At 39.2% G+C, this 144,179-nt stretch overlaps 2 protein-coding genes and 1 long non-coding RNA gene across 6 annotated transcripts; 2 read left to right on the forward strand and 1 right to left on the reverse strand.

Annotated features, from left to right (window-relative positions):
* The first annotated feature begins 19,010 nt into the window (after positions 1-19,010).
* On the forward strand, positions 19,011-80,230 carry LOC116568620. Its single transcript, XR_004276706.1, has 3 exons — positions 19,011-19,969; positions 25,149-25,287; positions 78,407-80,230. It is a non-coding gene; the product is annotated as an uncharacterized LOC116568620 (long non-coding RNA).
* TMEM229A (transmembrane protein 229A) lies at positions 61,354-65,857 on the forward strand. Its single transcript, XM_032304128.1, has one exon. The coding sequence runs from the start codon at positions 62,285-62,287 to the stop codon at positions 63,866-63,868; it is 1,584 nt and encodes a 527-aa protein (XP_032160019.1). The 5' UTR covers positions 61,354-62,284; the 3' UTR covers positions 63,869-65,857.
* Positions 80,231-124,000: 43,770 nt separating the features above from the next.
* On the reverse strand, positions 124,001-141,269 carry SPAM1 (sperm adhesion molecule 1). 4 transcript variants are annotated; one of them, XM_032304125.1, is made up of 5 exons: positions 141,224-141,269; positions 141,010-141,141; positions 131,344-132,493; positions 130,585-130,674; positions 124,001-124,607 (listed from the first exon to the last, which is right to left on the reverse strand). In XM_032304125.1, exons 3-5 carry the CDS (start codon positions 132,373-132,375, stop codon positions 124,146-124,148), a joined length of 1,584 nt encoding a protein of 527 aa, XP_032160016.1. In that variant the 5' UTR covers positions 132,376-132,493; positions 141,010-141,141; positions 141,224-141,269; the 3' UTR covers positions 124,001-124,145. The 4 variants fall into 4 exon arrangements, with proteins under 4 accessions (XP_032160016.1, XP_032160017.1, XP_032160015.1 ...); XM_032304126.1 differs by having other exon boundaries at positions 141,016-141,242; XM_032304124.1 differs by having other exon boundaries at positions 141,010-141,242.
* Positions 141,270-144,179: the final 2,910 nt, after the last annotated feature.

Consider the following 144,179-nt stretch of genomic DNA (forward strand, 5'->3'; position numbering starts at 1 on the left):
GCTCACAAAAATGCACATACACACACCATCACTGGCCATCATCATTTCAGCTACAATCGTCACAGGGTTTAGTGCTTCAAAAGGGAGTCTTGTTAATTCTTTTCTGAAATGAACATACTCTCTTTGATAAAGAAAGCCAGTGTCTCTGTAGAGTTCCAAAAATGATTTCTAGTCTACTTGCCTCAGAATACATAGACAAGTAATGGAATTGGGGTGGTTGTAAGTGAAAAAATAGAAGTCTAAGAGGGAAATTATGCAGTAAATAAAAGACATTTAAAATGATGTCATTTAGAGTTGACTGTTGGTTAAGCAGGCAGTTGGTTAAGCATCCAGGTCTTGATCTCAGGGTCATGAGTTCAAGCCCTGTGTTGGGCTCCATGCCAGCCATGGAGTTTCCTTACAAATAAATAAAATAAGATAAAATTAAATTAAAATAAAATGATATCATTTAAAGAATATACAAGAAACTGTTAACAGAAGCCTCTCTGATGAGTGAAAATTGGGAGTATAAGAGTGGAATGGGGGAGATAATTTTTAATTTTAATTTTAAGGTTTTCCATCCTAAGAGTTTTTATCTCTAAGCATGAATCACTTTATAATGAAGTCAAAGCCCCCCAAATGTTCCAAGGAATATGTTTAGATACTTAAAAAAAAAAAAAGTTATATTTTATAGAAGTCTTTTGATTGTCAGTGGCATCCAAGGGGAGTTCCTTTGACCTTTTTTTTTTAAAGCTAGACAAGTAGACTTTGCAAATAAAATTGTCATTCTGTTAGTAAAAAAAAGATGCAGAGGAGAGAAGACTTTTTTTTTTTTTTAAGATTTTATTTATTTATTTGACAGAGATCACAAGTAGGCAGAGAAGCAGGCAGAGAGAGAGGAAGCAGGCTCTCTGCTGAGCAGAGAGCCCAATGTGGGGCTCGATGTGGGGCTCGATGCAGGGCTCGATCCTAGGACCCTGGGATCATGACCTCAGCTGAACACAGAGGCTTTAACCCACTGAGCCACCCAGGCACCCTGAGGAGAGAAGACTTTGAGTTGGTATCTAGCAGTTTTCCACAGCATCCTTAGACTCGTGCAATACTATGAGGATAACAAGGTGAGAAGATGGGCTTTCAGTATTGCCAGAAAGCTTCTGAGCTCAATATGGAGCTGTCTCGCTCCAGAACTTTTGTATGCAATAGTACTACCACTGTTTAAGTCACTTTCTTAGGGGATTCACTTATTTGCAACTGTAAGCTAAAGGACTACTGTAAGAAACTCACAGTCCTGTAAGAAATAGGGGAGGTTTCTTGACTAAGACAGCACAGAGGTGGACCCCTGGGCCCCTTGGGGTTGGGAAGCAGTTGTCAATGAACAATGTACAAGTGGGTATGTCCTGAACAGGAATCAGATTTTCTGATCTTCTGAACACCAGAGAATATATTCTTCATATACAGCAATGACTAGCATAAACTCTGTCTCTAAAAGAAATCATTTTTATATGTCAGAATTACCTTAAGCTGCGAGAAATTAAAATCAAATATCTGTAAAGTAGTAATACAAAACTATAATTAAAACTACAGAAGTCTGCCAATTCATTCTCTATTTCATGCATACAAAACTGCTATCTTGCTGAAGAACGTATATACATAAATGCATATGTATATCACAAGAAAACCTTATTTTGACTTGTGGAAAATTGTGTGTAAGGTCAACAGTCACATAATAATAGTAAGCATCTATTGCGTGCTTATTATTTGCCAGATATTACTCTAAGCTCTTCACATATATCAATTCAATTCTTATAACAACTTTATCAGGGAGATGCCATTTCTCCATCTTTACAAATGAGAATACAGAGAGGTTAAGTGACTTCCTCAAGCCCCACAGCTGGGACAGAGCAGAGACGGGATTAGAAGTCAGATAGTCTAAGTCCTACTGCTGGGATCTACTCTACCACTTCTCTGTTAGTTGGGTACCATCTGTATATATTTCCTTCTCCTCAGGGTTACATCATACAGTCTATATGATTTCTGTATACTCTAGAATCCTAACCAATATATATCTAATGTTTTAACCATGAACACTATTTTATTTTTCTTATTATCATATGATTATAAAAGAGTTATGTTCTTTCTATATGTATAGCTGGATATAGGTAGATAGATACAGAAAGAATTCTTCATATGCAAAATGATGTTTCTTTTCATTGGAAAACTCACTATAAATTGTGTTTTTCAAAAATGGATTTGCATTTATTTGGATTCACCCAAGCAATTGCATATCTAATCCACCTGAGGCCAAATGTTTGTGCAGTGATGAGAAAAGAGCACAGGATTTGACCTTAAAAGGACCAACAGGAGGGTGCCTGGGTGGCTCAGTGGGTTAAAGACTCTGCTTTTGCCTCAGGTCATGGTCTCAGGGTCCTGAAATTGAGCCCCGTATCGGGCTCTCTGCTCAGCAGGGAGCCTGCTTCCTCCTCTCTCTCTCTGCCTGCCTCTCTGCCTACTTGTGATCTCTGTCTGTCAAATAAATAAAATCTTAAAAAAAAAGAGGACCAACAAAAGATTACTTCAAAGAAAATCAGATATGTATCAACACAGTTCAAAAGTTTGATTCATTCTGTAAAACTGACATTTTCCCTTACCTTTTTAGAAAGAAAGCTAAATGCAACCAGGAGAACAAGGAAAGAGAAACAATATGCATCATTGAAAAAATAGCAAAATACTGAATCCTGCCCAAATTTAACAAGATGAAAAAGGTAAAAGAGGTGTCAAAAGCAGGGAGATGCAGTACGGTATGAGGAAGAATTAAAACAGGATCTCGTCTTAACAGAAAAAGAGTCAGGGTATACATATCCAGAATGCATCTTGATGTGTATAGTCTCAAGTACAAAACTAAAATTAACAAAACGACAAGCATGCTAGAGATGAATGCTTCAGTTATTCCACTTTGGTTCTAATAAGCAGATTAGAGTTAATATGGAATCATTCAGCTAAGCCATATTTGTTAGAAGAAACTATCTATAAGGAGAGGAGAAAAATTTTGAATGGTAAGTAGACCATCAGCTCTTGATGTCCTTTGGTTAGAAAAAGTAAGGACTAGGTGTATTCATAAGTGAATGCACTTATGGAAATGCAAGAACATAGGGAAAATGCCTACAATATTGAAACAATGGAAATGAATGCTACCATCATATGTAGCATTGGTTTGAAACCAGATAGTGGAAAGTGAGGAAAATGTTATGAGTCTTGAAAAGTGGCAAAGGAACTATTACAGGACACTTAAAAAAAAAAAAAAAAAGATGACCTTTGTTATTTAGTGGCAAAACTGTTGCCTAGTATAACATGCAAGATAAAAAATGTACCTAATGAATGTGTAGTCTTGGGAAAGATGTTTTTCAGGCAGGATGTTCAAAACTTCAGCTTTTCCTTTTTGCTTATACAAAATGACACTACAAAGTAAAGACAAATTCAGAAAAGTATGGCCAGCTTATAAGCAGACTTTAGAAGGCATATAAAGAGCTCAGAACTTGCTAGGCTGAAAAATAAAAGTGCCTCTCATCAATGCCTCTCCAGAGAATAGAATATTTTCAAATTATGATGGGGGGGGCAGAGGAGATTAAATCAAGACTGTGGCCATTTGATTAAGCTTGGTAGTGAAAAACAAAGATTAAACAGTCATGCCCTTTGTTAAAAACTATGAAAAAATTCAAGTGGTACTTAGTAGACCCTTCCAGATGAATAAAAAGACTCCTAGAGGGACGCCTGGATGGCTCATTTGGTCAAGTGTCTGCCTTTGGCCCAGGTCATGATCCCAGGGTCCTGAAATTGACCCAGCTCCTTGCTCCAGGGAGAACCTGCTTCTCCCTCTGCCCCTCCCCCATGTGTACTCTCACTCTCTCTGACACATAAATAAGTAAAATCTTAAAAAAAAAAGAAAAGAAAAAAAAGACACCTAGAAAGCTTAAAGATATGGTTCCATAGAAATAGGATCCAAAAATACCCATAATTAAGCCTAAAGCAAGAAATACCTTTAAAAGAGCTGTAGGGGCAACATTTGACAAAGGATCCGTGGAGTGAAATCAAATGCAAAGGTCATCAACAAACTTTTAAATAGATCTCTATTAGCGAAAGTGCCACCAGCCTGGGCTAAAGGGACGGACACTCTTGGAGATTAAAAAAAAAAAAAAAAAGTCCTCAACTTTCTACAGGCAGTATGCAGGACAATAAAGCTGCGCAGTGCTCCCCCTAAAAGCACACTCTCTAAGTCCAGGAAGGATAATGAGAAACAAATAATATTCCAGAGCTTAGAGGCAAGAGCCAAAGAAAACAGTTGATGGGAAGTCATTGTTAGACAGCAATGTAAGTTGATCAAGTAATACTTCCTACCTCCATATAAGTGGAGATGGTAGCATTTTCAGAATTGCCTTTAACTAGTGATTGCTATACGCCTCTCTTCTCCCATTATCTGAGAGCACTTATGGTTATCCTGTTCATGGTTCAATGTTGCCTATAAATGAGGATGATAATTTGACTTTTGTTTGTTTATTGGTCTCTGGATCAATAGGAGCAACATCTTGATCTGATCTTAAGCCTCTGGCTATGCATAGTGAGATTCTGGAGATCCTGGATGGGAATAAATGTATTCTGCATGGAAAGGGTTGTGAATAACTGTAACCAAGGACTGAAGTGTGGATTATATGTTACTGACCCCTCCCTCTACCCATGCCCTTTGCCATGGAATTTTGAAGTTGTTCTCACTGGAGGCAGCGTGGATTTTCTTCCTTTTATCCTAGGACTAAGCCGGGTTACTTACTGCGGCCAGAGAGAAATTAACAGATCTGACACAGATGATTGTTGTTTTAAATCACTAAGTTTCAAAACAAAAGAAAGAAAAGAAAAAAAGTCACTGAGTTTTGGGGTGATTTGCAGTTGTTTAGTGACAATGGCTTTCCAATACACAGACTAAAGAAGAAAAAGAATATGATCATTCCAGTGAATGAAGATAAAGCATTTGATTTAATTCAATATCAATTCGTGATAAAATTTAAAAATCTCAGAAACTAAAAATAGAAGAGATTTTCCTTATAAAAATAAGGATCAACATCAAAAAAGAGGAACTACAGCAAATATGTTGAATGGCACAATGTTGAAAACTTTCTAAGATCAGAAATGAGATAGACTTATCTTCCCTCCCCATTTCTATTCAAATGGCACCAGAGAGAAAAGTATAATGATTAAAGAGGGAAAAAATTAAACTGTTATTCATACATACATACATATAACATAAGTAGAAAATTCCCAAAGATGATGCAGATAAATTAATAGAATTAAAAATCAATATATAAAACTCAATTGCATTTCTCTATAACATCTACAAACATAACATGTTATTTGTACAATAAAAAAAATAAAAAATAATGGCATCTGGGTGGCTCAGTTGGTTAAGCCTTGGACATAGCTGAGGTCATGATCTTGGGGTCCTGGGATGGAGCTGTGCATGGGGCTCCGGGCTCAACAAGGAATCTGCTTGTCCCTCTCCCTCTGCCCTTCTACCTACTCGTACTCTCTCCTTCTCTTAAATAAAGGAATAAAATCTTTAAAAAATATATAAATGAATAATAAAAGACTCAAGATTTATTCATTCAGCAAATACTGTGTAGAGTATCATTAACAACAATGCTCATGAAAGGAAAAGCCCTTATACAAGAACTAGGGTACTATTTGGGGTGTGGGTTTGTTTTTTACCCACTAGAATTCATTCAAGGATCGCTTGAACCTGAGAGTAAGATTTTTACTTAGTCTGGGTACCTCTTTCAGGTCTAACAGGTCTGGTGGGTGTGAAAAGTCTGACAGAAAATCCTGCAAGATATTCACTCCATTTCCTGCCCACGGTCGCTGACTGGTTTCGAACCGGGCGTTATTACCCTCCGCTTTCGAGGGTCAACACCAGGCTCGGATTCAAGATGGCGACGTCAGAGGCGCCTGAGCTCCGTCCCTCCATGGAGCATTCCGAATCTGGAGCTACAGGGGGGGCAGCTGGCCGAGCGACCCCACAGCATCCCACCACGAGAGAAAGCTCCCCGAGAAGCAGGTAGGAGAGGCTGGACACCGCCTGGCCATCACCCGCACCCCGGGGCGCCACCACCCACACTCGGGAGGGCTCGAACCCTGGAGCTTCTCCCTGAGAACCGAAGGATGTGAACCCACACCAAGTACCCCCAAACTTTTAAGTCCTGCACCTGAGAGAGGAGCCCCCAGAGCACCCAGCTCTGAAAACCAGTGGAGTTCCTGGGTCCACCAGAGCCCCGGGGCTGTAAGGACCGAGAGGCGGCCTGTGTGCGGGGACTCGCTTCTCGCGGTACCGCGGGGCGCCCGGCGTGTGTGTGGGCGGGGCTCGCGGGCTTGGCCTGGAGCGCAGGCGTGGGGTTCGGGGGCCGTGTGAGGTCCTGCTAGCGTCTTCGCTGAGGACCGAGACTAGCCGGTGCCATCTTTTTCTTTTCTTTTCTTTTTTCTTTTCTTTTTTTTCTTTTCTTTTCTCTTCTTTTCTCTTCTCTTCTCTTCTCTTCTCTTCTCTTCTCTCTTCTTTTCTCTTCTCTTTTCTTTTCTCTTTTCTTTTTCTCCCTTCCTTTCTACTTTCCTTTCTTTCTCCCTTTCTTCCTTTTCTTCTTTTCTTTCTTTCTTTGTTTCCTCTTTTTCTTTTTTCCCCGTGTTCGTTGCTGGTGGGCCTGTTCTCCACTCGCTGTCTGCGTCGCTGCCGCTCGCTGGTATCCCCACAGGGAACACGCTGGTCTGGAGCCCGGATTCCAGCAGCCCCAGCCCAGGCGGCCCCTGCAGATCACCTGGCACTGGTGGCCATTGGGGCGTAGGCTTGCAGCCCCCCTGACCCTATATATTTTGGTATATATTCACACACTTTAAAAGCTGCTCCCTGAGGGTCTGGCTTCCAGTCAGCCTGAATGGCTGAGATCATCCCCTTTGGGTCTCGAACTGGTGTTAGCACACCCTCGACCACTGGGGGCCATTAAAGAGAAAATCAGTTGCTGGGACAATCTCCGAGGTTTGAAGGGACAACCAAAAGGTAGGCCAGGGTGGAAAGGAAAGGCCGCTCCTTCAGGGCTGGGAGAGGTGACCGTCTTCACAGAATGCATGGAAACCCACACAGAGTCAAGTAAAATAATGACACAGAATAGGTTCCAAACAAAAGAATAAAACAAAACCTCGGAGAAGTCAGCGCCGTTTTCAGCCTTGTCATAAAAGGCCTTGTCAAATAGAAACAGATTTCTTCTATAAAATGGTTGTATCGTGGTTTAAAAAAAAAAAAAAAAAAAAGCCTCTTTTTCTATGTCTACAGGTGTTGCTTGGTCAATGTTAAGTCCCAATAAACTTAAACAGGGGTTTAGGTGTCCTTAATCATCTTCATTCAAAGATAGAATATTGTCCCTTTGTGCTCTGTCATCGGAATTTGGTGGTCTTTGAAAGTGTTCTGGCATGAGCCAGCCCCAGACATTAGTGGTTCCGTGCTTTTCGTTTCTTATCCTGTCTTCAAGTTGACCAGACCCACTTCTGAGTGCAAACAGTGTGCACTTGTGGTCATAACATCCAGGATTTGTTGAAAGTGATTTAGTTTTAGAACCTAGGTGAGGTTCAGTGGGGGTGGAGTCCGGAGCCAACGACCAAGAAAGAATTCTTGAGACGTCTTTGGTGCAAAATAGTGGTTTATTAAAGAACAGGGACAGGACCTGTGGGCAGAAAGAGCTGCTGCCCTGGGCTTGTGAGGGGTGGCAAGTTATATATCATGGGGTTGGGGGAGGTAAGGAAAAATGGAGGTTTCAAAAGAACGTTAATATGCTAAAGAGGACCTGGAGGATACCAGATACCAGAGGTCTTGCCATCCTCAAGGTTTTCCCCTCTAGCAAGGCTAAGATAGTTGGGAGATTCCTGGAAGAATGGCACACATGTCCCATCCAGGAGTGGGGGGGGCGGGGGAGGTTGCAGGGTGTCAGCTTCTGCTTTGTCCTCAGCTTGCCTCTGTTCCCTCATCAAAAGGTACATCAGATCAGCCAGTGAATGGAGTTTTACAGTTAGGCACGTTGGAAGGCAAAAGCAGTACTTGTCTGCGGTTTGGCTTTAGTTTTATTTTGTATTTTTTATTTCTGTTTCAAAAGAGACCACTCTTAAAAGGCGTCAGAGATGAAACTGTGTCTGTTCTGTCGGTTAGCACTGTGTTCAAACTTCTAGCATACACAGATGTAAATAATGCAGCTCTCATTAATTACACAAAACTGGGAATATGGGGAACAAATAGCTTTCTGAGCAGCATGTTGGAAACAAATGTCTGATTTTAGCACTATCTGTACAGCTAAGGACCTCCCCTTTTTACCCCCTCTTCTCAGAAGGAAACCCATCGCTTACAAAAGCCAAGAAAAAAAAAAATTGTAGGGCAGTTAGAGGGGGCAGCAGAGATTGTATGTTTCCAATTATCTTTCTCATTATGAAGGACTGTCCCTTTCATACTATTTTGCATCAGCTTTTAGTGTGCTGAGTTGAAAAGCAGTTTCACCTTGCGCTGGGAAAATAAGAATCTGAATCCCCAGTTGAAGAAAACGAAATGTGTACCAGCCATCATTATTTAAGCACACCTCGAGTTTCGGAGCTGACTAAAAATGTGAATAGCAGGAAAACACAAAAGAGTCCATTCTTTGTAACCGTCTGAAACCAGGAAGTGATGAATCCCACTGGAGCGGGTTTGTTTCTACTTGGTTCCAAACCCAGTTTTCAGATGAAAGCCTTTGGAGAGGTAAAGCCTTGCTTTGTTAAGCAAATGGTCGGCTTACCTCCAATGCTTTTACCAGCAGGCCTTGTTCTTTCTATTCTGTCCTGAACCAGTTTCAAGAGCAAAAGGATGTTTGTTGTTTCAGGATTGGATGTTATGAAGGACCTTTGGAAACCAAATAGTTTCGAGTACATGCTCTTGCATACCAATGTTTCTAGAACTCAGCTGGCTTTTGCAGATAATTTAAAGTTGCATATGTCCTAAAATAGTTGAGTATAGTTTCTCTCTTGCTATAGCACATTTTAAAGAAAGAAAGTAACTAACTTAACATTTTAAAAAACCTAAAAATTATGAAAAAAATAGAATAAAATTGAAACTAGGACTCTAGATATAAAAAGAAAAAATAAGTCTCCTTTTTTTTCCTCTATTTGGAAATGAAGACAGCACAAAAAGAGAAAGATCAAGTTGGATGAGAAGGAGGGAGAATGAAAATATGAGATAGACTCAAAAAATCTGGATAATGGGGTTTGTACCTTGCTGAGGAGGAAAAAATTTTTTATTTTCCCTTCAGAGTTCTTCTAGCTGGCCCTAAGAATCAAATTGACATGAGACAGATTAACAAGACAAAATCAAAGTTTAATGGCATGCTTCTGTACACATGGCAGAGGTCCTGGAAAACTGAGTAACTCCTCAAAATGGTCAAAGACATCACCTTAAGTGCTATCTCCAGCTAAAGGCTAAATGTTGGGAGTGGGGAGTCCGTTGTGGGAGGTTACCAGAAAAAGCGCAGTGAACAAGGGCAAGGTTGTTACCAGATTGAAGTGCATGCCTTCTCCATTGAGAAGTTCCTGGAGATTTAAGAGTCATCCCCACCTCCCGGGTACTGAGGGAGACACTCTTAGCAAATGGAGACTTTTCTTATACATTTAAATGTCTCTTACAAAAGGGTAACTTCTACTTAGTTTCCAGAGCTTCTCTTGTGTCTGCAGTTTCTTAAAAATAACCAGTATAAGGGGTACCTGGCTGGCTCAGTCAGGAGAATATGTGACTCTTGATCTTAGGGTTTTGAGTTGGAATCTCATTTTGGGTGTAGAGATTACTTTAAAAAAGTGAGTAAATAAACTTAAAAAAAAAAAATCAACCACTTAAGGAAAACAGTATACAAAAAGGCATATCTTGGGGAGGCAAAATTTGCTCCCATGTAACCTATATGAAAGAAATAGACATTGAAACACAATAAAAAATGTGGAACATTTCCATGTTATTCCTCTTATCTTCCCTCCTCCATATCACAATATATATTGGCATGTTATTGTTTCTTGTAAATCATAGTAATTTAATCAGGGCAAGGCCACTGGGAAATGAGGCCCAAGAGTTTTCCAAAGCCTATCATCATAAACCAGAATGTACAAACTAGCCAAGTTTCTGTCCAAAATGACTTAAAAAATAATTTTATATACATTTTTTCCCCCACATTCTCAGCTCTAATATCTTCAGCTGTTTAACTCACCATTGCATTGACAAGGACTCTGTCTTTGACCAAAATCTAGCCAGGCTCCTGAGTCCTACCTTCACCCCTACTTCTCACCTTGGGCTGCTGAACTCAGTTGGGTTTTGTTTGTTTGTTTGTTTACTTTAATTAACATTTAAGGTATTACTTGTTTCAGGGGGACAGGTCTGTGATTCATCAGTCTTACACAATTCACGGCACTCACCATAGCACATACCCTCCCCAGTGTCCATCACCCAGCCACCCTATCGTTCCCACCCCCTCCACTCCAGCAACTCTCCGTTTCCTGAGATGAAGAGTCTCTTATGGTTTGTCTCCCTCTCTGGTTTCTTCTCCTTTCATTTTTCTCTCCCTTCCCCTATGATCCTCTGTCTTGTTTCTCAAATTTCTCATATCAGTGAGATCATATGATAATTGTCTTTCTCTGATTGACTAATTTCCCTCAGCATAACACTCTCTAGTTCCATCCATGTGGTTGCAAATGGCAAAATTTCATTTTTTGATGGCTGTATAATATTCTATATTATATACCACATCTTCTTTATCCATTCATCAGTTGATGGACATCTAGGTTCTTTCCATGGTTTGGCTATTGTGGACATTGCTGCTATAAACATTGGGGTGCACGTGCCTCTTCATATCACTACCATTTTTATTTTGGGGGTAAATACCCAGTAGTGCAATTGCTGGGTTATAGGGCAGCTGATCTCAGTTTTAACAAAGAATCCTGCTAAACAAGTTTATCAAGAATCCCCACCCTTGATATCCATTCTAACTCCTTCTCCTTCACCCTTGATGTCTAATCAACTTTCTCTTTCACTCTTGATATCTAACCAAGTTCCACTTAGTAATTTTCTATCCACTGCCTCACTTTACCCATTGCTATACAGCCTGACTTGTCCCAATTGTATTCAAAGTTGAGTTCATTCTCTCTCCTGCATTGCAATAGTCTGAACCCCCTACTGCAATAGTCTTGAATAAAATCTTTCTTGCCATTTTAAACAACTGTACAGTGCAGTTTTTTTTTTTTTTTTTCATAACAGCATCTGACTCAGGATATCAATGTGGTTAATACTGGGGTTCTGCAATAGTCTTATTGGGTTCAGGTCTAACTATAGCATTTGCATTGGACATGATATTTATCTTGTGAAATTCTTATTTTCTTACCCATAAAGTAAGAATAATGGTTTTTGATGGGGCCAAGGAAGAGGATCTTTGGAAAGCTGTCTCTGTGTTTGGTGCAGAATTGGCTTTTGTTTCTTTAGAAAGGAACTAAATAAAAAATCAATAACCTTCTCCTTTAATATGCTGATACTACTGGACAAGCCAGACCATCTTCAGATGGTATTAGGCATTATTAGACTTTCCTGATATCCAGTGCTTTTCCCTGGATATCGGGAAAAGAAGGATAAACCACAAATAGCCAGAGGACCAAACACATGAGCTGCTTGGTGCTGTTGCTCTAGCATGTGATGTTGAATTGAAAGCCACCACAGCTCCAACCACTCCAGCAGTAACCAGTCTTCAATCTTTCTTTGCAGAAACTTGAGTTCTTAACATTATGATATCTTTTTTTTTTTAAATTCCATCAATTTGACAGAGAGATCACAAGTAGCCAGAGAGGCAGACAAAGAGAGAGGGGGAAGCAGGCTCCCTGCCGAGCAGAGAGCCCGATGTGGGGCTCGATCCCAGGACCCTGAGATCATGACCTGAGCCGAAGGCAGCGGCTTAACCCACTGAGCCAACCAGGTGCCCCTTAACATTATGATATCTTATCTTTAGTTTTTAAGTATATCTTCATTATTCATTGCAGTCATACTATGCATTCATACCCTAATAACAAATTCAAATCGTGTTGTTTTCAATGGAGTGGACTAAGGGAGGGAGAGATGCTGGATGACTTCCAGGACAAGTAAGATGGCTGGAAAAATGAAGGGGTGAGATACAACCTGAAAATATGTAAGTGGGAGGGATGGATGAGGACTAGACAGAAAGAGGGAATGTTGAGCATCACTTTAGGTTTGACCCATAAGCTCAGTGCCTGGCATGATTTTCCACTTCTACCTCAAAGCCTTTTCCACCTGACTCTGCAGAATTGGTTAAAAACAGTTAAAACATCAATTCCTACTAAAGACCGAAGGGGGCATGAAGTTCTTAATTGACTGGTACATCGTACTCTCTTCTCACTCTATGGGTGTGCCAGTGGTTTAAAACGTCTTCTCTCCTGAGTACTTTCATGGTTCCCTGGAGCTCCTCTCACCTGTTGACCAAGATGGCCTTAATGATCCTCTCAGCCGGACTTAACTTTGGACACTTTCTTTTGACCTACAGGCCCTTGACTTCTGTTTACTTAACAAATTTGCAAATTTGCCTTTGAGATGTAAATCTTCTCCCAGAAATGTAAACATCTATAAGGCTAGTGCCCTTATCTCCAAGTCTATGTGACAAAGTTAGGAGCTCAGTGATAAGCACTGGCGGACAAACCCTGGGGCCTAATCCCATTGACAAGCCCCCTCCTTAGGGTCCTCCAGCACTCTCCCAGCCCCTCATGCCAGAGCTTCTGAACTCACCTCTCTTTTGTTTCAATGTAGTTGACCCACATTGCAGTAGTTTGAATGGAGTCTTCCTTAACATTTTTAACAAGCATCCAGAGCAATTTTTTTTTTTTTAAATATTGTGAGTATTTCAATTGGAATTTCTTAGGCCTGCCTGAATGAATCTCTGTTATCATGTCTTGTGGTTCCTCTTTCAGCCGGAAGGAATCCCAGGAATACAGATTTGCTGATCTAAAGACAACTTAAATGGGATAGGGATTCTCCCGTGCAATGCATTAGTTTTGAAAGGAGGTCTGGAGACGCTTGCACTGATAGTGTATCATTGCAGCAATGGCACTCTACCGCAGAAGGTCCAGCTGAGGAAATTTCACATTTAGAATTCTGGGCCTCCTATCTTCTGCCATGCAACTCTTTAGCTTTTATAGAGCCTGTAGCTTTGTGAGGGCAGATAGGGCAGGCAGTCCTGAGGCTATTCCTTTAAACTGGTTACGCAGTCAGGCTGTCCTAGTGAAGAGGCTCATAATGCAACGAAGATTCATTTTTCTCCAAATTAATATTCATGCTCTAGAAAGTACTAACCCGGCGGTTCTATAATCATGCCACTGGTCAGAATATTCCCTTCATCATGGCACAGGCAGACCGTCTTGGACTACAAGGAGCCAGTTTAAGACTGTATGTATGCAGCCTGAAAACAATCTAAAATAGCCAATAAAATGAATTCAGGCCAGAGTCCTTTGCACAGAACCTAAGAGCAAAGACAGAATACAAGTGGAAATGCCTACTCCAAAGAGCAGGAGAAAGTGAGGTCATTAGTTAAAGACAGTGTTTAAGTTCTAAACATACTAGGTCTAAAACCTAGTATTAAATACTTAAAGCAGTAATAGTTGAAGCACAAACGAGGAGAGAAAGAAAAGTAACAGGGAATATTCACCTTTAGGACTATGGATAAATAAAGGATAAATAGGATAAATAAAAGGATAACTAGGATAAATAAAACCACTACATGTTAAGTTTCCAATATTCACCTGTAATTATAACTGTATCTGTAATTAAAGGAGCAGAAGAAAGATGGAGCCAACGACTAGGTGTTATTATAGCACAGTGTCTGCAAATAAATTTGTGTTGCAAAAAAGAAGTCAGAACAGAGCTTATAAATTCTAATTATAGGCCAAGTCATTCAGAACAACTTTATGCCTCATAATCTAAAAAAATTCCCAAATAACTGCCTGTTAAAACGGTATCCAAATATCATACCAGATGTAAAGGGAAATCCTTAGTTTGGTAGGCTTTTCAAAGATGTTCTCTTAGCAAATATACCTCTAGGTTTTTGTTTTGTTTTCTTTTAAGTAGTTACAGTGACCAAGTAATTGCATCAATTTGGCTTTCTGCTGTTAAAATCAACAACTTTAACACATGTCTAGGGTTGAAAACAGTATTTGTCAGACCTAAATTGGCTCATTTTAGCTGCAATTTTTTTTGAATTGGGACCATTTGAACAACTATGTTCAATTGAAAATAGCCTTTGAAACAGCCTAAGTAGTGTTTAGACTGTCACTTATATGTTTTATAAAATATTATTTTCTGTCCAAAAGAAAACCCCTGCTTTTGAAACACTTATTTATACCACATAACTCATTAATTTTTACCTGGATACTCTTAGAAGATAAAAACTCTTTTTCCAAAATTTACCAAGTTCCTCTTTTTTTTTCTCAACACATATATATATTCTTTGTTCTCAACTTGATAGTAAACTGAATACATGGTTTCGAAAATTCACTTAAAATTTTTTTATTTGCAGATATAAGTGCTTGAAACTGAGTGTTGTATCTTCTATATTATAACATTTAGAATTAAGAGAATACTTTAGAATTGAACCCTTAATGAATGTTAGCACAATTTAATAAATTCTAAAAAGGAGTATTTTAAAGAGATTTTTTTCATATCATGAAGATACCTTTTAATTTGTTTTATTAATTTTCTATCACCCAATTTTAATTTGAAATAATCTCATAAGAAAGGGTTACAAAAATACTACAACATAGGACCTGTGCTCTTCACCCAATGTCTCAAGTATTAGCATCCTACATAACCATTGTGCAGTTATAAAATCAGGAATATGTTTTTCTCCAACCATTCACTTTGAGTCTGTATTTGCCTTTATATTTAGAGCAAATTTTTTGTAGACAAATACAGTTGTGTCCTATTTTTGATCCATTTATAATCCCTTAGAACTGGTGCATTTAAACCGCTAACATTCAAAGTGACTATTGATATACTTGGATTATTGGCCATATTTGTTGGTTTTCTTTTTGTTGCTCTTGTTCTTTGTTCCCATTTTTGTCATCCATTTCCTTTTCTGCCTTTTGTGCTTTTGAGCATTTTATATCATTCATGTTTTCACCTTTCTTATATATCATTTATACTTCTTTTTTTTTTTTTTACTCTTTTTAGCGGCTATCCTAGAGTTTGCAATATACATTTACAGTTAGTCAAAGTCCATTTTCAAATAACACCATACCACTTCCCAGGTTGTATGAATACTTACAGTATGAATAATTGTATTATAATACAATATATAATATAATATATAATAGTTTACTATAGTATGAATAATAATAAAATAATCCTAATTCTTCCCTCTCATCAGTTGTGTATCATTGCTGTCATTCTTTTCACTTCTGTATAAGCACTTTCAAAGGATAATTTTACAGAGTTCAGAATCTAGGTTGGTGGGAGTTTTTCTCTCAATATTTTAATAATCAACTACACTCGCTTCTTGTTTGTGTGGTTTCTGAGGAAAAGTCTGATATAATCTTTATCTTGGTTCCTCTGTAGGTAAGGTTCTTTTTCTCCTTGTAGCTTCTTTCAGGATTTTTTCCTTACCTTTGATTTTCTGTAGTTTGAATATAATATTCCTAACTGTAGCTTTTATTCTTATTATTACTATACTATTATTATTACATTTATTGTTTGGTGATCTCTGAGATTCCTGGATCTGTGGTTTGATGTCTAACATTAATGGAGAAATTCATTATCGTTTCAAATATTTCATCTGTTTCTTTCCCTCCTCCTCCTCCTCCTGTTATTCTCATTACATGAACATTTGTAGTTGTAGTTGTCCCACAGACCTTGAATATTCTGTTTTATCTCTTTACAGTCTTTGTTTTCTTTGGCTTTCAGTTTTGAAGATTCCTATAAAGATATCCTTAAGCTCAGAGATTCTTTCCTCAGCCATGTCCAGTCTATTTATAAGCCCATCAGAGGCATTCTTCATTTCTCTTTCAGGGTTTTTTTGTTTTGTTTTGTTTTCTTTTCTTTTGTTTTTTAATCTCTAGCAGTTATTTTTGGTTCTTTCTCAAGATTTCCATCTCTTATAGTGCCCTCTGTTTTTGCATGCTGTCTACTTTATCCATTAGAGCCCTTAGCATTTTAATCATGGTTGTTTTAAATTCCCATTCTTGTTTTAGATTTCCATAGTCCTTTTAATTCCAACACCCCTGCCTTGACTGGTTCTGAGGCTTGCTCTTTCTCTCCAAGTTGTACTTTTTGCATTTTGATATACCTTGTAATTTTTTAAAAAGATTTTATTTATTTGAGAAAGAGAGTAAGAGAGAGAGATAGAAGAGGACACACACATGAGCAGGAAGAGGGGCAGAGGGAGAGAGAGAATTGACTCCCTGATGAGGAGGGAGCCAGACACGGGGCTCGATCCCAGGATCCTGAGATCACGACTTGTGCGGAAGGTGATGCTTAACCAACTAAGCCACCCAAGTGCCCCTGTAATTTTTTCTTGATAGCTGGACACAGTGTACTGAATTAAAGAACTACTATAAATAGTCCTTTAGTATTGTGATGGAAAAGTGTGCAGGAAGGGAAGGCATTCTATAGTGCTATGCTTAGGTCTCAATCTTTTAGTGAGACTATAACCTCTGGACTGTGAACTTCACAAGTATTTTTCAGGATTGTTTTTTGTTTTTGTTTTTGTTTTTTTCCTTCCCCTTTAGGGAAAGGCTGACTAGAGTAGGCTGGAGTGAGTATTTTCCTTTTCCCAGATTGGTTAGTCTCTCATAACACCCCAGCAAGATAGCCTCTGGTTAACTAGTTTCTCCTGAGGGCAGGCCTTGTTAAGAAACTAAATCTTAAGAGTCTCTGTTCCAGTAAGCTGTAACTCCTTGTATTCACCTGACTGTCTGTCCAGTTTTGGGGGTTGCCTTGTATCCTCACTTCTCTTAAGAATTCAAGAGTTGATTTTTCAGCCTGTTCAGCTTTTTACTTGTTAGGACAGAGTGGTAGTGTCTAAGCTCCTTACATGCAAAAACTTCAACTGTCCTTTAATTTATTAGAGGTGTTTACATGCAAATAATTATATTTTTTTGTAGTCAAACTTATCAATTTATTTATTGCCTCTAGATCTTGCGATTTTATTTATTTGTCAGAGAGAGAGAGAGTGTGTGTGTAAGCAGGCAGAGGCAGAGAGAGAAGCAGGCTCCCTGCTGAGCAAGGAGCCCGATGCAGGACTTGACTTCAGGACCCTGGGATCATGACCTGAGCCAAAGGCAGCAGCTTAACAGACAGAGCCACTCAGGCCTCCCTGCTTCTAGATTTTGAATAGAGCTTAAAAACCTTTCCTAATGCTGAGGTAGGGAATAATCCACCTATGTTCTCTTCTATTAATTCTATGGTTATCTATCTATTCTCTATCTATTTTTATCCCTTTGTATATGTTTACATTAGTATACTATCCTATAAATAGTATAGGAGTTTATTCTTGTCTATAGCATAAGGTCTAAAATCTAATTTTGTTTTTTCTCCATATTGTTACCCAGTTGTCTCAGCACCATTTACTATAAAGTCCATCTTTCCTGTGGTAATTTGAAATGCCACTTTTACCTTACACTAATTTCATATGTGCTGTGTCTATTTTTGGAATTTTTTTTCCAGTTCTTTTCCTTTAGTCTGTTTGTCTGTTCAAGAGCCAGTACTGGGTTGATTTAATTATGGTGACTTTGTGGTGTGTTTTAATGTCTCATAGGGCTAGTCCGTCTTGTAATTTTACCTCTTCCTTGTTTTCTTGGCTTTCCTTGAATTTATTTAATATAAACTTTAGAATCCATTTGTTCTGTTCCATTTGGTATTTGCTGGTATTTTTATTGAATTAAATTAAAATTATAATTTAGGGAATACTGACAACTTTATGATGGTGAGTCATCCTACCAAGAACAGGGAATTTTTTTTTTCATTTGCCAAAGTTTACCTCTGTGTTTTTTAAGAGAAATTCATACAATATACATACATACAAAACCTTCAACTGTCCTTTAATTTGTTAGAGGAATTTAATTTTTAATTTTTTATTTAATTTTTAATTTTTTAATTTGTTAGAGGAATTTAATTTTTTAAGAGAAATTCATACAATATACATACAATACCATGTAAGTGTATATTCATTTAATAAGTCAAGGACAGTAATCTTTCCAATCCAGATTCCTCTTGGTTATATCCTGAGACCCAGGGCCCAGTAGAAATCCATGCATGGACTTCAAGATGATAATGAAATCCTTAAAATTATATATAAAACTCGTGTGTGTGTGTGTGTGTGTGTGTGTGTGTGTGTGTGTGTGGTTTAAACGAAATTTCATTTTATCCTGTTTTCTCTGAGAGGTCTTTGTAGTTTTCCTCTGCATCCACACTCAAGTATAAACTTCCTAGTGTGTGAGATTTCCCCAACAATAGCAATCTTACATGTTTATAAAGAAAGAAACAAATACACATGACTTTTTTGTTGTTAGTGCTTCTAAGTCCAATGACCCAAGAAACAAATAGTTTCTCTCCACCCAAAACTGAGCCAAGCACTATGATAGAAAAAGATACGAGGATGATCCTTTTACTAAAAAAAAAATGCAGCTTATCTGGGACAAAGCACTAAAATCAACTAGAGAACCACAGCAGTCACTTACAACCTAATTCAACACAAAGTTCAGTAAGGAAGAGATCTTAGAAAGAACACTGCAGAGGGACGCCTGGGTGGCTCAGTTGGTTAAGCAGCTGCCTTCAGCTCAGGTCATGATCCCAGGGTCCTGGGATTGAGTCCCACATCGGGCTCCTTGCTCGGCGGGGAGCCTGCTTCTCCCTCTGCCTCTGCCTGCCATTCTCTCTGCCTGTGTTCGCTCTCTCCCCTCTCTCTCTCTGATAAATAAATAAAATCTTAAAAAAGAAAGAAAGAAAGAAAGAAAGAACACTGCAGAGATGCCTTAAACTTAGCCCTTTCTGTTTCCCTCTGGGAAGAGGAGAGAAGATGTTCAGATAACATGATGTAAGTTACAAAAACATGACTGTGTTACTGCTTTTTCCCAACATTTTCCACATTAGGGATTTTCATTTCCCAACAGTGACAACAGAGTCAAAGGTATGGAACGGAGGGTGAAGGAAAACGTGTCTTCTTCTTTTTTTTTTTTTTAAAGGAGTAATTGTCTTCATTAAATCTCCCAGATGCATTGACAAGTTGAGTTAGTAGGATCCCCACCAGGGACACTGTATTCTTCTGTATTCTTCCCAGATTTATAATCTAGATCTTTTTTATTTTTTTCCCTTGTATCCTTTTCCACTCCAGGCTTATGCCCATACCTTTAACTAGTGTTAAGAATGTTGTTTATCTCCAGTAAAGGTTTTTAGCTTTATTATCCTCTTGGTTATCTAGATTAGTGGTTTTTAACCTTGTCTATACCCTAGAATTGTAGAGCACTTTTAAACAACTACTGACATCTGGGTATACCTCTAGAGGTTGTTTTAGTTTAGGTGGGGCCCAGCCATTGCTATAATTCAAAATTCTCCCCAGTGAACCAGATATGAAGCCAGAGTTAGTAGTACTGACCCAGAGTTATAATCCACCTACACACTGGTTTGTAGTTCTGTGCAAGAACCAGTAGGTTAATTTTTCATAAGGTATGAAAACCTGTCAGCCTGTATCTTTTAATGGTTAAACTTCGATTACGTTTCCCCCTTACTCTATAGTTCTATTTGGCAGCCATAGAATTTTAGAACTGTAGTATCCATAGAGATGATCCCGCTTAATTTTGTTACCTAAACCCCAGAGAGGAAAAAACCCTTTCCCACAATCAGACATCTTATAAGTGAAGTACCAGGACTACAGTAAGTAATGCCATTAAACTATGGTTTTACCACTTTATTTTTTCAGTTAATCCTAGATATATGTTCAGTTGTTATTAGCTCTCTCTTCCCAAACCTCTGTCTTCCCTTTTGCTTTCTAGCTTGTATCCTTCCCACCCTGTGATAATAAGATTATGACCTTCTGTTTGTCGGGAGAGCTTTTAGATGTTTACTCCTTTCACTTTCTATCACAAATTCTTCCTCACTGAAAATTTCATTTTTTCTGGCAATTTCACCCCAAACTCTACCTACATCCATAAAATAAGCACACAAAGTCATTAGGTAAAGACTTGGTAGCTCAGAGGACCATCTTAAAAATGACAAAATGTGAAACATCATACTGCTTTGACTTAATTATCTATATAAGAAAATGTGAAATGTTTCTCAACATAAAAATCTGAAAGCAAAAATACACTGAGAGCGCCATCTCCTGGAGAGAACATTCAACTTGTGCATGTGCCCGCCCTCTCTGCCACATGGGGAGTGTATTGCTGTCATTCTTCATTGTATTAGTTCATTGACTTATTACTGTTCCATAGTAGATTGAAGGTCGCGTACAAAATAGAGAAACAGAGAAAAGTAAAAATTTAATTTAAAATATCCATTGGAAAAGAAAGCATAAGACCAGGAGGAAAAACAAAATGCTGATAATGAGGGTTTCCACACAGCAGCAAAGGAGGTATAAATTTAGTGAAGGGTTTGGAAGAGATAAATGATGAGTTTAATTTATCTTATAAGTTTGAATTGCCTGTAGGAATGCATGAGGAGCTTTCAGGTGTGTGCTGTGTGTTTAAAGCTCATGAGGTAGACCTGAGAGAGAAATACAGCTTTGAAGGTGATCGGTGTGTGATCACTGAAGCATAGGGCTGCATGGGATTGTCCAGAGTGTGGAGAGAAAGAATAAAATAGGATCCAGCACAGAGCCCTGAGGAATATTGATATTTAAAAGATGGTCAGTAAAAGCAGGTGGTATAATATGTATGGCCTTTGGAGCCAAACTATATGGTTGGTTTTTGTTTTTTGGTTAAGATTCATTTATTTATTTATTTGACAAATAAATAAAAAGAGGTCACAAGTAGGCAGAGAGGCAGACAGAGAGAGAGGGGGAAGCAGACTTCCCGCTGAGCAGAAAGCGCGATGCGGGGCTCGATCCCAGGACCCTGGTATCATGACCTGAGACAAAGGCAGAGGCTTTAACCCACTGAGCCACCCAGACACCCCAAACTATATGGTTTTAATCCCTGTTCCTCTACTGCCTAGGAATAACATTTAAGCACATTGAAAAAAATAATTTAAAATTGGTTAACATAACTTCATTATGTTAAATTGACTTAGAGGAGTTTTTCTTGTTTGCTTGTTAAATCTTTCTCTAACCAGGAATTCCTGAACACTTTGGAACTGCTGTTCCTGATACCTAAAACTCTAATCTCTGACCTGGGAGGGGTCTGGACCAGAAGACTGGTCTTCTGGACACAAAATAATTGTGTCTCATATTATTTCTGTTTCTAAAGATGGATGTCAGCGGGGCTGACCGGCTTTCTGTCCTTCTCCACCTGCCTTCCAGGCTGTATAATCCTAGGTGAGGCAAGGAACAGAGGCCTCTGTACCTCTGCCTGTCTACCCTTGCCAACAGTCCTTCTTAGTCACCTTCTCAGCTATAATACGACTTCCTGCTCTTGAGAAGGAACATGGGAAGAATGGCCATGATTTTCCTGGCTGCATCTTACTTTCTTGGAATTATTTAGAATGCTTTTCTTTTTGCTCTTTTTAAATATCTCGTATGCTTGTGAATGTTGCTTGTTTCAGCACAAATCTCATTTCAATTATTTTCCATTGTGAACCAGATGAACTATTTCACTGCAACAGTCACACTGTCTCATTGAATTTCAGGTCACTTGCAATTTCTTTTTTCTTAATTCCACAGAGAAGAGGACTGAATTCCTAAAAACTGCACTACTCTCACTCACCCTGCCCTGGTAGAGCTCCATTTCAGTTGAAATTACTTCTTTTTCTTTTCAGGAGTGTCTTCAAAGGAAGTATCTTCTATAGAGCCTGGAAACTTGGATAAATGATTCTGTAACTCTTTATGACCAATTCCTTCAGCATTTTCCCTCTCAGAGCTCTGTAATGACTTCTCTCCAGGTTTAAACGACAAGTTATAAATTTCCTTAATCTACTGGAATGTTCTATGCCTTTGACTACTTTAATCTATTAGAAAAATATGGCCTCTCTTTCCATCTGTGCCAGTAGCATAACCAGCTGCTGGTATTTCTTCCAGCCTAGGAACTGTAGCATTTTCCTCTAGCACTTTCCATATGTTCACTTCATACAGGTCTTTTATCTACTTCAGATCTCTTTTTAATTCAAACCCATACTTAAATGATGCATTTCATCTCTAAGGTAATATTTCATATGTATACTCTGAATTTCCTTGTTCAGTTCAGGGGTAGTTTTTAATGTGGAATCATATCATATGAGCAGCCCAGGGGATTGCCTATGAATTCTTAATATGAGTAATATTTACTTAATAAAACCAAACAGAAGGAACAAGCAATTTAATAACAATAAAATTTTTTTTAAGAGTTGCTTTTGAAATTTTGATTGTATAACCACATTATTCCATTAGCACTTAAGGTGAAAACAAGAGTTACAAGGTTAAAAGAAAGTATAAAGTAGGGATGCCTGGGTGGCTCAGTCGGTTAAGCGTTTGCCTTGGGCTCAGGTCATGATCACAGGGTCTTGGGATTGAGTGCTGCTTTGGGCTCCCTGCTCAGCAGAGAGAGTACTTCTTCTCCTTCTGTTGCTCCCCCTGCCTGCTTGCGCTCTCTCTCTCTCAAATAAAATACATAAAACCTTTAAAAAAAAAAAAACAACAACTATAATATAGGGGTGCCTGGGTGGCTCAGTGGGTTAAAGCCTCTGCCTTCAGCTCAGGTCATGATCCCAGAGTCCTGGGATTGAGCCCCAAATTGGGCTCTCTGCTTAGCAGGAAGCCTGTTTTCTCCTCTCTCTCTCTGCCTGCCTCTCTGCCTACTTGTGATCTCTGTCTGTCAAATAAATAAATAAAATCTTAAAAAAAACACTATAATATAATAGATAGTAAGAATGACTTTTTAAAAATAATATGGAGGTGAGAATTTATCTTTATTAATAGTGATCTGATATGCATTTTCTAATTATTAGACTAGAGGTATTTTAAAGATGTATGGTATCTTTCTGAAAATATTTATAAATCGTGATGAATACCCTCAGATCATGTCTCACCAATGAAAAGGTAGATACAAGTCAGTTCACACAGAGCTATTAGTCAACTTGGAAATATAAAATCAGAACTTGAAAGTAAAGTTCATAAATCTTCAGAAAATAACAGCAGATATTTCCTCAGCTCTACCTAGAGATTTGGGCAATGTTCTTATTATATAGAGAATATGGTATAAGGATTAGCTAATCTTAGAATCACAGAATGTTAAGAGTAGAAAGGATGGCCTAAGTAGTCTGACTCCATTATTTTATAACTGAGGATAGAGGCCTTATCCAAAATAACAGCTTACCCAGAATCAGAGCTGGTTAATGCAAAGCCCGGATCAAACCATAATTCCTGCCTTTGGGGTAAGTTTCCTTTTCACTCTATTATACCACCATATGCCAATTTCCAGCATCTTGGCTCCTCTGATGCCAGGACTGGGCCCTTTGTATAACTGCCTGAGCAGAACCAATCTTGTTTGTCTCTCCTTGTATATCAGTTGTCCTTTCCCGGCTCTCATAAAACCTTTCCCTGCTGTCATCCTGCCCATTCCTTCTCCACTAAACTCATCAATCCTTTATCTGATCCTCTGAAGGAGTCCAAATTGGCAACTTACTAGTCTGTTCCATTAACCAGGTAAATGTGCTCAGAAAGAGACTTAAGGAAATTCCCCCCGCCCCCCGCCATGGATGTGTTTCAGTGTAGCCTTCATAGAGTAATGAACTACATGGTAAGCAGCTGGCATGAGGATTTACTGAAAAAACGAAAGTATTTACAGACTCCTTTTATTTTTCCATTTAGTCTAAAGTAACTGATTTAACTTTGATAGAATGTATGCTCTTATAATTTGGATCATGTTATCTACTTCAGTAAGTAGAAAAATATTTTTGAGAAAGTAGCATTGATTTTAACCAAAAAAATATTGGTAGCTAGGCCTATTTGGAAAGATTCATTGAGCTCTCTAATCTTTCATCTAGAAATTAGATCACTAGCCATGTGATCCGTTTATAGGGCTGATGATACAAATTATTATAGATACAAATTACTTATTACTACCAACCTGCTGACAATTTCAGAACCAGCAATTCCAAGCCATATATATATTCACACAAATATATATATGGAAGGCAGCCTTATGGCCTCTGAGTGACAGATAATTGTTATGTGGAAGGCTAGACAGTGTCTTCCTGAGCCCCTGGGAATACACACACTCCACATATGCACAGATTATGCCTTGCCAAGGGTTTCATATTCTGTAAACATGAGTGGAAATGAAACTGGGCCCTCACTAAAATATATATAGACACGCCCACAAAAGAGAAGCAAAGTCATACAATAATAGAGAAACAAAGGAAAGACAGAATATCAACAGATATTGTCAAGTTTTAGTTGGCACATGCACAAAAAGTCATTGTCCCAGCCAGGCGACCATATGCCTATAATGTGGCAGAACCTTCTCTGGGCATGAATCCAGGGCTCCAGTCTACCACTCTCTAATTTGGATTAATAATTTATTGTATTATTTGAAAAGGTTGTATAATATACCTAGTCACCGAACCATAAAGGATAACTCATCCCTAGTTACACATACAGGTTTTGATGTTAACCATGCAAAACAGGCCCCTACTTTCATCTGTCCATGGTAATAGTATTCCCTTAGCGAATGTCAAAGGAAGCATCTACCAACGGTGATTTGGCAAGAGGCGCTGCAAGGGAGAAAGGGAGGGAAGAGAGGAAACAAGGGAGGTAGAAATCAGTATGTGTTAGATTCCTGCCATGTGCCAAGCACGCTGGGAACATACAATCCTCACAACAGTTCTGTGAAGCACATGACAGTACTCCTGTTGGAGAGATGAGGAGATGAAGATTTAGGAAAGATTAAGTAAATTGCCCATATACATTCATCTCTTTGGATAGACTCCAGATTCTTCATGGAAATGACCATCTGAATGGGCAAAGAAACCTATCTGAAAAAGAGGAAAAAACTGCAAAAAGAGCTCCGAGACAGCATACGAGCAGACATCTGACCTGTGGTACAAAACCAATTACACAAGTGGTGAGGACATTTTCAATAATAGTAATCAAATAGTGTGGTAACAACCAGTCAGAATGCTTCATGGAGATAAGGCTTGACCTGAGTCCAAAGCTTCTCAACTTTTTAGATAATGAGTCGCTCTATATTTAAATGCTGACCTAATTCCTGAAGCTAAGAAACACCAGATGAGTGAAAATTAAAAGTACTTGGGTTGAAACAGGAGGCGATCCAGGCTGGCCAGAGTCAAAGTTTTAAAATAGCATCTTTGTGAGGAGAGAGGAAGGAAGCAGACAAGACAGCTCCTTCTTCCAGCAGAAAGCTATCTAGCTGGCTGATAGATCACATCTGCAACAAGAGGCATCTTTTACTTCTTTACTGTGTGAGTAATTACAGTTCATACATGCAGATATATCAGCATGGTCAACTTTAGAAATTCACGAGGCCTAAGAAAGGGATTTTACTCCTGTCAAAACTTTCTTGGTTCTTTAATATCTCTTCTTCCTTGTAAAAATAAATTAACTCTAAAATTCCAGAATTACACACTTAAAAAAAACAACAACAAAAAAACTGGCTACCATAAGTTCGTGAGTGAATGAGACTCGTTGACCTGCAAATCCCAGGTCATTTAACCCCTAACCTCCTGTTGAAACCCTTTCACTTTCTCTATCCTGAATTTTCACTTACTTCTCCTGGTAGAGAGACAGGCAGATGAACAGTGAAGTCTTTGGGCAGCATGGCATTTCATTTCTTTCCCTTCACTATGGAAGCACTGCTGAGAGTGAGGGGGAAGGAGAAGGCCTTGACTCACGTCTTCAGTTTTTGTATGCTTGATTCGAGGGGGCTAGAGGGAATGATGTAGAAGATTGCGCCTAAATGTAACACTCTGTGGTTCTATAGACCAAGGCAGGTAAGGACTGAAAAATATCCTTGTGATTTAGCAAGTAGCAAGTTAATTCAGTAGAGAGCAATTTCTGTGAAGGAATTTGGGATAAGGAGTAAGAGGTGAGTCAGGGAGGGTCAAGCTGAGATGAGATACACTAAGGAATGAATGGGGCATGAGCACCTGGTTGGCTTGGCCCTCAGAAGAAGGGAAGGAAGTTGGTTAGAAGGGAATATCCAAGTGGTGAGATAAAAGAAGTTGCTTGCTTGCTTGCTTGCATTTAGTAATGGGAGAAATATAAATACATTTAAATGTTGATGGGAAAGACCTTCTAGAGAGAAACAAGCAGAAAGTATGTAAAAAAATGAGGTCCCTGAAAAGGTACATGTGGAGGGGTTTCAAAGTATAAGAGCAAGAATTCACCTTGGAAAGAAGGAAGTGATCAAACAATTCACAAAGATGGTTAACTCCAGGGACTCTTGGGTGGCTCAGGCATTAAGCACCTGCCTTCGGCTCGGGTCATGGTCATGGTCATGGTCTCAGGTCCCAAGTGAGCCACCCAGGTGCCCCAAATACAAGCACACTTTTTTTTTTTTTTTTAAAGATTTTATTTATTTACTTGAGAGAGAGACAGTGAGAGAGAGCATGAACTAGGAGAAGGTCAGAGAGAGATGCAGACTCCCCATGGAGCTGGGAGCCTGATGCGGGACTCGATCCCGGGACTCCAGGATCATGACCTGAGCCGAAGGCAGTCGTCCAACCAACTGAGCCACCCAGGCGTCCCACAAGCACACTTTTAAGCTTCCCTTTATAGTCTAACATTGGCCAAATCGGTATAGCATTCCAATCTCAATTTTCTCATCTCTGAAGTGAGAGGGTGGACTTAGAGAACTGTATAAAGATCTTTTCAGATTTAAGAATCCTCTGACTCTAAATTAGAGGACATTTTCTAAACAGTGAACAATCTGGTTTTAACCAGGAAAATAAACAGAGGAAATATTTATCTTGGGTTTTTACTTTGAAATTTGTGCTTAAATTAAAACAAACAAAATACAGAGTTGAGATTTCTTTCTGATAGAGCTTATATTTTACACAAAGTTCTTTTCTACTATTGCTTAGTTTTGTGAAGTCAGATACCATAACTGTCATTTTAGTCTTTAATACAGTTTATCATACATCAAGCTGAATGTTTTTTCTGTGAAAATAATGGAGTTTAATTCAAAATAAAATTATTATTTTTTTGGCCTGTTTCATTCCTACAGTATACTTAAAATCAATCCAAACATCCAGAGAAACAGAAGTATATGTACTAATAAACTTGGCAGAACCATTAGTCTCTTTCAAAAGTTCTGATTTCTAAAAACACTCAAGAAAAAGATCAGAATTTGGTAAACTACAGTTTACATGATTTTTATTCACATGAGAACCAATTTATTTTTCATCTACATGGGAAATGAAATGTGCCCCATGATTGCCTTAGGTAAAACCCTGTATTGTGAAAAACTGAAATCTACTCAAACCAGCCTGAGTCAGAAAATTGGGCTATTGTTAAAAGGATACAAAGGAGTCTCATTGAAATGATAAAACAAGAATCGCAACAAGAAAAAAAGTAAGGCAGAAGTGGGCCCTCCCCTGTTATCTATAGCACGTGGCACAAGAGTACATTGAAGACTTATCTACCATATGAGCAAATATTTGAAGTGATAAGTCACAATACTAATATATTTGTTAAGTAAGATATATTCGATCCTTCTACGTGATAAACCTGATAATTTTTTTTAATGTAAACCTATGGTCTATTATGACTAAAAGTCAGCAAGATATCTTATATAAATGAATTTAATTATTGTACATATCTGGGTATATTGCTGGTCGGCAGATGTTTGGATGACTAATAAAGATATACATAAGCAATAAATAACATTTGTTTTACAAAATTAATTCTTGCTTTTTTTCCTGCAAAATTGCTGATTAATATTGTTACTGTCAAAATGTTCAGTTAATTGGTGTTTTATCAATGGTAATGCTAAGTTAGACAAACCACTCCTGAGTCACTATAGCTCTTAAATATAGTTGTATGTTTAACTTGGACAAACATTGTCCTTATGAGACAGTGGTAATAGGAAGTGTCAATAACGCAGAAGTGAACCAAGAATTCTATATCCCATAACTTAAAATTTAATGGGAAATTATTAATCCACAAAAAATATGGAAATTATTAATCCACAAAAAATATAATAAAATATACTAATTTTATAATATCAATCCATAAAATTTATATTTCTGTTTTCATCAACTCTTTTTACAATATCTAGAACCTCTCAGTTATATTAAAAAAAATCTGTATTATGTGTGTTACAACCCATATTTATATACATTTATAAATGATATGAATTGTTTCATATTATAAAATGATCCTTTCCCACCATGCACAACTGTTCTAAATACTATACTAATTTGTGAATTCCTCTGGAGTCACAAATTGGAACATTTGAAGAAAAACAAAAACCTATACATCCTACTCTATTATAAATGACAATTTCTTGTGCAACAAGCTATTTCACTCATGCTGGCTGAGAGAAACAGACAAGTAAACCAGGCTTTCTCTGACTCAAGAGCTTCTACCTGCCCCAGGCTGCCTTGCATTTTGAAACAATGCCTGTCTCTGAGATCAAAGAGGCACAGAAACTGGTACCATTGCTTTTGTTTTCAAAGACACAGGGCGGATGTATAGAGAAGCATTTCCATTAGGACTGAATTGTTAGTCAGAAGAATGAATGTTCAGAATTTGGCATCTTGCTGTGCGGATGGGGAGTATTGGCTACTGAATGATAGAAGTGCCCTTGAATTCTTTAGTGAACTCATTTTTCTTGTGTGAGCTTGTGAAACATGGGCCCCACGTGCTTTAAAGGGTCCATGTGAATCCTACATAGAAAGTTTGGAAAATCTGGAAGCACACACCGCTGTTTCTCAATGAGCCACAAGGTCTTAGTGCTGCTTCTCTGCATTTTTTCCATATTTTCTTGCAACTTTCTCCAAATTGGCTTTCTGTGCTTTATATGGTTCCACCTGAATTTTAGGTGTTTGTTGATTTGGCATATGAAGGCTCTCATTGCCTCTACTGGATCTTCCAGTTAAGCTCCGTTCATCATGTGGTAGTCCACTGGCCCATCATGCATCAGCTGTCCACCTCTGGTTCAGTTGGGGCTAAGAAAATCATAATATATAGTGTAGTGTCCAATTTATATATTAATCTTTAAATTTGTTTATATTAATCTTTTTAAAAGTCAGAGTTTATGACCTATTGGCAATTGGAATCTTCTTTGCACCCAGGAAAAATATTATTCAAAAGTTAAATGTTTCTTCTTGTGTTTTATCCTTCATGAGGTCAACAGATCAATATCAAGAAGATAATAAGAATATAAACTTACTAAAAGGTAATTTAACTATTGAAAATACCAGATGTCAAGATAGTGTTTCTGCTGGTTTGATTTTTATGTTTGCAGTGGGGCGTATTAAATAAATGAAGGGGTGAATGAATGACGAATCCCTTTTACCTTCTATCAGATGTTGCACAAAGTCAGCCCTATGACTTCTAGCACTAATTAGCTGTTTCCAGGTAAATCTTGTACTGTCATCTTTCTCCCAGGAAAGGTCAAGCCCTTTTTCCTGGTTACCATTTATTATTTCTGCCTAGACTACACTTCCCAGTATTCATAGAACCCTTTCGTTCTCGAGCTCCTGGTCTGTGGTCAACTGTGAACTCCTCAGAGGCCTTCCCTGACTGGTTCGTGGTTACTTAGGGTACTTTCTCTCTCATCTCTTAGTTGTTGCCTTTATGATTATCCAGATCTGTTATCTTATTTCTCTAGCTGTTTATTTTGTCTTCTCTGCTGTGACAAAAGCCCTACATCCCATTATCTAACTATTACCTTAATATCCAGATATCATTTTAGCATATAATAGGTGTTAATTAGTATTTGTTCAATGCATGAGTTTTGAAATGAGAAGCCTAAACTGGCCCTAGCAGATCACAGTACTAAAATCACAGTTGCACAACATTAGGGCAATAAAAATCATAAGTTTGTAATTTCTACTTACAATGTAATTATGGGACAAGACTGTTGAACGAGTTGTTCATTGCATAAGAAGTTAAGATCTAATGTTGCTTAATCAAGAAATAGGAACTTCATGAAAACTTCATTAAGTAGACCAACATCATATAATTTCTATTGTGTAATATGTAAATCTCAAGTATCCATTAATCTGTTTACAATCTGATCATAGTAAATAGTAACTCAGGAATAGGATCGTGCAGGGTCAGTGTAAGGCTACAAAATGAGTATTGAAAACATCTTTCAACCCGTTGTTTTGTCCTTTAAAAGTAGATTATTTCCAGCTCCTGGGTGGCTCAGTTGGTTGGGTAACTGCCTTCAGCTCAGGTCATGATCCTGGAGTCCTGGGATTGAGTCCTGCATTAGACTCCCCATGGGGAGTCTGCTTCTCCCTCTGACCTTCTTCCCTCTCATGCTCTCTCTCATTCTCAAATAAATAAATAAAATCTTAAAAAAAAAAATAGATAATTTCATTGACTAGGCTAAATTGACCAACTATTTCCAAACTATAAGAAAATTGCCTAATTGCAACAACTATCAGGTCAAAAGGAGTGAAGTGTTTTACAGCTTTCATTTCATGTTGCTCTGTGGAAAGAGGTGATCCAATTTGTCTTAGCACCAGAGAGAATTGTGAATAATTATCAGTTGGTCAATTGAAATGGAAATAAATTTTCTGGTTGAGATCTTTTTCACGTCATGACAGTGATTTCCTTAATAACCATCTTTAAAATTACAAGCAAGTGCTTTCAATATTTCCTGACTATAAAGTTTTAGAAATCTGTTTAAATGCCATCTATTAGACTGTGAACCCCTAAATTGGCAGACTGTCATTTTTGTCTTTGAATCTCCCAATCTTGTCTAACTCCTTTTAGATAGTTAGTGTTTGTTGAATTAAATTGAAAGTAACTGTGAAAATAAACATATATAACATATATAAAATTATATTTTTTTCTGGACTACTATGAAATTAAGAACTTCATTCTAAGCCTAAATGATCAGTTAAGTTTGCCAAGTCAGTAAAACAAAAGCCTCAAATTAATGGTTCAGTATTATGTAAACAAAGTAACTAACGAGTTGAATCCTCTTTTTTACTTTTCTTTCTTTTTTTCTTAAAGATTTTATTTATTTATTTGACAGAGAGATCACAAGTAGGCAGAGAGGCAGGCAGAGAGAGAGAGAGGAAGGGAAGCAGGCTCCCTGCTGAGCAGAGAGCCTGATGAGGGGCTTGATCCCAGGACACTGGGATCATGACCTGAGCTGAAGGCAGAGGCTTTAACCCACTGAGCCACCCAAGCGCCCCTACTCTTTTTCACTTTTCAACCAGTTCTTCAGACATGGCCTCCAGTATAGATTCAGTTCTTTCATTTGATTACCTTATTAAAATTTAAACACCATAAAAGCACTAAAGGCAAATGTTTTTGTCTTAATAATTAGCAAATGGAATATTTAATAAAAGAATTATTATGCTTCATAGAAACCCCATGAATCAAACTAGGAGTTTTCAAAAAGTTTAAAAACCTACCAGGAGAGACGCCTGGGTGGCTCAGTTGGCTGGACGACTGCCTTCTGCTCAGGTCATGATCCTAGAGTCTCGAGATCAAGTCCCGCATCGGGCTCCCAGCTCCATGGGGAGTCTGCTTCTCTCTCTGACCTTCTCCTCGCTCATACTCTCTCTCACTGTCTCTCTCTCAAATAAATAAATAAAATCTTAAAAAAAACAAAAAAAAAAAACCTACCAGGAGATGGGGGAGAGCAGAGGGCACTTTGGCATCTATCAAAATTATTAACATTACATTCCCTTTGACCTAGGAGTTCTTCATCTTTGAATGTGGAAAAACTTGAATGTGTATGAAATGACATATGTATAAGGCAATTAGTTAGCATAACTTGTAACAACATGATATTAGAAGCAACCTAAATATCCATCAGTAAGCACCTACCTCAGGTTGTGATCGCAGGGGTCATGGGATCAAGTCCTGCATCGGGCTCCCCACTCAGCACAGAGTCTGCTTGTTCCTCTCCCTCTGTTCCTCCTCCCACTTGCATGCTCGCTCTCTCCCCTCTCTTTCTCAAATAAATAAATAAAATATTAAAATAAGTAACTAGCTAAATATATCACAGTGTCGTCTTCTAAAGATTTTATTTGCCAGGGTCCAGCCTCAGCAGGTCCAGGTGTCCCCAAAGGAGGGGTGGTGTCAGCGAGATGAATGGGAGAGTCACACGGCGAGTTCTGGTCAGTGGTCAGGCATCTCCATTTTATTCTGATTTTAGAGCTTCTTATATAGGCAGTTTAATTGGGGTAGGGGATTGCATTTGTGCAAAGGATATTAAAGGACTCAAGCACTCATCAGATAATTGCCCTTTGTTCAGCACATGTTATTCTAGTTAAGCTATAATGGGTACAGACTGGCACCAGGGTTGGGGGACAGGGTCTTGCTTCTTGAGTAATCATGTCCCTCAGAAAGCCTTGGGAGGTAACTTATTCTGGGGTCTGCAGGAAAACAGGATATAAGTTCATGGAAAACGAGGAGCTATAGGGATGAACTAGATAGGAAAGAACTGTAGGAAAACAAGATAGAGGTTAATGGAAAATGAGAAGCTATCTGAAGAAATTAAGTATATAGGAGAGAAGGAGGAACAAGAAAGCGTTACCTTTGCAGGAGGCAGGTGTATTTTAATGGCTTGACTTGAGAAAGCCTTGGACAAACATCAGCCTAGGTAGGAGACCCTCTGTTGTGGTACACATCTAAAGTTCTCCATATTCCTAGGAACAGAGTAATTTACCTCCTTGGAGCTGCTCCAGCCCACAAGCCTGAGAGATGTTTGCGGCAGATTAGCAAGGGGCTCTTTGTTTGAGAGAGATACGGGGATCAGAGGAAAAGGCAAGAGACTAACAGACCATGTTCATCTGCGGGGGCGATCCCGCCCTGGGCAGGATTAGGCCTGCATTAGTTCATACCTTAACCTCGTGGGGCAATGCCCTCGACCAAGTCTCATGCCTCCCAACATACATTCATTTATTTATTTATTTGTTTGTTTGTTTGTTTGTTTGTCAAAGAGAGAGAACACAAGCAAGGAGAATGGGTGGCAGAGAGAGAAGCAGGCTCCCCACCGAGCAAGCAAGGAGCCCAAGGTGGGACTCAGTCCCAGGACACTGGGATCATGACTTGAGCCGAAGGCAAATGCTTAACCTGCTGAGCCACCCAGGTGTCCCTAAATATATCACAATATATATGTGTGGTAGAATGCCTTACAGCTATCAAAGAAAAATAACTAATACGCAGAAAAATTAAGGTCCAAATTATGTGCTTCCACGTATGTAAAAGAAGAGAAAAAGAATATCTGGGTGTGAGTGAGTGTTTATTTGTATAGGCAGAAGATATCTCTGGAAAGACACAGAAGGAACTTGATCTTGCTTTTCTGCCCAGAGGAAACGGAGTTGAAAGGATCGATATGGGAGGGGATTTTTCTCTCCATTCCATTCTCCAGTTTTGGATTTTGGTCTATGTGACGGTATCACCTACACAAAATAAAGAAACGCATTTAGAAATACAGAAAAATAAAACCAAGAAATATTTTCCTCACATAGTCGTAGTCTAGATTACACTGATTTCTCCATAATCCTCCCCTCATTGATTTGCCGACTTGCCATCACCATTGCCACCTTCTTAAAAATAAACTTCTAGGAACAAAAAAGAAGAGAAAGAGAGCATATAAAGCAGGGACAAGATGAAGGAGGTGGAGGAAGAGGAGGAGGAGGAAAAAGAACCAGAAGGAGAAGGAAGGTGGGAGGAAAGGGAGAAGAAACAGAAAGATGGCTTTATATAAGGACAGAGAAATTCCTTCAGATTCTTAAGCTAAGGTTTTGAAAAAAGTACAGTATCTCTGGTGTTTATTATTCATTCCACTTGTCAATGTCCCAAGAGCTTTCATGGGAGACCCCTATATAGTTTACCCTTTAAGAGTTTCACAGTGTATTCATGATGTAGAGTTCTGACTTAAGTGACATATACCAAAGTCTGAGAAGCAATCACTCGGGAAAAAAAAACCTCAGAAACATGTTCTACCCTGGCTTACCCGAACCGGTTTCTACAAACCCACACACAAAACCACGCTCAAGTTAAGTAAAGGATGCCGATCAGGCAAGTAATAAAGTCAACAGTTATGTTTGTGTTTTGTGGGTCGGTTGATTGGTTGGTCGGTTTCTATTTCAGAAATAACTTGGTATAGTGTGAAGAAAGACTGGGCACTGAGTCTGGTTGTGCTACTAAAATCTATTGGGCACTCCTAAGCACTAGATAGATATTCTGTGAGGCCCTGGAGATACACCAGCAAAGAAAACAGAGTTTTTGCCTTTGAAGAGCTCCTCCTCTTGTAGGAGGGAGAGATTTGCATATAACCAAGTGAAGCATAAGGTGATAATCGTCATCCTGGCACCGTGTGGTGCCATAAAGAGCTGAGAAGGGAGAGCAAAGTTCTACTAGGTTGGGGGAGATGAGCTGCTCGTAGAAAGGAAGTGATACTGGAGTTCTGCTTTGAGGAATAAGCAGATTTCTTTTTCCAGACAGGGCAGGAGTGAAGAGCATCTCAGGCAGAATTAGGAAACAGTAAGTCACTTAGGGGTTGCAGCATGGATGAGACAAGGCATATGAAATTCCCAGCAGTACTAACTGCTGTGTGCTCCTCTCTTTTCCCCACCCAAGCAATCAATGGTCAGGAAATAAAAGAGAAGTTACCGGTAGCAGTAATGCCCTCTGCCTTACCAAAAGACACACACACAAATAAATCTGCAGAGCAGTAATTTATTTTTTGAAAGACATGGGCTCTGACTTTGGTACTTGAAAACACTTCCAACCAATCTCTAAGATCACTCTACCTCCACTGTATTAAGATTCAGATGGAAGAAGGTGATCTTTTGTGCCATTTCAACCTTTTTCCCACCCCCACTTCTCACCCCCTACTCCTCTCTTTTTAGTCTGTCCTGAAGATGGAAGAAAAGTGGTGGTAAGAACCCTCGAAGCCAGACAAAAACAGAGGTCCCAGAACTAACCCTGTGACCCAAGACCTAAAAGAAGTGCTGAGAGCTTCAGTAGGTCAGTAAATTACCATGACCTCCACACCAGAGACTGAATTCTGTTTCTTCTGTTACACACGGGTCCCCAGGGCTTGGCATGTCTGGGAGAAGGAAAGCTAGTCCTTTTTATGTGCAGATGGCGCTCATTAGCCACAAGCACCTGGCCACGCGGATCCCCTGATAAAATCTCAATGGCAGTAGAACCAAGGAGCCATCCTCTTCTGAGGCACTTAGCTTCAGGAGAGGGAAACGGATTTCTGGCCCCAGATTCCCCTCGCCTGATCCAACTTGCATTGGTTACATCTCCAGAAGAAATGGAGGGAAAGAATGTAAACAACTCTGAACAGCATATTTTCACTGTTCAAAATGATTCAGAGGTTATACCAACAATTCAGTGACTCATTCATAATTTGAGTGGGAAAAGAAATTTGTCAACGGGAATGTGTGTGGTGTGAAGTAGAGTCCTGGCAGTGTTAGCCCCCAGGCTGGAGTTACTAGCATGTTGTCTTCTTCTATTTTGGTCCCAAAGATGAATGTTTTTAACACAACTCAATTTTAATAATACATTGGTGAGAGGGGCAGGTGGGAGGGAGAGTTTAGTAATATGTTACTTCTCATGAAGCAATTTCCTTTTCTTCTTTGTTGCTGGAGAATGTATTGTTTTCTTAATAACTGAAACCTAGATGAATCATCAGGCTCCTTAGTACCTTGTAACAGCTAACCCACCACTTCCTCTGCAAAACTTCCGCAGTTCTCCAGCTCATCCTCATCAGCTTCCCAAGGAAATGTACTTGGACGTGACATTGAATCAGCATTTCTAGGGTCCTATAATAGAGAATGACATATCACTTCACATAAGCGGTAGCTGAAAACAGTCCTGTAACCTGGGGCCAAGAGAGCCAGAATTATTATGGGGTTTTTTCCCCATACTCTCACTCATCAGACTCACAGTCTCAAGTATTCAAGTCAGAAAAGATTTGTTCTGGGGGGAAATTATGCAAAATAGAATTTTATATACTCATAATATGCAATATTTTATATTATCTTTCACATAAGCAACATCATAAAACCATTTCATTTATGTAGCTTTATAGAAGAATGAAGTGGTCAGTGGCAGTGAATTTTACCGAAAAATAAAGCCTACCACTTTAAATATCATCAACTGGTTTAAATATATATAATAGTTTTTTAATGGATTCTTTCTAAAAGAAATTATACCTTGCCCTTATTAAGCAATAGTTCTTGGATATCATTTAAATTTTTTTAAAAATGCAGGTTCCAAACTTTTCTCATTCATATATATATATATATATATTTGACAGAGAGAGAGAGATCACAAATAGGCAGAGAGGCAGGCAGAGAGCGTGGAGGAAGCAGGCTTCCTGCCAAGCAGAGAGCCCGATGCGGAACTCGATCCCAGGACCCTGAGATCATGACCTGAGCCGAAGGCAGAGACTTAACCCACTGAGCCACCCAGGTGCCCTCATTTACATTTTTCATGCTGATTTGGAGTCTTCATTAAGAATAGATCTTATTAAGAATGTATGTAGATTGGGGCGCCTCGCTGGCTCAGTGGGTTAAGCCTCTGCCTTTGGCTCAGGTCATGATCTCAGGGTCCTGGGATCGAGTCCCACATCCGGCTCTCTGTTTAGCAGGAAGCCTGCTTCCTCCACGCTCTCTGCCTGCCTCTTTGCCTACTTGTGATCTCTCTCTCTGTCAAATAAAGAAATAAAATATTAAAAAAAAAAAGAATGTATGTAGATTAAATCTGTTTTCTTTTTTATTAGCTCTTCTTGCCTTCTTTCAAGTTTTTTTGTTCCTAGTTTCCTATTCATAGAGAAAATAAAGGTTTTAATACTCTGGTACACACACACACACACACACACAATGAAAAATGTTGTAGAATCTGTAACTGTTCAGGACATGGATTTAGTGCAGAGGTTTTACGAAAATTATCTAGAGAACTTAGAAGCCTTTTCCACATAATTCCAATTCAGGGCTCTGTTCCAAAAGGTTTAGGTTACTGGCAAGTAATTTTATACTAAATATAAAAGCGCCTTTGAAAATTTTTTACACACTACAAAATTAAATTAAATTATATGTAAATGGCATTTCTTCTTAACCTGGTAAGACTCCTTTCCCTACATACCAATCAAAGATACTCTAAATGAAAATACCACATGAAGCACTGAAGGTTCAGTTGTAATATTTCTGGCTCTGTAGTGGACTGAAAATATGTTATACTGTGAACACTTGGAAATATTTGGTCTCCTATTCAAGATTTAAATTTAGGAGTTATCAACAAAACCTATATTATTCTACGTTTAGGTTCATAGACAAAAGATAAGTTCTAAATTATCATTCCCAATTCTGTAGCAGCCTAATTTTGAATAATATTTGAATAATCCGATTCTTAATATACTTGAATATCTGAATATTTAGGTAAATATGAGCATCAACTTCAGTAATTTTTTGTAGTTTTTCTGATATGAATCCATACCAAATCCCAAGCATTGCTTGCTTATGCTTAAGCATATCTTTAAATTATATCCCTATTTTCTGCACAAAAATACAGTAACTTGGGTACTTGGGTGGTGTAGTTGGTTGTGTCCAACTCTTGTTTTCAGCTCAGGTCATCATCTCAAGGTCATGAGCTCCTCCCCTGCTTATGACTCCATACTGAGTATGGAGTGCTTGAGACTCTCTCTCCCTCTGCCTCTACATTTCTCCCCCCAGTACTCCCTCTCAAATACATAAACAAATCTTTTTTTAAAAAATACAGTAATAATACTTAGTAAGCAAACATGTGAATGCTCATCAGAAACAAACACTTAGAAATCTTAACTAATCATCTCCATTTTAATTTTATCTCTCTTTGAAGCAGTGGTGGTTCTGAAAAACTCAAAACTCATTTCACAGACTCAGTGCCAAATCTAATACTCTGTCCTGAGAATTCGGAACATCATCACATTTTGTTGCATATGTTTACAGATGGTTAGGTTTGATCTGGAAAGATGCTCTCTGGGGTGGTCTAAACCTCATCACAGTGGAATGACCATGTATTCCATTTGTCCAGGACCATCCCTGTTTATGCAAGTTATCACAATCTAAGTTTTTCAAGATTTTATTTATTTATTTGAGAGAGAACATGAGCGGGGAGAGGAGTAGAGGAGTAGAGCAGGGATCCTGTGCAGGGGCTTGATCTCAGGACTCCAGGATCATGACCTGAGTCACCGAGGTGCCCTTCACAATCTAAATTTAATAGGGCCCCCATGTCCCTCAGAATGTCTGGTTTAAGCAATAAATTATATAATTGCTCTATCTATTAGTTTAATTCAGGGACAAACAAGAAATAGAATGGTTTTGCTTCTTCAGCCAAAACTTGATCAACTTGGATTCTCAGGAGGAGAATGTGGAGGGGTCAGGAAAGCGAGGAGAAGGCCAGAAAGACAGGGAAGATTCTTTGGTTTCCCACTGAGTGAAAAGAAGGCAAACATCAGTTTGGAAAGACTGCACTATCATTCATCCAGTCTTAGCCCTATTTCTTATCTGGCAGTTCAGTAATATTTGGCATACTGTCCAAGAATCGAAATGACATATTGAGTACGAAGATGCTTAGAATGAAGTGAATTGGGGACACACATTTGTGAGCTTCTCTGGGTTAAAACCTTGAAGTGATATTGTACACTCATCATTTCGGATGGTGCCATTTCCCTCATAATATGCCACCTCGTAATCCAAGGGTATATGAAAATTTTTTAAAAGATCATTACTTAATTTGGTGCTGGGGTTACTTATAGCTTTAATAACCCCCATACTACCTTTTGCTGGCAATTTTCGGTAATAGGGACCATGCAAGGACCAAGCATTAGACAGACACTGATTTCCAGTCATACAGCATGGCAGGTAGCCAGACTCTCATTTGGGAAAAGTACCAGGAATAACATCCAGAGACTTGGAATTTAACCATGCCGTGTGTTAGTTATGTGAACTTGAACAAAATTAAGACCAGATCACAGTGAATTGAGGTTTTGTACAATTTTATTTGCGAAACAGGGAGTTAGACCTCTTAAGTGTAGACCCAGCTCAAACAACCTGGAAATATCTTGAACTTTGTTTTAGTGGTATAAGCAAAATATATCAGTTCTCTGACTCTGAGTAAGATTAGCAGTTTGATCGTCTTCACATTCAGCACATCAACCCCAAAATTCCCTGCTAGAGTTTGCTAAGGGGCCTCTCTCACAGAAACCATTACAAAAGATGCAGCCATTATCTGCCAGGAGTTGGATTTTGCTTGTTTGTTTGTTCGTTTGTTTTTCCATTCAACCATTCTTCCCTTTCTTCTTCATTGAAATTCCAAAGTGAGTCCAACTTCTTTGTTTCTAATTGTCTGTCCTATCTTGTTTCTCTAAGGTATCATTTATTAACTGTGATATTTTCTCTCTGTCTCCTTCCTGACCTTTGATCTGTCTCCATCTCAAATTTAAATTTTAGTTTTCTGAGGCAGAAACTGTATCTACAACTCAGTATTTCATCACATCACAAACATTGTGCTTGCTCTGAAAATACAGCTTCCTCTCACTGACATTTTATTTTTAATAGAAGATTGATTCCTTTATTTATTTCCAGGTCCACTCCAATATCATACCTCTATATAGTTTCTTTGTAAGTTATATTAGCTGAACGAATTAATTCTTTTTTAAAATGTGTTTTTTTTTAAAGTAACATAAAATTTACTATCTTAGCCATTTTAAAGTGTTCAATTTGGCAGTATTCAGCACATTCACATTATTGTACAACAGATCTCCAGAACGTTTTCATCTTGCAAAACTGAAATTCTATAACCCATTAAATAGCAATTCCCCATCTCTTCCTCCCTCAAGGACCTCATAGGCCACATTCTACTTTCTGTTTCTATGAATTTGACTACCTTATTTATTTGGTTTTTTAAAAACATTTTTATTTATTTGACAGAGAGATAGAGAGCACAAGTAGGCAGAACGGCAGCAAAGGCAGAGGGAGAAGCAGGCTCTCTGCTGAGCAGGGAGCCCCACGCGGGGCTCACTCCTAGGATCCTGGGATCATGACATGAGCTGAAGGCAGCTTCTTGACCAACTGAGGTACTCAGGAGCCCCAATGAATTTGACTACTTTAAATAGCTCATATAAGTGGCATTTTTAACAAAATCTGAACTATATTTTTAGTACATAAACAATCAGAAGTCATGGCAATATGATTTTATGTTAGTGTATTAACACATCTTTTGTTTCGAAGAGCTTCCGCACATATTAAGTCCCTCTTTATTCAGTACTTTCCTGTCACCCTCCTTCTCAGACTTCCCACTCTTCCACCCCTTTTCATCATGGCCTTCAAAACTCAATCCCACTAGAAACAAGCACTCTATACTCTTAGCCTTAACTAAAATTTCACTTTCCCTGGAGAGTCCCTTTCCCTCTCTCTAAACCTATAATGGCAACTCTTTGTTCTCTTGTAATCATATAGTCCAAGGCCATGGTGGCAGGGTGTAGGAAGGAGTATATTAATTACTAACCTTTTGGTGAGTAATTATAGAGACCTAAACTCATATCTAGCTTCAGCTTAAAAAAGAAAATAAGTTACTTCTGGACTTATATAACTGAAGAGAGGTATTCTCAAAGATGCAAACAAATATCAGAAATACTATTAGCCTTCAGCCATCATTTCCCCTTGTCTCTGCTTGAATTAATTTTCTCAGGCTTCTGTGGCAATTTTCTTCTAGGTAGTTGGCAAGATGGCTACTGATAATCACAAGATCACATCATCTTTACCCTTTTCTTAAGGGAGTACATCTATAATGCAGGAGTATTCTAGTTAAAATAGCTTGGGTAATAAAACTATTCTTTGATCCACTTACTGTCTATGGAGAATACTATATTACTGATTCATCCTGGGACATGATAAACCCACTAATTTGAGAGACTGGACACCAAAATTGATAGCTCGTCCAAAATCACAAGACATTCTATATCCAAAGAAAAACAAAATGGGCTATCTGGTAGAGAAGAAATAGCATTCCCTGGCACCTCATCTTAGTTTTTGTTTGTTTGTTTGTTGTTTTTGTTTTTTTTTAGAGTCTTATTTATTTATTTATTTATTTATTTATTTTTAAAGATTTTATTTGTTTATTTGCCAGAGACAGAGGGAGAGAGAGCAAGCGAGCACAGGCAGACAAAGAGGCAGGCAGAGGGAGAAGCAGCTCCCTGCCGAGCAAGGAGCCTGATGTGGGACTCGATCCCAGGACCCTGGGATCATGACCTGAGCCGAAGGCAGCTGCTTTACCAACTGTTTTAAAATTTCTTTTCAGTGTGCCCAAATTCATTTTTTATGCAACACACCCAGTGCTCCATGCAATATGTGCCCTGCATAATACCCACCACCAGGCTCACCCAACCTCCCAGCCCCCGTGCCTTCAAAACCCTCAGATTGTTTCTCAGAGTCCACAGTTTCTCATGATTCATCTCCCCCTCCAATTTCCCCCAACTCCGTTCTCCTCTCCATCTCCCCATGTCCTCTCATCTTATTTTTAAATCATTTCTCCTCCACCTTCCTCTAATAAAAGCTAACAGACCTTTCTTCCTTTGAGACATGTTATCCAGCCCCTACTCTCAGCCATCTCCTGCCCTTGGTCAATATTTAACTTTGATGGTTGGGACACTAGTCTTTCCAAAATATCCATCATCATAGTGTATGACTTCAGTGTCCATTTGGATGACTTCTCCAGTAGTCTGAAGTCCTAGATTCATAGTTACTTAATCTCCTAAAATCTAGTCATCTTAACCTATTTTCTGAATCTTATCAACCATACAAATCTGTTTTAAAAACCTTGAGATTCTAATATTAACTTCTCTGGCCAAAGACTCCAGCTTCCTACTAACATGTCCACATGGGTATCTGACAGAAACATTGAATTTGATATGTCTAATTGGTAAATGATGGCAGCCTGAGTTAAGATTGTGCCCTAGGGACCACTACAGTGCATGCACCTTGTCTCTGACCTGCTTGTCCACCTGACAAAGAGCAGCTGCCCATCAACAGCGATTCCAGCTCTCACCAGATCTCCTCCTTTTTGATTTTCAGAGTTCTAGTCTAGGTGCATGTGCAGCAGCACGCGAAAGGCACCAACGGCATCCTCATATCGCCACAGTTAGATGTGGTGAGCATCAAACAGGGTTCCCTTCACCCACATGAGTTCCCTTTTGTCTTCTCAGGTTCCACTCTGTCCCCTCGGATCTCCAGTTTGCACCTTCCTTCCCTACGTGTCCTGCTGACCTACACTGACTGTAGGCCCAACACCACACGCAGAGGAGACTTCCAGATATTACTTCTCCAGTTTCCCTTCATGTCAATGAGTGATTATTCTCTGATCTTCCAGCCATCACTTTTTAAGATCTTTATGGCTCCAGTTCTTAAACTTCGGACGATCTGATCCCTACAACAAATCTATTCCATGTCATTCATAGGAGTTCTCCTTCCCTGATCAAACTATAACTAAGACACCAGATGGGAGGTTATTGTACAAAATTCTGAGAAGTATCTATAGAGAAATAAAAGGCCTAAAAAAGCAAAAGAATCCAAGTCAAAGGAGATTTTATATTCTTGGATGTGTTTGAAAAGTTCTGATTTAATTGAAGTGAGGGGAATAGCAGGACTGAAAAACAAGGTGTCACCCATGAATTTTATGTCTCCAAATCACTTAGGATGCTATTTCTGTGTATCCTCATCCCTTTCTGTTCTCTCAACATAATATCTAAGAATCATTAAGAATTTTTTATTAACTGGTCCTATGTTTTTCCCCACCAATTTCAAACATTGTATATTAGATTGTACAAAAGGGTAGATTCAACCCATTTTCAAACACATCTTTCAAACACTGGGAAAGAGGACTGGGCAAGGAAAATTGTGTACAAAGAAATTAAAATCAGAAGCATTGGTTCCTTTTTGTTTTATTAGCAGCACCAAATAGCATAGCAATGTTTTCAAGTTTCTGTGGGAAGATTTTTTCCAACTTAGCATTCTCTGCCCAGTCAAACCATTAATCAGGTGGGAGAGAATGAAAAATAAGTTTTCTGGGGCGCCTGGGTGGCTCAGTGGATTAAGCCGCTGCCTTCGGCTCAGGTTATGATCTCAGTGTCCTGGGATCGAGCCCCGCATCGGGCTCTTTGCTCAGCGGGAGCCTGCTTCTCTCTCTCTCTCTCTGCCTGACTCTCCGCCGACTTGTGATGTCTCTGTCAAATAAATAAATAAAATCTTTAAAAAAATAAAAAAATTAAAAAAATTAAAAAATTTAAAAAAAAAAAAGAAAAATAAGTTTTCTGTCTGAAAGCACTGACAGATTTATCTGCATACCCCCTTCCTGAGGAAGTTCCATGAGGAGTGGTGACAGGTATGAGAGTTGTTTGAGATAAACCCTCATGACTCACAACAGGGCGACACTAGGAAATGTCGAGGTTGGTAAGTCAGGAAATCGCATTATATATGATTTATTTGGAGACATAGAGCTAACCACTAAAATAACTAAAAACTGAAGTTGTAGAAGTAGCAACTTCTAGAGAGGGATATTAGTAGTTGGTAGGGTAAAACCTTCAGTACAACTTTACTGTCTTAACCGTGTACGTATATATAAATATTTTCCAACAAAGCAAACACGTACCCATAACTTATTTAAGCAAAATTTTCTTAAGGAATCAAAATATTAAAAATTCATATTATTACAAATACCAAAACCTGCCCAAGAGCAACTGCTTACATTGTAGGTGCATTTACTTCAACGTGGACAGACACACTGGGTCATAAACTGGCCCCCATACACAGAAAGAAAGGAGAGACCAAGGAAGAGGCAGACCATTCCAGATTGGTAGATGGCAGGTTTAATAACCAAGGGAACTTATTGATGAAGTTTGTCTTGGGTGGCCTCAAGCAGCAGATCTCTGAACCTAACCTCCAGGATCTTAAACAGTCACATGTCCAGTCCAGATGGTCTCAACAACACAGTACACAGTACTCCCCGAAGGCTACATCCTTGGAAACAGCTCCCCTATGGAAACAGTGGGCAGAACATGGAAGGGCACAGGAGGCAGTGAGGAGCCTCCAATTGCCTAGGTCCAGATCAAGAGTCGACGGGTGGTCATGTTCTCTCAGTGACCTCCTTCAACATGTAGTAAACATGACAGTCAAAGTAGTCACCAAGTCGTTTCTTTTTCTTGAGTACATCTCAGCTGGAGGAAGTGAAAACTGCATAATTTAGGAAGAGGAAAGAAAGTGTTGGGATCCTGCTCATCTACTATTCTATGGGTTCAAAAATATATATATGTTCAAATACGGCCCTTTGTTTCTTGTGGCCTGATCGCTAGGAATGCCTCTTGGATATCTATCTTTAGCTTCTTATTCTACTTCTGATTTCAATCTATGTCCTTCCTTTTCTCTTCTCTTCATTTTCATTTCTTTGGGTATATGAATTACATATATATCTATTTACCGCCCCCCATAGGTGCTCTTTTGTATTATCTGCAAATCTCTTTATACTAGCTGTATCTGAAAACTTCTCTACATTCAGGAATTCATTAAGCAGATGTCTAATACCGTAAAAGTTAGACACAAACCCTGTCCTTACAAAGCGTATGGTCTAAAGGAAACAGATAATAAAAATAATGTTGTTGGTAAATGCTCTAAAAAGTGAGTTAGAGGGTCTTCTAGAAATGCTTGGTAGGGCCTCCATAAACCAGCCTAGGTGGATCAGGGCATTACATTTGAAGCCTTCTTGGCTTAAAGACATCATCTTCAAAGCTATACCCATCTGTCCCCCCAAGTTCCAAAATATAGAGGTAACATCTGACCTGTCTTTAATTTCCATATAGAATCATTGCCATGTTCTGCCACTTGATAATGTGGAAATACTATGGATACAGTTCTTCTTTGTGAACAAAAATCTAGAATACTCAGGTTCAGTCTCTGTAGATTGCTTACATGAGCTTTAAAGTAAGCCTAGTCAGCAGACAGTCGTGTTTTTTAATAAGCCAAATGCTCTATTTATATTTTCTAAACTACAGTTAACTCATTTAAGATTGTTTAGCATTTCGGGCAGTTTACCACCATAATATCAAGTATGTCTTGGTATCAATTTTGGATCCATTATAATGTGTCTATTTTTAGTGAAGCTATGATGGAACACTTTTTGATGATGATCTTTCCTGGAAACCTGAATAATTTCATCTGATTGCCCATGTCTTTTGTCAAGCTTCAATAACTAGCAACAACATTTTCAGAAATAAAAAAGAAAGTGATTAAGTAAAAGAAAAAAAATGATTGTCTTTTCCTGACATGATTACAGTTTTACTTCTCTATCCCTATATCAAGTGCTGTAGACAGTAACTTCAGGTGTCATAGCAAGGTCAGAAGCTTTTGCTAAACACTCCACTTAGTAATCATGTATTTTCATTTAATTATCCCTTAAAGTAATTTTATGGTTGTCAGTATATATGTACTAACCTTCACCTTCTCTACACTGAAATTCTCTTTCCTTCTTTATGGGGGAAAACATGGACTTAGAGCTAAATATATCTAGCTGCCAGCCTGGCTCTTTCATTTATAGGCTACGTAACCTTGGGCATGTTCTTTAACCTCTCTGAGCTTTCTCCATCTATAACACAGAGGCCGTAATACTTTATACTGCCTGTCTCCCCTCTGCACTACTGGCATCTTGTACCAGATAGCTCTTTGTTGTAAGGAGCTGTCCTTTACTTTACGTTTTTCACACCCTTGGTCTCTCTATTCGTTAGATGCCGGTGTAACCCCTCCCCTTGGAACAATCACAGTTCTTTCCAGACATTGCCAAATGCCCCCTCAGCAACAGTTACTTGATTGTTGAGTGGGTTAAATGAAGTTATATATGGGTCATTTAGCACATTTTGGCACATAATATGTACACAATAAGTATTTTTTGATTATTGGTAGACCTGGATTCCCAGTAATAATAATGACAACAACCACATTGTATTGTACAAAAACAAAGAATGAGAAATCCAAGAAGGAAGGACTTTTGTTATTATCAGGGAGAAGATTGGCTGTAATTCAGGAAGGAAATAATTTAGTGTTAGTTCAATTAGAATTGTAAGCTTTTAGTTGTACCTATTCTGGAGGAAGGAAAGGAGGAAACCCGAATAAGTTAAAGCATTTGTGAATTTGACACATACCAACTTCAGCACCAGCTGATATTTTTTCTTTTAATCCCCTGAAAGCATATCCATTGGAATTTCAAACTAAATTTAACCCTTAGTTTCCAGGTGTCTGATAATATAGAAAGAGCTCAGCTTCGAGAAACAGAAAGATCTAGGTTCAAATTCCAGCTCACCGTTTAGTTGGGAAATTTCAAACCATTCTGAGCCTATTTCCTGATCTGCAATATAAGGAACAGAAATATTACCATTTGATAGTGTTTCACAAATATTCTGTATTTTATCTGGCAATCTAAAATAGAACTCAAGCATTAAACACTTGAAATCCTATCATTTCTTGGTATCTGCTATGAACCAGGCATTGGTCTAAGAGCTTGGCACATATTAACTCACTTAATCTTTAAAACAAAAATAAAAACTCCAAGAGCAGTAGAGCACTAAGCTAACTCCCCTTTAGGAAAGGCACTGGGGTGCTAAGGAACTTACAAAGGTCACATGGCCAGGAGGTGATGGAGCTAGAATTACACCATTGCAACTCCAGAGTCTAAACTAAAAACTAAAGTTTCCTAATTCTTATCTTCCCCTAGTTAGGTACATATAGTTGGAGTCTGCATTAGGTCCCTTACATTGAAGGAAATGCCTTTTCACATAGAATGTTGGGTTAAGAAAATAAGACTGACATGATAATTCAGATTCCGAATTCTGGATTCAAAGTCTTGCGTAAGTTTGGATCACAGCAAAGGAAAAGAGTCCGAACGTTTAACAGACCAGAAAGGAGAGTGATTAGAAACTTATAATGAACAAATAGCTAGGGCTCAACTGCCTATAAAGCAAGTTTATTTTTATTACAAGAGACTCATTCATTTATGGATCATGTGCAAATCTTTAGCAAAGTATGGGGGAGAAGTTGGAGCAGAAGCAGATATCTCTGAAATGGTCTCAGTTTCCTGAGAGTCTATAGGCTTCAGAGAGGAGATTGTCAATGAAATGAATATAAATGAAAGAACATACATGGGTTCTCCCCACCCCAGGGCAACTGTTTCACTTGTTGAGACACATATAGAGATGCCCTATTCAGAAAAGTGTTTCTGATTTTGCATTGATTGCAGTATTTAAAGCTAGATGCCTATGTAGATTTTTATCACAATATTTGTTAAAAATTAAATCCTGTATTAAACATTTGTTCAAAATTTGCCTAAAATTTTTGAAAATTTTTTATCAAGATTTAATTAATTTATTTGACAGAGTGTGTGCATGTATGTTTGTGTGTGTGTACAAGAGGGGGGGCAGGAGAGGGAGATGCAGTTCTTGATCCTAGGACCCTGGGATCATGACCCCAGCCAAAGTCAGAAGCGTAACTGACTGAACCCCCCAGGTGCCTCTGTTTGCTTGTTTTTTTAACACAGAGTATAAAGCATACAAGGTGTGTTGGGTTGAATATCAAGTTGGAGTCAGACTAGGAAGGGCCCTGAAGAGCTGTGAAGTTAAAGTAGTGAATAATGAGGGTAGAAAAAAAGAGGCTGTATCCGAGGGACATCTCCCAAGGAGAACGGATAGTTCTTCAAAACTGCTTAAATGTAGTGAGTGTAGCAAAAGGGGGAGCAGAGGAAGACTTCAAGGTGGGTAGGTGGTGATGCCATTAGCCAAGACTAGGAAGGGCAGAGATCATATTCCCTGAGGGGAAACAGTGGAAGAGAGGGAGTAACGAGTGATCAGATGACTTCATTTTCAGAAATGTTGAGGTGGCACTCAACCCCCAGCTGTAAATAGCTGATAGTATACTGGATATATGAATCTGAGTTTGCAGTGGTGACGATCGTAAGAGTTTTTGTTGCTAGGTTCTACGCCAAGCATTTTGTACTCTGTAGCAGAAGTTGCTATTTCTAAATATATGTCCTCCCTCAATAACTATACTCCCCTTTATCTATACTAAGAGAACCCATGGTTTGTGGCTAGGTACATTGCTACTTGGAAAGAGACTATACATCCCAACCTTCCTTGGCCAGCTGTCATTATGCGACTAAATTCTGACCAATGCCCTGGAAATACAAGTGTTCTCAAAAAAGCCCTTTCCTTATCCTTCTTGATGCGAGAATGCAGACAACTACATGGCTAGGAGAGACAGATACTTAGCAAAGGAAGTCACCCATAGTACAGCAACCACATGAGCCAGTACCTGCATACCAGGAGCCTAGTGAGAACCAGCCCCAAGCACCTAGTGAGAATTATTCATGAGACAAAAACAATTTGTGTCTTGTTTGGACTACTAATATTTGGGTGTTTTGCCTTTTAAAACAAAACCAAATCATAACCAGGGCATGTACATTATCTCATATAATCCTCATATCAACACTATCATTATAACTAATTCAGAAGTGAGGAATGAGGTTAGGAGAAATGAGGAGAGAGGTTTGCCCAAGGTCATCCAAACAGGAAGAAGCAGAGCTGGGATTCAGTCCAGATAATCCAACGGCAGAGGCCATAATCATTATCAGTAAGCGTTAGGAAACAGTCTAGCTCCCTGACCATTCCAAAGGTACCCCGCACAGATAAAAATCAGCTGTTTCTTTTTTGTAACTTCTTATTAAACTATAATATCTGTAGAGAAAAGAGCACATCCTTATTTTTTAAATGAGGAGCATATTCAGCCAAAGCATTACCTCGTTTCTAACCTAGATCTTCCTCCTCATTCATGTGCTCATTTTCCTTCATCCCCAGATAAAGGCCACATAAGCATCATTCTTTCCGTGTTTATTTTATGACCTAGAAACACATTATTAAAGTACGCCAGAGACTTCTCTTTTGCAGGCTAAAAAGCCGTGGGTCCTTATGCCTTTCTTTATAGACTTAATTTCCTAACTACTTGAATTATTCCCACTGTAAATCTTTAAACGTTCTTTAATTCCTCTCAATCTTTTACCTAAGTCCCACTCAGGGTAGCAAACCAAGCAGCACATAGGGTTTGAGAAGGAGTCTTTCCGGCACTTCCTTTGTGCCAGGCCTGCATTCACGCATTAGCCCACCCATCATATTGAGCAGATTTAAATACTTGGTGAGTTAAGAAGTACTTTCTGTTTTTCAGAGACAAAGAGAGCTTTGTGTTATTGCTGAAAAGCCACATAAATAACTTGAAAACAAAGAGTTTGTCAATTACAGTCTGTTCTTTATGTTTTCAGGATTTGTATTTGGCTAACCACAGTCCGCTAAAATTCATCCGTGGACAGGAGGGCATGGGAAAAAGTGGTACAATAGTTTCTTTCCAGGACAGATCCAGTGGATCAACGGACAGGGAGAGGTACACCATGGTAGAGAGGTAGATTTATAAAGAGCAGGACAACTGCCATGGGTCAGATGTGAAGAGGAATAGCTCAGGAAATACAACTTGGTATCACACACCCCCAGAAAAATCCAAGTGCCCAGATAGCTTAGATTCTGCAGAAAGATCTATGCCACTGTGAAATTCTAAAAATTAGAAGTTGTTTTCAGGTATTTGGGTAAAAAAAAAATTCAGAAAAGGGAAGTGGCTTTTGCTAAGAAGGAGTACTCAGAGGGAAGATTAGGATTTCAGAAAGTACCCTAAAGATGCTTCAGAAATAGGGAAAATTAGAGCACCTGGGTGTCTCAGTCATTAAGTGTCTGCCTTTGGCTCAGGTCATGATCCAAGGATCCTAGGATCCAGCTTCCCTGACGGGCTCCCTGCCCAGCAGGGAGTCTGCTTCTCTGTCTCTCACTCCCCCTGCTTGTGTTCCCTCTCTCACTGTCTCTTTCTCACTGTCAAATAAATAAGTAAAATATTTAAAAAAAAGGGGGGGGAGAAATACGAAAGATCAGAGGGAAGTTGAAATTCATTGACACTGTAAGGTAATTACAGAGATGAGATAGGAAAGAAACAAAGGGTAATTATAGAGATGAGATAGGAAAGAAACAATGGGAGTATCATTATATGCCCATTGATAAATAATCTGAAAGATTTGCAAGTTCTGAAATCACTATCATTAAAAATGATTTTTTATTTATTTAATATAATGGTAGGAACATGAAATTTAGATCCAGAGGTCTTATACATCACACAAAAAATGAATTTCCCTAATACATGAAAACTGTTGTTGAGAAATAAAAAAAGACCTATCACCTCAATGGAAAGGGATATGAAAAGATAGTTTATAGAAGGAGAAAGACAAATAATTCATCTATGTTTGATATAATGCCCCACTGTACACAAAATATGACAATTAAAAATTAAAACTACCAATGAAATACTGAAGCATGAAAATATGTAACAAATTATTGGCAAGATTATGTGGGAATAGGCCCTTTCATAATCCTCGTGGGAATGCAAATTGATCCAATTTCTTAGGAGAACAATTTGGCAATATCTGTTAATTACAAAGGTACACGTCCTTTCACCTAATAGCCTTACTGCTATATCTTTAAGTCATTTATACTCCTACATTGTGAAATGACTTGTGTTTAAGGCTTTTTTATTGTAGCATTTTTTTAAATTTGAGTATAGCTGTCACAGAGTGTCACATTGGTTTCAGGTATACAACATAGTGATTAAAAAAAGTTTATACATTATGCTATGCTTGCCACAGATGCAATTACCATCTGTCACGATACAGTGCTATTACAGTATCATTGACTATATTCCTTATGCTGTGCCTTTTATTCCCATGACTTACTCATTCCCTAACTGGAAGCCTGTATCTCCCATTCCCCTTGCCCCACTTTGCCCAGCCTCCCACCCCCTCCTCTCTGGCAACCATCAGTTTATTCTCTATATAGGCCTGATTTCTCCTTTTTACTTGTTTATTCCGTTGTTGTTGCTTTCTTTCAGATTCCACATATGAGTGAAAACATATTTGTCTTTCTCAGTCTGACTTACTTTACTCAGTGTAATACCCTCTAGGCCCATTCATTTTATCTGCAGAGGGGTACAATCTCATCGTCTTTACGGCTGAATAATATTCCTCTGTGTGTGGATGTGTGTGTAAGTCTCGCATCTTTCTTATTGATCTGTCTATCCCTGGACAATCAGGTTGCTTCCATATCTTGACTATTGTAAATAATGCTATAGACATAGGGTTGCATATGTCTTTTCAAATTAGTGTTTTCCTTTTCATTTCTAGGGTAAATACCCAATACCCAATAGTGGAATTATTGGATTGTATAGTATTTCTATTTTAGTTTTTTGAGGAACCTCCATACTGCTTGCCACTGTGGCTGTACCAGTTTATATTCCCACCAACAATATACACGTGTTCTTTTTTATCCACATCCTTAGTGACAGTTGTTATTTCTTGTCTTTTTTATTTTAACCATTGTCTATTTTTATCTTAGCCATTCTGAGAGGTATAAGGTGATATCTCATTATGGTTTTGACTTAGTCTCCTTGATGATCAGTGATATTGAGCATCTTTTCAGGTGCCTATTGGTCATCTGTATGTTTGTATATATTGAAACATTTTTACCATGACAAAAGATTTTAAAACATTTAAATGCTCATCGGTAAGGGCCTGGTTAGACCCACAGTGATTCACTTGATCAATGCAATAATACTTCATTGTTTCAAATAAAAACTGAAGATTAGTTCTTTATGTATAGATCTGGAATGACTTCTATGCAGAGTTACTAGGTGAAGAAAATAAGGTACAGAATAAAGTATACAGTTTATTAGCATTAGCATAAAAAATGGTAGAGAAAGATTCTGTTCACTAGTATATACATAGAATATCTCTGCTTAGATAGCCAACTAACTAATACCAACCTAATAATATTGCCCCAAAAGGAAATGGGGACATATTTCAGAGGGAAATTTTCTCTGCATAACCTTTTGTACCTTATAAATACTGAAGATATGAAAGTATTGGATTTTTTAAATCAAAGTATAGTACATATAAAATGCTGTTTGTTTTTTAAATTAAATAAAAGCTAAATTAAAAAACACGTCTAGGCTTGGGTCTAGCCTCAGCCTCTCCAAGAGTTATTTTAACCCTTGATATACAACTTACCTATTTCGGAATTTCCCTAGCAGTAAATGGTACTTCTTGCCTATCACACACTGTTTCAAGAAACCAATGAGAAAAGAAGTCTGAAAGCACTTTGTAGACTATAAAATACTCTGCAAATACAAAAAAAAAAAATTCTGTCTATTCATAACTGTACTGAATGAGCCTAGATCCCTGCTATAAAATAAATACCTGATAGTCTAATAGTTTTGTTGAAACTCAATTTAAGAATGTTATGCAAATTCTAACACATTTATTTCTGAATTGTTGATTCTGGCTCCAAACAATGATTTTTTTAGCCTTAAACACAAAAAAGAACTCACCTCATGTCATGTAATATTAAAAAATAGTTGTGTGGAACTCAGAAAATAATATACTTAATGTACTAGCAAAGCTTGTGATCTCAAAAATTCTACTATGAGGATTTGCTTACCAGAGAGAGAACTTTTATAGAATAAACACTTACCCCAATCATGAGAGCATATGTGTATAAATGCAAATGACAATAAATCTAATTTACCCAAAAAGAGATAAATGCCCCATATACACTCTAGAATGGAAATGCCACATACAATTCATTTTTCTTAATTGATGATGTCTTCTTTTATCATTCCTTTGAATGTGATTCAAAGGCAAACTCTGGACTCAAACTGCTGCCATAATGATGTCTGCTGTGTACATGAGCTTAAGGAATGGTTGGATGGCCAGACACGATCATGCTTACTCTCTACATTTCTACATGTTTCTCCTTCCTTCTTCCTTTTGCCTTCCCCCACCATGATTTTCTACAAAAAGATTCCTAGATAAGAGAATTCCATGATAGAAGGATTTTTGCAGCCTGGTAGTGAGAAGGAAAGAGGTTCTCCTCCCTAGAAATCCTTAGCAGAAGGAGAGGATGAAGAGAAGGAAGAAGACCTTGTTTGGAACTCAGTTAGATATTCTACGCTCTGGCTATTAAAATGTGGAAGGGTAGGAGAAATGTACATGACCTACTTCATATCAATATTATTAGATTTTATCTACATATAATCTAATCAGAGAAGATTGAGAATGTCCAAACAGTAACTCACTTAAATCAACATCAGAATCCACAGAAGTTGAATGACCTCTTCTCTGTGTAGATTTCTGTCCTAGGAGCTATAAGATGCTGACAGTGTTTGTGACTCAAATAAGTTTTCAATATAACAAAAAACAGATATGAGACATTCTGAAAAATTCAGAGTAACAATAAAAGCAGTACATGATGGAGACATCTGGGTCGGTTAAGCATCTAACTCTTGATTTCAGTTCAGGTCATGATCTCAGGGTCGTGGAATCGAGACTTTTGTTGGGCTTCACACTGGGCACAGAGCCTGTTTGGGATTTGGGATTCTCTCTTTTCCTCTGCCCCTTCCTACACATGTTCCCTCTCCCTCTCTCTCTCAAAAAAAAAAATAAAAAATTTAAAAAAATAATAAAAGGCAGGACATAATAAAATTCATAATATATCAATTCATGATATATCATGATACCTCAGGCAGGTGAAGTCTGGCCCAGTTTTATGGAGGTATCGATATGAACAGACCTTGGCAAATGGATAGGATTTACTGAGGTAGGAGGGGATCCGATGAAGATTATTAAAGATGAGTACAGGGGCGCCTGGGTGGCTCAGTGGGTTGGGCCACTGCCTTTGGCTCAGGTCATGATCCCAGGGTCCTGGGATCGAGCCCCGCGTCGGGCTCTCTGCTCAGCCGGGAGCCTGCTTCCTTCTCTCTCTCTCTGCCTGCCTCTCTGTCTGCTTGTGATCTCTCTCTGTCAAATAAATAAATAAAATCTTTAAAAAAAAAAAAGATGAGTACAAGAGATAAGGCTGCAAAAGCTGATCATTACTTGGTCTTGATGAGCAAGAAAAAGAGCTTGCATTCTGGGCTATAAGTCAGGGAAACCTTTTGAAAGTATTTGATTAGGGTGATGAAATCTTCAAAGTCATGGTTGAGGGAGGTTACGCTGATAGCAGTATCCAAGATAGACCGGAGGAAGATAAAGAAACTTGGGCTGGGTACATCAGCCTGTTATTGGAATAGTTCTGTCTGAGGTGACAGTGGTCTGAACAAGGGTGGTAACATTGGAAATGGAAAGCAGACAATAAACTATAAAAATGTTTTAGAAGAGATTTTGGAGAGTAAAATTACTATACAGTAATTGCTAAATTATTATTTAGCAAAGTAGCAAATAAATAATTGCTAATTATGGGGCTGAGAGATATTCAGGAGTAAAAGTTAGTATATTGGAAGGATAGAAAGATCCTATTTCTTTTTTTTTTTTAAGATTTTATTTATTTATTTGTTTATTTGACACAGAGACAGCGAAAGAGGGAACACAACAAGCAGGGGGAGTGGGAGAGGGAGAAGCAGGTTTCCCGCTGAGCAGGGGGCCTGATGAGGGGCTTGAACTCAGGGCTCCAGGATCATGACCTGAGCCAAAGGCAGACATTTAATGACTGAGCCACCTAGGTGGCCTGGAAGATCCTATTCCTAATTAGAGTCTGGTCCCCTTTCCTGAGTGTGCAAACACACTCAGGCTTTTCTTCTGTCATCCTTTGTATTATTTAGCTTTGTGGTCTCTATTTATCCATCTCCCTCACTAGATGGTGAGATGCTTGAGCATAAATAATCATGTTTTGGTTGTGGCATAACTGGCACAAAAAGGTGTATATACAACCTGTACATAAAGGAGAGAGAATAGAAGAGAGGGCAGGAAGTACCTGTTAGAGGGAGAGATGAGCAATGGAATTTTATATGTGGAGAGATAGAAGTAACAGTATATTGTTCAAAATAATACATACATATAGATTTTTTCAAAGCTTACCTCTATTACCATCCAATCAGTACCACACATCACATGGCACATCCTGAACGTATATTCTCAAGACTCTACCATAAGGCCAGCCTCCCACCAGCCATGACTTCCTAGTCCCATTCTACAAAAGTTTTCAAAGGTGCCCGCAAGACTACTGGTGAGCTTTTTAGTAAAAGCCAAAGCCTTAAGATGTGCATAACTTTGATTCTCCATTTGAACTGTAAGGTATGTAGTCTACGTAAATAAACATGGCTACATGAAAAAAATAATTAAGGGAATGCTGTCACATAGACATTTATAACAGCAAAACTTTTTGAAAAAACCAAACTAGCCAAAAATTGGGGATTAGCTAAACAAGTTATGGGCTGTCTCTACAAAGGAATCTTTTATCATCATAACCAATGATGTAGCAGATTACCCAATGGAAAGATGATCCCTAATTACCAATGTGACAATAGCAAATTACTAATTATAAAGAAATGCATAATATAATCTTCTTTGGTGATGCTGTAATATTGTTAAAAGACTACATACCAAAATATTAACAATATTTTATAATAATATTATCTGTGGGTAATGGTATCATGGGGAATATGCACTTCTTTTACTTTCTACTTTTATATAGTTCCAATTTATTCAATAAATAAGTATATCTTTTATAGTAAGCTATACTTGAAACTTCAAGAGTAGACTTTGCTATATTCATTTTTTTATGTACAAGGTATAACACAAAATATCGCACATACATGTTCCATAACTATTTGTTGAATGAAGAAAAATATATGTAAATATACATTTAGTTCTTATAAATAAAATTTATATAGGATATAAATATAAGAAATACATATTCCCTAAAGCAAGAGTTGTAGCAGTTCACCACAGAGGAAAGCAATATGTCACCAGCATGACTCACAGAAGAACATGGTCACACAGGTCAGGCCAAATAACTACAGTGAGAGGAAGAAAACCACCCAGTAGCCATCACCTGGCAGGAAACAGAACCAGCACCTTAGCTAAGGAAGGCGAAGAGTACCCAGAATTTTAGGAATCGCATCCTCCCCACAGAGCCAAAGAAGGCCAGGCTGTTGGCCCGCGGGCCTGACTCAGGAATCCTTCACCTGTCTTCTGGAATTCAAGTGAGAATCACTCCTCTGTTCCGAGTGCTGATCAGTGACCTTGTTTCACACAGCCAGTGCGGCACTGAGAACCCTCCGGTGGGCGGGAGACATTTTGGAAGATGGGGAGTGTAGTCTGGAGGAAGGAGGTTTTGGAGTTTAGGTAAGAAACAACCCTGAGGTGCCTGGGTGCCTCATTCAGTTAAGCAGCTGCCTTCAGCTCAGGCCCTGATCCCTGGGTTGTGGGAGCGAGCCCAGCATGGGGCTCTCTGCTCCTCAGGGAACCTGCTTCCCCATCTTTCTGCTCTTGCTCCCCGTTGCTTGTGCTCACTCGCTCTCTGTGTGTGTGTGTGTGTGTGTGTGTGTGTGTGTGTGTAATAAATAAATTAGTAAATACCTGCCTTAGAATGAAAGAAAGAAAAGAAGAAAGAAAGAAACAACCTTGCCACTAACAGTGTGTGAGTTTTGGCAAGTTGAATTTTCTGGTTTTACGTGATGAATTAGAAAAATACCTCTAGCTCTGTTGTCACAAGACGGAGGGCAAAATCAGATAATGACTGAAAAAAAAATTAAGAAGTGCCATCACTGTTAAACTATAAGATACGTTACCTTTACTACTGGTTGGTTAAGTGATTTCATAACACTCTGACAGAAGAGGAAAGACCTTTCATGTGGTATTAGAGTAGTTGATCTGAAGCTGCCAACAAGTCGCACTTGCCCTACCAACCTTCCACCTACTTGCCTGCTTCTTGACTATGGAGATGGAAACAAGTGAGCAAGTGCTCTGTCCTTTATGTAGCAAGGAAGTGAGTAGTTGGGTTGTTGTTTGTGAGGATGGACCTGGCAGTCTAGCATACTGGCAGCTAATCAGATCTAGAACTTACCATCTTGCTCGTAATGATTATGAACAAACACCATAGCCTAAACTGTGATCTCAGTGAGGGGAAGTTCCATGTAGTGCTCAGCTTTACAGTGTCCGTTCATAGCTAAACATTTAGAATGCAGTAGGTGCTCAATAAATAAGTGTGACAGAGTCTGAGCATGAGTAAAACTTAATTTCTATTCCATAACCTGTTCTTTGACGTATGTGCTCATTTAACTTTCATCTGCCTCTCATCACACCTCACTGCAAAATAAGCCTTTGAAAAACTGGATAGATTTTTCCCCCAAATCCCAGATTAGCAAACAATTGTGTTTGGCAACTTGTTTTTTTTGTTTTGTTTTTTCTATACTGAAGTACAGTATGCACTTAGGTGTTTGGACACCAGGTACAAATAGACTTTGTTAACTAGATGAACACATGCAAGTCTTTCAGTTAAATTTCTGTACTGAACCATACCTAGGTTTTTAGGTTATGGTAATCACAAATAGGGGCATTAACTGGAACAACAGGACGTGACTTTGCTGAACTTCAGTATCTAGAGACACATCCTAACAGGCCACAGGAATACATTTGCATTCCAAACTTAACTTCCCTGTAATCTGACCTCTGTCTTCTATTTCACAACAGACAGCAACCCCTTCTGTATAGCTCCATTTGTACAAATAAATAGCCACTTACTAATTTGTAAAGAAACCCAGAAGGTTGGGGAGGGGGGGATAAACAAGCTACAGAACAAGTACAACAAAAATAGGAGATGATTGTGTAGATTGATGATTAAAATAAAATGTATGATAGCCAAAGGTGTGGAGGAGCTGGGGGAGGGACTAGGGATTCTTAATGCCCACTATAAACTTAATGCCCACTATAAACAATGGATCTTTTTTTATTAAATCTGCAACTTCAGCTCATTCAAGATGGCTTTAATATGAGAACGTAAGAAATAACAGTGTCTTGCAAATGAGCTTTGGTCTCAAGTGGAATTGACTTCATAGCTGGCTTTTGACTTATTAGCTAACACCTTGAACAAATAACTTTTCTGAGCTTCAGTTTCAGTATCTGTTAAAAATTAAGAGAACAGTTAGTTATATGAATTACTGATAAGCTCTGTGAAGTGCATAGCTGACAGGGAGACGCACATTAAGTAGTATCCATTACCGGTCATGACCTCTCTTACCAATAAAAGGGTTTACCAATGTACTCAAGTATTATTATTCAAAATAAGCTACTTCCTTTGAAAACATACTGGTATTAACTGGGGAGAGGGCAATCCTGGGCGTTCCAAGGTGAGGAGGCACTGGCAGGCAGGCAGGCAAAGGTTACACAAAGGGAGTATTACTGGTTTGAATATTGCTCAAAGTCAAATTTTATTTTTTAAGCAAGATTTTCCAAAACAGCTTGTTACTGTTTTAGTTTTTCCTTAAGCTTTATAATTTAAAAGAATTTATTCAGTCTGTTCCTTAAGAGCCCCACTCAGTAAAATCTCAGGGATAATCCTTAACTGAGACAGTTTTCTGGTGAAAACTCAAGAGCTCCAAGACATTTCTGGGACAGAAAGAAAGGCTGAAATTTAAAATGACAATATAAAAGTACATAAAAAGCTACCAGGAGGAGTTACAAAAGGAAACTGTCCTGATATCATTGTGACTCCCCATTAATCAGATTATCAGAAAGAAGAGTAAAAGGAGTACACTTAAAAAGAAGGAGCTTTGTAAAGACATGCAGTAGAAACAGTAGGAAAGATTTTCAGGATGATCCCCTAACAATGTCATGTTCAAAAAAGTTTCCATGCTCCTATTTGATCTTTCTGCTTTTTTCAGTGAGCACTAATAATTTATTATTTGCTTCCTAATGGTCCATTTGCTCTCACAGATGTTTAAGGAACATATAAAATAAATCTTTAACTTGGAACTTTAGCATATAACAAAAGAAAATTAAGAAAGAATAGTATAGGTAAAGTAAAACGATAGACACATGCTTACAAATATTTTACACAGCTGTGTTTTTGAACTATCGGTCAACCTCTCTCTCCCTTCCCCTGGGATGAGCATCATTTTAACTACACTCAATGTCAACCTTACTTCTTCATTACCTTTACCTGTCGTTACTCAAATTACTGTCCTCAGATTCCATGCTGGTCCTCACCCTTAGATTGTGTGAACCAAGATCATGGATCTACATCTCCAAAGCTTATTGTCTGTGCGGTCATGATGTTATTGTTTGGCTGTCTTCATTAACATGTACCGTCTTCATCAACACAACTTTCTTATTCTAGGAAGCTCTGGGCCAGTGAGATAAAAATTTATTATTTATTCTCAACACCCTGAAACTCTCACTTCAAAGCAGTGGTCTTGTGTCCACCAATCCTAAGCCATTATATCATAATCATTACCTAATTCTAATCAAGCCCTTGTATTGAAAGATCCATCTTAAACCAGAATCCAAAAACCTCATAAATGGTACATTGTCCTTCCCACTACAAAATGCTATTAAAACTTTGTTGAGGAAGAAAGCTTCCTTAACCATGGTAAGCAAGAAACTCCGTTTTGCCTTAGCAACAAGTTATTTTGGTGGTATTTTTAGGGAGCCACCATTCAGCAGTTGCAAGCGTTCTTGGATGAATGTGCTCCTTCCTTAGTCTGATGATTATGACATATGAGAGGGGTGTGTGTGCATGTGTATGTAATTCAATCCATAATAAGAAAGGTTTTTATATCTACTGTTAATGTGGCTGCTGCCTTTTACTGTTTCTTCTGTCATTACGTTCATTCCTTACTCTATTGAACTTCCCTTAAGCTTTCTCTTAAATGCTGTGCTTTCCAGGCACTGTCCTTTGTTCTCCTGGTGTGCAGTGGAAAGTCTCGGGCATTCCATATATCTAAAAGTCCCTTATTTTCCCAGGGTATTTAGCATCTTGTATATAGTAGGTGCTCATGAAAATGTTTGCAGTGTTTAAAAAAATAATACGGGCACAATAGGGAGTCACTTGCTCCAAGCCAGCAAACCAAGACTTACAGAAATGCAACTTAATTACCATCTGGAATTTCCTGATCAGCACTAGTGTATCTGTGTGATAGACCCCCATGCAAAGGATGGTTACCTTGCCTAAAACAGTTCTTTTCTTTTACTAACAACTTTGTGTCTTGTCTTGTCTCTGCCTATAAGTCTTCCTTTTTGTACAGCTCCTTGGAGCTTACTTCTCTTTATTAAATGGGATGCAGCCCAATTCATGAATCATTGATTAAAGCTGATTAGATCTTCAGAGTTACTCAGTTGAACTTAGTTTTTTAGCATTATTATTTCTCTTCATTGTACTTGCTCAGGCACTTGGGCAACTAACCGTCTCCTGTTTTATGGCTGGTTTGACAAGCCTGTACCTGAGGCTTCTGTCCCTGGCATGATGTCCCTGGCAGTTTCCACCCACTGACTTTTGACAGTTGTCAAAGGAAGTCTGCAAATAAACCGCATGCTAACAAAGCTGAAAAAAAAAAATCATTATTTTGACCTTATACAAGTAATACTACTTTAACAATTTTTCTTCTCACCATACTTTTATTTCTCTCTTACCTAAATCACAATTTAGCAACTGTAGACTAACATAAGGGTTTGAAATAAATAAGGAGAGAGAGCAGGGAAGAGAATGTTTTAAGAAATGAAGGTATGGGGCGCCTGGGTGGCTCAGTGGGTTAAAGCCTCTGCCTTGGGCTCAGGTCATGATCTCAGGTCCTGGGATCCGGCCCCACATCGGGCCCCACATCGGGCTCTCTGCTCAGCAGAGAGCCTGCTTCCCCCTCTCTCTCTGCCTGCCTCTCTGCCCACTTGTGATCTCTCTCTCTCTGTGTCAAATAAATAAATAAAATATTAAAAAAAAAAGAAATGAAGGTATGGCCTCAGAATATTTTTAGAAAATTAAAAATTAATTTTTTAATTAATTAAAAAATCCCCAGAAAGCCTTCCATCCAAAAAAAAAAAAAAAAAATCCCATCTCCTTACAGATCAGAACTGTTACCTAGTTTCTGCCTAGATATGATGGGGGCAGGGCGGGTATAAATCAGTATAATTTACCCCTAAGATTCTTTTCAATCCTTTCATTTCTAAACCTGAGTTTTGGATTTAGAATCCAAAACTGGATTGGATTAAAAAGTGCAGCCCCCAACATACCAGAGTTCTACATTCCCCACCCTCTCTTCAAAATAAGTAAGTAAGTAAGTAAGTAAATATGTCACCCTCTATTTCACCCTCCATCTCTGCGATGACCTAGTTCTGCATGGGGAAGAGCAGCACTGGGGGGTATGCCAGTGTGAGCAACCGTACTGTTCTTGATAGGAGGCTCTGGCAGCCAGAGCAGTGTCCAACCCAGCTGGCTTCACATCGTTTCATAATTCTGGGGGGCTCTGAATTTCTGTCTTTGGCCCTCAGTAGACTAACCTAGGAAAGCAGACTGATAGGGGGAGAGAGTGAAAAAGTGAACCAGGCCCCGTGACAACATTTCAGATGGTGGGGCGTGCAGGCGTGGAGTCTCATGTTTATTCTTTGTGGCTGGGACACAGCTGGCTTTGAATTAGAACATTAAATATACAGCACCACAGTTTGGTCTCTGGCCCGGCCTCTGGTTTGTGGCACTAGGCCAGTCGCCTCTGCCAGCCAGGCCCTGGCTGGTTCTTCTATACAGGGATTACCCCTCAGCTCGCAATCACACCTGTTAGGTGTTTCTCCTCCGCCCCAACAAACACCTCCCACACCGCGCGGAACCGGGGTGCAGAGCGGGGCGGGGGAGGGGGGAGAAGGGGGCGGAGAAGCAGGGCCCGGCCAGCGGACCCCGTTGGGAATGGGCTTCGGAGGTGGGTCGGGAGGGGACCCTGCGTAGGCGGGAGCGGTGGAGAAAGACGGAGAGGGGCATGGGGAGGGCCGGGGAAAGGGGCGTCGCTGCTCGCTGTACGCTTCAAGAGCCCGCCGCCCAGGCGGCGGGGCTGAGCGGCAGAGATGGGGTTTGCAGCAGCCTCTGCACTCTTCTTCGCAGCCCCAGCACCACCACCCCTCGCCGGGCCGCGGCGCCGGTTAGGCCACGCAGAGTGAGCGGGGGCGCCGGCCGGCTGCTCCTCACCAAGACTGGAGGGCAGGGCGCGGTGGGTCCGCGGCAGGGGGACTCCGCGAGCCGGGCGACCCGCGGTGTCCAGAGCACACCAGCTCCTGCTGCCACCCGGCAGCGGCCGGAACGGAGCTCCCTGCGCGCCCCCCGGGGGCCGGCAGCGACCGGGAGGCTGCGCGGCGCGGCGCTCGGCCCCTCGGCCCCGCAGCTCCACGCACCCAGCGGCGGCGGCGGCGGCGCGGGCTCGGGTGCCCGGGCAGCCTCTGAGCCCATGGCGGGCAGCGATGCGGACCGCGAGGGTCGCGCGCGGAGGAGCAGCGCGCCCCGGCGTCCTGGGGAGCCCTGTGGGCCGGGAGGCGAGACTGCGGCCAGCGGCCCAGAGCCGCTGTCCACTGCTGAAGCGCCGGCCGACGGCGCTGCGCTGCCCGCCTGGATGCGCCTCTACTTCTACGGGATGCACGGGATCACCCTGGACGTGCTCCTGTCCTCGGCTCGGCGCTTCGCTAGCAGCCCGGACCTCCGGATGCTGGGCTTCTCCTCGCCCTATCGCTGCCTGCTGCACTCGCTCACCCACTTCGCCCTGGAGAAGGTCTACCTGCAGCAGCGGCGCTGCCCCAGCGCCTTCGTCTTCAATTTTCTCCTCTACCCCTCAGCGCACGTGGCACTGCAGACCCTGGCGGGCCAGGCGCCGCTGCTCGGCCTTTGCAGCGGGCCGGGGGGCGCGGCAGTGCCGGGGACACTGGACCTAGCGCTGCAGTACGTGCTGGCGCTCTACCACTGCCATGTGTTTCTGAACCGCTTCCTGCGCTTGCGGTACCGGCGGCCGCCAGAGCAGCAGCAGCAGCAGCGTTGGCCAGGCGCGCCCCCCGTCCCTCGGGGCGCCGGGACCCCTGTGGTTGCAGGTGGCCCGCGCCACCTACCCCGAGGCGGCAGGGGCGTCGGAGGAGCCCCCAGTCACGGGCTGCCGGGCCTGCTCCGCTTTCTTTTCTTCGGAATGCACGGCTTTTTGGATGAGATCTTCTTCACTTTCTTCTTTAATTTGCTGGGGCAGGGAGATGGGGTAACCAGCGGCCACACGTCACTCTGGTCCTTCTTTATGTACGGCAGCTGCAGTTTCGTGGTGGAAAAGCTCTACTTCCATCTCCACTGGAGTCGTGGCTGGAGCACTTGGAAGCGGATACCCATCTACGTGATCTTCATCTATGTTTGGGAGTTGTCCTGGGGTCTGGGACTCCGCATGTGCGGCGCTTGTTCCTGGGACTATTCTCACTATCCGCTCAATTTCATGGGCCTCATCACCCTGATGTATTTACCTGGTTGGATATTCCTTAGTGTGTACCAGGACCTACTTTTCAACGTGTTGTGGCGGGTGCAGTACATACCAACTAACTAACTAAAAAAAAAAAAAAAAAAAAGCCACTCGATTCCCACGCACCAATTCGATTTATTTTTACATGTTAAAATGGAGTGGGTTTTTTAGCCTTTTAATTTTTATACATTTTACTAAACTCTTTCATTATGTTCTATTCGACATTTTAGTTTTTCTGACACTTTGGGACCTATGCATAATACAATATTTTGAAGTATTACTCACAACATAACTCAAAGTACTTGTCAATATTTTAAGACCCCTTACGAGCCCAGATAGCAAAACCATTATACCTTAACATCAGGAGCTGTAGTATATTCACTAGGTGGGTGATAACTACTAATCTTTTTTTAAGCAAAGAAGTTATTCAAATCAGAAATTACTGATCATTGCGAGATTTGGCGAAATTTTCTAATTTAACAATTTGTTTTCTTTTTAATACAATTTCATTTTAATTCCCTGCCATATTTACCAATCACTGCTGAAACTCGGTGTCTTGCACTGATAAAAGGACCATTAACAACTCTTAAAGTGCCTCCCTCTAGCACACAGGTGGAAAGAAACTGACAAATGTGAAAATACATCCTGTGGATCGATTTTTAAATAAGAAACCTTTTCTAGCAACTCAGACAGGCAACACTGTGTTAAGATACTTGATCTCCATCCTGGAAATGATTGTTTTTCCAATGTGGATTAGCCTTAAACGCCAAGTGTGTTAACATTGATCAGATCCTGTGTTATCTATAGCTGTAAATTTTGTTCTAAAATGTTTACCTTATATGCCCAAAGGCAAAGCAAAATTATACCACCCTCAATAGAGTTCTAACTCTAAGGACTCTTTCTACATGAAGTTTCAAGGATAGAAGCAGTTCCTTAGAATAAAATGAACCTGAATCTGCATTATACCCGAATTAGGCCTAATTGTATACTGTTATGTGTTTTCAGTGTATTTCTGTCATGGCTCACTTGTAAACATCTTTCTTTTTCCTTCTGGACCCACAGAGTTCTTGGGCCAAACCTGATGTGCTAATGTGCATTATAAATCAATGATAGCATTTTGGTGACTCATTATTAATGTCTGGAAGCTCCAAAGTTAAATGAGATGATAAAAAACATTTTAAGAAATCTTGTCTAATCAATTAGTAATGTCCTTTAAGGTTGTTTGTTGTTTCATTATATTTAGAAAAGGCAAGTAGAATTGAGTATAGCTCAGCCAAGGATGACTAATACTTTCTCAGTTTTCATTACAAAGATAATTAGGAAAATTTAGAGGGTGTACAAATGAATAGTTTCTGCTTCAAATTATTAGGTTGTCTATGCTATGAAAGGGGACTTCGTTCTGTTTTCAAAAAATGCTTGCTGTGGCATTAGAAACGAATATGTCCTTAGGCGATTGTCAGGAATAATTTCGAGAAGGTTGTGAGCTAAATTGTTAGTAATGCAATATAATCAACCCTACTTGTGAGATGGATCATGTTAAGCTGATTATTAGCTGAGTAGCAACTAATAAAAGTAAGCCAAAGGTTTGTGGAAAGTCAAAGTGTCACTTTATGACACTTGGCCAGAGGTGAAGGATTTCTGAAAACCCTGGTAAGGGAAAAGGCTAAGTATAGACACGGAGTTAGTCAGATGCTACATAAAATATTTGTAATACAAATGTGACACGTGCGCAGGAATCTGAGTTAAGTTTGGTACTATTCCACACCACATATTCCTGTGAATTAACCAAATCCTTGACTTCTAGAATACCTGCTAAACATACAAGTTTGCACTTCCGTCATCCTTCCCGTGCCGCTCCTCTGCCCTGCTCACCTGCTCACCGACGCTCTTAGGGTCAGAAATCTGTCAGAAGTGGGGAAGCCTCTTACTTTTTCTTTGTTTGTTTTGCTTTTAATGTTAATCCTATTTTTTAAAAAAAAAGGTTGCAGTTTCCATTCATTCAAGAAACCATTATTGTGCACCCACTCTTTGCAAGGCATTTGCCTGAAATCTGCAGATACAGCAATGACCCAATACAGACAAAATCTCTGTCCTTGTGAAGCTCAGGTATTAGTGCTCTGATTTATAGCAGGTTATACCTACTTGGAAAGCTATCCTTTCAATACTAGGCAAAGAGAGGCAGTTTCCAGGAGGGTTCTCATCAGGGCTGTCGCTGGAATATTAATCTATCATCTCTAAAACAAAAGCCCATTAATAGCCCCTCTGCTAGTTCTACAAAGACTTCATTCATATGTAGTCAGGAAGTGATTATGCTGTCTATTAACTCAGCACCTTGCTGTAGGGCTTCTCATTCTGTTTATTCAGTTTCTTAAATGACATTTTGCTGTAACTGAAACTTTAAAGAAAAAAAGGGCAAGAACCATTAGATCAATTTTGTTAATTCACTAGCAGTTCAGATATAGAGGTGCTGAGTCAATATAATAATATTTAAGTAACACCACCTGCCAAAAAATGCTGCTGTGTTACATATATAAAATCTGAAGTAAATATATGTATGTCTCCATGTATATATCTTAAATATATATCATATATATATATCTTAAGTAGATACATATAATCTTAAGTAAATATATATCCATATATATTTTGAAGTAAATACATATAAAATATATATATTTCTTAACTACAAATATATACACACATACATATATATACATACAGAGACACATGAACATATTTATTTAAACCTCTAGCAACCCTCTTTTTACAGATGAAGACAGTGAAATTAAAGCCTGAAGAGGTTGACTTCTAGCTCAAGTCATACAGCTATTGAATATTATGATGTAGGAAAAGATGTTAGGGTTCAAAGCCAATGGACAAGAACGAATATCCGAGAAAACTTTGGTGCAAAAAGGTGGTTTTATTAAAGCAAGGGGACAGGTCCCCTGGGCAGAAAGAGCTACCCTGGAGTCATAAGGAGTTGGGAGAGGGTTAGGGATAGCTTCAGATAAAGGAATTTTAGAAGCAAGGTTTCCAGGACCTTGAGGGGGCTAGCTATAGTTGGGAAAAGGTCATTAATGACCATCTAATTAAACCTTAGTCATAAGACCCTTCAGATATATTTGTGGGCCATATACTTGGGGGATGATTGCCAACACACATCTTGGGGGGTTTAGAGATAAAGGAATTTTCTAAAGGTATTTTTATATGTTAAGATAGACTTATAGGATCCTGTGGGTTGGGTTAAGGTTGCCTTTTTGCCCTTAATAAAGTACTAACATTGAGGCAGCTGAGTCCCCAGAGCAATGTCACTCTGCCTGTTTCAAGGACTTGTCAGTGGACTGTGGGTAGTAGGGAAATTTAATAATTGTTCTACTGCCTTCGTTTCCCACATCAATTAGACTTGAATTCAAGTACACTGTACTCCAGGGTCTGTTCTTAACAGCAACACTGTCATACCTCTGTCTACTGACAGTGATTTTTGGATGTTCTGTGGATTTTACCTTGCAATTTGTATTACTCTTCCCTTTCAGTATCACAGATGCAAGGGTAGACATTTAAAAGCCAGGCACTAGGAACAAAAACATTCTATTCCATGGAAAATCACAAGGGAGCTAATACCAGGATCCATAACTGAAAACAGTCTAGCTCTAATCCTTAGATGATAGTCTTTATATTCAAGCAGGGTCTGAAAGGGAGTTCTTCATTTGAACTTTGACAATCTTTTTGATATAAGAATAATACAACAAAAGGCGTGATAACCTTATATCACAAGCTAGGGAAAATACATACAATTATTGCTACATGTTTAACATAGTACTTGGAATGAGCAACATTGTAAGAGCTAAACAGCCCCCAAATTAAAATTAAATTGTTTACAACAACATTTATTCTGAATTCAATTAAACACCTTAGAGTTAAAGACAGTCTTTACAGAAAATAATGGGGAAAAAGTAACAAGTATGAGTTTTGCTCCATTTTTAACTTATACACTGAAATTTTCTTATAAAAGTGTTTTAAATTTTAAATCAATTCTATCTGGGCACTGAATCTAGAGAAATATGACCTTTTCAGTTTCTCATGGCAACAATAAACATGAAAGTTTTTAGGTTCTACAGAGACTCCAATAAGGTTGATAATCCATTTCAGTATTTCAGACATTTCAATGACTCACTGTACTTAACTTAGAATATTCTATCAATATTTGACATTTCATGTTTCAACCCAGCAAAACACAGATTAGAAAGTATGACGTCCTTTGTTGTTTAAGAAACCTTTCTAATCGGTTAATCCTATCCTTCTGAAAAAATAATTTTTCTATACCGTTTTAAAATAGACTGTTGACGTAATGGACTTGGTTTTGTTTAAGAGAGATGGCGAAGAATTTTGGTAGACTGTTTTGGTTCTTTTTCCACTTCCAAAATACATTTAAAAATCAATATACTTGGAAAGGAAGTTATATTCATGCTACCGACTTGGAGTGACAAATAAATCATTGCATTCTAATATCTGAAAGCATTTTAATAAAATCAATTTTTGTTTATATTAAAAGGCATTAAAAACACTTTATATTTTAAGTTAATTTTAAATATACTGTCTCCAGTATATTTTCCAACCTTGCTTAGTAGAACTAAGCTCCTTTACTGAGGGAAAATAAAAGAAATACTCTTCCCCTCCCTTGATCAAGCACATGCCTCAGTTTATGCTAAAGGGAAAGATGGCAGTAAAAGATCGTTCTGTTGTGTTGCCAGTTTTTTTTTTTTCTTTCTATTCTTAGACTTGGTACCAGAGGAACCAACAAAATAGCAATTGTTTGTGCAGACTTCTATTCACTAGAATTGGCCTCATTCTGATTTTTAACATTGAGGCATGAAACCATTACATAGGCAGTGACGTCCAGATACTAGCAACCCAATTATAAATTAACTGGGATGAGTGTAGAGAATCTTTCCCTAGAAACTTTTTCTCTTAATATACAGGAGAATATAAATTTAGAGACTTTTCCCCTTAATTTGTAAATTCTCTTTGCAGTGATAGTCAATTCTTAGACAGTCTTCACAGAGAAAGAAAGAAAGAAAGAAAGAAAGAAAGAAAGAAAGAAAGAAAGTGAGTGTGGGAGTGAGGGACTAGCCTTTGACATAAAGACTTGATTTTCATCTTTTAATGATTCCATTAGAATCCAAATGTCACATGGACCAACTTTCTCATTTGGAAAAAAATCTTTACCATGATTAAGGAGAGTCAGGGGTTGAAAGAAACCATGAAGGTTAACATCCAGCCTTCCATCCAAGGCAGGAATTTCTGAGAACATCTTTAACAGATGGTTTCTCAAGTCAGCTTGGACTGTTCAATGCAGTATTAATTATGTCTTTCATGCAAAGACTGAATGAGGGGAAAGCTGTCAGCAGCTGAACTGACAAACCCTACTGTCTATCAGTGAAGGAAGAAGGCTTTTCAAAGTTTTCAAGAGCTAATATATATCATTCATCCTGCTTGTGTAGTGCAAGGAAAATTTTAGGAAACTTCCCTTGTCACTAAAAAAACAACAACAACAAAAAACCAGTTCATTCTTTTTATCATGATACATATGGTCTTTCATCTTTTCAAATGATGCTTTATTCACTGAGTCTAAGCAGCAAGGCTCTGAGGACTTTGAGAGTAATTTGACATTTTACAAGAAGCATTGGATCACCACAGTGTCAGGATGGCTGGACCCTGGAAAACCCTTTGGTTGCTGCTCAGGTCTACCTACAGAATGTCAACAGGACTTTCCTAGTAGCTTCCTCTGGCAGACCTGAACAGCAGCATTAAGAAAGGACTTGAGAGCACCTGGGTGAGTCAGTCGGTTAAGCATCTGCCTTCAGCTCAGGTCATGATCCCAAGGGTCCTGAGATCATCAAGTCCCACATTGGGCTCCATCCTCAGTGGGGAGTCTGCTTCTCCCTCTCCCTCTCCCTCTGCCTCTTCCCCTTGCTCCTAAGTGTAGTCTCTCTCACTTTCTCTATCAGATATATAAATCTTGAAAGAAAGAAAGAAGGAAAGGAAGAAGGAAAGGAATTGAGAGGCCACAGGTATCACAGAAGCTGATAGCTAGCCAGGAAGACGAAAGATGCCACAGATCAACTCTCCCAATCAAAAAAAGAGAATTGTATAGAAAAAAGAGAACTAGCCCCACTTTTGATGGGATTCCAACAGGCATTTATATCACATTGGAGATAATAACCTATTATTAATATCCATGATGAAAATAAGATTAGTCTCACAGGATCACAGATTCAGAACTTTAAATATTTGAAAAATAGTTGTTGGAAAAAAACAGTATAGAGGGGAATATGCAGAAAGTTTGCATAACATCATTTTGATCATCCAATAACTTTAAGGAACTAAGGTGAAATTAAATATGCTTTTGTACATTTCTTTTTTAAAGATTTTATTTATTTACTTGAGAGAGAGACAGTGAGAGAGAGCATGAGCGAGGAGAAGGTCAGAGGGAGAAGCAGACTCCCCATGGAGCTGGGAGTCCGATGCGGGACTCGATCCCGGGACTCCAGGATCATGACCTCAGCCGAAGGCAGTTGTCCAACCAACTGAGCCACCCAGGCGTCCCTGCTTTTGTACATTTCTGAAGGAGAACTATTTTAGTCTTAACCTTTTATTAGAAACAATGAATGGCCAGGAAGATAAAATAAAAAAAAGAGTTCCTTGGAGTCCATGAAAGTAGGTTCTTAAATCCCAAATACTTAAAAGCAAGCATTTAACAAAGTTTACCATTGTACTTACTTGTAATGATGAAATTTTCAACAAACAAAACAGAAACAAAAGAATAATGAAGGCAGAAATAGAAGATAGGTGGAAGGGTTAGTATTCAGTAACTTTCGAGAACCTGTGGATTATTTTTCTATCGCTAAAATAATTCAGATTATGAATGTTATTCTAAGACTTTATATCATGTAAGATTTGAATTGCAGAGGGAATGTTAAGTTCCTGAAATATTGTATACCCTATGTTTGGTGGGGTACCAAAATGTACACAAAATTATGTTAATATTTATTCAACAAAATTTCAGAGTAATTTTTTCCATGTGTAATGATGTTACTGAACATGCTATAAAAGTTTTAATAATGTGCCTTTGAAATGTCTACAAAATGCACAGGTAAAGAGTACACAGCTTACTAAAATCTAAAATCATGGTCGTTCAGGGGTGCCCAGCTGGTTCAGCCAGTAGAGTTTGTGACTCTTCATTTTGGGGTTGTAAGTTTGAGCCCCATGTTGGGTGTAGAGATGACTTTAAAAAAATGAAGATCTTAAAAAAATAAAAATAAGTAAAATCATGGAACTTTAGAACTTGAGGAGAGAACTAAATATCATCTAATTCAACTCACAGACAACAGAATAATAGGTGTACTTCCACTCTCTTCTTGATCACATCCAATGAGGGAGATTATGGCACTTAATCCACTCTCTCAGACCAACCCATTTCTTTGTTCTGTTGTTTGAATTGCTAGAAAGTTCTTAACGGTAAAGCACATCAGTAATTTTCACACATTTTCCCAAGTTTTCACACATAGAAAGAAGACCAAAGGTTCGAAGAAAGTTTCCAAGTGTGTCTTAATTATTTTACTCCAGGTGAAATATCCAAGATCTTTCAGCAATAGCTAGTAAAGTATGCAACTGGGAAATTATTTCCTACTATGATCAGGGAACTTTATTTCTGCAAATGGGAACAACATTAAGCACTGTTAGCTTTTTTAGTATCTCAGACCAATTAATTGTTCCTTTCTTGTTGTTTTTAAAGATTGATTTATTTTTGAGAGAGAGAGAGAGAGAGGGTGCACTTGGGAGGTAGGGGGAGAGGGAGAGGGAGAGAGAGTCTTAAGCAGACTCTGGGCTGAGCATAGAGCCAGACTCAAGGCTGTTTTTCAAGACCCTGACGTCACAACCTGAACTGAAACCAAGAGTCCGATGTTCAACTGACTATGCCAACCAGGCCCCCCACTTTATTATTTCAGTTGAATTTTCATTTCTTTCAGTACTCTAAGTCTCTGCCCCATAAACTGCCATTGAGCTGGTGATCCCTTTGTGCACCTCACATTTGTGTAAAAATAAGTGGCACAGGTCTGTGCTTTTCCCATACTCCATGAGTTGGCTTGGAGGTGAGTGAGAGAGAAATGTAGGCAAATAGAGTGAAGAACAGAAAATCTGCCATTGAATTCACTTTTCATTTCCTTCATTCCTCTGATTTTCCTGCTCTTGTTTTGAGAGCAGGCATATGTCATTCTCCACATTTAGCAAGGAACCTAGCACAGAGCAGGTACTCAAATTTTGTTGTTGGTGGGGATGAACTTATCTGAATTCTCATATCAGACAATTCAGTAGTGGAAACAGGAATTAGGAATGTGCCATGTGGCAGCATGGGATTTCAGTAGGACATTAATTTATGGAACACACAGAAGACTCATCATGTGCTTAGATAAAAGGTGGGAATTGCTTAATCTTTCCTCTTCCTTCCTCTTCTGTTCAGCAATCTTTTTTGTCATGTGCAGCACTCAGGTGGTTCTCTGTAAGAGACTTTTTTTTTTTTTGTAATTTTGTTTTTTCAGTGTTCCAAGATTCATTGTTTATGCACCACAGCCAGTGCTCCATGCAATATGTACCCTCCTTAGTACCCACCACCAGGCTCACCCAACCCCCGCCCCCGCAACTTCCCTCCAGAACCCTCAGTTTGTTTCTCAGAGTCCACAGTCTCTCATTGTTTATCTCCCCCTCTGATATCCGCCAACTCACTCCTCCTCTCCAACTCTCAATATCCTCTGTGTTATTCCTTATGCTCCACAAATAAGTGAAACCATATGATAATTGACTCTCTGCTTGACTTATTTCACTCAGCATAATCTTCTCCAGCCCCATCCATGTTGATACAGAAGTTAGGTATTCATCCTTTCTGATAGAGGCATAATACTCCTTTGTATATATGGACCATATCTTCTTTATCCATTCATCTGTTGAAGGACATCTTGGTTCTTTCCACAGTTTGGCGACTGTGGCCATTGGTGCTATGAACATTGGCATACAGATGGCCCATCTTTTCACTACATCTGTATCTTTGGGGTAAATACCTAGTAGTGCAATTGTAGGATTATAGGGTAGCTCTATTTTTAATTTCTTAAGGAATCTCCACACTGTTTTTCAAAGTGGCTGCAACCAACTTGCATTCCCACCAACACTGTAAGAGGGTTCCCCTTCTTCACATCCTCTCCAACACATGTTGTTTACTGTCTTGTTAGTTTTGGTCATTCTAACTGATATAAAATGGTATCTCAATGTAGTTTTGATTCTGATCTCCCTGATGGCTAATGATGATGAACATTTTTTTATGTGTCTGTTAGCCATTTGTCTCTCTTCTTTGGAAGAGTGTCTGTTCATGTCTGCTGCGCATTTCTTGATTGGATTATTTGTTCTTTGGGTGTTGAGTTTGATAAATTCCTTATAGATTTTGGATATTAGTCCATTATCTGATATGTCATTTGTGAATATCTTCTCCCATTCTGTCAGTTGTCTTTTGGTTTTGTTGACTATTTCCTTTGCTGTACAAAAGCTTTTGATCTTGTTGAAGTCCCTAGTTCATTTTTGCCCTTGCTTCCCTGGCCTTTGGCAATGTTTCTAGGAAGAAGTTGCTATGGCTGAGGTCGAAGAGGTTGCTGTCTGTGTTCTCCTCAAGGATTTTGATGGATTCCTGTCTTACATTTCTGTCTTATATTTTTAGTTTACTTTTGTGTATAGTATAAGGAAGTGGTTCAGTTTCATTCTTCTGCATGCAGCTGTCCAATTTTCCCAACATCATTTGTTGAAGAGACTGTCTTTTTTCCATTGGACATTATTTCCTGCCTGCCTTTTTTTTTTGAACAGAAAAATTTATCCTCACTTTTTGTTACAACACTGTAAGACAGTCTGTAACATTATTAAATTTTAATCCTAAATTTTTTCAGGTTGCAGATCTACGATATGATGAAATAGGAGGGGAAGATATTTTCATCTACATTTTGGCAATTAGGTATATACATTTTTATATATTTTTCTTTTTTCTTTTGTTTCTTTTATTTTTTCAGTGTTCCAAGATTCATTGTTTATGCACCACACCCAGTGCTCCATTCAATACGTGTCCTCCTTAATATCCACCACCAGACCTTCCAAACCCTTTACCCCCCTCCCCTCCAAAACCCTCAGTTTGTTTCTCAGGGTTCACAGTCTCTCATGGTTTGTCACCCCCTCCATTTTTCCCCAACTCACTTCTCTTCTCCTTCACCTAATGTCCTCTGTGTTATTCCTTATGCTCCACAAGTAAGTGAAACCATATGATGGTCTTTCTGCTTTGTCGAAGATTAGTTGACCATAGAGTTGAGGGTCCATTTCTGGGCTCTCTACCCTGTTCCATTGATCTATGTGTCTGTTTTTGTGGCACATAAACCTTTTGTAAGAAGTATCTTTTTTTTTTTTAAGATTTTATTTATTTATTTGATAGACAAAGATCACAAGTAGGCAGAGAGGCAGGCAGAAAGTGAGAGGCAAGCATGCTCCCCGCTGAGCAGAGAGCCCGATGTGGGGCTCAATCCCAGGACCCTGAGATTATGACCTGAGCCGAAGGCAAGAGGCTTTAACCCACTGAGCCACCCAGGTGCCCCAGAAGTATCTTTTAAATACAATGAGATAGCAGTTTTTCACAGGAAGCCTAATTCTTAGTAGTAAAGGAGGGAACAAGCCAATTCCAGCTTAAGCATTAGCAAGTTGTTGATTTTGGATTAGTCACTTTCCTTCTCTGACTTTGTTTCCCCAACTGTGAAAGGCCAATTTTTGAGAAGACTAGAGAAAGTAAACAAAAGTCAGCTAGTGCAGTGCTTGTCATAAGAATGGGAGGCACTTAGAGATCATTACTTAAAATTTGTAAGCTCTTCAGAGAACCCAATACCCTTTGAAATATGAATTTTAAAAAACTGACATGCACATGAAATAGTTGGCAATATACATATTACTACATGACAGTTCTCTAAAGACTGACTTACTCAGTTTGCAGCTTACTGATTCCTCTTGATTTTAATTGTTTTTTTACTGATGATCCTCTGGGTTTTGCCAATTTTTGAATAAAAAATAAGAATAAAAATCAAAATTCATTATATTTAGAGAATTGCTGCTAGTGTCAGGTGGTAAACATTTATGTTTTACTATCTGTGTATCTGATCACTTCTTGCTGTATTTCCAACTCCAGATATTATTGGCAGATTGTATTAGTCAGGGGTCTTCAGAGAAACAGAACCAATAGGAGATACATATCTATAGGTAGACAGATGTAGTGATAGATAGATGTAGAAATAGAGTTACACAGCAACAAAAAGATTTATTATAAGGAAATGGCTTACACAGTTTTGGATGCTGACAAGTCCTGAGAACTGCAGGCTGAGTCTACAAGCTGGAGACCCAGGAGAGTAAGTGGTGCAGGTTCTAGTCTGAGCCCAAAGGCCTGAGAACAGTGAGAACCAATAGCGTAGCTTCAGTTCAAGACTGGCAGTGTTAAGACCCAGGATGAACTGATGCTTCAGTTGGACTCTGAAGACAGGAAAATACAAATATACCAGCTAGAAGGCAGTGAGGCAGGAAGGATTTCCTCTTATTCAGAGAAGTTCAGTCTTTTTGTTCTATTCACGCCTTCAGCTAATTGGATGAGGCTCACCCACATTAAGAAGAACAATCTGCTTCACCTCATTTATTGATTTAAATATTAAACTTGGGACACGTGGGTGGCTCAGTCAGTTAAGCATCTGCCTTTAGCTCAGGTCATGATCCCAAGGTCCTGGGATCGAGTCCCACATTGGGGTCCTTGCTCTACAGGGAGCCTGCTTCTCCTTCTCCCTCTTCCTGCTGCTCCCCCTCCTTGTGCATGCTCACGCTCTCTGACAAATAAATAAATATATCTTTTTTAAAAAATAGAAAATTAAAAATAAATAAATAGTAAACTCATCCAGAAATATCCTCACCAAAGTACTCAGAATATTTGTTGAAATATTCAAGCATCCTTGGCTCAGTCAAGTTAACACATAAAATTAGCCACCATACAGATCAAAGCATTTGAACCAAAAGATTAAAAATGAGCATAAGAAAAATGGGGGAGAGTTCATTCATTCACCTGTTCGATAAATATCTAAACGTGTACTGTGTGTTAAAAAGCAAATAAGATATAGATAATTCTTTTTCTCATGGAGCAAAGGATACAGATTTTAAAACCAAAGTTTATGCTGGAGAAAGATGCTATTGCAGGAAATAACGGGCCAGCCACCTAGACTGGAGACCATGGTGGCGAAATTCTAGAAAGAGGGTCCAGGATGTTCAAAGTCCTGGCAAGAGTGAATATCAGAACACTGGGTAACTCAGAGCCCTTGGAGTCAGAATTAGGAGAGTAGCAGAGGGATGAGTGAGAGCTAAACCCAGAAATGTAGGCAAAAGGCCGGTCTTGAAGCCTTGCGGACACATTAGAGGAGGGGGACCATTTCCTAAGGGTGTTGACAAGTTACAAGGGTTTGAGCAGACAAAGGACTGATCCATTTGGCATTCTTCAAAGAAAACTGAAAGAAAACAAGATGAGAGAAAAAGCCAGTTTTGAGGCTGTGATACAAAGTGAAATGAGAGATAGGAGCACCTGGGTGGCTCAGTTGGTTAAGCCTTTGGCTCCCGGTTTCAGCTCGGATCCTGATCTCCTGGTAGGGGAAGGTCAGGAGATCAAGCCCCACATGAGGCTCTGTACTCAGCGGAGAGTCCGCCTCCCCTCTCCATAGCCCCTCCCCCGTCGCCCCTCCCCACCCATGCACTGTTTTTCTCTCTCTCTCAAATAAATAAATAAATCTTTTTAAAAAATAGTGGCTATAAATTAGAGGGAAAATACTGCCCTGTAGGCAAAGGGGGGTAAGAGGTCAAGGAAGAATTTTTTATCTTCTGAATTGGGAGATGTGTGCATATATAATGTTGCTGGGAAGGAGCCAGTACAGAGGTTGAAGGTACAAAAGAGGAAGGGACAGAAGGTCTTTGGCTAAAGCCTGATTCAAAATAATTGATAACTACTAACCTTGATGAGAGCTCACTGTTTGTTTTTGAAGCATGTCATGTATCGGTTTAATTCCCAGAGCAGCCTGATCATGGGTACTATAATTATCCCCATTTTTACGTATCCACATTTTATATACTGACACGCTGGGGAGTTAACCCTCTTGCCCAAAGCCACAAGTGGTAGAGCCAGGACTTGGACCCAGGCAGTCCAGATCCCAAGCTGTGTTCTCTAAACACCTACACAGTCAAGTGGAGGAAAACGGAAAAGGGACAAATAGAGAAGGGAAAAGAACCTGTGCTGCCCCATTTATGCAATAATAAGGAACCTAGAGAAAGCATCTGAAACCAGTTCTATGCAAAGAGAATTTAGGTGCATATCTGTTGACTAACTTTTCTGTTTTTGATTCAATTATGGATTCATTCATTCATTCAGTAAAGATTTATTGAGTATCTACTATGTAACAGGCACTGTGAATGCTTTGGGATTAAAAAATGGACAAATCTGAGGGCGCCCACATGGCTCAGTCAGTTAAGCATCTGCCTTTGGCTTGTGTCATGATCCCAAGGTCCTAGGGTTGAGCCCCACATGGTGCTTCCTGCTCAGCAGAGAGTCTGCGTCTCCCTAATTTACTCCCTGCTCATGCTCTCTCTCTCTCTCTCTCCTCCTCTTTCTCTCAAATGAATGGATAAAAGATCTTTAAAAAAGAAAACAATAAGAGCAAGTCTGACAGGACCCTACCCTTGATACCCTTGATACCCTACCTTATTGTATTAGTCAGCTCAGGCTGCCGTAACAAAATACCACAGACTGGGTGGCTTAAGTAACAGAAATTTATTTTCTTAGTTCTGGAGGCTAGAAGTCCAAGATAAGGGTACAGCAGGACCGGTTTCTAGTGAAAGCTCTCCTCCTGGCTTGCAGATGGCCTCCTTCTCACTGTGTCCTCACATGGCCAAGGGACAGCAGGTCTCCAGTGTCTCTTCTTATAAAGACACTAATCCTATCAAGGTCAGGGTCCTATCCTTCTGACCAGTCAAACTTAATTACCTCCATAAAGGTCCTATCTCCATATACATTCGCATTGATGGTTAGTGTTTCAATATATTAATTTGGGGGGGATAAAATGCAGTCCATAGCATATGTTCTCCCTTAATTGCCACAGTGACCTTGTATGGTGGTGGTTATTATTATTATTATTAATACACAGTTCATAAATGAAGTCACTGAAACCCATCTGCTGCACAGCTAGTAAGGGACAGGAATGAGACCACATGTCAGTATTCTTTTTAGGCAACATAACAGCCTCTCAGAAAGTCCAGGGCGGTATTATTAATCCAGGGGGAAAGACTCTAGAAAAGAAGGAGCATCCTTGTAGTTTTATCCGTCTCTAGTTACATAAACCAATCATCATTGGTTTTTATTCTCTCTAGAGATAAGTTCTATTTTGTCCATGTCTAATTTTACCCTTTCTTAGTATTTATACACAGATTTCTAAGTGAGCCCCTCCCCATTTTCATTTTTTTTTTTCCCCGCAGAGTCTGTTTGTTACCCAGAAAATTAGCTCTTTGGAAACATCTGATTGCAGACACTGTGTCTCCAGGACTCTCTACAAGCTGACACAGAGGCTTTAAAGGGCAACTATACTCAGAGCCAATTCGCTTAATTTCATACAATATATTTTGGGATTAAGGTTTAAAATAGTTGGCCAGTGACATTCAAGAGTACAAAATCAATTTTCAATGTATTATAACTTTTACTGGGTAATCACACTTCCATTAAGTTTATAGGGTGTTTATTTCCATTTCAGAGACATGAATTCCTAATATTATTTCTAGATGATCTATAAATAACTCTAGATATGCTTGCCAGTGCGTTGCTTTGCTTTTGATGGCATAAGATGGAAAACATAAATAACAAAGTATTCCATTTTCTTAGCCAGAGGAAAGAATTCTTTTTTTAATCCAGAAAATTGTGTATTACTTTGGAAGCTACATGCAAATCAGGTTATTTAGACACAATATCAAAAGGAAAGGTGGTCTCCTAGGGAACTGTTTGCAGTTTAAATGTTCGGTATGTTCCTTCTTCAATTAAAGTGCAGTACAGTAAAGGGACACATCCCTTGAGTCACCCCTGGTGTTAGAAGTCATTAGCTTTCCCAAAACCCTAGAAACAGTCTGAGTGGAAACTTTTTGTTGAGGCAGGTAAAATCTTGGAGGGTAAATAAATTTCAGATTTTAAGATTCACCATACAAATCACATTTGGGCGGTAATATGTTTAATTTAATGGTAAGGAATTCTGTCAAGGGTCAACTTGCTGCCCCAAAATGATTTAAGGAAGTCAATGGAAACTTTAGAATGAAAAGGTCAGTGATTGAAGTTAGCTATTCCAAATGGCCTTTCTACAAAAACACTTTCTTTTCCAATACCAAACTTTCTTGAATAGGCCCATTCACTAAACTAAATAAATGTTGATAAATAATTTGATAGTCAACTTAACTTTACACCAGTACGATCCAATAGAACATTTGTTTTGCTTTGTGTTTTGGCCTCTCACAAAATACACTTGGGAAAAGGTTGCCCTAAATGTATCAGCTAACATTCAGCCTATGCCATGACTCACTCTGATCTTACTGTTGGTAACTCTACAACAAAAGCACTCCTTTCCCCGGGATTTAAATGTATTTTTAAAAGTTCCTCAAAATTTAAGAGTAGTTTGGAGTTCCTTTTTGGATACCTTATATGCAGTCAGGAACCCAGAATTTCCTCTGAAATGATTATATATATTAACTTCTCTCCATTCTCTCAGCCTCCAGAGCAAACAGAAACGGCTCTAACAGTCTCATGCTTCATCTCCCTACCCCAATTTCTGTACAGCTCAATGTCTAAACTAATCTTGGAGGACACTAGCAGGAGCTACATCTTCCCATCATATACCTTATACCGGCAATGTACTTTCAGCAAAGCAGCATCATCCACTGTTTTAAATTAACAGTTTATTTTTATGTTACTGCTTTACAATCTGCTTTATATTAACATACAGACGCGTGTCCATTTTGTATTTGTGTAGAGCTACAAATACAAAAAGTTTCATCCCTGTTTTTGTTTATTCATTATTTAATATCCATGATAATTTTTTTTTGTCTTTCATGGAAGTTTCTGGAAGTATCTTTCATGTAAATGCCAGAAACACACTTGGGCAATATCTGGCTTTCATATACTGTTTTGTGGAAGACCTTGGTACTTAAAATTGTGGCTTTATCTAAACAAAACTTTCAAACAGTGGTTTCGGATGGAGATTCAGCTGCATGTCTGACCTTCCCTGAGCACTAGAGAAGCTCTTCTTCACACCACTGCATTTCTTACGCTCCTTATGAAATGGGGCGGGTGGGGGGGGCAGATAGGAAAATAAAGAATAAAGGAATGAAAAAAATAAAATATAAGCTTGACATTAAAGCAAAATCCTCTGTATCCACTTATAGTAAATCTCTTAGGAGATCACATTTTGAAATTCAAATATAAGATTTTGTGTATTAGAAGGAAATAAGTCTAAGTACAAATTTCACTTAATCAATGGGTATATGGGACAGGAGTGGAAGGGAAGATATAAAGAAAGCCCATCATTATTCAGAAACAATAGGATGTCCTCCGCACATGGATGGTGCTTTTTAAGAGTCCCATGATCTGTTAATCTCTTTCTTTTTAGAAACTTTCCTCCACCTCCCCTTCCTCCCTGGTAGGTACTGTCGGTGGAATTCATTCAGCTAGATGTGGTACTAAACACTTGGGCCCCACCGTGATCAGTTACTATTTGATTAATGAATGACCCTCTCCTCTGGGACCAGTCCCACAGGAAAAAATCAGGTTTAAATTAATCTTATCTTTTTGTATTCAGTCTACCTTGAATTCTTTCTTTATTGACCAAATATATGGGGATATAAAATTTTCACGGGAAGATTAAATAGGTAAATTTTAAGTTGGGGTATGTAACTGTGTAAACTGATACTTCAATTCACTTCCTTTTAAAAACTGGCTTCAAGGGGTACCTGGGTGGCTCAGTGGGTTAAGGCCCCTGCCTTCAGCTCAGGTCATGATCCCAGGGTCCTGGGATCGAGCCCCACGAGCCCCACATCGGGCTCTCTGCTCGGCAGGGAGCCTGCTTCCTCCTTTCTCTCTGCCTGCCTCTCTGCCTACTCGTGATCTCTGTCTGTCAAATAAATAAATAAAATCTTAAAAAAAAAAAAAACTGGCTTCAAATTAGAAAGGAAGATTTGGCTATGGTTTATCAAGGATGAAAAATTATTCCATAAACCACACCAACCAAGGCATTATCCTTTGCTGTGTGTTTTCTCTATTGTATATGAGATAGCACTTTCCTCCTTTCTCCCAGTTTTCCCCTCCACCCATAGGCCACATCTCAATTCCAATACCAGAAGAACTTTTTTTTTTTTTTTTTAAGATTTTATTTATTTACTTGAGAGAGAGAGCGTGAGAAGGGGGAGGGCCAGAAGGAAAAACAGACACCCTAATGAGCGGGGATCGCCCGACCCAGGACTCAGTCCTGGAACTCTGGAATCATGACCTGAGCCAAAAGTAGTCACTTAACCTACTGAGCCACCCAGGTGCCCCCAGGTGGCACTTATTAATAGATATTTTTAAGTACATTTTTACTTATTGGGGTTAGGTTTAAAAAAAATCCCTGCATAAGTGATACATTTTTTTATCTCAAAATTCCACACCTTAAAGACTTCCTTTAAAGTCTGACTGGAATTACACTGTACTTCCAAGTTCATTGATGAGAGTAGGTGTTAAGTACCCTTTTTCTGTAACCACAAGGAAATAGGTGGCTACATCCTTCATAGACAAATTCTGTTCTTAATCAAGCATGTGGGTCGACACTTAGCTGGGGTGAGAGATGGAGATCCTAGACTCTCGGGTCAGAGGTGGAAAGTCAGGGACTCAAGGTAGGAGTGGCTGCAGGGTGAGACTGGAAAAGGGGACAGGCTCTTTAGAAATGTGTCTTCTATGACAGGGTGGATTTATCCTGTGGATATTGGGCATTAATTGAAATAGGAGAGTGAACTGTCTGTAAGCAGATACAGATTTTAGAGGGATTAGTCCGATCAGCAGGGCGGGAGTGGTAAATGACAGAGAAACCAGAAGGTCACTGTGATAATCCAAGTAAGAAATACTGAGGTCTGAGTAAGGCTGTGGCAGAATGGACAAGGCAAAGTTATTTGGAAAGTAGGTTCTGGAGATTAACTGGATGGGGGCGGGCATGGGATTGAAGGGGCTGGGAGGCCAAAATTTTTAGTCTTAAGCCTATGCCAGATGAAACGCAACTCATTCTCCTCCTTCTATTTCTCTCTCTCTCTCTTTCTCTTTATGACATATAACATTTTATTAGTTTCAGCCATACAACATAATGATTGAATATTTGTGTATATTGCAAAGTGATCACCACAGTAAGCCTGGTTAACATCTGTCTTCATATGTAGTTAACATCCTGTGATGAGGACTTTTAAGGTTTAGTCTCTTAGCAGCTTTGAAGAGTGCAATACAGTATTAACTGTAGTCCCCATGCTGCACCTTATATCCCCATGACTTTCTTTATATTTTTGTCTTAAAATGTAGCAGTGTCAGACTGACAGAATCACCACTTGTAACAGCTCCCTGTGACTTTAATGTGTTCTATCTAAAACAGGTAGCTCACCTAATTTCTTTTTCTTGTTTTAATTTTAATATCCATTCATTTTGCCTGATGCTGGCTTGCTTCCTCTTTTAAAGTGCTTTATATATATGGTGTGATATTTTTTTTTTTAATTTTTTTTTTTTTTTAAAGATTTTATTTATTTATTTATTTATTTGACAGAGAGAGAAATCACAAGTAGATGGAGAGGCAGGCAGAGAGAGAGAGGGAAGCAGGCTCCCTGCTGAGCAGAGAGCCCGATGCGGGCCTCGATCCCAGGACCCTGAGATCATGACCTGAGCCGAAGGCAGCGGCTTAACCCACTGAGCCACCCAGGCGCCCCATGGTGTGATATTTAAAGGCCAAAGATGCCTAACAACTTTGTAAGGAAGTGCTTCAGGGTAGGATGAAGTTGGAGAAGCACCTCAAAATATCATTGAATGGAAACGGACTCATGTTGGGCCATCACAGACCTGCTCCCTGGAGGGGCACTGACACACCCAGGGGTCTTTCCTTGGCCCACTCCCCAGAAAGTGCAGCTGTCAAAAAATACTTTCATTAGCACAACAGTCCTAATATTTTCACACCAATTGAGAGGCACAAAGCAACTACTGACAGTTGTAAATTAAATGGCTTTATCAGTAATCTCAACGCAGCACAGGTCTGGGCAACTTCAGTCTGTTCCCAGGAAGAAATCAGAAATGAAAGACTGGTGCTGACAAGTTCCAGGACCTGGGCTCAGCAGATAATCTGAAGCAGGATTTCCAACCAAGGTACACTGTTTGCTCCCCATCCTCTGTCCTCTCTTATCCTCCCTGAGGCTGCTGTAGGCTGGGTTTTAGAGTGTGTATTTTGGGGAGGAGAGGTAAGACAGCCCTCTTGATTGCAGCTTGCAAGAAAGCACTATGAGCAGAGCTATGCTTTAAGGACGGTTCTCTGGGAGGGCACAGGTCTAATGGCTACGAATCCTCCATTGGGTCCCTCTTTTTCTACCCCCAAAAGTATGTGTATGATCTGGTTCTAAGCCTATTTACAGACCAACCCATTCTATAATTTACTGACCTACATGGAAGTTCTAACAAGGGAACGTCCTGGTACCTGACCCATTTCCACATAGTCTAAACAAAAAGTGAAAAATCTGTTTAGCCGTAGGCTATAGCTGTACCAATAAGAAAGAAAGAAGGATTTAGTAGTAGAATCTCTCTGACTGGATTTATGGTTTATATAAAAACACTTTGTTTTTCTATTTGTCTTTCTTACCTGTTTTCTCAGAGTTGAAAGATATCCACATTAAAACAAATACAGCATCATAGAAAAATAACATTATTATAATATTACCTGATAAATGATGAATATAAACATAATACATAGATATATTAATAACTTTCTTGTATTAGTCTGGGGGCTCTTTTGGTTACTTTGCATGGTACATGAAGTGATTTATAAGTTGAGCTCTTTTACATTTTTTAATAGACAAGCATATCTTAAGGTAATTTGCTTAGCATTTTCAAACAGAAATTTGCAAGTCTTAAGTCTTTTAAAATGTCCTTGCCCTTGCTTTCTTTTTGAATATTTATCATTCAGTGGCTCATAAGGAATGGTTACATTAGCATATTATAGTAGCATATTTTAAAAATATGGTGTTATAAATTTGTAGGGTATGGTTATGGTTAACTCTGGGAATATTAACTAGGGATAAAATTGATCTGTGTATTTTCGTCCTTCAAATATTAACGCAGTCTAAGAGCAAGATACTTTAGTGCTCTACTTTAAAGTTCAAATAAGTTCAATTTCATTGTTTATAACATTTTATTTTCAAATGGATATGTGCATTTATATGGCACAACATTTTAAAACTACAAAAGAGAGCAAGAAAGCAAATAAAATCAGATGGAAGTATTTTGATACATCCAATACTGCACTGCAGTATGATTTTAATGCTTACATATTTTCTATAATAATTCATCGTAAAGGGGCGCCTGGGTGGCTCAGTATTGAGCATCTGTCTTCAGCTCTGGTCGTGATCCCATAGTCCTGGGATCAAGCCCCGAGTTGGGCTCCCTTCCCAGCGGGAAGCCTGTTTCTCCGTCTCTCACTCCCCCTGCTTGTGTTCCCTCTCTCTCTGTGTCTCTCTCTGTCAAATAAATAAATAAAATCTTAAAAAAAAAAAAAAGTTCATGGTAAAAACTAAGGAAATTGCTTGAATCTAGCAAAAAAGCAACTAATTGAGACATCTCAAGGTAACTGATTTATGTATTTTCATCATTAGATTTTTTTGAAGATTTATTTATTTATTTTATACAGAGGGTTGGAGTGGGAAGGAGCAGAGGGAGAGGGAGAGAGACTAACTCAGGCAGACTCCCCACTGACCCACGAGATCACAACCTGAACCGAAGCCAAGAGTCTAGCACCCAACTGACAATGCCACCCAGGTGCCCCAATCATTAGATATGTTGATAAGAGTTTCTTGTCATTTACACATATTACTAGTTTGTCAAGGTGCTTGATACAACTTCTGTTGATTAATATTTGCTATCCTCCACCCTACCCCACACCCGTGGGTGTACTGAACTTTCCTGACCCTTGAATTTGGGTTTGGCTGGGTGACTTGCTTTGATCCATGGGAGATTAGGAGGATGTGGTAATCAGAGGCCAGAAAGCACTTGCACAGTTGAGTTTGTTTTCCTGTACTTTTGCCATCCCAAAGAGAACATGCCTGGGCCAGCTCATAGGTTAATGGAGCCCATCTGCCTGTGATGAGCTGTCCCAGCCAAGCCCAGCCAACCCCAGACACATGAGAAACAATACATGATTGCTTCTTGAGGCACTGAGTTTTGGGGTGGTTGGTGACACAGCATTACTTTGTCAATGGATAATGTAGAGGTCGCTTTTAGGCAACCAGCTTGAACAACGTCCGAGCAAACACGGTCGTTAAGTGACACACCCGGAAACAGCCTCAGACCTAACTGACTAATTACGACCAGGCACAGTTCCTGAGATTACCAAAAAAGGGAAAATTCCACACCTTCCCATCCTCTCTCACTCTGCCCTATAAATGTGGCCCCTCGCCCCCACACCCTCTACACCCTCCACCCTCCACACCCCTGCCTCATCGCAGTCTGTCTTTTACTGTCCTGCCCGTTTCTCCCTTGCCATGTATTCAGTACACTTCTCTTTCACTCTGCCTTAGGTGATTACTTTCACCACTGGAGGAACTGGCCTCCACCCAGTAAGGAGGGCCCCACAGGTCATCAATGCAGACACCAGCAAGAAATTCAAGGGACAAGGGCCTGCCTGGGTTTGAGTTCCAGCTTTGCCATAGATTCCTGTGTGACCTTGGCACATTTAACCTCTTTGAACCCGTTTTGTAGCCTTTTCCAACTCGGAACATAAAGACAGAGGACTCTGGGGATGTCTGGGTGGCTCATTCGGTTAAGCCACTGCCTTCGGCTCAGGTCAGAATCCCAGGATCCTGGGATCGAGTTGCACATCGAGCCCCTTGCTCAGCAGGGAGCCTGCTTCTCTCTCTGCCTCTGTCTGCTTGTGCGCCCTCACTCTCGCTCTCTCTCTCTCTGACAAATAAATAAATAGATAAAATCTTTAAAAAAAAAAAGAAGGCGGCTTCGGAAAAGCATCTTCTCCAGGAGAAAAAGAACTTTGTACTAATTGGCAAGTTTGACAATGTGGAGATTATATTGAGAGACTAATTGAGGATGTAGGAGGATTTAATGGTAGTTACACAGAAAAGTATGTAAACGAAAAGAAAAATGAGTCAATGATTATCTTCATGAGAAGCAAGTTACGGAAAAAGGAAACATAATCATGGTACATGACTTGGCTCAACAGTAAATAATTGTAATAATTTAAATGCTGAATATCGATATAAACAAAAATCATGCTGTAACTAAGTTGAAAGGAAGGAGTGATGAGAATATCATGATGCTATATTTGCATTTACCCCTCAGGTTTCTCAACCTTAGCATTTTGAGCCACATAAGTCCTGTGCATTGTCGATGTTTAACCCTGGTCTCTACCTACTAGAAGCTGGTAGCACACTCCCTAACTGAAAACCACTGGTGTGCACAGGAGAGGTATCTGTAATGTCCAGCACTACTGAGGCTTTTTTTTTTTTTTTTTAAGATTTTATTTATTTAGTTGTCAGACAGAGAGAGAGAGCACAAGCAGCGGGGAGGGGCAGAGGCAGAGGCAGAGGGAGAAGGAGGCTCCCTTCTGAACAGGAAGCTGGATGTAGATAGGGCTCAACCCCAGGACCCTGGGATCATGACCTGAGCCAAAGACAGACGCTGAACTGACTCAGCTACCCAGATGTCCTACTATTGAGTCTTTTAAGATATTAAAGTCTGTTTCAGGGCCCCTGGCTGGCTCAGTCGAAAGAGCAGGAGACTCTTGATTTCAGGGTTGTGAGTTCAAGCCCCATGTTGGGTATAGAGATTACTAAAAAGAAAGAAAAGAAAGCTTAAAGATACAAAAGTGTATTTCTTTCTTTCTTTTTTTTTTCTCAAAAGTGTATTTCAATTACTGGTTTTGCATTATCTGTTCCTGATTTGTGAAGTCCATTGTCTCTGAATAATAAATCCTCCTGAAGCCTGCAGCACAGGAGATGCCCACGTTCAACTGTGCTCTATAATAAAATTTAGATTAACTTATCATTTAGGCTAGAAAAGAATCCTCAGATTAATAATAATGTGACTACATTAGTTTCCTAGAGCTACTGTAAGGAATCGCCATAAACTTGGTGGCTTAGAACAGCAGAAATGTGTTTTCTTACTGAAGTGATCCAAGTGCAGGGCCCCTGGGTGGCTCAGTGTGGGTTGGGCATCTGCCTTCAGCTCGGGTCTTGATCTTGGGATCCAGGGATCGAGTCCTGCACTGGGCTCCCTCTTCAGCAGGGGATCTGCTGCTCTCTCTCCCTCCCCAATGCTCGTTCTCTCTCTCAAATAAATAAATAAAATCTTAAAAAAAAAAAAAAAAAAGACCTGAGCGAGAAGCTTTTACACCTTGTAGACAAAGAAAACAAGTTTGTGAAGAACTGATAAAGTGAAGAGGTTTGGAAAGAAGTAACTAGAAAGATAAGGGTTTGCTTAACTAGGTTTATTTACAGATTTCTCTGGTCTCTGGGTTGGTAAGAGTCTGCCTCCAACAAAAGGAGAATCTGTTTTCTGCCTTTCGGTAGAAAAGGGGGAGCTTTTTCTGCATTTACTACTTTTTAATTATCTTCAGCCTGAAAAAAAAGTTATGTCAAAGAAGAATATTTTGAGGTGACATACTCTGATTTCCTTCACATGCATATAACTTTCTCTTTCTTTCCTCTCTCTCTCTCTCTCTCTCATTCTCTCTCTCTCGCGCGCGCGCGCACACACACATCTTTCCAGAACTCCAAACCTGGAAAAATCTGCTCTATTCCAGGTCTTCACTCAAGCAGCAGATGATGGCGAGAAAGGAGCCAGAAGAACTTATATTATTAAGTTTAGAACTCAAAATCCAAGTGCACCCCAACGCTGACAGGCAACACAAATACTTTTCCCTAGACAAATAGTTCTTTTACTATTTTATAGTCTTTAGTGTTTCAGGACTTTAATTCCAACATGTGGAGTGGATAGGGGTACCTTCTCCACAACAACGAGCATTTCTTAGACACCAGCAGGGGGTCTGAGAATTCAATTTAATTTAATTCTGAAACTCTCTACCCAAAGAGAGTATTAGAGTCCATAGGTTCGGGGCTCAGTCCTACAAGATTGCTCCTACTACCCGCCCACCACCTCCCCGCCCACCCCACCACTGCTGTAGATGCCTGTCACAAGCCCAGACTGTCACCTGTACTTCTCTAACTGGCTGTAAGATCACAGGTTCCAATGACCTCCTCCTTGGGTTTGATTAATTTGCTAGAGCAGCTCACAGAACTCTGAGGAACATTTTACTTACTATATCATTGGTTTATTATAAAGGATATAACTCAGATGGAAGAGACGGATAAGGCAGGGTATGGAGAAATTCCATGCCCTCTCCAAGCACATCACTCTCCCCTAATCCTCACCTGTTCACCAACCTGGAAGCTCTCTGAATCCTGTTCATTTGGGTTTGTATAGAGGCTTCATTAAATAGTCACAGTTGATTAAATCACTGACCGTGGATTGGATCTTCAGCCCGTCTCCCTCAACCTTCTAATCACAGGGTGGGTTCTCCTGGCAACCAGCCCCCATTCCCTGATTTCCAAAAGTCGCTTCATTAACATAACAAGAGACACCTTGGTTGCTCTCAACATTTGGGAAATTCTAAGGATTTTAGGAGCTTTGTTCCAGAAATGGGACAAAGATCAAATATATCTTATTATAAATCACAATTTCACACATAGCTTCTCCTGTTTCCTCAAAATTCTGATACTCCTCTCCCATTTTCACATGAGATCCTGACCTTGCTTCTTTTTTTTTTTTTTTTTAAGATTTTATTTATTTATTTGAGAGAGAGAGAGTGAAAGAGAGCATGAGAGGGGAGAAAGTCAGAGGGAGAAGCAGACTCTCCAAGGAGCAGGGAGCCTGATATGGGACTCGATCCCAGGACTCTGGGATCATGACCTGAGCTGAAGGCAGTCGCCTAACCAACTGAGCCACCCAGGCGCTCCTGACCTTGCTTCTTAAGCACTGAGAAAATAGAGTCAGTCGGAAGACAGTGTTCTGATCCCTGCTATCAACCAAACTATCAACCTCCCTGCATTTAAAATCCATATATTCTGGCTTTTCTCTAGTTTTAAGAGTAAACATCTATGCTCCGATTTAAGGCCAGCTCCTTCACTGGTGCACTGCCTCTGACCACTTCTTACCAATATCAAGACTTTTGTACCTGCAGCAATCACATTACCTCCTGTAGCATCAAATTTTCTCTCTGTTAGATCATTCTCATCAGCTGACACACTTTAATGGCACCCTTCTTTTAAAAAAAAAAAATTTAAAGGGGCACCTGGGGGGCTCAGTTGGGTGAACATCCAACTCTTGATTTCTGCTCAGGTCATGATCTCAGGGTTGTGGGATTGAGCCCCAAGTTGGGCTCCACACTGGGCATGGAGTCTGCTTAAGACACACACACTCTCTCTCTCTCTCTCTCCCTGCCATGCCCCCTTTCATCTCTCTTAAAAAACAAAAACCAAACAAACAATAACGACAACAAAAAAAGCAGAATAAAATGTGCCCTGATTTCACAGCTCTCCACCTACTGGCCATTCCTGCTACCCTTCATAGCACAACTGTGAAGATTTTTACCCTGCAGTCTCTAACTTTCTCACTCCAACAAGGTTTTGTCTCCACCACTGAGAGAAATTGCTCTTGTGAGGCCACCAGTGACCTCCAAGGGGCCAAACTGGTGGCCAGCCAGTCTCATCTTCCCTGACCTCCCCACAGCAGGGGCGGCCATGGCACCAGCTCTGAGCGCGCCCTGTTCCTTCTTTGCACACCTTCACAACAGTGTGTACTTGACTCCAGTCTCCTATATTCCGCCCCCTCCTCAGTCTAACCTCAACAATTTCAGGGCTTTTTTTTTTTTCTTTTGAAAGTGCATATCTTCCTCCTTTATTTGAAAATTTCCAACAGCTCCCTTTTTTTTTGGTTCACCTAAAATTTCTTTGAGGCCTTATTTCCACATGGGGCTAATGTCTAAACCTCTACCTCCTTAACAGTCTAGTCTGAAGAGAAAAAGACAAAGTGTGGAGACAGGAATTCCTTCTTCAGCTTTTCCAAGGCCAGACTCCCTAATCCCAGCCCCCTACCCAAACCCCTGTCTCTTCAGGGACTGGCACTAATCGTCGCCTCTTTGAAAAAGACCTCTACTTTCTAAGCATGGGAGCATGGCTTTACACTCTGCCTTCCTCAGGGCATCTGGGTCAGAACAGAGGCCTTGGAGAAAAATCCTATGTTCCAGTCCCCACCCTGCTGAGTACCAGCTTTGTAACATTGAGCAGGTGACGAAATCCCTCTTTGCCTCTGTGCCCGCCTTTGTAGGATAGGGACAATCATCATACTTCCTTCAGGAGGTGGATGTAAGGATGAGGTAAGCTAATAGATGTCGAATCCTGCAAACAGGGATCAAGACATAGCAAGGACTTGTCACGTTAACTGGCTGTAACGCTGAGCCATGCCTACCGCCCATTCATAGGATACACACAGGTAACCAGGAGAAATGTTCTCTGGCCAAGAATACTGATCCTGGAGGACCTAGTCAGAGTAGCTTTGTGAGGCTGAAAAGAAATATGAAACCAGAGTGTGGCAGAACCTTGACCAGCACACAGTCATCCCCCCTGCTCTGCAAAAGCTCATAGAGGAATGATAGTTTCCAGTTCCCTCTTCCCAAGTCCCCTGGCCTCCCCATTTTGAATTCAAAGCTGTTGACCTTCCCTTCTTCACCAGGATCCTTTGAAGTGCACGTTTTACTCCAATCTTTAGCAGAGCCTCAGGGCCTCCGTAATTCATCTGCTCCTTTTATTATCCCACAGCGTTTCTGATCAAACAGAATTTGAGTAGGAGTTCTGTCCAACAGTAAACAAAGAAATGCTCCTAATAACACAGGGCTCTCACAGGGTCCCCAGCCATGGGTGTTCTGGGATGCTCTGCCTCCTTAGTAAGCCACGCTACTGTCTTGACTATAGAAAAGGGAGAAGTCTGGTGTAAGGAGGGTTTGGATGTTAAATGTACCTGTGTCGTGATTATACTGATGGTTAAGTGTTCAGAAATGCTTTAGAAGGATAGCTTGGTTGGTAGAAAGGTCAGTAAATTATTTTCTGTCAAAGGCTACATAGTAAATATTTTTGGCTTTTGGGCTACACTGTCTTGGTCTTAACCACCCAGGTCGGCAGGTGTAAGGGAAGGCAGCCACAGGCCAGAAATAAGCAAACAGGTGTGAATGTGCTCCAGTCATATGCTGTTCACAAAAGTCTAATGGACTTGGCCTGAGGGCGGTAATTTACCAAACACAGATCTAAAAGAGTGTTTCTCAATCTGAGGCATGTCCATACCATGTTCATGGTTTTTTTTCTAAACCTATGCATATCTATAATGATATAACATTATTAAAACTCACTATTTTTTTTTTAAGATTTATTTAAGAGTGTCTGGGTGACTAAGTTGGTGAAGCGACTGCCTTTAGCGCAGGTCATGATCCCGGCCTCCCCCTGCTCTGCAGGCTAGCCTGCTTCTCCCTCTCCCTCTGCCTGCTGGGTCCCCAGTGTTGGGTCCCCCAATAATGGGTCCATGGTCAAAGGAGACAGACTGATACAAAGCAAAGGTCAAGCAAAGCTTTATTTCGCGCCAAGCATCAGGAATCAAACCCACCGTCAAACAGACCCGTCGGGGCCGCTCCTTACAAAGAGGACGACCCCCTCCCTGCCTCACAGACTAACTTTTATAGAGCAAAGGCCATGGTTGGGCCTGGCCACACACAGGTGGCCAATGAGATTGCAATACACAGAGAAAGCTGCACAGTCATGCTAGGTCACACACGGGTGGCCAGTGGAACTACAATTCACCTCATAGTAGAAATTTGCACTAGCCTATCACCTTAGTGAGAATTGGCTCCCAAAAGGAGGGCACCACACTCCTGGGTAGCTAGGAGATAGTATGCTTGCTTTACTGATTGAATACCTCCACTTGGCCTGACCCACCCATGTATTTGGACTTTGTTACCTGGGCCTGGTTTCCCAGAATTGCTTTTAAATAAGTTGGGGGGGGGGGGCAGGGTCAATTTAAATTTTACTGTATAAACAACAAAATGGCTGTTCAACCGAGGTGGGGCTGCTCTGGCTAAACAGGCCCTTACATGCCTGTCACCACCTTCCTCCCCAACTTGTGTGTGCACCCGTGCTCGCTCGCTCGCTCTCTCTCTCTCTCTCTGTCAAATAAATAAAGTCTTAAAAAAAATAATAAAGATTTATTTATTTATCTTAGAAAAAGAAGGGTAATGTGTGTGGGGTAGAGAGAAAGGGCGATAAAGTCTTAAGGAGACTCCCTGCTGAGCACAGAGCCTGATGACAATGCGGGACTTGACCCTGAGGTCACCTCCTGAGCCTGAGCCAACCCAGAGTTGGATGCTTAATCTACTGTGCCATGTAGGCACCACAATTTTTAAATAAATTGATTAGCGTCACTATTTTTAAATAAATTGGTTATAAAATGAAAATAATATTACTAGAGTAAAAGGAAAATGACTATTGCCAGTACCAAAAAAATAACCTGAAAAAGGTTAAGTACCATGAAAACAAAACTTTGCAATTAAAATGCTAATTAAAATGCCTGGGTGGCTCAGTGGGTTAAAGCCTCTGCCTTCATCTCAGGGTCCTGGGATCAAGCCCCACACTGGGCTCTCTGTTCAGCAATGAGCCTGCTTCCTCCTCTCTCCCTCTCTGCCTGCCTCTCTGCCCACTTACGATCTCTGTCTGTCAAATAAATAAATAAAATCTTTAAAAAAATGCTAATTGAAATTTAAAGAGTAAGTTTTACCACTGGTGGTGAAGTTTCTTAGCAAAGCTAGTCTCATTGTGTGCCTCCTCACTGTAGCTGCTCTGTCCACCTTAGCCACAGTGGTCTTCTTAAAGTCCGTTCTTGCATTATCCTTACCACCACAGGGTGTTTGCACAAGCTATTTTGTGTGTGTATAGTATGGGTGCACATGCTGTCTGCCTACTTGTCCCTGCTTCTTTTCCTTGTTAACTCTAACTTGGCAGGGCATCTTTCCCCCTGAATAAGCCAGACCTCCTATTACAGCTGCTCATAGACCAGCAGGCCAGTCCTTGGACGTACATGTCGCAAATTGCTATTTTATATTGGCTGGGAAATTATTGGATTGTTTCCGACTCCCCTGCTATCCTGTCTTCTTTTTCAAGTCAAGGGATCAGGAATTAACACTGTAAGTTACCATAGCAGCTTCTAAGAAATAACTATTACACTGAATGAGTAAATTAAAGAACTAAGATTTTTAAACATCTAAATTAGTCTCTTCTTGTCACTTTTCTTTCTTGTAATCTAAATCTACATTTTATCTGTGAGGCTCTATAAACTCATATTCTTATAACTAGTCAAAAGCCAACACCTTCTTAATAAGGGAAATGTTTAGCTATTTCCAGCAAAGCCAGAGATCAGAATTACTCCCTCAAAATAGGGAAGAGGAAAGTTGAGTGATTCTGGGCCATTTTGAGGTTTCATTTTCTCCAAATATTCCCAGATGTCACCCTTTCAATGTCAGCATTCCTGTCTTTCTTGGTCCATACCCTCCTGTCTCAGCAGACCTACTAAGGATGTCAATTTAGTGCTTTAAATTAAGTACACAGTTCCTTTTTTTTTAATAAAGATTTTTATTTACTAATTTTAGAGAGAGGAAAAGAGTGAGCATAAGCAAGGGGAATGGCAGAGGCAGAAGGAGAAGCAGATTCCCTGCTGAGCAGGGAGCCTGATGCAGGACTTGATCCCAGGGTTGGGATCATGAACTCAGCTAAAGGCAGATGCTTAACCGACTGAAGCACCCAGGCATCCCATAAGTACACAATTCTTATAACAAAAAGTGTTCCTGTCTATACCATTCAAAATGATCTTACATTCTACAACTTGTGCTGTACATACTAGGGAACAGTGGCAAGTTAAACAGCAAAATTTTGGTATTCTAGTTCTGCTGTTTACTAACTTCGGGATCCCTTTTTCCTAACCTGTGACATGGGGATAACAAGGCTATCTCACAGGAATTCGATAAAAAAAAATTCACCCAAGTAGAATTTGAAAATCCCACTGGCTTTATTAATCAGTTTGTGAATCAGGCAGCACTGAGCAAGTAGAGGGGAGTTCTAGAAGACCATAGGAAGAAAAACATTTTTAAAGGCAGGAAAAGGAAATCATAAACAGAAAAAAGGATTCTCTCAGGTGAGATCACCTTCTTTTGGGGAAAAAAGGTCTTATGATGTAGATTACCTCATCTCTTTTTGGGTGATAGAGAGGGTCCATGTGACAGACTATCTTATTGATGCCAACCAGCAAATTAATTCCCGACTGACCTGTTTAAGACTACATTTTGGGTGGAGGCTGAAACTGTAATTAGGTTAGATGTTAAGTGCTGGTTTGGTGCCACAGCTTAGCGTAAGTGACAACATTTGGACATCTGGTTTTCTTTCTTCCTTTAAAAAAAAAAAAAAAAAAAAATTTTTTTTTTTTTTTTTTTTTTTTTTTAAGATTTTGTCTGTCAGATTGAGAGACAGAGAGACAGACAGAGGGAGGAACAGAATCCGTGCTGAACAAGGAGCCTGATACAGGACTTAATCCCAGGACCCTGGGATCATGATCTGAGCCAAAGGCAGAGGCTTAACCAACTGAACCACCCAGGTGTTCTTGTGATTTCTGTTTTAACACAGAACTAATCTAGGGATTTTGTTGGGATAATACTGTAGAGTAAATACTAAGCCCAAGATCTTACTAGTATATGATAAGCAGTAAATAAATACTCATTATTGCTGCTACTGTTACTTAGATAATTTACATGCTGTGTTCTTTTTAATGTAGCCCTAACTCCATTTCATATTTAAGCAACATCGGTGCAGATGAAAAAAAACAAATGCAAATCTGCTAACCTGTAGATCAAGGGTTGATACCAAAAAGGTTAGGTACAGGGAAATTTATGGCACTCTCAGTATTTCTTATAAGTGTTGTTTAAGGGGTAGCTGGGTGGCTCAGTCTGTTAAACCCCTGCTTTGGGCTCAAGTCATGACCCCAGGATGATCAGGCTCCCTGCTCCCCAGGGAGTCTGCTTTTCCGTATGCCACTCACCCTGCTCAACCTCTCTCTCACTCCCACTCGCTCTCAAATAAATAAATAAAATATTATAAATAAAAAGATGCAAATTTTTTAATGAAAGTGTTGTTTTAATAAAAAGCATGTTTCTGTTAAATAAAAGCTCCTTCAGCACTTTCAAGTCTTTGCTCAGATGTCAGTTCGCAGTGACACCCACCCTGACTGTCATGTTGATAAATGTAACCTGCCCCACACCACCTTCTCCTCCAGAAACCCCTGGTCTCCCTTACCCTCATCCTTTTCCTGTTTTCTGTGGCACTTACTGTCTTGCACCCTTCTGTTTAATTTGTTTATTATAGTTTTTCGTGTATCTCTCCATTAGAATCTTCACAGGAAAGGAATCTTTGTCTCTTTTCTTCTCAGATGCCTGCCCTCTGTCTAGAACAGTGCCTGGCCATTATTGGAACTCGATAAATACATCTTGAATAAAAGAATTAAGGAAGACAGAGACTACAGAATACCTTCTTATAGAAGAGTTATGTCCTCCAAATATTTAACAAAATCCTAAGCAAAAAGCAGGGGGGAAATGGCAATGTCTAAAAGATATTATCTTAGTAACATATGTGAGTCCATACTTTAGGCAATGAAAAGAGCTAGGTTATGGCACCAGGAAGTGAGCTGGGATTATGTTAATTAAGTGGAATTGAAATAAAAACCTGAGGTATGGTTGACTTCTTGGTGTATGTCTTAGGACTAATCCTGCAAAGGAACAAATCATTGTCTCATTCCAGTTCCCAGAATGATTTGCATGGAATTAGCAAGTCTCTGGTTCAATAAGAGATGTTCACATAGAAATCAATTTCTTGTCTTCCTAGGGCACATTTTGGGAATGAAGCTTAAGCAATCACCCTTTTCCTGCAGAGACCACATCAGTTACTTAGTGTTATCACTTGACTTGATTAAACCAGTGTCAAAATTAATAGGAAGTGGAAATCTAATATATGAATAATATCATTATATGGTCTCCAGATATGTCTAGAAACTAGACACTACAATACATATAAACCATTCTTAGTGTACCTATGTATTACTTTTTTTAAATGTCATAGGTTCTCTTCCATCTGTGTATACTTATTTCTTTTTAGAAATTGGACAGATAATTTCTTTTTAGAAATTATCCTTGTTTTATAAAATAGATTGTTCTAGGCACAACATTTTTAAAGTGATCTAGAGCCAATTCTATCCTATTTCAAATGCTCAAGAAACATTATTCAGATGAACTCTGGAGTGGAAAAAGAATTGCCTTAAACAGCTGTTTTTCTGTTAATTTCAAACTTACTAGGGATATAATACACTAATTTTGCTTCTTTCCTGTTCTCAGAACAATAGAAAAATCCTTTCACAGTAGGATTTAAGCACACAGTAGACAATACAGTAGAAAAAGCAAATCATCAATGGGAATGAAAAATAGGAAATCCCTTCAAGCAATGACAACTTCCATGTTTTATTTAGACATAAAAAACTTTTCCTTACTCCATACATAGATATATTTTCTTCTTCATTGTGTGGTTTTTATAAAGAATATTCCAAATCTGTACCTTGTATTCACTCTTACTTAAAAAGGCAAGCCTTCTTTGTTGCTTAATACCAAGCAGCTAACATCCCAACTGGGTTCAGGCTCAGAGTTTGAAGAACTGGTCTTCTGAGACCTTCATTTTAGGTGCTACTCTGGTGAAGGATGTTGGTAATGAGAGTGGCTGTGTACATGTGTGGTGCAGGTGGGGTGTGTGGGAAATCTCTGTACCTTCCCCTCAATCCCTCAATTCTGCTGTGAACCTGAAACTGCTCTAAAAAATTGTCTTAATTTTTTTTAAAAAAGGAAACTATAAATCAGCATGTGAGTATGATTCCATTATTGGGGTAAACTAATTAAAATTATATATGTTTATTTATAAGCCTAAAAACTAGTCTGGAGAAAAATTTTATTTACTTATGCAATTCTGCAATGCTTATATTGTTTTAGAATTTACTATTCTTGTACTTAATTTTTTTTCTTAATGCTAAACCAAATATAACTTAAAGGCACCAAATTATAAATTGTTTTTATAAGAACATAAACTTACTTATTTTTTATCTGTTGCATATTTCTACTAAATGGGCATTTAAATCAGCACACAACCAAATAAGCATATCAACCCAAGCATTTGCCCTGCTGAGTATCATATTAATGGATTCTTTCTTATCTGTAAAGAATGTCAGAAACATTGAAAATGGCTAAGGTTAGAATCACAGAATAAGGAACAAATAAAATCCAAAAATTACTGTGCTTAATATTTACCTTCCATTGTTCTCAAATTTTTTCAACTATAATCAGTTTTATCCCCCTAGCAACCTTATTTTTATTTGCATGATACAGCAAAATAAATTGAGAAATAGAGAGTTTGAGTAACATGCCCAGGGTCACTGGTAGTACGTGGATCTAGGATTTGAAGTTAGCAATTCAGCAGCAGATCCTGAAGTATTTACCTACCACTCAGTAACCAGCTCTCCTTCCAGGGGAATTCTTTAGTTTTAACAACCAGGATACATCATAGGATAGTTGTTTGTTTGTTTGTTTTGATGGGGCAGTTCTAGGTATATGAGAGTTTTTGTTTTTAATCACATTGAACCAAAGTTGGCTTCCCTGTATCTTATACCCAGTGGTCTCAGTACTACTGTCTAGAACAACATAACACAAGTCAGAGAATCAGAGTTCTTTGAGCGGAAGTTAACCTTAAGTTCAGACATCCGTCAGGTGCTGCTTCATGGAAACTAAAGAAAGCTAGCACATCTGCCTGTATTACTGTGCAAGCTTCACTCCTCCAATTTCTTCACCCTGAGGTGCTGCTTTGGGAAACATGGCAGTGTGTCACATTTTCTCTTTTTGACATGCAGAATTGACTTTAACCTTCAAGATTTGGCATATTGCAAAGTCAGAGACATTATTTCTTCATGCGGATAATGCTGTAATTTGAGAGAAAGGACATCCATGCCCTGCCCATATGTGTGTATCTTGTGCTAATGTTAGACTCTTAGGACACAGTTGTCCTGCTGAGGCCAAAGTGTACTCTCATGCCGATCACAAGAATAGAAACCAGCATCTCATTGTGTTGAAGTAGACATTCCCAGTGTCAGTTGTCCATGGAAAAGACACATCCTGGGAATAGAATTAAGACCTGGAAGGGGGTCTACAATGTGAAAGAGATGGATCATTTTCCTCACTCCACTCGGGGTCTTCAGAAGGGTTTGGAGGACTCTCAGTTGCTGGGGAAATTAGATGCTGCACACAGAAGCAGCTGAATGGTCAGCAAGGAAACATAATGCCATAGTTGGGCAAGCGATCACACCCATAGCAGGTCCTGAGGCAAGCCTGCTGTTTGAGAAGAGCCGTTCCTAGAAGCCAATTGTGTACAGTAGTCTTTGTGTGGAAATTGCCTCATTTCCTGGCACCTTTTGTTAAGTTATAGCTTGTGCCAGAGTAAGGATATATAGAATTCAGCTGTTGGTGCCTGTGTGATCTATTAAAGGATAAGAGTAAAGCTGTGATGTCCAGCTGCTCATCTCTATCTGGAGACTCTCTGTCCACTGCCAAGCCCTGGAGAATTAGTTATTCTATTAAGGGAGCTGGTGAGCTTCCTTGTAGCATGCTAATACTTTTAGCTTTTCAACAATTACATTATACCTTATAATTATGATAGATTTCCAAATAAAGTGCTCAAGATGTGCAGACATCTCTACTATGCATGTACCATACTTGTTTGAATTATATTTTTTAATCAAAATATGAAAGATCACAGTTTTTCAATTAAGGTGTTTTTTTTTTTTTCCCCCTCCTGATGTCCCAGCATGGCAGGATCATACAGCCAATCTCTGATCGATTGTAGTATTAGTGAGCCCTCTCTTAGCTCTGGTCACATTCAAATTGGACAAATGTGTTGTTATGCCTTCAATCAAATCATTTGTAAAAAAAGATAAATAAGATAGGGTCAAGAGTAGAACCTTGCTTTATTTATTTGACCCGCCTTGAAGTGAACTCACTTAATATCATCTGGTACATAATTCATGATCAAGTCCTCAAGGAGATCCTAGGAGGCTTATCAAATGGCTTACTGCATTGACAGTACACTGTGTTTATGTCATTCCCTGAGAACCTAGAGATAGTTATTAAAAATCAGAAAGAAGAAATAATAGGTTAATTTAGCTATCAAATCTATCATATGGTTCTTTTGATCAACTTATTCCTTCTAAAAACCAAAGTATCTGCTTAATAATTATTTTTAACTTTTTGCCAAGAATTGATTTCAGTACTAATTGAATTTACATCCCCATTTTTTGACAAGAGCATTAGTCTAGCAATCCATTTTCCTTTTACAGAAGAGAGAAAAATTCAGCAACATAGTAGGTAGCTCTTCCACTGACGTCACCTATTACTGGTTCTTGAAATTTGGCAACAGCAGCAGAGTAATAGTGATAAAAAGCCAACGATCGGAAATAGGCTTCCTCTGTTCCAGTAGTCCCCAAATATAAGTGACCAGCAGAGCCAAATGAGGAGTGTTTGCTAACCAGTTGGCTGATTTTTTTTAATATATATTCCTTGGACCCACTCTGCGCCCCGTCTCCCACTGCTGCAATTCAGCAGGCAAGAGAAGGGATCCAGAAGTCCCCTCATGGCTCAAAACAGACAGCTGAGTTTGAGGGCTACCAGGTTCATACCTCTATTTTTTTTTTCTTGGATATGATGCAGTAAATCATTTAATTAGAGAACTAATATGATTACTGTATTTCATAGATTCTGAGACATTTTTCTGTACTTAAATATTTTTTATTGGGATATATCTTACAATAGATCATTCTTGGTTTAATTGAGAACTTTTTTTCTTTCTTAGTGGAGCTCAAAATGATGCTGTGTCTTATAATGGATGCAGTATTAGATTCAATGAAATAATGTTACAAGTTGAAAGTTAATTTCACTGTTTCAGAGTCACAATTTTATCTTTTCCCTTTAAGTTCTTGGTGAATAAATATAAGCCTTTTGGATATAAGGTGCAATTAGCTAACAACATGAAGAGGAACTATGCATTTCCTTAGGACTGCTGGAAAAAATCAGCACTCTTTGTATTGCAAGAAAAGCTGATAGTGTCTAGGATTTGGGTGACAGAAATTGAGAAAATAATAAAGAAGTAGGGTCCGTGAGGAATTATAGGCTATTCCAACTTCTCAGCTTCATGAGGTGACCAGTGAATTTTTAACAATAGTCACTTGGAAATTATGTTTAATAAGTTACAGAGGATAAAGTTTATTTCTTTTGTTTTCTTTAGGAAAGCTTCCTGAATAGGGGGTAATGAAAGTAATAATCTGAGGCCAAGCAGTGACATAGTGACAGGCATACATATTGGTGTCGGCTGCACAATGAAACACATGTGACACAGTCACAGCAGGGGTAAAAGAACTACTGACCAGAAACACTTAAATGTATGAAAGAAGAAAATGAAGAGTAGAAAAAATACCTAGTGACAGAGAAGGAACGGGAAACCAGGAGCATGGCTCTGAGTCCAGTCTCCCTCAACCCTTCACTCTATCAGGATACTTCTCGTGGCACCTAAGCAAAGTATGTGATTTTCTTTAACCTTGAAAATCAAGACTATTTTTAGAAATCAGAAATTTTCCATAACCTAAGAAGCAAACATCCTCCAATTACATGATGCTAACTACATTTCAGTGAAAAGTCTGCTTGCTTTTTCTTTTTGTGGAAGTACAGATTTTTTTCAGCAAAAATATTTTAGCCTGGGAAAGAATTTTGACCTCAATCATTATCCCTTTCATTTCCTGACAAATACTTAAAAAGACACAAAAACAGAACAAAAACCACTTTAAGTTGCTTTCTCAAGACTATGGCAAAAACCCAAGGCCGTGGTGGAATTTTGTGGTGGTCTTGGTTTAAGGATCATTAAAATGCATCTAAAAAAAAGTCTGCTTTAACAACAGCGACAACAACAACAGGAAGAAAAATTAGAGAAATCTTTTATCAAGGATTTCAGGTATAGAACAAAAGGATGTATAGGTGATAGAAAAGAGAACATTCTTCTCAGGTTTTACTCTATTGATTAGCACTATCTAATACCCGTTGGATAAGGTGGCACTGAAGAGTGATGGTCTTAACAAATGGTACTGGTAAAATTCGACATCTAAAACGGATAACCTTACCTTTCACCGTAGAAAATAATAAGTTCTAGGTAGATGGCAGGGTGAAATCTGAGAGGTAAGTTTCTAGAGAATTTTTTTTTTTTTTTTTTTTTTGAGAGAGAGAGCGTGGAGGGGAGGGGCAGAGGGAGAAGGAGAGAGAGAATCCCAAGTAGACTCCACACTCAGCGTGGAGCCCGACACGAGGCTCCATCTCACAACCCCAAGATCACCACCAGAGCCAAAATTGAGCTACCCAGGTGCCCCTAGAATAATGAGGAATTTATTAATGACTTTGGTCTAGGCAAAGATTTTTTAAGCAGAACAGAAAAAGCACTACCCTTAGAGAAAAAGAAAAGATAAATCATGCTACATTACAGTTAGGAACTTATGATATTTAAAAGAAACCATTAAGGGAGGAAAAGTGTAAGCCCCAGTGTTGGAAGAAAATATGCTGATAGGCATTAAGGCTGGATTAATGCTGCTATGGGCATTCTTGAACCTGTCCTTTGGTGGACATTCTATACATTTCTCCTAGGTATAACATAGGACTGGTTTACATATAAATTAGTGAGATTATATTATATTCTATCATATTTATTATATAATAGTGAATATGACATTCAAACCACAAAACATTACGCAACAATGAAAATGAACAAACTACCATCAAAACAGTATGAATGAATCTCACAAAAATAAGGTTCAAGGGAAAGAAAGGCAGCTACAAAAGGGTATATTTTATTTTTATAAAATTATAAAATAGAAAAACAAATCTATGATGGTAACAGCCAGACAGTGATTACCTTTGATGAAAGGGACAGCGACTGGGGAAAAAAAACACAAAGATGTTTCCATGTGAAAATGCTTCGAACTGTAGATGTGTGATCTGTATCCCTTTCTGAATGTATGGTATACTTCAATAAAACAACAATTATAAAAAGGAAAAAATAAAACAATTACAGTAATAATCATCAGTTGTGGAATTGATTAGGAACTGATAAAGCAGTAAGCTAGAGGTAATTCAAAAGAATCACTGAATTTCAGCTCTACATATAACACAACTCTACATATTTCTGATTAAGGAGGACGTTTATTAGTATACCAGTCTTATTCCAGATAAAATTTGTTGTTGTTGTTTTTTAGGTAATTCCGATTACTTCATCTATCAGATGTCATTTAATTTTTTAAATTTATCATGCTTCTATTTTTATGTACCTTCTATAACCTAAAGAAATCCTGTGCAATTTGATGAATTACAGTTTTTCTTCAGAGTTGGTTTTGCCTGCTTCATTTTCTAGCGTTGCACTTTTTAGTAGGAATTCTATTCAGTGGCCTGCTTTGACTATAAAATGAAAAATTTAGTAGTTCACATGTTCAACAGACTCTGGAACTTACTGTTTTGATCTCATCTCTCTAAGGAATATGTATTACTGCATCCTCTTTTGAGTTTGATGGAAAAATAAAACACAGGCTTCACAAGTACATTGGCCAATAACAAAGGCATTCCTTGTTCAAATGCTACTCTTCAGAAGCCCCTCAGTGGTGTGAGGATGGGCTGTGGGGACATCTATAAGGAACCTACTTTGCAGAGTGTCATTATTGTCAGATCATTGGAGGGACAACTAACTAGTTGTCCTAACTAGACAACTAATTAGCTATCGAGATAGAAATGATCTCTGAAAAAGAAATCTGATATTGAGAATGTATCATTTTCTCAGAGATTGGAATGTGACTGAGCAGATTCCTGGTGTGGATGACATCCTCATCAACATTTAGGGGGTGGCTGACAGCTCTTCCTGCCCTCTAGTTGCTGATGCTTAGGGAGAATGAGTAATCTTGCCATTGTCACAGTCAACGATAATTTTGAGATCTCTTACTCATCCTGAAATACACATCTTTAATCCCAAACACTCAATATATATTAAATGAGAATAACAAACCTCATATAATTTGAGGAAATTATTAGCACTGATAAAGCAGAAATGAAATACAAACTCAGAAATAACCCTAGTAATAATGATAAATCAGCTAATGAGTTAACTTATTGTTATTATTAATATTATTATAATCAAGAAGTACTTCCTCTAGCCATGTACTGTACTAAATTCTTTCATGCTTTATCTTGTGTAATCCTCATCACAATTTCCTGGAAGAAAAGAGGCTTAGAGAGGAATTAACATTTACCCAGGGTCCATGGCTCAGAAGTATGCATCAGATCTTAATTAAACACATATTTGCCTGATTGACAATCCGTGCTAGCTAGCTATGCAGCGAGAACGATGAAGTCAGACATAGGTCTCCGTCTTTTCTTCACATTTTGCTCCATTTTGATATATATCGTCATCTAATGGACTTGTGAGTTGTCATAACACATCTTGAGGTGGATGGCACTGGTGTGGGTCATGGTGGTCGCTTTCCCAGATGTCATGTGTGATGGCTACCAACGGGCTGTGTTGCCTCGAGCGGAGCCTCCTGACAACAGCATGGAATGGAGGAGGAAGACTCCCTGGAAGACCCTGACATCTTAAGTCAAAACATGAGGGTTTTCTCATCTATTATCCATTACCTTATTTTGTTCTCATGATAATCCTGTGTGTCACATAAGACATTTATTAACATTCTAATATTGGAGAAGAAATTCTTGCCATAAATACTAAGTAATTCCTGCCTGACAAATCCAAGGTAATGGTATAGTAATCATGTTTTTTTAAATGTTCTGTATATTACCATGTTTTGACAACTTAAAACATCTTTCTGGCTAAGGAGAGGCTGCTCTTCCTGGGGCTAGCTAATTCTTAGAGACAGCAAAGAGCATGCTATTTGATGACCAAAGGAACCAATCCAGAGCCCTATCTATCTGCTCTGTACACCCCAGGAGGCAGTTTTCATCTGTCTTTATCATCTCAGGGCCAGGTACCAGGCAACGAGAACCTACCCCAAGCCTATCAAAAGTATTCAAACTAGCCAATCCCAAACTGTTTACCCAGCCCTGCCTTGCCTTTTCCATAGAAACCCTAAAGGCCATGACCTAAGTGCTCTCCACCATTACCTCTGTTTCCTAACCCAAACCTGCTGTTCCTCATGTGTCTACCTGCGGTGGTGAGCTGTGCCTCTTGTTTCTAGTAGAACTGGGAGTAACATTAACCTTTTCTGTCAGTGATATTTTGTCTCCCTGTAGTCACTCAGTTACGTGCATAAGCGAAGGCCCAGTCACAAAACAAACCTTTCCCTGCCTTTTTTCCCACTTGGCATCCCCTATCCCCATCCCTTTACATTCAGCCCTGTGTCTCCACCTGCCCTGTACCCTGCCTGGGGAGATCTTGCTTTCTGTCTGTATCCCCACACGGCTCCTTCCTCATCCCTCCCCAACCTCTGATTCCTCCTCAATCCAAGGCAAGGCGCGAGGCGTACTTGGTGCATCCCTGTCCCATGAATTGCAGGAATGACACACTGTGATGTCCAGCCTGGCTGCATCCCACCTGTGCTCCCCTCCTTGACTTTGTGGGGATAGTACAGATGGTTTCAAGATGCAGCTCAGTTCTTTCTGTCTGAGTCTGGCTCTCTCTGCCTCTTTTTTTCTCTGTGACCTTAAGCAAGTCAAACAAATGTTTTACCTCCTGCTTGGAGGAAGACGAAAAATGTTCCCCTTCACAGGGGATTTGGGAGGACTCATTAAAAGCTCCTGAAGGGTTTGGAGAACCTGCCTGGTCTCAGGCAGGGGAAGCAGCCTTGACAGCATGGCTGCACATTTTCATTATAAACATGGCAGCTTCGGAACAAGCTCTCATGACTGGGCTTTGGAAACAACTTCCTTGAGGTAGGAATGAACTGAAATGAAACTGCGGTGTGGTCCACTGTCACTTCAGATGCAGCCACAATGCAAGGAGCTTTTAGTACTTGGCTCCTTGCTGGGTCCACGGTGCTTTGAATATAAATGTAGCATCTTCTTTACTCTGATTTCCTTATTTAGAGGTTTTCATGGAGGAGACCCAACAATTAATATGTGCAAGACTGTGCAAAATATTTTTTACAGGATAAAGAAGTAATCAGTGAGATTTCAGACAAAAGTTTCTCTCAGTTTATTTGTTTGAAGGAAATCACTGCTAATTTGTATCTGTAAATATGCCTGTGACATACAGCTCAAAATATATTGTCTAATCAAAATGTGGACACTAGGGGCGCCTGGGTGGTTCAGTCATTAAGCATCTGCCTTCAGCTCAGGTTGTGGGTCCTGGGATCGACCCCATTTTGGGCTTTCTGCTCAGCAGGAGGCCTGCTTCTCCCTCTCCCACTCCCTCTGCTTGTGTTTCCTCTCTTGCTGTGTCTCTCTGTCAAATAAATAAATAAATCTTTTATTTTTTTAAAAAAAAGTAGACACAAAGAAAAAGCAGATACTACCCAGAAGGTCCGTTTGGGTGACTTGTCACATACTATCTTAAGCAGGAGGAAAGATTACATCCACTGTGGCTAAGAGCATGAGACACCGTTTTCAAATTGGAATCAGAAAAGAATCTGGGAGTTAATGGGGCTGTGGATGATGGCACCCTTAGCCCAAATCTTGAGAGTGGTAGGTTGGTCAGGAAGTTGAAACAGGCAAGCCCCAAGATTTATCTTCTGCTTCTGTGCCATATCACTCTTTACTGTATTACTTCACAGAATCAACCTAAGTAAACAAAATTGGCAGAAACTAACTGCCTTGCTTTGAATGTTTGTGTTCCCCTCAAATTCAGATGAAGAAATCATAATTCCCACAGATGATGGTATTAGGAACTGGAGTCTTTGGGAGTTGTTTAGGTCATAAGTGTGGAGACCTCATGAATGAAATTCATGTTCTTATAAAAGAGGCTCCAGAGGGGTTCCCTAGCCCGTCCACCATATGAAGACAGTGAGAAGGTGGCAGGTGTGAGTCAGAAAGAGGTTCTCACCAGAACGTGACCATGCTAGTACGCTGATCTTGGACTTCCCAGCCTCCAGAGCTGTGGGCATTAAATTTCTGTTGTTTATAAGCTACCCATTCTGTGGAATTTTATTATAGCAGCCCAAGCAGACTAAAATATCAATGAAGATTCTTCCTATAACCTTGATTTGGGTGGATAAGCTTATTTTACTGAGGAAGATATGAGGGAGGAAATTCAGAAATGTAAATAGTTAAATCAAGCTAGATCCAGCTGGAGTCATTTCCCTCAGACAGAACAAGCTCCGTGGTTGATTATAACCTGACAAAATTCCTTCGAAGAAACAAAAAGAAACCCAGCGTGTGTTTTGCACAGACTCCAGAGAAGCACCTAGCCTCCACTCCGTGAGCACCATTTTAGAAAGTCTGTTTTACTTATTGGTGTTCCTTTTTCTTCCCCTTGTTCTCTGTCCTCCCTGTGCTTAGTTTTCTGAACAAAAAAGTGAGACTCAGGGAAGCTTCTGTTTAATACAATTTTATGTTACTCAGGGGCACTCCTTTCTAGCATATTCCAGGAGAAAGTATTTAACTTGGGCCTGACAGCAGCTTAGCAGTGCATGGTCTTTGAACCATTTACACACAGTACCGGAAGTTCCCTGGTTTTGGCATCTCCTGTTTCCATTTCTGTCTGGAATGCCCTTTGTCCTCTGAACGTAAAGATCTTCTACTCAGTCTTCAAGTTGTAGCTCCATTGTTACCAGAAACTTTTTTAAGACTACCAGGAAAGTGGGTCTCTCTCACCAAGAGGCTCACATCCTTCTGTCACCACACTGGATTCTGGATTTCACTCAAGATACTGTCCACTCATTTATCCCAGTGTTCTTATCCTGATGTCTGTGGGAGGGCATCAGTGGGCTGTCTGTGAATCAGGTGAATGGATATGCGTGTGAACACACACGGGGACAGAAATGCACACACACATACACATCAGTAATTTTTTATGTGATTTTTCCAAAATATCTTGGTGAGTACATTATTTCAGTGTCTATTGTGGCTGTACCCATAGACATGCATTGTAGACTCATCAGTGTTGTCATATGTCAGAACAGCTTTCTAGTGCTAAGAACTAAAAAATATGTGTCCTGCCATCATGATGATGAGCATCTGTCTTTATTTACTTCAGGATTGGCTTAAGTTAGAAAATGTCAAAGAAAATAATAAGGAAGAGATGTCAAATAGCTTTTGGCTTTGGTTCCCACTGTGTGTGATAGAACACCAAAGCCTTAGTCCTTTTTGCATGACAACATTCTTGTCAGTGAAAGAAGCATGAAGCCAAAAATGCTGAAGAAGTATTTCGTAATTTTTGTTCCAAAAATTTACTTGTGTAGCTCTTTTCTAAGAAAAGAAGACTAGAGTTGAAAAGGCAAGACTTAACCAAAATTTAATCTGCCTTGATTAATCAGCCTACTCTTGATACAGCAACAAAGTAAGTGGTAAAAACTGGGTACCCCAGAAGTGGTCAAGTTAGTGTGTGGTTTGGGGCAGAGGAGACAGACTAAAGCAGTGCCTCCAAAAAAGTGAAATTATTCCATGATGGTTGACTTTTTAAAAATAATATTTTGAGGCATATGATGGAGGAATTGGAAGCTTCTTTATGCAGCCAGCTGATGCCTTCAAAAATAAATTCCTATTTAGCAAGTCCCTTCAGAAATTTCAAATCCATTGATATCTTTGAAATGCTGAAAAGTTTATTCAGCAAAAACAACTCATGGGCACTTTGTGAACAAACAGAACACCTGTGGTGCTCAGTAACCCAGCTTAGAGGACCTATCTTTATGCAGCAAGCCCTACACCCATTGCTTTCCCTGGTTCTGCTGTCTACCACAAGGTGTCAACTTGTTTTATGCTGGCGCCTTGAATCGTTGCCTTTTCAAAATGTTTTCTCATGAAACAAAAGCAGAATATGAACTTCTCTTTTACAAATCCGTGATACAGAAATATTCAGACAACTTGAAACTCCACAACTCTTTCAAGTACTTCTGATAAGACAGCCTGAAAATTGAAACATGAATTCTTAATCCTCCCTTTGCTGACATCAACAGCATCCCCTTGCTCAAGATGAAACTCAGTGAGGTGAAGCCAACAGAAATTAAACGACATAAATCCACTATCCACGTCAGATCATCTTGGAATATCTTGGTGTTCTCTTGTCATAAGCCCATTGTGTCATCTCTCATGAACTGATTCTATTTGCTACCACATGCTGTTGTAAGCCTGGCTTTTTTTTTTTTTTAAAGATTTTATTTATTTATTTGACAGACAGAAATCACAAGTAGGCAGAGAAGCAGGCAGAGAGAGAGGGGAAAGCAGGCTCCCCGCTGAGCAGAGAGCCCAATGCGGGACTCAATCCCAGGACCCTGGGATCATGACCTGAGCTGAAGGCAGAGGCTTTAACCCACTGAGCCACCCAGGTGCCCGTAAGCTTGGCTTTTTAGCATGTGTTGCCATCAAAACAAAGTGTACAGGGAAGTAAATGTGTTGTCATACCAGAGACCACTCAGTAATTTCAACTTCTCATCAAGCCAAGGGAGAGATGCCTTCTCATTGGAATTTTTTTTTTTTAAGATTTTATTTATTTATTTGACAGACAGAGATCACAAGTAGGCAGAGAGGCAGGCAGAGAGAGAGAGGAGGAAGCAGGCTCCCTGCTGAGCAGAAAGCCCGATGTGGGGCTTGATCCCAGGACTCTGGGATCATGACCCAAGCCGAAGGCAGAGGCTTTAACCCACTGAGCCACCCAGGTGCCCCTCATTGGAATTTTTTTTTAAGCAAAGGCAATGTTTATGATTTAATTTTATTTGCATTCATTGCATTTCTTTCTTTCCTGCTTCCTATTTTTTGAAATGTTGCCTGAAATTAATTTGGCATGTAAAGAAGGATGGAAAAAGCGCAATTCTGTATAAAAGCATTTTGATCTAATGCAACAAAATTAGCCGTGCACATAATTTTACTTATCATCATATGTAAATATCACCTAGAAGAGAAACTCTAGCTTTGACCAGATTCCCAAGACTCTATGATGCAAAAAGGATTCAGAATAATAGCATGAAATTATAAATATCTAGGGGTCAGAAAATCTTTGTAACCTGCTTCCCTTTCCACAGTAGTTGGGAGAGTGACTGCACTTAATACTCAGGAGGTTGGTCATGGTAGTCATGGCTTTCCCATTGCCTAAAGGATGTTAACTCTAAGCGACAGAATTGGCTGAATGAGCAGGTAAACTCATGATTTTTAATTTTAAAGTGAGTATAAATCTTTTTCCTTAACAAGAGAAGGGAGAAATCTGCTTTTTCTTTTTAAAGATTTTATTTATTTATTTGACAGACAGAGATCACAAGTAGGCAGAGAGGCAAGTAGAGAGAGAGGGGGAAGCAGGCTCCCCGCTAAGCAGAGAACCGATCCCAGGATGCTGGGATCACGACCCAAGCCGAAGGCAGAGACCTTAACCCACTGAGCCACCCAGGTGCCCAAGAAATCTGCTTTTTTAAGAAAATATTTATTTATTTATTTTGAGAGAGAGAGAGCACAGGCAGGGAAGGGCAGAGGGGGAGAGATTCTTAAGCAGACTCCTTGCTGAGCATAGAGTGTGACGCGGGTCTCCATCTCAGGACCCTGAAATCACGACCTGAGCTAAGACCAAGAGTCCAAGGCTTAACCTACTGTACCCTCAGGTGCTCCAAAAGCTTCTTTATTAAAGATCTTTTTTAGAAAGCTTTTATTTATTTAAGAGCCCAAGCAAGAGAGAGCACATGAGTGAGGGAGAAGGCATAGGGGGAGAGAGAACCAGACTCCCTGCTGAGCATCAAGCCTGACGCAGGGCTCGATCCCAGGACCCCAGCACCCGAAGGCAGATGCTTAACTGACTGAGCCACCCAGGTGCCCCCTCTTGATTAAAAATCTCATGAGTTGGAAGAAAATGACTGGGAGGAGGTAAAATGAAAATTTATTTCCTTTGGTTGATACCACAAAATGGTGGGGCAGAATATATTTATTTACTTGTATTGCATTTCCATACTGGATTCAAAGTCAAAGTCTTTAACAATTAAAATAAACATCATTAGGATATTGATAGTGTTATGGGACAAATTAGGTCCCTTCAAAATTCATGTATTGAAATTCTACCCCCAGTACCTTCAGAATGTGACTTTATTTGTAGACAAGATCTTTACAGAGGTAATTAACTTAAAATGAGGTCATGAAGGTGGCTTCTAATCCAATATTACTAGTGTCCTTATACAAAGGGGAAATCTGGACATATACAGGGACCGATGGAAGACATGAAGAAGGGACGGCCATCCACAAGCCAAAGAGAAAGACCTGGAACAGACTCGTCCCTTAATGCCCTTAGAAGGAACCAACTCTGCTGACACCTTGACCTTGAACTTCTATCCTTCAGAACTATGATTTTAAAAATTTCTATTGTTTAAACCACCCAGGTCAGGGTACTTTGTTAGGGCAACTCTAGCCAACTAGTACATTCAGAACAAGTCCCAGGAACTTCAGGGGAAAGCAATGAATAGCTAGGGGGATGCCGGATGTTAACACTAAACTGGGACAGAAAGGCCGATCCGATTACTAATCCCTGAAGCCACTGCCTTGGGAAGGAGACAGCTCTTAGGACCAAATAGATCAGCAGCTCTGAGCTTCAAAATTTTAAGTACCTCCATCATACATTAAATCTGTTCGATAATACCCCTGGTATTGGAGTCAAGATTCCTGTGTCTAGTTAGTAATTTTTTTTTTCACACCCAGAAGTGTAAAATGTAAAATCTCAATGTTAGGGGTAGAGGCTGAGCAGGAATTAAAAGAGCATCGTGGAAAGTCAGTCCTTAGCTCCCCGGGCTTCAGCTACACTCGACCTGGCTAACGGCTGCCGTGCAGTAGTTTTTCTCTGCCTTTACCCCCAGCTGTGGAGGCGCCTGGTGTTTCCTGGCTCCTCTCCCTTCCCATTCTTTCAGGGTTTCAGGTATCATCTTAATGGGCTTGGACTCCTGTTGTCCTTCAGGCTGGAGTTTGCATCCTGGCTTTGCCCTCATTTCCCAGTGGGTTGCTTTGGGCACTCTCATCAGCCTCCCTGAGGGCTGAGTTTCTTTAGATCCTAACAGTATCGGCAATGCAGGGTGTTACAGAAAAGTCGTCAGAAATTGCCTGTAAGGTCTTAACACAGGTGGGGCCCAGAACCCGTGTCCCATAAATGAGAGCTGAGATACTAATAACAATAATACAACAAGCCAGTATATGGTGCTTACCATGTTCCAAGTACTGATGTGAAAGCTTTGCATGGATCAAACTCACTTAATTCTCATGGCATATGAGGAAACTAAGGCAGAGAGAAGTTATGCAACTTGCTCAAACTCACACATCGTCAGCAAATGATCGACCTGGAGCTCAAACTCAAGTAGTCTCATTCCAGATGCTCTCTTCTCAAACTATTAGGCGTACTGTATCTCTCAGACTATTATTTTTCATTATTAATGACTCAGCCCTACTTTCTCTTGAGCTTCCAAATCACACAGTTTAAAAACAAAAGACAAATAACAACAGAAAATTATCTGGGTACCCCACAGTCACCTCAGATACAACATGCTCGAAGGAGCCCCCACACCTGCTCCCCACCCCTGTTCCTTTCTCAGGAGTAGATGCCAGCGTCCAGGGTGAAACCTGGTGTCACATTAGGTTCCTTGTTTTTCCTAACCCTCCCACACCCAAGTGATCTCCTGATTTCTGTTTCCATCGTCTTCTCTCTTTCCCTCAGACTTCGCTCATTCAGAATGTCATCGTGTCTGCTCTGGAGAACAGCAGCAGCCCCGTAGTTAGTTTTCATGCCTTCATGCTCATCTCCTCACTTCTTCTCCACAGATTTAAAATACAAATCTGATTGTTTCGGTCCTTTGGGTGTTCATGATAGCCCTGAAGACCCTCATATCTGAGTCCTTTCTACCTCTCCAGCCTCAACCAGCTCCCTTACCCTCCCATACCTCCTTGCTCTTGAGTAAACCCATGGTTCTCTCTTCACCTCCCCATCCTTCCATCTCTACTTCTCTCTATCTCTGTCTCTCAGTCTCTCTCATACCATGTTGTTTCACAACTAGTATATCGGAGTCTACATTTAAAAGGGGGTGCCTCCGTGGCTCAGTTGGCTAAGTAGCTGTCTTGGGCTGAGGTCATGATACCAGGGTCCTGAGATCAAGTCCCACGTTGGGCTCCCTGCTCCTCGGGGAACCTGTTTCTCCCTCTTTCTCTCTCCCTCTGCCTGCTGCCCCCCCCCCACCCGCCTGTACTCATTCTCTGTCAAATAGATAAAAAATAAGATCTTTTTAAAAAAAGAAGAATTACTCAGCTTATCTACCAAGAATACATAAAACAATCACAGGAAAAATATAATCACTTACTTTCCCACCCACCATTTCCCTCACTGCCAAAATGCCCATCAAATTAAATTTGTTACTTGCAGGGAAAAAAAATTGCTTTTAAATCAGTTTTATAAGTAAGCAAATTTTTTTTTTAAATCATCTCTCAAAGACATAAAAATTCTAAAGTAACCACAAACCAGCAATTATTTATATTCTGTTTTTAGCATCTAAATACCCCATGTTTTATCTGACTGATTTTCTTCTGGTGACATAATGGGCTAGCATGTGACCATTACCAGTTCTGTTTCCTGAAACCGAAAGGCTTCAAGGACAGAGATGGTTTTGTTGAAAACCCCTTGTGTTTGACACTGTTACCCTACTGCCCCCTGCTGCTGCAAATGGAAAGTTTATCACTGTGTGCCTGACATCCAGACTTCCTCTTTCATTTTTTAAGATTTTATTTATTTGACAGAGAGATAGATAGCACAAGTAGGCAGAGTGGCAGGCAAAGGGAAGGGAAGAAGCAGGCCCTACACTGAGCAGGGAGCCCGATGCAGGACTCAATCCCACGACCCCAGGATCATGACCCAACTGAAGGCAGGTGCTTAGCTGACTGAGCCAACCAGATTTCCTCTTTCTTGGAAGGCCAGTTTCTCTTTTAACCCACAAAAGTTACATATTGGAAAATGAAATTAAGTGCAAGCCCTTGGTCACCTGCGCCATGGGCCTAGCACACAGAAAAGTTCTCAGTAGTTGGCAGATATTCATGGTCAGATGCTGCTGTGGAGTAATATGAAGAAATCTGAAGTAGTTCTAAGTTCTGTGTGCCATGTTATTTCATCTCATAACCTGATGGGAGGGCAAGTATTTTGTAATGGTGGAATGCACAGGCTGGGAAGTCAAAGCCATCAGGGCCTTCTTTGCGGCTGTACCTATGTGACCTTGGGGAGTCACTAAATCTAAGTCTCAATTTCTTCATCTGAAAAATAAAAATTAAATGGGAAATTGTCTGTAAAACACATAATTAAGTGTCAGGAACAAATTGAAGCTCTTCTTATGAAGAGTTATAAGGCGGTGATTGAAGATTTCAGCAATGGTAGCTCTCAACGTCATATGGGAACAAGACATCACTAAAATTATTAGTCACTGAAATAGACTCTCACTGTTCAAGGATTCAAGTTTTCTATATGATGCAAAAAGTACACTTTTGCCTGCTTGCCTTTCAAAAATATTTGCATGTTACTTATTATAATCTTCATGATTGTTTCTACTTTTATAAAAGGATTTAATCCAGAAATCTCTTTTACCTCTGATCTTCAATTAAAACCTATAAGGGGAAAGTGAAATAATCCATAATGATTTGTTCTCCAAAACTTGCATAATAGTATGTTGACTCAAGTCCATCCTTGTCCATATATATATATATAAAATTTAGGTTTAGCAAGTTTGTGTGGGGAAAGAAATACATTTCAGTAAAAATTGTATGTGTTACTCCTACTCTGACATTTGTTATTAAAAATGTGCTGTAATGCATGCACCCAAATGTTTATAGCAGCAATGTCCACAATAGCCAAACTATGGAAAGAACCTAGATGTCCATCAACAAATGAATGAATAAAGAAGATGTGGTATATATATACAGTGGAATACTATGCAGCCATCAAAAGAAATGAGATCTTGCCATTTGCAATGACGTGGATGGAACTAGAGGGTATTATGCTTAGCGAAATAAGTCAATTGGAGAAAGACAACTATCATATGATCTCTCTGATATGAGAAAGTAGAGATGCAATGTGGTGGGTTTGGAGGATAGGAAAAGAATAAATAAGGGGCACCTGGGTGGCTCAGTGGGTTAAATCCTCTGCCTTCGGCTCGGGTCATGATCCCAGAGTCCTGGGATCGAGCCCCGCATCGGGCTCTCTGCTCAGCAGGGAGCCTGCTTCCTCCTGCCTCTCTGCCTCCTTGTGATTTCTGTCTGTCAAATGAACAAATAAATCTAAAAAAAAAAAAAGAATAAATGAAACAAGGTGGAATCGGGAGGGAGACAAACCATAAGAGATTGCTAATCTCACAAAACAAACAGAGTTGCTGGGGGTAGGGGGGGTAGGGAGAGGGTGGTGGGGTTATGGACACTGGGGAGGGTATGTGCTATAGTGAGTGCTGTGAAGTGTGTAAACCTGGCACTTCACAGACTTGTACCCCTGGGGCTAATAATACATTATATGTTTATAAAAAATTTTAAAAACTATAAAAAAAATAAATTAAAAAGACATACAAATGTCTTCTTAAATTTTAAAAAAGAAGTGCTATAATGAAATAATTGGGAACCAAGTACATGAACAAAGTTGTATTAACACAATGTGTTAAAATTTTATAAGGTCTAATTAGAAACATGACACATCAGGCATAAGACAGAAACCCCTAGAGGTATTAATTTTATTTTTATAATATTTGCACATCAGTATAATAACACATTATGCCAGAATTAGGTCATTTGTTTTCAATCACACTAAACGTACTTATCCTTTTACATAAAGGACAATTATAAATAAATTTTACTGAATATCCATTCCTCAAATTGAAATTTTTAAGGCCAGTTTTTTACTTCAAATGTAAACTCTAAATCATCTAATAGAGGGAAAAGTCTGGAATGTATATGAAGCCTTAAAATAACAACAATAAATAATGATCTCTAAGTGCCTACCATTCTTATGACAAGCACCGCACTAGCTTACTTTTGTTTACTTTCTCCAGTCTTATAAAAAATTGGCCTTTCACAGTTGGAGAAACAAAGTCAGAGAAGGAAAGTGACTAACCCAAAGTCAACAACTTGCTAATGCTTAAACTGGGATTGACTTGTTCTTTCCTTTACTACTAAGGATTAGGCTTCCTATGAAAAACTATCTCATTGTATTCAAAAGATACTTCTTACAAAAGGTTTATATGCCACAAAAGCAGACACATAGATCAGTGGAACAGTATGGAGGGCCCAGAAATGGACCCTTAACTCTGTAATCAACTAATCTTCAACAAAGCAGGAAAGAATGTCTAATGGGAAAAAAAGATAGTCTCTTCAACAAATGGTGTTGGGAAAATTGGACAGCCACATGCAGAAGAATGACACTGGACCATTTCCTTACAACACATAAAAAAATAGACTCAAAATGGATGAAAGACCTCAATGTGAGACAGGAATCCATCAAAATCCTTGAGGAGAACACAGGCAGCAACCTCCTCGACCTCAACCACAGCAGCTTCTTCCTAGAAACTTCCCAAAGGCAAGGGAAGGAAGGGCAAAAATGAAATATCAGGACTTCATCAAGATCAAAACTTTTGCACAGCAAAGTAGTATTCACAAATGACATATCCAAAATTTAAAAAGAATTTATTAAACTCAACACCAAAGAACAAATAACCTAATCAAGAAATGGGCAGAAGACATGAACAGACATTTCTGCAAAGAAGACATCCAGATGGCCAACAGACACAGGAAAAAGTGCTCAACATCACTCGGCACCAGGGAAGTACAAATCAAAACCACAGTGAGATACCACCTCAGACCAGTCAGAATGGCTAAAATTAACAAGTTAGGAAACAACAGATGTTGGCAAGGATGTGGAGAAAATGGAACTCTCCTACATTGTTGGTGGGAATGCAAGCTGGTGCAGTCACTCTAGAGAACAGTATGGAGGTTCCTCAAAAGTTGAAAATAGAGCTACCCTACAAACCAGCAATTGCACTACTGGGTATTTACCCTAAAGATACAAATGTAGTGATCCAACGGGGCAGATGCACCCAAATGTTTATAGCAGCAATGCCTGCAATAGCCAAACTATGGAAAGAACCTAGATGTCCATTAACAGATGAATGGATAAAGATAAAGAAGATCTATCTATCTAGATAGATCTTCTATTATATATATAGATATTCTTCTACTTTATATATATAATATGTTTATATATGTATATTATATTGTATATATATGTTGTATATATACATATATGTATATATAGTATATATATTGTATATATGTGTATTATAATTATACATTATATTATACATGATATATATGTGTACTATATATTCTTCTATTATATATGTTTATATATAAGTATATTATATGTTTATATATATAGTTTATATATATAATGGAATACTGTGCAGCCATCAAAAGAAATCTTGCCATTTGCTATGATGTGGATGGAACTAGAAGGTATTATGCTGAGCAAAAGAAGTCAATCAGAAAAAAAGAATTACCATATGATCTCTCTGATACAAGGAATTTGAGCTGCAGGGTGGGGGGGTGTGGGGGGGGTAGGGAAGGAAATAATGAAACAAGGTGGGATCAGGAGGAAGACAAACCATAAGAGACTCTTAATCTAACAAAAGAAACAGGGTTTCTGGAGGAGAATGGGGTGGGATGATGGGGTAACTGGGTGATGGACATTGGGGAGGGTATGTGTTGTAATGAACACTGGGTATTATACAAGACTAATGAATCACAGGTGTGTACCCCTGAAACAAGTAATACATTATATGTTAATTAGTTGTTAATTGGTTGAATTTAAATTTAAAAAATATCTTTTGTTCTTACAAAGTCATTGCTGCTCTTGGTGAAATAATGCAAAGTTACACAGTGAAAAACTCAAAGCCCTCCTCCCTCCTCCCTCTACCAGTGATAACTCCTGGCTATAGTTTCTTGTATGTAATTCCAGAAATTTCCTAGAAACTTGGAAGCAAATGTGTGTGTGTCTGTATTGTTATAAGATAACTGAGGTATATTAAAAAGTTTAAGAGCTTATTCGAGCAAAAACTGATTCAAATTCAGTAGCACCAAACCAGGAGTGGTTAGGAGCACTCCACAGATAGGCACCAGGGAAAAGACATACAGAAAAAGAAGGGAAGCAAAAAAAGGAAATTATTGATTGACTAAAGCTTTAAGCCTTGTTGGTTGTTTGGCATTGGTGATCCTTAGTGTTTTAATTTCTGACTTTGAGGCATTTATAGGTTTAGATTTTGGTTTGCCTGTCTAGGCTACCATAACCATAGAGCTGCATCAGTCTCAGGGCCGCTTTAATTAGTTTAATAGCATGTTGAACACAGATAGGGCTATGGTGTGTGATATAGTGTGTATAAGATGTTTGTCTATAGCTTGCTTTTCCCACATGACAATATTTTTGGAATCTCTGTAGCAACCACATTGTACTCCACTGTGCCCTCTATGACAATATTTTAAAAATTTGTTCCATTTCTGTGAAAAAAGTTGATGGTATTTTGATAGGGATTGCATTAAATGTATAGATTGCTCTGGGTAGCATAGACATTTTAACAATGTTTGTTCTTCCAGTCCATCAGCATGGAACATTTTTCCATTTCTTTGTGTCTTCCTTGATTTCTTTCATGATTATTCTATAGTTTTCCAAGTACAGATCCTTTGCCTCTTTTTTTTGTTGTTGTTGTTTTCTTAAGACTTTATCTGTCAGAGAGAGAGAGGGCGAGAGTGTGAAAACAAGCAGAGAGAGCAGCATGCAGAGGGAGAGGCAGGCTTGCCGCTGAGCAAGGAGCTCAATGCGGAACTAGATCCCAGGACCCAGAGATCATGACCCAATCCAAAGACAGACACTTTACTGACTGAACCACCCAGGCGTCCCTCCTTTGTCTCTTTGGTTAGGTTTATTCCTAGGTATCTTATGGTTTTGGGTGCAGTTGTAAATGGGACCGACTCCTTAATTTCTCTTTCTTCTGTCTCATTGTTGTTGTTTAGAAATGCAACTGATTTCTGTGTACTAAATTTATATCCTTCCACTACTGAATTCCTGTATGAGTTCTAGCAATTTTGGGGTGGAGTCTTTGGGGTTTTCAACATAGAATATAAAAGAGATTTTAAACCAACATAGTATAAAAGACTGTGCAAGTGTTTCCATTTAAAAAAATTATTGGAGTCACAGGAAGTGGGGCCCCACCCCTAACATCAGGGGCAGGAAGTGAGTGTCGCCGGGCTGGATGTGGGGAAAAAGCGATTGTGGGAGCAACATGTCTCCATGGAGTACTTGGATTCAGCTTCCTTTCCAACAAGTAAGAAATTTACATGAATTCCCTGGACCTTGAAAAGCTATTACAATGCCCCTATGATAAAAACTACCAGTTCACTGCTGGCAGGTTTCCTTATCATCTTATCAAGTGCAGAAAGAACCATCCTGATGTGGAAAGGGAAATGGTTACTTGTCCCTTCAGTGCTTGCCCCCAGGCTTCTCTGGCCAAAATCAGTCATCCTATCTCAAGCTGTGATGATAAAAGTTGTGTTGAGCAGGATGTTGCCAACTGAACCAGGAACCTTGGACAAGAGACGTGACTAAGAGCACATGGCACATGAGCGAACATGGCAGAAGAATTCATGGTGAGAAACAAGATACGAACAAAGAGAAAAGCATTTCTACTTTCCCATTTGTTCTGTGCTGGAGTCTTATTTTATAAAGGTGACACAGAGGACCATATGAGGAACACCAGGTTTTGGACAGGAAGCAGACCAGGAGCAAGGGGGAAACCTTTATTGGAGTTTCCTTGAGAACCGCGAGGCAGGGTAGGTTGAACGGTTTAGGACTGGCTAGTTTGAATAATTTCAACAGGCCTTGGGTTGCAGAGAGGAAAAAGTTTTTCTCTTCTCTCTTAGGGTTCTTGAATGGATCTGAAAATTAGACAGGAGAAAAGCATACAAATTTATTTAAGATTTATGTGACACAAGGGCCTTCATAAGGAAAAGACCCAAAGAAACAGTTAGAGCTGTGTATTTTTATGATAGGTTTGATGAAGAGTAAGAAGTAGTGTGGAACTAAGATAGGATAAAGAATATGAGGTAATTATAGTAAACTGGGGGAGACTTAGCAAAGCCTGTTCCTTTGGATTCTTCTTGGCATCTCTTTGTCTTTGGCAACAAGGATGATCCTTTCCTCCAGATGTATGGAGGACACCTTTCACATGACAGTTTTATGGCCTGTTGCAGGTAAGAAGGTTGAAGTGAGAGGAGACCAGAGTGAACTTTCTGCTTCTGCTGTTTTCTCAAAATCCTGTAGTTTAAAATATTCAGTATGATAGGTGCCATATTTTGGAGTAATATGTTCCGAACCCCATCAGTGCTATCAAGGTGGTCTCTAGTTGCTTAGTACGTAGCTCTGAGATGATAAAGACAAAGGAATACTGCCTTCTTGGGTGTACAGAGCAAATAGAAGAGGTAGGGCTCTGGCTTGGTTAATTTGCTTATCAAATAGCAATGCCCTTTGCTGTGTCTAAAAATTAACTAGCCCCAGGAGGGGCAGTGTCTCCTCTGACAAAAGGAGTGTTAAGATGTCAAAACATCCTAATATACAGAAAATAAAAGACATGATTAATACACCATTATCTTGGACTTACCAGGCAGAAATTTAGGAGTAAGATCGTTGTTGAAGTATACCCCTCTGCCACTCCCCCCAAAAAAACCAGAGGAAAGTGGTGGGGAGCATTCCGAAAGTCAAAAATAATTTCAAGTAAAACATTTCAAAATGAATATTTGCCAGCAAAGGAAAAAAAAATGCATTCACTCATGGTAGCTACCCAGCTGAATTAGGAGTTTATCAAATTCACTTTCAATCAATAGCAATTATACTCAATAGTCATTGCAACATTTTTTCAACTTTTTTGAGCACCTACTTTGTGCCAAGATTTGCGCTATGTCATAGAATCCCAAGCACATATTTGTGCCTTCACTGAGCTTATCTGGGAGTGTGGTGGAAAGGATATAAGCCAGAAATCACTCTCCATTGTTGTATGAAGTTACATGGCAAGTAAATGTCCTCAGAGTCCTCAAATATCTAGTCACAGAATATGTACCTGATTTTCCTCTTGCTTGGGAGGAGGTCAGACACCATCTAAAGTCACTATTATTTTGCCAGCAGCCAATTTATAGAAGAGTTTAAAAAATTAGTATCTTTCACTATACTTCAATACCAAATAAAGGTCAGCATTTTGGAAATATTTCTTCTTTTGTGAACTTTTACTCTTCATTTTGTTCTATGCACTCCTACGGGCTATCATTTTCCTATTAGTCACTTTTGTGTCAGCATAATGTTTGCTATATTAAGAATCCAACAATTAATTTTCCTGAATGCATGTATTTATCCAAAGTTCGCTGCCAAGAGCTTTTTTTAAACTGTCTCATGTCTTTATCTCCATTCAGTAAGTGCCCTGACATGATTACTAATGATCTCTTAGTAAACATCTGCTTTCTTCCGACAATATTGAATATCTATATCATAAACTCAAAAGTCTACTTTCTATCTATACTCCTTTCAAATTCACTTTCAAAAATAAAAGCCAGTATCTTCTTTTATACCTTTGGAACTGAGATCTCTGCTATACCAGGGAGATAGATTTTGTATGACACTTGAAAAGTTTAGGGATGCAGTCTGTATCTAACAAATGAATTCCATATCTTTTGAAGCTAAATTGCTCAATTCCTTTAGTACATTGTGTTAACAGGATAAAACTGTGTTTCCTATAGCCCTTCATTTTTCACAATTTCTGTATATGCCACATTCTGTGGACAGTTTGGGATGATATATTTATCATTTCTATCAGTGTGCAGGCTTCTGAAGAGCAGGGGTATCAAATTATTCTCTTTGTGTCTCAGATACAAACATGATCCCTGGTGGAAATACTGGATCTAAGTGGAAATCCACGTTTGCTTCTGTAAACCTGATCACATGAAAGATGTGTATTATGTAAATTTTTCCTGCCAACTCTCTTTTTTTTATTTAGTGGTCTCTTTCCCTAACTGGGTTCATGGCCAAATCTGCCATGGCAGAAATCTACCGTTTTGACATTGCACCCAAGGACAGCAATACAGGTATCTCCCCACACCCAATAAAAACATATCCATCTCCTTCCTCCTAGAAACTTCTACAGAGTTACTTCTGTGGCCAGATGCTTTCCATGTATTATATTAATCAATCCTCTCAAGAACCCTAAAAGGTATGTATCATTGCCATTATATGGAACGGAAGGTTAACTCTCTTAAGCTTGTGTAGCTACTAGTCGCTGGAGGCTGGGATTTGCCCTTATAACTGTCCAACTGCAGAATCCATGCCTTTTCCAGTTTGTCTTGCAGCCTCCATTCTTTCCAAGTCCTAGTCACCTGACAGCCATTTATGTATTCTAAGTAAACTAAACTGGTCCACATACAGTATCCTTGCCAGATCATTATCAAATTGTCTCTTCTCATGGCTTACTTATGAAAACTGGTTTTGGCACAGGATTGTAATTGGAGCAGAGAATAAAGGACAGAGCTAAGGAAAAGGGCAGCCTTGATCCAAGAGGATCCAGACAGTGAAAAGTGGCCATGACAACTGCCATACTTAAAATCTTTAGTGGCTCCCCCTTGGCTTTTATTTGTTTAATAAATAATTAGCGGGCTCCCGCTAAGTCCCAGATACTGTTCATCACATTGTGGCTATAGCAGCAAGTCAAATAGACCAAAAAACTTGCCCTCATGATGCTTACATCATAGGGAGGTGGCAGGGAGTAAAGAGAGAGAAATGTGTCCTGGCGTGATAGGTACACATGGGCAAACACGGCAGATCAAGAAGTTTGGGAGTGTCTTCCTTATAAACACCAAACTTCTTAGTGTGGTGGACAAAAGATTTCACCCATTTGGCCCATCTGTTGCATACCATGGTCAAAACCACACTCAATGGTCAATCTTCCTGAAGTTCCTGTCTTGTGTCTCCACACTAACTGCCTTTCAGTCTTCTTGAGCAGTAGACACATCCTCTTTCATGACAGCCTTGAAATTTTCTGACACCTCCAAATTCTTATTTGTATGCCAGAGCATGCCAGACTTCTCTAATAGCATTTATATCACAGACTATGTTGTTATTTTCCACTTTCAAATATTTATCTTCTTCAGATGTATAACAAACTCCCTGAGGCAAGACCATGCTACTTCACCTTGAATCTGAGACACTGAATACTGAGCCTGGCAGAGAGTAAATGCTCAATAAATACTTCATGAAAGATGTGAATGGATGCTCAGATGAAATAAGGCCATTTAAGTACACAGAATTGTCAAAGACCAAGAGTGAAAGGAAACGGGGCTGTTTTTTGTATTTATTCTGAATACCTATTAAACCATGTACAGAGTTGACAGGATAATCACTTTTTAAAGGTTACCTTTTTATAACATAACTTGAAGAAATTATCAAGATGAAATACCTAAAATCCATAGTTATATGCTCAAGGCAGACAGGGTACACTTGGGATATTACATTTTAAAAGATAAGGTTTATTACCATAATAATTTCTTGACATTTTTATTGCAAATTACAAACTACTTGGAAAGACATTCATTTGCAGTAAATTAGCATTATTTAAATCTTTAATTTTTTAAAAAAAATATATGTTATTTATTTGACAGAGAGAGAGATCATAAGTAGGCAGAGAGGCAGGCAGAGGGAGAGGGAGAAGCAGGCTCCCCACTGAGCAGAGAGCCCAATGCAGTGCTCAATGCCAGGACCCTGAGATCATGACCTGAGCCAAAGGCAGAGGCTTAACCCGCTGAGCCACCTAGGCGCCCCTAAATCTTTACTTTTATCAGAAGAACACTAGGCCTCTAAGTGTATAGACCTTACAATCAGTTTTTGATAAATTGAACCAAGAATATAGCAGATACCTGTTAGTTCTTGTATATACACATCATGGTATGTGAGATATTTGCTATAGGCTCATGGCAATTAGAAAATACAAAGTTGGATATCCTCTCACAAAACAAATTCTATGAAATATTAATAATTAACATTCTACTCTGATTTTCAAAAGCAAAATGTAGTATCAATGGATACTACTACAGTAACACTGCCCTGACCACAATTTTGAAAATTGAAAGGGCTAGCCAACATCCTTTGTTCATCAATTAATAATGATCTCTGGTTCAATTTGATTGCAAAAAAGCAATCTTTGCTCAAAAAAAAATACTATCTTGCCCATAAGTTTTGATGAACTTTTCAAATATAAATCTTTAAGTGTATAGGAACTGTCATTTGCCTAGTAAGTAAGCTAGCTAAACTGTTGTATATAGATGTGTAAAGGATATTAAAGCAATGTATGTAGGCAGAAAATTTAATAAACACTGAACTTATACTTGAATGGGTTGTTTTATTGTTTCTTATTTTGAATATGTACACTTTGAGAGCCTACTCGAGGGTTTTTGGAGTCCTCTTCTGCTATCTGGCTTTGACGCACCTACTAAGATCTTTCGCAGGATCATGGAGACCCTGTGGCAGGTGGCATGGCAGATAAGATACTACTCGAAGTGGCAGATTTCTCCTTCCAGCTAGAAGGCTGACCACCGGGTCCTGAGTTGAGAAAGGTGTCTATACAAACATCTCCAGGCACACATACTTTAATAGTATGGACTTCAGACATATCAACTCTCTCCATACAATGGACATTGGCATAACAAGCGCAGTGAAAGTTTTGGGAAAATTGTTGTAGATCTTCAAGTGTGGGTACCCCATGTACTGTGTATTTTCCATTACTCTCAAGTTGAATAACAAAATTATCTGGGTTCAGGTGAAGATAGTCACTTGAATTCCAGTGTTTCCTTACACACACTCCTTGGTCCTGGCAGAGCGCTTGACTGCACATTTTGGCTGCGAGGGTGACATTGATTATGTAAGGATTCAGTGTATTCTTCATGTAGTTGTCTAGCTCTGTGCAAGATTGCTGTAAAATTATAAGAAGGTTAGAATATTAAGGGACAAGTTAGCTCATCTGTGAATTAATTCACTATGATAGGCGGTTTCTAAGGAAGCAAGATAAAACAAGACCCAACAAGAGGTAGGAAGTAGTTTACCATTTTTACCTTATCAAACAAGATTATTCCAACTGTTTTGTAACATTTGTAAGTAAGTTTCACATGCCATTTGATTTAACTGAATAATTGACCAGTTAAACCTTAACTTCAGCCTACCCTTGGACTTCTTCAGTAATTCCTAAAATAGGGCAGGATGGTAGAGCAGTTACAGAATGGTCTCTGGGGCCCATCTTCCCAGATTGGTCACAGTTCCATGAATGACTAGCTCTGTGACCTTGGAAATCTTGCAAGTTTTCTAAGTCTTAGTGTCCTATCTGGGTGACCTTGGGCAAATCAGTTAACCCCGTTATGCTTCAGCTTCATCGTTTGTAAAATAAGGATTGTTATAGCACTTACCTCCTAGGGTTGTTGTGAAGATGACAAGATACAATGTATATAAAAGTGCTTAGAATTAAGATCCAGCATATCATTGGTTAGCCCTCATGAAATTATAAATAAAATTAATAAGAATCATCTTTGTGAGGACAAGTTTAAACAGCATGAGGAAGATTTCTCAACTGCTAGCTCAAAACAACTAAACAGGTTCAACTGAGTATACTTTATGTTAAATGTTATGTATAGTTCAAGTTATGGGTGAATTATGACAGCTCTTTTACAAATACACTTATTTGGCAGAGCACGAGTGATGAGTAAGTAAAATGATTCATCTTGAGACTGATGCATTCTAAAACTGGGATGCTGTCTTTTCAAAAACATGGAAGATAGTCACTTGCTTTCTTTCATAATCTATAGTTCCACTGAGAAAGCTGGCCATGCTAGTTCTCCAGCAGACCAAAGGAAATGGTGGTGGTAGATCAGAAGGCAAGTCAAGGAATCTTGGAAGCTTCCACTTGACTCTATCTCGTTATATGCCTTGAGATGATGCCAGCAATGGTAGGAAGAATAGGGCTTTCCAAGAATGTCCATATTCTAATGCCCTGGAACCTGTGACCTTGTTACCTTGCATGGCAAAAGGAACGTTATACATAAGATTACAGAGAAGAATGTAGTCCTTGAGATGGAGAGATTATCCCAGGTTATCTGGATGGACTCAATTTAATCACATGAGTCCTTTAAAAATGTAGAAACTTTTCCAGCTTAGATTTAAAAAAAAAAAAAAAATGAGATGGAAGAAAGAGAACAAATTAAAGATCAAGGAGACTCAACCCAGCATGGCTGGCTTTGAAGATAGAGGAGAGAGCCAAGAGCTGGAGAGTGCCGTGAACTCTAGAAGCTGGAAATAACCCTTAGCCATCATAGCCAGCCAGAAAATAGACATCTGATTGCTACAGCCATGAGGAAATGAATTCTATCAACAACCCAAATGAGCAAGTAAGGGTCCTCCCTTGGACAGGAATGCAACCCTATCAACATCTTGATTTGAGTCCGTTAAGATCCATGCTGGACTTCTGAACTACAAAGTATAAGATAATAATTCTCTCTTGTTTAAACTAAGTGTGTTGTCATTATTATAGCAGCAGTAGAAAACCTCTTCTTAATCCTAGTTTTGCATGGTGTCTAGAATAAAATTCAACTTCGCCTGACTTATATACAACCTGATGTGAGGTAATTCTTCCTTACTCTTCAGTACCACTCCCTTACCTACTCTGCCTTAAGCATGCTAGTTGTTTCATAAGAATGGCAGGTTTATTTCAAACTGCACTTACTTCTTCCCTCTGCTTGGAATGCTCTTTCCTCTAATTTTTTTTTTAAGATTTTATTTATTTACTTGACAGAGATCACAAGTAGGCAGAGAGGCAGGCAGAGAGAAAGGAAGGGAAGCAGGCCTCCGGCTGAGCAGAGAGCCCGATGCGGCGCTCGATGCCAGGACCCTGGGATCACGACCTGAGCTGAAGGCAGAGGCTTTAACCCACTGAGCCACCCAGGCGTCCCTCTTTCCTCTAATTTTTAACACGGTCACTTTATCGCGCCATTCAGATTGCAGCTTTAATTAAACCTCAGACACCTTTCCTATCTACTTTCTCACATCTGTTTTAATTCTCTGTATATTACTTATCACATCAAATATTTTTCTTATTTGTGTATTGTTTCTATCCCTCCAACGTTAATATCCGCTGCCTGAGTGCTGAGACTTCGTCAGTGTTCTTCAATACTGTATCCCCAGGGGCCAAGATATATGAGAATTGATACGAAGTTCAGATGACAGTCTGGGTGACAAGAGCTGGGCAAAAAGAGGAGTGAAGGATAAGAATGGTTTGAGAATCGTTAGCCCACACAAGATGTAGTCTTTGGAAGGATCTGAAACTGGCTTTCTAAAAGATAAGGTCTGGTTTATAGCATTTGTCAATATCCATGGTATAAGTGCATCTGCTGTGGCCAGTTTTAAGCTATCAACCTGCTATCACTGAGTGATTGGAAATCAAGCCCCTGTTGGGGTAATATGGTGTGGAGAAGCACATCATTACGTACTATTTCCACTTATGCAGATATAATAGATGTCAAGTTCCTCAAGAGTATAGATAATAGTAAAGTGAAGTATATAACTGATACATTTTAAGTATTTATTACTTCTTTTTTTTTAGGTTTTATTTATTTATTTGACAGAGCACAAGCAGGGGAAGCAAGAAAGGGAGAAAGAGGCCCTTCACTGAGCAGGGAGCCCGACGCGGGGCTCAATCCCAGCACCTGAGCCAAAGGCTGCTGCTTAACAGACTGAGCCACCCAGGTGCCCCGAGTATGTATTGCTTTGGTTTTAACACTACTTACTTCATTCTAAGTTTTTGTAATTTAATTTTTAATAATGGTTGTGTTAACAGCCAGTTCACAAAATTTCTAAATATTTAATAATCAGGTCTCGTGAGCTGGGACCAGTAGAAGTTGGCTGTCATACCACTGGATCTAATAACAAGGAATGGAAGGAAATAGCTTGCTTACATTTGATAACAATTGTTTTAAGTCAATTTCAATCATTAAACCTGCAGGTACGAGTTTCTCAAGTTGTCAGTGAATCAGAAAAATAAGATGAGTAATCCATGATTCTGCTGGCTACAAATGACATAGAAAAAAGGGGAAGTAATTATAGAACTAACGTTCAAAATCATCATGTGGGAAAAGTAGCAGAAATACATAAAACAGAGATCACAGGGGGCAATTTCAAGGCAGTGTCATTAGGTAGGAAATTGAAGAACTGTCTGTGTATGAAAAATGCTGAAGATGCTCTGAGAGTCATGGTAGAAGAATGTAAATCTAACATTAAAGTGCAATAATAAGAGAAAAAAACTAGGTGTGACTTATAATAATATGTCATGCCGTACTACTAATTGGAGAAAGCCTGATTCACTCCTCATCAGAGTAAGGGTGGAGTTCTCAGTTCTTTAAAAAAAAAAAAAAAAAAAAAAAGAAGGCATGTAGTATGGGGAATATTTATAAATGATTCCATCAGATAATTTATAAGACCCTTGAGAAAGGTGTTTACAGATTTGAGATACAGTGAATGAAAATTAAGAATATATTTAGGAGAATTAGAATTTTTTTAATGATTTTCTGACATGGAAGATTTTGCACCAGGGACATACACCTTTCTCCATACTTTTATTTTATATTATTTCTCCTTATTGGTGATCAAGCCAGAGACAATAGAGTTCTACCAAAAAGTAGAAGGGCTCAGATGACCTTGAAAGAATCTCATAATGGGAACTACTGTTAGGTACTTTTGTAAATGAATTAATAATATAGTGAGGCTGTCTGAAGGACAAGAGACAAAAGGTCTCTTCTGGTCTTAGATTGCTGTATAAAGTCTCTTCTCTATAGGTCCTAAGAGAAGTCTCCCTGGCCATGAGCTCTATGAGATATTCTCTGTGGCGCCTAAGTCTCTCATATTTCCACATCTATTAGAGAAAGAAAAGTTGAGCTCCAGTTCAGCGGTGTCCACGTGATAGCTTTACTCTTGAGTCAAGAGGATTGAAGAGGTTGGGAAGACAGATCTGACACAGAAAAATAGACAAGGATGAAAATACAGGAAGAGAGAAAAGGATTAGGTGGTAATAGTTAAAGGCCTTTTGAACTGAAGAAACTGCATTAGGAGAAAAATGAAAAGAAGTCACCCATACAGAAAAAAATGGACATTTTTTCCCTAATAAAACAAGTTTTACTCAAAATTTTACTTAAAATAGACAACAGTAAATATAACTTGTGGAAAATAAGGAAGTATTCCTTTTCCTCTCCCTTAGAGAAGGTTTGAACAATTTAGTAATATTTTGAAAAAAGTAATTCCCAATTGCTTATGCACCTCTTCCCCACTTCCGGCTCCTTTGTCTTCCTCCCCGCCCAGCCCCCACCAAACCATTCCTCCTTAAGTCTCTCCCATCTCAGAGGCCAATTCCTTCAAACCAGAAGCCTTCGAGTAATCTTAACCACTTCTCTTATCCCTCCTACTCATCCAGTCCCTCAGTCCAACCTCTCAGTTCTACTGTTGGGTTATATTCAAACCACACGCCAGCACCTGTGGTCCAGGCCATCAACAGCTTCCTCTCACTGTTCCCGCTCTTGCCAGTCCACCGTGGATCCTCAGCTCAGCTAAGTAAGAAATGTTGGTCAGAGACTGCAGCTCTTCTGCTCAAGTCTCTTCATGGCCTTCCATATCAGAGACAAAGCCCCATGGTGGCCTGCGAAGCCCTCCATAAGACCCTCTGTCTTCTCGCTTATCACAAGTCTTCCTTGCTCCCTGCACACCGGTCACACTGACCTCCTCTGTCTGTCTTTGACGAGCACATTCCAGCCGGAAGGCTCTTGCACTCACTCACCATCCCCGCTTGGTGTCTTAGAGACTTGGTGCCTGGTGTTCATCAGGTCTCTGCTCCAACAGCACCTCGTCAGAGAGGCCTTCTGTGACTGCCCCATCTTAAGTACCACCATTTTATCTCTCTTTATCCTGCCTACACTGCTTCATTGCTCTTTATTGCTCTCTATTGCTCTCTATTGCTATCACTACCTGACATATCTTATCTGCATAAGTTACATTTCCACTTGTAAGGATGCAGCTTCATGGTGAAGGGACTTCTCTTCATTCAGTTCAAAATTCATTCAAATCCCTTCAAAAATTCATTTTTAGCACCTAGGATTATCTGGCACTTAATCACAGGAGATGTTCAATAAACCAAGAGTCAGCACACGTTTTCTGTATAGACGCAGACAGTAAATATTTCAGGGTGACTGCCATAACTATTCAGATTATTTCTTTGTACTGCAAAAGCAGCCATAGACATCTAAACTAAGAAACATGCCTGTATTCCACTAAATAAAACTTAACCAGTAGACACTAAAATTTAAATATTACCTAATTTTCACCTAGTATAAATGCTATTCTTTGGGAGTTTTTCCCCATCCATTTAAAAGGAGAAAATTCATTCTTGGCCCCTGGCCGTCATTTGCTGACCCGTGTAATAAACTGCCATTGAATGACTAAATGAATAAGCAAAAGAAGTGCTTAATAAACAGTAATTGAATGAATGAATGAATTGACTATTATTTCATTGACTACTTCATGGGTTTTTTGAGAGGAGACCTATCACAGTACAATACAAAAAGCCAAACACCATGTCAGAAAACTGAGTTTGTAGTCCTCTTTTTGCTACTTGCTAGCCATATAGCCTAGAGAATTTTGGTCAGTTTCACTGAATTTCTGTTTCCTTGCTGGAAAAGAGGTACAATTTTTTCTGCCTTATAACATAACCACACAAATGAAGGACAGCTTGATGCAACCAGTATTAACTGAGCACATACTACTATGTGCCAAGCATAGTACTTACTTTTATTATTCAGTACAACCATCCTCAAAAACATTAAAAGTAGAAATCTTTTCGTCTATTTCCTGTCAATTCAACTTACCACATTTTGGCTTATATTGAGGCTTCCCCACATTACCATTCCAGAAGCACCTAGAGAAACTGTTTCACCGATTGTGTTCACAAGGTCCTCCTGGTGAATGTGACAGAAAGAGTTAACAGAAATAAAATAGAAATGCTATGCATAAGACAGTAACACCAAAGCTAAGAATTCTGACAACAATAATAATTCAAATATTTCCCCACTATTTCTGTTGCCACCACATCCTTACTATAACAAATATACAGATTTTTCTGTTATTATTTTAATTACTTCTATTGACAAACCCCATGAAAGGGAAAAAAGGGAACTGAGTTAATACATTGACTGTGCTACCTAGTTTTTTCATTGTTGCTAAGATATTATATGATCACATTTAAAAGAAATATATTCTTGAGATGCCTGGGTGGCCCAGTCGGTTAAACTGCTCTCTTCAGCTCAGGTCATGATCCTGGGGTCCTGGGATTGAGTCCCTCATCAGGCTCCTTACACAGTGGGGGACCTGCTTCTCCCTCTGTCTGCCTCTCTCTCTGCTGTGCATGCGTGCTCTATCTCGCTCTCTCAAGTGAATAAATGAAATCTTAAATAAATAAACAAATGAAATATACTCTTATTTTGCATTCACATAAAAATGGAGTATTATCTGTGTGCCTATTTGTAAAGGATGTTAAAAGCCAAATCTCACTCCCTTCAAAAATGATGTTGAATTCCACTAAACACCTTTTGTGGTTGCTAGTTCATGGGTCTCACACCTTGACTTACCTGAGAAAAATATTTCAAATCTATGTCAGCAAAAACTGGACGGGTATATACAAAAACTGGAAGTGGATGTTTAACACTGTGTACTGCAGAAAGCCGAATGGCTTCCAAAACACGATTGCGGACATAGAGAGCAGCTTTTAAATTAGATTGGAATTTGCCACTCAAATAAATGGATGGGAAAAGGGCCGTGCTTTCCTTCCATAACCAGTCGAGTCTATCGTTTCTCTTCTTTTCTATATCAGGGCAACTTCCATTGTAATCGGTTTCTCTAAAACCATTGTAACAATCAGGAAAAAGATAAAAGCCCCATAAATAATTTGGCCGAAGGTCTTTCACCAGTTTTAAGGTCGTTTCCATGAAACACCTTCCTGCGCTTTCAAAATCTTCTTTGGCTTTCTTGGTGGCCTCTGTGTCATTAAGTTCTGCATGTTGTTGGTGAACCAACTCAATAGAAAGGTTCTTGTAAATATCTTTAGGTTTCCAGTTTCTTATCCAGATAGGCCTCCAGTTTTCCCAGTCAATGACACCCAGGCCCGTCGTGTCTACGTCTATGTAATGGTCAATATCTTTCCTGACTTTCGCCAAGTGCTTTATCATGTTTCCAGTCTGGGGGATTTCTCCATTCATACCTTTGCCAGTCTTGTCATCTATGTAAGGATAGTAGCCAAGTCTGCTATTATAAAATATTGTAATATTTTGTCCCTTGGCAGTTTTTCGAGGGCTTCCTACTAGAGAGAAAAGGTTCAGATCTAGATGCACGTTAAAATTTATAGCACACCCTTCACTTGGGATATTCCAGACCCAGAGGAAAGATATGTTTGGAATAAAAGGGGGTGCTCTGTACTCCTGAGTCGAGCAACATATAATAAGAAGGAGGGTGAGCGCGGCTTGCGTGAGTCCACTGGATCCCACAGAACTCCTAAAGAGGATACGCTGGAACCTGAGCACACCCATTGCAAAGACGAATGACTGAAAATTTTCTCCCAGGCACTTCGGCTTGTCCGATCTTTCAAAAATGCAAGATCTGAGCATAGAAGAGAGGTAGTGGAATGAAGCCACTTTGATGGATAAAGAGGTATAATGATCACACGACGTTTAAATGTTATTCTTCTTGCTTCATATTTTAAGAATGTTTTGCAAGTTGCTTCATCTATAAATGGAAGAAAATAAATAGAGAATACATGGTTAATGTTACGTTTCTGTATCAAGACTGTCAACTTTACCAAGTTCTCAACTTGAAGGGTAGGAGTTTAATTCTGTTCTAGAAACTGGAGAACTCCTGTTTGAATCAATAAAATTACATTCTCTTCTGCATGATACAAATCCTGTAATAGCTAACATTTGTCTCATCTTTCCAAATCATTACTGCGCCTACAGGGAGACGAATGTACCTGTTTTTCCTTTTGCCTTCCCACTTGTGTAGAATGCTATGCCAAGCATTGCCTTAGCAAAGCCTTGTTAAATAGCATTTCGGTTGAATCTCTCATTTTTGTTTGTTATTTCTTGAAAGACCACCTTATAGTGGCATGCCAAGAATTGAAAAAAACCTCTCATAAAATTATGAGATTTCATCTTACTTTTTTAAGGGGGGCAAGTAGGGGAGGAGGCAAAATTCACTTCTCCCAGAAGTAGTGTATCAAAAATGTGCTAGAAACTATTGAGTCAACCAAAATCTCCTACTGAGGAACAAGTTGAAGTGTTATTTGGAATAGTGCTCCATCATATCTCAAAGTGAACTGAGTAAAAGATTAAGTAAAAGATGCGCTATATTTGTAGATATCTGTGTGTCTATATGTATATAGACACACATACCTACACACACAAAATTTATGTATAGATATAAAAATAGGTAATTTTTTTTATGAAACGACATATCTCTTCTTTATACATTTTTGGACAAAGCCTGGGGTCACAGAATTGGGGACAGACACAGGTTAGTATCTAGAAATGCATCTCTTTAGAAGATCTACTAGAGACTTTACACAAGAATCTCATCTTCCAGGAGAACGTGGGTGACTCAACCAGTTGAGTGGCTGCCTTCCGCTCGGATCATAATCCCAGGGTCAAAATTTGAGGCTAGAATTTTGTTTGTCAGAACAGATTTGAAGCTCACCTTCTCCTTAGTGGGAAGAGGAAAATAACCATCCACTTTCTTACTGTTTATTCACTGGGTTCTTGTTTTACCTTTTTTTTTTTTTTTTAAGAGAGAGAAAGAGCACGCGTAGGCATGCAAATGTGGTAGGAGGCGCAGAGGGAGAGAGAGAGAATCCCAATCAGACTCCAGATGAGTGGAGCCCAACATGGGACTTGGGCTCTATCTCATGACCAAAAGATGATGGCCTGAGCCAAAATCATGAGTCAGACACTTACCTGACTGAGCCACCCAGGTGGCCCTCATGTCATGTTTTGAAGGAGTTGGTAGTTGGGATTTTTGAGGTAAGGAGAAGACAGTCACAGAAAAAGCCAAACAAAACAGCTAAATTTCTTGGTTCAATGCTAAGCTCTTCTTTTCTACAACAAATGCTTTCTTTCTAGGAAATCATAATTAACAGGTGTAGAAGTCAGTCACAGGACTGTCTTCAGAAACCACTCTTCTGATAGTCTTACTTCCTATAAGGAGTCTATGTATATATTATTTCAGTGGAATTAAGAACTGAATTTAGATAAAATTCTCTTACTGTTAAAATTGTTATAGATTTCTAATATAAATTATTATATTTATATAATATATAAATTATTATATTATATATTTATATTATATTATATTTATATAATATATAAATATACAGATATAGATTAAATATAAATATATAGATTTTTAATATAAATTATTATATTTATATAATATATAAATTATTATATATTATATATTATATCTATATACTATATAAATATACAGATTATACACAGATTAAATATAAATATATAGATTTTTAATATAAATTATTATATTTATATAATATATAAATTATATATTATATAATATATAAATATTATATAAATATATAATATATAAATTATATAAAGGTGAACATTCAGAAATGTGGACAAATAGTGATAAAGCCAAGATTATAACTTTGGTAAAAGCTCAGTGAAGACTGAAAGGAAGGACAGAGTGGAGAGTCCCAAGGTTTAAGGTGTCTTTCCAAAGCACCTCTGAGGTCCCCATTACCCTACTAACCCCCAGAACAAATGCACATGAGAAAAGTATTGTTACAATACTTAATCAAATAGCCCCAAGCCTCAGAATGCTGAAGATAACTTTAATGTATCTAAATTACCTCCGTAAATACTTCAGGAATCGTTCTTTAATATGAAAAATAAAAGGCAAAACTTCAAGTGAGCAGCTGGCCCCAAATTTACTGCCTTGGTAGCCCTTGTAAACTAATTACATTTGGTAGGCTGTGTATCATTTCTGAAGTACTGCTTGGTCTCTAATTTCTACTCAAAGGCTGACTTCTACCTCCAGTTACAAGTTATTCTCGATCTAAGCCAAGTTCTGAGCAAACTTAAGAGACCAGCATAATACCCCCAAGGCAGAAAAATCCATGTGCCATTTTCTTCTCTCTCTTTTTTTTTAAGATTTTATTTATTTATTTGACAGAGATCTCAAGGAGGCAGAGAGGCAGGCAGAGAGAGAGGAAGAAGCAGGCTCCCTGCTGAGCAGAGAGCCTGATGCAGGACTCCATCCCAGGACCCTGGGATCATGACCTGAGCCAAAGGCAGAGGCTTTAACCCACTGAGCCACCCAGGTGCCCTTGTTGTTGTTCTTTTTATGCGATAAAAGTTTTTCCTGTTCGGCCATGATATAAATAGAAGGTAATACATCTAAGAAGCTAGAAAACCACCACATGATTAAACATGAATTCTAAATACTGAAGCCTTAAGCAAATTATATTGATAAGGTATAAAAGAACTAATATTTCATCTTTTGAAAATGCAAGATAGTTCAATAGCAAGAGTGTTTAATTGAAAATAAAAAAGTAATTCATCTAAATCTTAGAAGGAAATTCCTTTGGAAAGACAGTAAAGATGCCTATAATAACATTCTGTGTCCATAATGTCTTTGTAGACCCGAGAGTCCTTATAACAGAAGGTACATAATATATCCTTAATTGTAGGATTAGGTGGTTGTTCGAATTTCCAAGCCACTTACTTGATATTCAGTAGATACATATATGAGTTAATTATTTAACTAAATGAATAAGTTTTATATACTTTGAATTTCAGTAAACTCAAAATTACAGCCAAGGTGATACCTTAAAATGAAGGTGTTCAAACAGAAATCAAAACAAATCACCAGGAATCCACAGAGCTGTCAAAGGAAAAGCAGTGGGGATAGAACTGGACTCAGTTCCCAAAAGCAATAAGAGAATTTGGGACTTTATAGCCAAAGAGCAAAGTGAGGGGAGAGGGGTGTCTGTGGATGGAAAATTAACTAAGAGGGAACATCAAGGGTGAGGGGAGACTTTGGCTAACCTGACCTAACAGTCAGGCCAGGGTGATCAGGCAAAACCAGGGGGGATAGTAGAAGATAGGAAACCTAATCAGATATCCAAGATGACCAGGTAGGGAGGATGGGAATTCTTACTAAACTGACTTAACAGGATTCTTGCTAGAACTAAATTCTACAAGGAAGAATACAGAAGCCCAGCGTCTGAGGCTTAGTCAGAAAGAGTTCAATGAGCCTGATTAGCGTGGTCAGTAGGGGATGTTTTGTCAGTCCCCACTGTGGTACATGCTGGGTGAGTTCATCGTTTAATTAAGTAAATGAACTTCCTGTACTCTGAATTCCAGTAAACTCAAAATTATGGCTCAGGGTACCACTTTAAGATGAAAATGTTCAAATAAAAAATGAACTATAAGCATCCAGAAGCCACAGAGTTCAAACATTACTCAGAAGACAATTATGTCTTCTATAGCTTTGCGTGAAGCACTGTCACACCCAGATACGACTGAAACTAAGTACTTGAATAATTGAATCAAGTCTCTAAAATTCTAGAGGCTAGTTGAAAACACAGTAGCTTCACTAGGCATCCCCTCTGCAATGCATTTGTCAAGCCTCAGAGGGAGCTTAGTGATGCCTGACTTACAGCCAACCCAACATCCCACCACCAAAAACCTGGGGCCAGTCCTAGTTCTTCTGTAATTACAGTGTCTCAGCTGCCTTGCACAAATAGGCAAAAAGCCTTAGTATCACTGACGTCAAAGTTTAGGAGGAACAAGCGCCTCCGTGATAACCAGTGCCTTGGGCAATGACGGTCACAAAGGTATACCAGCTTTCATATGGGCTATGAATTTACAATTGGTCTTCTGTTAGCAATAACTAATATTTCTCTTTCCTTGACCAGTCAGGTGACTTTTGGGTTTTGTTTCTCCGAATTTTCAAAGTCATAGTAACTAAATCTGCATGTGGGATTATAGCAAAGATCCCAATGGCCACTATAGTCTAATTCAGACAGAAAACACCTGTTTGCTCATAAATGTCCTGTTTCAAAGGCAGTAGGGACCCAATTGCATCCAATGTGATTAAACACATTTGCCAATGCTGAAGGTAAATACCATGGAAGAAAAACATATGAGCTCAGTTTCAAAAGATAATACAACAGATGTTTTCCTTCTTATCAATTTATTCGGTGCCTGTAGAGATACCAGGCTACTCAATGCTGCACATAGGATGCAGATGGTTTTTTTCTTCTTAGGAATGAGGACTGGTTCAAAAATCTTGTCAATGTTCTAAATAATTTAATATTTATTTTCCTAAAAATGCATGTTCCACAGTCCACCTTAAGAATGCACATTTTGTGAAAGCAAAACTATGACTGAACTCTCAAGCAAGTAGTTGTCCTCCCCACCTATTCATCTCTTTCTCCACTTTTTTTTTTTAAAGATTTTATTTATTTATTAGACAGAGATCTCAAATAAGCGGAGAGGCAGGCAGAGAGAGAGAGGAAGAAGCAGACTCCCTGCTGAGCCGAGAACCCAATGTGGGGCCAGATCCCAGCACCCCGGGACCATGCCTGAGCCAAAGGTAAAGGCTTTAACCCACTGAGCCACCCAGGAGCCCCTCTTTCTCCACTTCTGAGGAACGTGTGGCAACTCAGTTTAGTCTAGCTTTTGGCCAGGATGTAAAGTAAAATAAAACTCAAATCTTTCATTAGCCATATGAAAGTCCCTCTTTCTTTCAGGAAGAAGAGTTTTGTGGTGACAGATGCCTGTGGACTATATGAATTCCATATGAGAATTATATCTGTTTCATTCCAGTGGGATCCTGCCTTGCACATCTTGTATAAATCTTTGCCCTGAATCTGTAAAAATCTGTAAAAATCTGTTCTGAGCCTAGAGATAGATCTCTCAATGACTGCTCCCACTGTGTAGCCTTTCCAGACACATCTGATTATTGAAGTATTCATTTCTGATTGCCACCAAGGCGAATTTAAATGTGTCAAGACTGTCATAAAAATTGTATTTATTTCTTAGTACCAGTCGTAGTTTGTGTTCCCATTTGAAATAAGTCTATCTTTCTTCACTAAACTGTGAACTCACTACTGTGTCCCCAATTCCCTGTACTATGCCTGGTACACAGTAGAAGGTCCATAAGTACTTAATTGTATGGATGAATGAGTGAATCTATCAGTTAATTCTTTGATCAGATTACTTTTTCCTTTCCCCAGTTTCACTAAATTATTTTTCATTTCCTACCATTCTCCCAAAGCACAAGTTCACCTATTGGTTAAAATACAATTTATTATATCTGAAACATTAACAAGATAAGGAGTTAAGAGAGTTGAAGAAGTAACAGTAGGTAGCTACTTTGACCTTGCATTGTGGTATGGAAAGTAAGATTTATCTTAGTGATTATAATTAGCAGGGATTTTTAAGATTACTAATTCAAATCTAACCTGTTCTCTCAGGACAGTCCCTAACTGCCACCATTCTTTCCAGTTGATGGTGTGTTATAGCTCAAGATCAAAACAACTGTGCCATAGAGCATAGTTAGTAACATTTATTGGAGTCTCCCTTTACAAAGACTCTTCTCTCCTCTTCATACATCTACTTTTTTTTGTTGTTTGATTTTTACATCTATATATATACATCTACTTTTAATTTTTTTCTTCCTATCTTAACTGAGTCCTACCTGCCAATGGGACCTGAAGGCTGATGGGACCTTTAACCCACAGTTAAAGGGATTAAGGAGCCCAGACCAAAAAAGATTGAGATGTTATTTCCATTTTTAGTTATATCATGCAAGAACTGGAAGATTCAATTACTCAATCTTTAGGTATTAACTTTTTAAAAATATATTGGTGATACCCCGATCAGTCTCACACTGAGGGATGGATGCTGGGATGATGTGTGAAATGATACCTATGAAGTATTTTTTACAAGAAGCTATGCAAATCTGGAGTGCAGTATTGTTACCCCTGGACTACCTATATTATGAAATCTTGCTTATTATGGTTCATTTGCATTTCCTCCAAACCATAAGAAAGACAACTGTAGTAAGGTATGGAGATAGTGGTTTTTGACGTACAGCAACCAGAGAAGTCAATATATGTAATTAGAATAAGGATATCTCTAGAAAAATTTAGGGGTTGTGAATTCCTAGTCCAAGAAGGCCAAAGAAGTGTTTACTGGGGATGCTGAGATTTTTAGATGCTACAGAGAAGTTTGGGGGTTATATCGGACTCTAATTTCTTTAAAGAGCATGGTCAGTGAAAAAGGCAAAAGGGAAGAGAACGAGTCATAGCTGCAAAATTTTATTCAAATTGTACAAACTCAGTAAAAAATTGTATTTCTTTGCAATTAAATTGCCCCCTTACTTCACCTAGAGGTTGGGAGGTTGCTGCTGTTTGGCCCCGACAGAGATCACATGCTTCCAGCTCAAGGAAATAGAAGAGTTCGGATAATGCTTCCACACTGAGATCACCTCTGGTCTAAATGTAATTACAAAGAGCATTGCAGAGCAAGGGCTAACCATTGCCTAAGCATTTTAGGGGCATCTTAGGCAAAAATGGAGAGGAGTTGTGAGCACGATTATCCAATCCAAGAAAGTGATGTTGGGGAGGCCTATTTCTAGAATTTTTTCTCCAAAGTTCAGTCCACCAACTATTAGCGGGCCATACAACTGATTTAATTGGTGGTAATGACCATTTAAAAAAAAAAAAAAAGAAGTGAAATTGACTCTGATAGAGTGGAACGGTTAGATTAGGAGAGAACAGGGCAGAACAGAATTGGAAGCGTGAGAATACCATCATCACATGCAGTCAGAAAATTACTTTATGGACCTTTTCTGTCTGTTTTATGCTTCTAAGTGTGTGCACTGGGTCACAACGTAAAAAAAAATTTTTTTTTTTTAAACTGAGGAACAAATGGATCAAGCCACTCTGATAGCAAAAGTTCTGGAGTCTGACGTACCTGGGTTTTGAGTACTGAGAACAGGCCCTTTCTTATTTGGTGGTCTCCACAGAATTCTCAAACCTCATTCATTTAATTTCTTCGCAACCAGAATAGAATTCTGATCTGTCTGAAGATTCTTTAATGTCTGTAAATGACTGAACTACTATAAAGGCTCCCACGTGCATATAAAAATATTAAAGTTTGTATGTTTTTCTCCCTTTAATCTGTCTTTTGTCAGTTCAACTCACAGGCTCCAGGTGCAGAATCTAACAGGGTAAAGGCAAGTTCTTTTTTCTCCCATACACCTGATCCAGAGTAAATACCAAATAAACGTAAGTTGTTCCTGTTATTATTAATAATATTATCCCTTGCCTCCACCCCCTTGTATGAAAGGCAGGGAAAAGCATGACAAAAGTAGACAAAATCCAAGACTATTTCATGATTCATAGACCTGGTAGCATTAAAGCTTCCCTAGGAAATTAAAAAAAAAAATTTTTTTTTTACTCTAAATATATGAGCGTTCTGGAATTGTTCTGGTAGAAGTGAGATAGTCAACTAATTCATACCACCATGGAGCCAGATCTGATGGCCTTCATCAGCAATGGCATTCTTCAGCTCACAGCATGGTCTTCATGAATCAGACTCTATCAGCAGATCAGACTGGCTCTAGCTTTCGTGTGCCTTGCATTAATTCAGTTATGACTGCTTCTTCACATCTTATGGAGGAGTCCACTAAGAAAGCAACCTTTTCAAGCTCAGACTTCAAACTCTTCACTCAGCCCGATGGAAATATTTCTCTAACTTATCAAATGTGATTTATCTGGACAGTTTTCAGCCTTGATATTGGATTAGGGGAATAAGTAAGTAGCATATAAATAAGTGATATTTAAAATGAATAGTAACAAAAATTATTAATATAGAATTCAGATATCTCTACAGTGTTTGGCGATTATTTATCAGTTTGGCTGAACGAACTGGCTCTGCTTCCATTTCACAAAAGAGGAGGAAGAGCCGTTACCAAAACTCAAAGAAGCAATAGTTAACAAAATTATTTCTCGGTATCAAATTTCCTTTGGCTGTTAGCATGTTTATTACCTGTACAAGATACGAGTACTCATTCATAATCATTACTGTTGTTGTTATTAAAATAAACAATACATCTAACACATCATACATATCAAAATGTGGGACAAATGCTATCCAAAAAGAAAAATTAGCTACAAAGTCAACCTTCTGATGCCATTATAAAGATCCATTAGTACTTACAGTTACCTCTGCTCCTCTGTGCTAGTCCATAAAAACCTTAGCACATTTACCCTTGTCAATGAGAAGAGCCGGCAGTTGGACTTGTGTCTTCACCAAGAACGGAGGAGAACAGAAGGACCCTGTGATTCTCACCTGAGACAAGGAAAACAGGAACTCAGAGTGTGGACGGGATCTGGCTTATTTATGATGGGATGGGAGTGTCCCTAAGACTCACCTACTGGGAGACGGCTCAAGGAAAAAAAGGAATTCTGAGAGAATGGGGAAATCAGAATTTCTGCAGCAGAAATTCTGCTTTAGAATTTTTGAAGAGTTTGGACCAACTATGAAGTTGGGGGATGGACCAAGTTTGAGGGTGGGGGTTGGCGACAATTTCTTTATAAGACCCACAATTTTTCTAGAAACAAACAAACAAACAAACAAGCGCAAAACAGAATAGACAGATGATAAGATAACTTCAAAGATTTAAAAAGAAACTTCCAAGGCACGTGTTCACTTGTCAACGTAATTATAGGGTAGTGAGTCTCTCGAGGTTGAATCTAATTAGTACTTTAGTTACTTAATGAATGTTTATAATTTTGAGAAAAAAATATTGTTTTTATTCAGTTGTGTATGGTTCATTTGCTTTTAATTCTTAACATGCAATGGCTATAGTTTTAAAAATCCAAGATATAGGTAATATTTATTGGTCACCTAAACTGCTTTAAACAAATGTGCAATGTTTATTACATTTTAAATGCTAATGTGAGTACAGAAAGCCTTTCATTAAAATGTCATTGAAAGAGTGTTTACATGAAAGCAGCAGTTTCAACCAATCTTTAAAATCAGACAATCAACAACTAATTAGCAAGTCATCTAAGAGTTTTCAGTTAACAATTAGTTATGATATTTGAACGTCTCCTTAACACTCTGGGGTAAGAATTATCATCTGCATTTTCTAAATGAGGAAGTAAGCATTAGCAAAAACCAAGTAACTTGCCCGCCAACCCGGTTCTAGCTAATTCTGAAATCTTGCTCTTCACAACGTCCTCTACTGGACAGGTCACTATCATTACAGATATGAAAATACAAAACAGGATATTTTCTGAGAAGGAAGACTGAGTATTTTAATTGTCTAGGACAGCATGTAGATAAGGACATATTGCCACTGGCATAAATTAATCATCATACTTTGCTATTAGAATCAAGTCACTGGAGAAAAAAGGAATGAAAGCCCTATCTAAATATCTTCAGAGGTGTGCAGTTAGACCACATTTGCAGTGTGCCTGCCTGCTTTTGGTTTCAATAACTTTAACAGAATGCTTACCCTTTCTATTAGTTTTTTGGTGCAACTCTTGCTTTTTGTTCATTTACTCCAAATGATTAGGTATTAATGTGGCAATCGTGTTTTATGTTTTGACTTCATTTATTCAGTTTTGAACAGGAAAATGGAAATGCTGTATTCATAGTTACTAACTTTGCACATCACAGGACCAAAGAAGCTAGCATAAGAAGTCCTTTAAACTAAAAGTCCAACCTTTACCAAATTAGAAGTAAATTTGCATTATTTATTTATTATTTTATTATATTATTTTATTTTTATTATATTTTATTATTATTATTTTATTTCCTGGTTAATGCTTATTACCTTCTAACTTTGCCAACAGTGATAAACAAGCACAGCCTTGTCATGTAACTTTCTCGGAAAAATACAGTGTTGGGCGTGGGAAGTCCTCCCCTATCAGCACCAAGCCTACACTTTTGTCATATATTTGAGGAAACAGAGGACAAAGGGCACTGGCTTGAGTCTAGCCTCAGTCCCAACTCTGAGAAGAGAGTTGAATAGTCACTAACATTTTAATTTTCTTCCTTTCCTTCCCTCCCTTTCCCTTCTTCCCTTCTCTCTCTCAGACACTGTACAATATTAACACGTTTCTTCCCAATAATAATCCTAAGTAGGCACAAATGTTGTCCCTGTTTTACAGATGCTACTCAACTTTTTTTTTTTCCCCCCACCTCAGGCAAGCAAGTTTCAGTTGAATCCCTTAACTTCAGATTTCAGAACCATATTGACTCAATTGCCAAAGTCCTAGAGGGTGGTAGCTCAGCAGTTCAGATGAGGAAAATAAACCAGTTGCTGTGAGGCCAGGTGGGTTCTTCAGTTCAAGAGATCTGTTTCATCAAAAAGCTAACTTGGGTCATATGTGAGATGTTTCTGGCTATCTTCACAAATTCAGCCTCGAATTTTAAAATCTCAAGGATAGAATCCCAGAAAGAGCCCAGAGAGGTGTGGCTGGACCCAAGGTCCCAAATCAGAGGGTTGGCTAAAATTAGACTGTGTCCAGAAACGTTGTTATAGCGTTGGTGTCTGTAGTCATGTATAGGTTACTGCCCAAAGGACAGAGTTTTTCCACACCTCAACCTTGCCCCTTTCCATATTCCTACTAGTGACAAAAGTGGGAGTCTCCGTTACTTTTGTCAAAATCTGCCTAAATTGGCTGACACTTCTAATATATCTCTCTTCATCCAGAAGTAATGTCGTGGATCCCCTTAATTCCTCTGTGCCTGTTCTCAGGGGCTTTGCTCTGTAGGCTCTGGCTGTAACCCACTACTTCTCCCTGCTTGATCTGTTCTGAAGCCTGAAGAATATTCCCCTATGCCCTGGTTTTTCGCTTCTCTGCTTAGAACATTCTGGTAAACACTGTAGTATCTGCCTGCTTTGGTTTTAATTCTGGTTTCTCCTCTGTACTTTATCTTAAAACTTCTCGTGGCTATAATCTCTACAACCCAAGTAAGGCTCCCCACACTGTTGTCAAGGTCTGCCATCTACTTGTTTGCAATTAATTAAGATCTACTTCATGATTCTGATCTTACCTGGCCCACAACCTCAGTTACAACTTACTTATCTCTTGCTCCAGTTCCTAAGCTAATTTACGTCTGTTCAGATTTTCATGATGTAATCATTCAAGGAGCTCCCTTAGTGTCTTCCTTATTTGCCTAAGTGAGAATTTCAGACATTGAGGAAGAATATTGAGATGTTCTAGAGTCATTGGGGCATCTCAGACTATATCATAGGTGCTGATTTCTTAATTTGTTGATTCAACTAATTTATTTTTTTTTTAAGATTTTATTTTTAAGTAATCTCCACACCCAATGTGCAGCTCGAACTTTCAACCCCGAGACAAGAATCATGT

The sequence above is a fragment of the Mustela erminea genome, chromosome 11 (genome assembly GCF_009829155.1).
Source record: "Mustela erminea isolate mMusErm1 chromosome 11, mMusErm1.Pri, whole genome shotgun sequence".
Taxonomy (NCBI): Eukaryota; Metazoa; Chordata; class Mammalia; order Carnivora; family Mustelidae; genus Mustela; species Mustela erminea.

What these genes read in the sequence shown, in the direction of transcription:
- TMEM229A (XM_032304128.1), top strand. Translation starts at nt 62,285, where the DNA reads ATGGGGAGGGCCGGGGAAAGGGGCGTCGCTGCTCGCTGTACGCTTCAA.
- SPAM1 (XM_032304125.1), bottom strand. Translation starts at nt 132,375, where the DNA reads ATGCTCAGATCTTGCATTTTTGAAAGATCGGACAAGCCGAAGTGCCTG. An exon ending in ATTTGAAATATTTTTCTCAG is followed by an intron (nt 130,675 to 131,343) that starts GTAAGTCAAGGT and finishes CACATTCACCAG; the next exon opens with GAGGACCTTGTGAACACAAT. An exon ending in TCAATATAAGCCAAAATGTG is followed by an intron (nt 124,608 to 130,584) that starts GTAAGTTGAATT and finishes ATAATTTTACAG; the next exon opens with CAATCTTGCACAGAGCTAGA.